The sequence below is a fragment of the Pelmatolapia mariae genome, linkage group LG7, assembly GCF_036321145.2.
Source record: "Pelmatolapia mariae isolate MD_Pm_ZW linkage group LG7, Pm_UMD_F_2, whole genome shotgun sequence".
Taxonomy (NCBI): Eukaryota; Metazoa; Chordata; class Actinopteri; order Cichliformes; family Cichlidae; genus Pelmatolapia; species Pelmatolapia mariae.
In genome coordinates, this window is record NC_086233.1 from 56,252,625 (window position 1) to 56,392,972 (window position 140,348).

At 41.3% G+C, this 140,348-nt stretch overlaps 11 protein-coding genes across 25 annotated transcripts; 7 read left to right on the top strand and 4 right to left on the bottom strand.

Annotated features, from left to right (window-relative positions):
- The first annotated feature begins 8,529 nt into the window (after positions 1-8,529).
- On the top strand, positions 8,530-11,509 carry LOC134632447 (F-box/LRR-repeat protein 14-like). Its single transcript, XM_063481173.1, has one exon. The coding sequence runs from the start codon at positions 9,052-9,054 to the stop codon at positions 10,261-10,263; it is 1,212 nt and encodes a 403-aa protein (XP_063337243.1). The 5' UTR covers positions 8,530-9,051; the 3' UTR covers positions 10,264-11,509.
- Positions 11,510-12,255: 746 nt separating this feature from the next.
- Positions 12,256-32,849, bottom strand: LOC134631479 (ELKS/Rab6-interacting/CAST family member 1-like). 10 transcript variants are annotated; one of them, XM_063479869.1, is made up of 22 exons: positions 32,679-32,849; positions 30,727-31,506; positions 30,414-30,602; positions 27,289-27,580; positions 25,035-25,162; positions 24,845-24,919; positions 24,598-24,753; positions 24,077-24,244; positions 22,173-22,340; positions 21,936-22,073; positions 21,686-21,826; positions 21,242-21,382; positions 20,962-21,155; positions 20,412-20,423; positions 19,678-19,813; positions 19,429-19,560; positions 19,150-19,206; positions 18,402-18,562; positions 18,055-18,202; positions 16,794-16,889; positions 15,257-15,442; positions 12,256-14,862 (listed from the first exon to the last, which is right to left on the bottom strand). In XM_063479869.1, exons 2-22 carry the CDS (start codon positions 31,270-31,272, stop codon positions 14,725-14,727), a joined length of 3,402 nt encoding a protein of 1,133 aa, XP_063335939.1. In that variant the 5' UTR covers positions 31,273-31,506; positions 32,679-32,849; the 3' UTR covers positions 12,256-14,724. The 10 variants fall into 10 exon arrangements, 7 of the variants coding, with proteins under 7 accessions (XP_063335939.1, XP_063335938.1, XP_063335942.1 ...); XM_063479868.1 differs by having other exon boundaries at positions 24,845-24,922; XR_010094400.1 differs by lacking the exon at positions 12,256-14,862 and adding an exon at positions 16,511-16,589 and having other exon boundaries at positions 15,335-15,442; positions 24,845-24,922.
- A 3,320-nt stretch (positions 32,850-36,169) lies between these two features.
- On the top strand, positions 36,170-68,086 carry LOC134631480 (serine/threonine-protein kinase WNK1-like). Of its 5 annotated transcripts, XM_063479878.1 has the most exons (30): positions 36,170-36,365; positions 38,020-38,255; positions 38,452-39,274; positions 51,413-51,585; positions 52,369-52,589; positions 54,250-54,407; positions 55,930-56,018; positions 56,099-56,318; positions 56,442-56,543; positions 56,710-57,055; positions 57,570-57,703; positions 58,032-58,097; positions 58,465-58,500; positions 58,946-59,065; positions 59,307-59,405; positions 60,539-60,618; positions 60,706-60,865; positions 60,954-61,070; positions 61,250-61,363; positions 61,446-61,494; positions 61,586-61,729; positions 61,844-62,796; positions 62,892-62,963; positions 63,102-63,194; positions 63,305-63,623; positions 63,787-63,964; positions 64,053-64,246; positions 64,366-64,506; positions 64,611-64,840; positions 64,977-68,086. In XM_063479878.1, the coding sequence occupies exons 3-30, from the start codon at positions 38,489-38,491 to the stop codon at positions 65,337-65,339; spliced, it is 5,757 nt and encodes a 1,918-aa protein (XP_063335948.1). In that variant the 5' UTR covers positions 36,170-36,365; positions 38,020-38,255; positions 38,452-38,488; the 3' UTR covers positions 65,340-68,086. The 5 variants fall into 5 exon arrangements, with proteins under 5 accessions (XP_063335948.1, XP_063335946.1, XP_063335949.1 ...); XM_063479876.1 differs by having other exon boundaries at positions 38,020-39,274; XM_063479877.1 differs by lacking the exon at positions 36,170-36,365 and adding an exon at positions 36,733-36,820 and having other exon boundaries at positions 38,020-39,274.
- Positions 68,087-68,284: 198 nt separating this feature from the next.
- On the bottom strand, positions 68,285-72,930 carry rad52 (RAD52 homolog, DNA repair protein). The gene is made up of 11 exons (XM_063479885.1): positions 72,655-72,930; positions 70,585-70,686; positions 70,368-70,461; positions 70,222-70,289; positions 70,026-70,144; positions 69,864-69,939; positions 69,545-69,777; positions 69,292-69,452; positions 68,809-68,862; positions 68,500-68,730; positions 68,285-68,423 (listed from the first exon to the last, which is right to left on the bottom strand). Exons 1-11 carry the CDS (start codon positions 72,700-72,702, stop codon positions 68,362-68,364), a joined length of 1,248 nt encoding a protein of 415 aa, XP_063335955.1. The 5' UTR covers positions 72,703-72,930; the 3' UTR covers positions 68,285-68,361.
- A 1,740-nt stretch (positions 72,931-74,670) lies between these two features.
- prr5a (proline rich 5a (renal)) lies at positions 74,671-82,792 on the top strand. Its single transcript, XM_063479884.1, has 11 exons — positions 74,671-74,896; positions 76,054-76,184; positions 78,440-78,565; positions 78,650-78,730; positions 79,195-79,243; positions 79,363-79,420; positions 79,520-79,611; positions 79,697-79,837; positions 80,287-80,422; positions 80,517-80,789; positions 80,876-82,792. The coding sequence occupies exons 2-11, from the start codon at positions 76,054-76,056 to the stop codon at positions 81,169-81,171; spliced, it is 1,383 nt and encodes a 460-aa protein (XP_063335954.1). The 5' UTR covers positions 74,671-74,896; the 3' UTR covers positions 81,172-82,792.
- Positions 82,793-83,190: 398 nt separating this feature from the next.
- On the top strand, positions 83,191-85,215 carry tmem60 (transmembrane protein 60). Its single transcript, XM_063479891.1, has 2 exons — positions 83,191-83,359; positions 83,579-85,215. Exon 2 carries the CDS (start codon positions 83,666-83,668, stop codon positions 84,068-84,070), a length of 405 nt encoding a protein of 134 aa, XP_063335961.1. The 5' UTR covers positions 83,191-83,359; positions 83,579-83,665; the 3' UTR covers positions 84,071-85,215.
- A 95-nt stretch (positions 85,216-85,310) lies between these two features.
- Positions 85,311-100,675, bottom strand: LOC134631482 (lysine-specific demethylase RSBN1L-like). Its single transcript, XM_063479882.1, has 8 exons — positions 100,169-100,675; positions 99,776-99,901; positions 98,706-99,379; positions 90,780-90,917; positions 90,506-90,648; positions 90,232-90,399; positions 89,822-89,933; positions 85,311-88,358 (listed from the first exon to the last, which is right to left on the bottom strand). Exons 1-8 carry the CDS (start codon positions 100,650-100,652, stop codon positions 86,673-86,675), a joined length of 3,531 nt encoding a protein of 1,176 aa, XP_063335952.1. The 5' UTR covers positions 100,653-100,675; the 3' UTR covers positions 85,311-86,672.
- A 15,292-nt stretch (positions 100,676-115,967) lies between these two features.
- Positions 115,968-117,551, top strand: LOC134631489 (fibroleukin-like). Its single transcript, XM_063479890.1, has one exon. The coding sequence runs from the start codon at positions 116,013-116,015 to the stop codon at positions 116,748-116,750; it is 738 nt and encodes a 245-aa protein (XP_063335960.1). The 5' UTR covers positions 115,968-116,012; the 3' UTR covers positions 116,751-117,551.
- A 1,272-nt stretch (positions 117,552-118,823) lies between these two features.
- On the top strand, positions 118,824-124,738 carry fam185a (family with sequence similarity 185 member A). 2 transcript variants are annotated; one of them, XM_063479887.1, is made up of 9 exons: positions 118,824-119,364; positions 119,452-119,561; positions 119,645-119,737; positions 120,605-120,697; positions 120,906-121,044; positions 121,840-121,881; positions 121,975-122,070; positions 122,176-122,310; positions 122,463-124,738. In XM_063479887.1, the coding sequence occupies exons 1-9, from the start codon at positions 118,929-118,931 to the stop codon at positions 122,573-122,575; spliced, it is 1,257 nt and encodes a 418-aa protein (XP_063335957.1). In that variant the 5' UTR covers positions 118,824-118,928; the 3' UTR covers positions 122,576-124,738. The 2 variants fall into 2 exon arrangements, with proteins under 2 accessions (XP_063335957.1, XP_063335958.1); XM_063479888.1 differs by lacking the exon at positions 119,645-119,737 and having other exon boundaries at positions 122,463-124,732.
- A 28-nt stretch (positions 124,739-124,766) lies between these two features.
- Positions 124,767-136,655, bottom strand: fbxl13 (F-box and leucine-rich repeat protein 13). The gene is made up of 16 exons (XM_063480404.1): positions 136,475-136,655; positions 135,941-136,029; positions 134,172-134,267; positions 133,928-134,063; positions 129,582-129,634; positions 129,236-129,336; positions 128,577-128,706; positions 128,041-128,139; positions 127,803-127,923; positions 126,305-126,467; positions 126,108-126,227; positions 125,868-125,991; positions 125,688-125,768; positions 125,246-125,380; positions 124,977-125,140; positions 124,767-124,893 (listed from the first exon to the last, which is right to left on the bottom strand). Exons 1-16 carry the CDS (start codon positions 136,653-136,655, stop codon positions 124,779-124,781), a joined length of 1,908 nt encoding a protein of 635 aa, XP_063336474.1. The 3' UTR covers positions 124,767-124,778.
- Positions 128,406-133,731, top strand: LOC134631484 (leucine-rich repeat-containing protein 17-like). The gene is made up of 7 exons (XM_063479883.1): positions 128,406-128,636; positions 130,812-131,013; positions 131,096-131,578; positions 131,659-131,873; positions 132,494-132,649; positions 133,107-133,248; positions 133,337-133,731. Exons 2-7 carry the CDS (start codon positions 130,889-130,891, stop codon positions 133,614-133,616), a joined length of 1,401 nt encoding a protein of 466 aa, XP_063335953.1. The 5' UTR covers positions 128,406-128,636; positions 130,812-130,888; the 3' UTR covers positions 133,617-133,731.
- Positions 136,656-140,348: the final 3,693 nt, after the last annotated feature.

The following is a 140,348-nucleotide window of genomic DNA, read 5'->3' on the forward strand; positions in this document are numbered from 1 at the left end:
TGAATTAATGATGGCTATTCAGACCGCACATACTCTATAGCAAGAATGCCTACTTTAAGGCCCATGTGGGCAGACTGTGGGTTGCCCACACTAAGCAGAACAGAGTCCACAGTGGGGGCTATTGTTTGGCTGCAGTGTACCCACAGTATGCTTGTCATCTAGGTGGGCTGTCCTACGAGGGCATTTGTTGGTTGAGCACCAGAGTTGAGTGTGTGCGTTGCAGCCTTGAGAAACTTGCCAAATCTTCTCGGCCAGGGCCTGACACTTTATTCTGCTACTGACTCTGTGTTATTGTTGTTGTTTATTGGATTGGGTGATTGAAGTCTGAAGAAACAAGACATATTGGCAATTTAACAATATGTTTGTTTAACAAACGTGGGTCTCAGAAGCATTTGGAAGAACTATGCACACCCACAACAGCCTGGTACCTCTTCCTTATGCTGCTCACCTGATTGGTCACACATTGTTGTGGGATGGCATCACATTCTCCAACCAGCATTTGTTGCAAGTCAGCCAGACTGGTTGTGTGGGTCACTCTGGCACGCCCAAGCTAATCCCGCAAGTGTTCAGAGGGGTTGAGGCCATTCCATCTTCTCCACTTCTAAATTCTGGAGGAAGTTTCTGATAAACCCCACCCTGTCCTAGACCAGGTTTGGCAAGTTTTTATTGGAATAACAATCTGCTGCTCAAGCCACAAATGCATTTTCCTTACAAACATGGGACCCCTTAAAGGGAAATAAAAAGGCTTTCCAGTGGTATAAGATTTGTTGCCAAGAAGCAATGCTACAGCAAAGCAATAATCAATAATCAATCAGCAAAGCAATCAAATGTAAATTTAGTTACTTTTTATGCTAAGTTTATTTGATTTGGCAGGTATTTATACAACATGTCCTTCCTGATACAACCTCCCAAAGGATTCTTCCTTCTCCTTCCTTATATGGGGTGATAAGAGCCACGTCTTCTATTGCAGTATATCAACAAGACCCAGTTTAACTTCCATTTTTCTGAGTTTTTGGATAAATCGCCTTCTCTCAGCTTCATACTTCAGACAGTGTAATAAAACGTGTTGTATGGTTTTGTCTTTTCTATAATAGTCACATTTCCCTGTATGATGTTTCCTTGTTATAAATAACGTGCCAGCAAACATGTCCAGGAAGGTCCACAGTGGGTATCCGTGGGTGAACTTTGGGGCTGCGTGGGCTGGACAAACCTATACTTGGGCCCCGAGTTGGTGTACCCACACAGGGTCAACAGCAGTTTCACGCTTTGGGGCTCCACGGACAAGCCCACTGTCTGTTGCCCACAGAAAACGCTCCCTGGGACCCAAAATGGCAAAACGGCAAACGGTCCCAGACGGGTTTTCATTGGTTTACCTACAAAAAAACTACGGATGCACCCAATTGAGGACCATGTGGGATCAGTGCACGTTTGCCCTGACCACGGAGCATTAAACTTCACCCACAGCTACCCACTGTGGGCCTGCATAGGCATGTTTGCTGGGTCTCAACACAATGACTGGCGGTCACACAGTTGATGAGTCTGCTTGGTTTTCTGTGTGTGGCTAAAAAAGTGTGAGAAACAGTGCATATGTTAACCACAGTGACAGTGTGTAACTCATCAGTTTCCATTGTTTGGTGAATTGTTTTATCTGCACCCAGTGATTTGGTTTATATTTCTGATTAATAATTATTGTCGATGCTTTCAACTGCTATAGAGTGAGTTTAGATGCAGAATTGCAAATATTATTTTGATAAATCAGATGTTGGCCTGTTTCTTTTAGACAAAATGTGACACAAATAAATGCAAAGAACTGTGCTGCATTGCTTATGCTGTGGTATCATAACGTTGTTCATGAGGACTTCTGAGCAAAAAGAAGAAGTCCACATAGTGTGTATCAGCCTTGGTTTTTGGTTATGGTGCACTAGACTTAGGTATCAGTTGTGGTTTGTGCTAGTGTTCCCATGAAATGACTATAATAGAAAAAAGACAAAGCGTGTGTATGAGTGGGTGCGTGGAGAGCTGTCAGAGAAGATCTGGTGAGAGTGGACTAATTGGAGTTAATTCACCATCTGTCTGTGTGAGCCAGCACACAGGGTCATTAGCAGAGACAAGTCCAGCCACAGGGGAGGCCGAGAGGGGAATCACCATCCCTCACTTGCTCTCCCGCTGCCTTTAGTGCTCCTTTCCTTCCTGTCTTGTCATGTCACTCTGCACTTATGACTGTTATGTTGTTATGTTACGACTGGACCGTCTGTACACTCCTGGTGAAAACATTCATCCCTCTGCAAAGCATAAGATGAAAAAAATCATCTGAATTGTTTGTTTGACTTACCGATTCTGTTTTGAAATGTTTATAATCTAATTTGGTGTACCGTGATGGTACAGTGCCACTTTTTTTTTTGTTTCCTCGGTCCAGCACTGCCCTCTGCTGGGCTGAGGTTGTCCCAGTTGAGCACAGAGACTTCAGACAGAAGAAATAAATACACAAATATCCTTCAGCTAAAGAAGATGCCACACAATGCACTTTAAATGTTGATGCTACAACTCTCATTATGCAGACAGCCTGTGCAACATTATATAGTAAGATAAAATCAAGTCACATTTTGGGTGATGTCTATTCATTTGTGTGGCTAAACAGTTCTCTGAAGTTCAGATTCGGTTGGTTGATTTTATGTGCCTTTATATACCCTGACCCCTCAAAGTACTTTACACTGCAACCCACAATAAGCTTTTCATACATGTATTCATAGAGTACTTAACTCTGTAAAGGCAAGTGTATCATATGTGATACATGAGTTTTTGAGACCGCTACATTATCAGTGTGATGTTTTTTTTACCAAGAAAACTCAAATAACTTGCACCAAAAATGCCAGCTGTAGCAAAAATTTTGCAAATTAAAACTCAAATAACACTCCAGTTTCAAAACATATTTAATTTTCTGGTTATTGTTTAGTGGTTCAGGCTTTACAGAGTTAATTCTATACACTTCAGAATGTTATCTGCTTTGTAGGAGGAAAGAAAAAAAAACCTCTGAGAACATGACTGGTGTGTTTTATAGAATTAAAAATAGAAACATACATGATCTTAAAAATGGTCTTGATTAATTAATGATGAGGAAGGAGAAGAAGATGAGTGTGAGTGTGGAGGTAAGAGGGATAGTTGCTGGCTTGACAGTGTAGAGGACTGTTGAGTATTCTTACTCAAAGGCAGTGTCAGCTTCTCTTCCTTTTCATATCATAATCTCCCAGAACAAAACAGGTCGGTGTACACATCTTTTTCATTTTAAACTTGTGATACATTCTTATGTAAATATATATATAATTTTAAATGTTCAAAGGGGTCTTTCATCTGTCCACTTGAAAACAGAAATGCAGTGTGGAGGTTTATGAATACAGTCATGACTCATGCTGACACTCCTCTTTGATTTACTGACTTTTCACCACAGGCTGCTGCTCTGTAGCCCACAACCTAAGGAATATACACATACATAAATCAGTCTAACAGTGCAGAGCACGCATGTATAGTTTGTACTGTGATTTTGGGGGTTTATAGCTTTGCTCTAAGGCAGGGGTGTCAAACATGAGGCCGGGTTGGGGGGGAAAAATCAACCCAGCAAAGACTCTAAACCGGCCCCAGTGGAAGACTTTGAGAAATGTGAAGAAGAGCATAAATTTTGGTCTTTTAACCAATTGTGTTTTCATATGTTTTACAGCTTTTCCTGCTGAAAAAGACGACCCCAATGGCCACTCATACAACACCGAAGTAACACATTTATGAGTCCGGCTGACAGAGCAACATTTCTTTATTGTATACAAATTGCACTTCTTTTTTCTTATATTAAAATATCTCAGGGATTAAATGTGCAGTTAAACTTCCCTAAACTGCAGAGGGGAGTTTCACTGATCTGGCCCACTTAAAATCAATCTGGGTTGTGTGTGGCCCACGATGTAAAATGAGTTTGACATCCCTGCTCTGAGGGCTCTTTGACTAAAAGTTAATCACTCAAATAAACAGTTCATTTTCTTCACCACCAGAAAGGAAGTAAACGATACTTGACATCATGACATAAACTATGTAAAGCAGTACCAAACCGTTTTGCACACATACAGGAGTAACCTTCTTATCTGTTCGACTACAGGAGAACATTTTGCATTTGTACCTGATTACCGGGCTTGCAACACTTTTCCTATTAAAACCTACTATAGCCTTCTTTGTATAAGAGCAATTTCTGTATTTCAGTCCCTTCAAATGCTCTGAAATGACCTGCAGGAGTCTATGTTGTGTGCATTGTGGAGGTTAAGCTGGGGAAGGGGTAGCATTGTGAGCGACTTAGAGGCCCAGAGACAGTCAGGAGCCCAGAAATATGCCAGGAATTACAGATATTTATTGTTTCAGGGTCTTGGGAGAGCTGCAGTCAGTGGACCCTGCATTTCTAGCAGTAAAGGTCAAAGGTGGGACGCTACATTCTCACTGCTGCACAAGCACATGACATGAGATCTTACACTTTGAGACTTTCGGTACAAACCTAATACTGAGATAGTTGGGAATCTTGTTGTCCACATTTGTTTAGATAAATAAATACAAAAAAGGATCTTCCATTTGTCTGACAAACCACAAAACCCAGTTCATTAGAAATACACAGAAGTTTGTGTGTGTTGGATTTCAATCGACCTTTTTCAGCTTTTTCAGCAGAAAGAAAAAAAGAGATATTGTCAGTTTAATTAATTATTAACAAGAAATATATTTCCATGGACAGCACATGCATGAACATCTAAGAATAATTAGAATAAGCTACATAACAGAAAAGTCATTCCAAAGCAGGAAAGCCTTTACAGTGACATGAGCCTCATCACAGCATCTGAAGAGAATATTATAAGCTTTGCTAGTTCTCACACAAAGCTGTAGACCTTTAGCACGGCAGCTGTTTTGTCATTGCTCCATAAGCCAAGTGGAAGTGAGCCAGCATGAAACTGACAGGAGGCTAAAACATTTTTTTAAATCCTGCTGTACTGGGTCACTGTCAGTGTGTAAATCAGTAAAATGATTTCCGTCTCTCGTCCTTTCCTCACTGAGCAATCAGTGTAATGCACCCGCTGTGTGTCCTCCAGGCAGCCAGAGGTGACCAGGTCAGTGAACGCCTCATTGCAGTAACTCTGGGCTTCCTGCCAGTTTGAGGGCATTAAGGCAAAGTAACAAGTCCACACAGGATGATGGACGTGTGACTATTTCAGGAAGATGGTCTATATAATACGCCAATGATTCATGGCAACTATTTTTACTTAACTATAAAATAATAATACTATAATTACTTGAGGTAAAACACAAAGCATTTGGATACACACACATTTAAACTGACTCGTTTCAGTCTAAGTTGTCATAAAATATACATATATATAAATATATATACTTTCACTGAGCAGCAGCTTGGAACATCCCTTGATGAGTCACAGATGGGAGCAGGTTACATCTTTCTGTTGTCTTTGTGTGATGGTGATAGGCTACCAGAACTTACAGCTTTCCATTTGTCTTCTACGTGGATGTAGAATGTGTCGATAATGTATTGCAGAAGAGCTTTTTTGTTTTCTAAACTGATTAAGGATGCTTAAATAATGAACTAAGATAATTAGGAATTCATATTGGCCACTGTGCTGAGGTTATTGCTGTTGCTCTTTAGTGCTTTGCTCCTGTGTGATGTTTAATGTCGCTGCCAAAGAACAAGAATGTTTGTGTATCTAGGTTAAATTTATATTTGTGCATCAACTTTCTCTGTACACGGAAGCCGTATAGATATGTTTATTCATGTTTGGCTTTGCCCTGCTATCTTTGTTTAGCTGTATGTTTATGCTTATTCTTCTGTGTATAAAAGTTATGAGTCAGCTTGTCTGGCCAGTAAACTTGCCATTCAAATATTGAGCCATCAGAGTCAGCATCATTAATTATACATGTAAAAAACCCCAACTACTTATTGCATTTGTAACTAACAGTCCTACACTGTTGTTTTGGTAGCGCTTCAAATACAACTCACAAAGCATACACATGTATACTTTGCACATGTCTGTGTGCATGTGTTCATTACATGCATGACAGAACTTCAGACACAAAGCCCTGTTTTGTCTAGATTTGTCTTTATTTATTTACACGTGTATGATAAACTCTGCAGAGGTGTATAAAGTCTTGTTTGTACATGTACAAAGGCTTGCTGTAAGATTAAGTGGTTAAATTATGATTAAGATGGAAGAGCGTTTTTATCCGTTGTCCTCTCCACCTCACGTATTGAGACCAGAAGATATCCGTCTTTAAAAGGCCTCACTTGGAAACCTTATAGGAAATGAGCCGATCTGTAGATGAATCACAAATACCAGTTTTAACAGTTATAACTGTAGAAAGGCAATTTAAGTGTGTTTTATTTAACAATAAGGTAATTTAACTTTACCTTATTGTACAACCCAAATTCCAAAAAAGTTTGCATTTTGTTCAAAATGTGAATAAAAACAGAATGCAGTGATCTGCAAATCTGAAAACTCAACATCCAGTGTTTAAACTGAGATATTTTAATTTATGAGGAAAAATATGATGACAGTAAATCCTTTCAAAAGAAAGTGGTACTAACAGAAAAACAAAAAACATTAAAAAAAAACCAAACAAACAACTGGAGTAACATGTTGTAGTTAATTAGGTTAATTGGCATGACTGGGTATAAAACGAGTATATTAGCCAGAGGTTCTCAGAAGTCAGGATGGGTAGAGGTTAAACAACCTGCAAAAAGGTAACTCAAATTCTGGAACAATTTCAGAATAAAAGATTCCCTCTAAGCTGCGCGCAATTGCGCACTGCTGGCACGGTCTCTGCGCACAGAAAATCTGCGTTGCTCACACCGCCCGTGTCGCCCGTATCAAAAACCGCTACTGCATCTCCTGTTGTCAGGCCTGCAGGTATCAGGCTGTTGTTCTCCTTTATCTCATAGTGGACAGAAATTATTTTTGGAGTGGCACAAATAATTTGTGTGGCATTAAATTTGATGCAGAACAGCTGATTGTTCTGTAAATAGTTTGAAATGTTTATTTAAAAAACACTTTGGCTGCATTTTTAGGTAAACAGCTGCAAAAAACTTTGTTGTTTGCATAACTCAGTTACTTTTTTGAAGAAGTAACTATATAATTAATTTCCCAACATTGGTCATTATATACTGTATTTTGCAGACAGAGAGTTACAGGACTCTCTCCAAGACCACAGACTCAGACTCATAATACAAGTCAGAGCTTTATTTAAAAAAAAAGAAAAAAAAGAAAAGAAAGTTGTGTTTTCAAAATTGGAGTTCAAGTTATTTTTACTTCCAATAGTGTTAACATACTACACAGGTCATGAACAAGATTTTTTTTTAATTTTCATTGTAAGTGGGCTGAAGCAGTTATTTAAAAGTAGTCTAACATAAATGTAAATGCTGTAATTTCATTATTTTAATAAACCATGTAACTTGGATGGATTTGATGCTGGCGTGACCACAGTGCATACGTCTGCTGTTGCTCACAGTGGTCCAAGGGACCGCTCATGGAGTTTGTGTGTTCGCTCAGACACATGAAAAATTAGAGGGAACATTGGTGCTGATCTGATCTGCCTGCAGCTCAAACCTTTCACCATTTGAAAATATTTCCTACATTATGAAACTAAAACTACAACAAATAAAGACCCGGAACTGTTGAGCAGCTAGAATCCAGTATCAGACAAAAACAGGACAACATTCCTTTCCCCAAAGCCCAGCAAATGGTCTTGTCAGTTTCCAGATGTTCATGGACTGTTGTTAAAAGAAGAGGGGGTGCTACACAGTAGTAAACATGGCCTTATCCCAACTGTTTTGAGACATGTTGCTGCCATCAATTTCAAAATAACCTTATTTTTTCTTTAAATGTTGCACTTTCTCAGTTTAAACATTTGATGTGTTTTCAGTGGTTTTTATCACTTCATTGTGATAAATTAATTACTGAATTGGAAATGGAAGAATTTACCTCAAACATAGTTTGTGAAAATTTCTGAACCCTTTTTTTGCTGACTGACTATCTATTTTATTTGTAGCCCATAGCACATTAAAACAACAGAAGGTGACCTGGTCCTTTTAGAGACAGGCACATTTACAGTCCATGTATTTCAAAATACATGAAAAACTGAAAGGAATGTTTTGTTGTGTTAACTTAGCATTTTTGGGAAGTAACAAATTCTTTAGTGGTGACCAGAACTTGCAAATCGATTATGATTAATCACGTAGATCATGACACACTGCTCTCCCCTACATAAGCTGCTTTTGTAAGTTAAAAGTATCGGTATTGGTATCGGCAATACTGGCCCTGTGGTTACTTGGTATCGGATCTACATAAATTTGTAGTATCGCAAAGCACTATTGAGTTTGTTGGGGTTTTTTGTTTGTTTGTTTTTTAAACCATACAATCTTATTTTAAAAAGAAAAAAAAAGTGTGTCATGGATCCAGTAGGAGTCGCTAGTCGCCGTGCGCTAACAGTTGGTTTATTCATGGGGGAGATCCGGGATGGAAATGCCAAAGAAGATAAAGGAGCCGGGCAGCTGTCGTTGTACGAGAAAACAGCGCGAGAGATAAAAGTTCCTACACAAGAGAGTTTAAGAAAAGCGTCGCCATGAGCTGGAGTAAAGAATAAGCTGTTCCGGGCGTCTTGGACGAGCGGGTTGTCCGACTTTGAAGCTCTCAAGTTTGGACAGCTAGCTGACGCTGCGCCTCTGCTGTTAGCCTAGCTTTGCTAGGTAACTACTACGTCTCCATCTCTGAGTCTCCTGCCTCTGCCTCCACCTTGTCAGCAGTACCGTGCAGCTAGTGGTCATTTTGCGTGCTCTTGTTTTTTATTGACTCTAATAGAGCATGTTTCTTTTTGTCATTTTACACTTGAAGCTGTCCGGTAGCTCGTCTGTATGCTAGCTGACGTTAGCTAACGTTTGCCGGGCCAGACAGCAACTTCGGCAGCAGAGTTTCGGGGGAGTATTGTCGCTCACAAGCAGCCTGTGCTGCCAAAAGGAGTCCGCCTGCAGACATGTTTGAAATGGAGACGCATATCTCGTGCCTTTTCCCGGAAATTTTGGCCATTATTTTCAGTTACCTGGACGTTAAGGACAAAGGGAGAGTAGCCCAAGTGTGCACGGCCTGGAGAGACGCGTCCTACCACAAGTCGGTGTGGAGGGGGGTGGAAGCCAAGCTCCATCTGCGGCGAGCCAACCCATCTCTGTTCCCCAGCCTGCAGACTCGGGGCATCAAGAAGGTTCAGATTCTCAGCCTGAGGCGAAGTCTGAGTTACGTGATTCAGGGGATGCCGCACATCGAAAGCCTTAACCTGTGTGGGTGTTTCAACCTCACAGACAACGGTCTCGGACATGCCTTTGTGCAGGACATCTCATCCCTGCGAGTGCTGAACCTCAGCCTTTGTAAACAGATCACTGACTCCAGCCTGGGAAGGATCGCTCAGTACCTCAAAAACCTGGAGGTGCTTGAACTCGGGGGATGCAGCAATATCACCAACACGGGCCTGCTGCTCATTGCCTGGGGCTTGCACAGACTCAAGAGCCTTAACCTGCGCAGCTGCAGGCATGTGTCTGACGTGGGCATCGGCCACCTGTCTGGTATGACCCGCAGTGCAGCGGAGGGTTGCCTGACCCTGGAGAAGTTAACTTTGCAGGACTGCCAGAAGCTCACCGACCTCTCCCTCAAACATATCTCAAAGGGCCTAAACAAGCTCAAAGTGCTCAACCTCAGCTTCTGTGGGGGGATATCTGATGCGGGGATGATCCACCTGTCACACATGACCCACCTGTGCAGCCTGAACCTGCGGTCGTGTGATAACATCAGTGACACCGGGATAATGCATCTGGCCATGGGCTCCCTCCGGCTCACCGGGCTTGACGTCTCTTTCTGTGATAAGATTGGTGACCAGAGCCTGGCTTACATTGCCCAGGGGCTATATCAACTGAAGTCTCTGTCTCTGTGCTCTTGTCACATCAGTGACGATGGCATTAACAGGATGGTACGCCAGATGCACGAACTCAAGACTCTAAACATTGGACAGTGTGTGCGAATCACAGACAAAGGCTTGGAGTTGATAGCTGACCACTTGACCCAGCTGACAGGGATCGATCTGTATGGTTGTACTAAGATCACCAAGAGGGGCTTGGAGAGGATAACACAGCTCCCGTGCCTTAAAGTGTTAAACCTGGGACTGTGGCAGATGACCGAGAGCGAGAGGGTGAGGTGAAAGCTCTCCTGTTCAGTCCACATTTCAGAGGAGACTCTGCTTCCATTCTTAAATTTACCTTCTATGCTGCGACTAAAAACGAGGAGCCTGACTCGGCATTCATCACTGGAATATTGTTCACCTCTGCTGCAATACTCTGACTTTATTTCAGTCTTGTCCTCTCCTTCCTTAAAGTGCCCCAATAATGCTCATTTAGAGGGTCTGAATTTTTTATTTTAGGGATCTACCAGAATTTATTTCATGCTGTCATTGCTGCTCAGGTTGCATTGACCTAGCCCTCCACAATCTGTTGCCTGATAACAAAAGGCTTTAGCCACAGTAGAAACACATGCTTTTCTACTTTCTAAGTGATTGTTTTGTTAGAGTGACAGCCGCTTTAGATTGGTCTAAATAGTCTCCACTATTTTATGCTCAGTCTGCTGGCTAACATCAAAACCAGAAAAATTTGGAAACAAAAGAAGCTTGGTTGTGAATTTGTATTAAAATATGGTGTATATGTGCACAGAGTAAGGATATGAGTATTTTTAAAATGTGATGTAAATTTCAGAGGCAACAAAATCCAGAATGAGGTATTTCGGTCCAGCAGCAATGTTTTCTGTGGGAAAAGAGAAACTGTATTTGGTATAGACGACACAAAAAAAGGATGAGGGAAACCACCCAAAGCATAATAGGGGCACTTTAAATCTCAGCCTGTGTACAGTTCCTACTGTCTAGCTACCTCATTCATTGAACACAGGAGTGCCTACTGTTGCTAAATACTAGATTAGAGTTTATATTTTTGTGACTCGCATACCAATGGAGATTTTGATTTCTCTTTTTCATCCTTTTTTTTTTTGGTTTTCTGAGTAACAGCTAGGCATTTAACTTTAAACAGAAGTGCTCGAGTGCTTGAAGTTTTTTAATAGATTTTGTTTGTTTTTTTTCCTTGTTTTTTTTTATTTACCTGTAACATTTTTTTTGTAATTGAATGACTAAAATTTGTACTTCAAATTGAAGTGGGTGAATCACTCCTGTCTTTGTTTACCTATGTTTAGTGGCCTCTCTTTCATATTACTGAGGAAGTAAGTTATGTATCACGTCTAAGGTTTGTCATCATATACAGTGAGGTGTAGTCATTAGCAGCTACCAAGACTATATGCAATACTTTCAACTGGCGCTTCCAATGATAACACCAGAGTATTTCTTTTAAAAAAGCCGTAATTTAAGATTGTTTTATATTCATACAGGAGTGATATTTATGAATAAAGAGGACAAATATGTTTGATTCTTGTCTCTTATTTGTTACAGCTGTACCAGCTTTGATTAGGTGTATGATTATAAGCTTTTATTTCTGTGGTTTGTACAGCATGTTTGATCAGTTTTTGGTATATTTCTATAGTATAATGCTGAGTTATATCTGGAGTAAGTTAACAAATTTGACTATGCAGCATTTGTATTATGCTAACTGCTATGGTCAAAATCTGAACCACAGAACATGCATTTGATGTACTTTCAACAAAATATATTTATTTTATTCCTTTTTGAAGCAACCTAACTTTATTGTGGACCAAAGCTGAAGTAAACCTACCATAGCCTTCAGACATGGTCAAGATGACCTGCTGAAGTTCAGCCTGAGTATCAGAAGAAGGGGGATTTAAGTGTCTTTGAATGGTTGTTAGTGCCAGACGGGTGGCTTTCAGGAACTGCTGATATACTGGTATTCTCCCCACAAAATCAGAAAGGTCCAAAAAACAAAATACCCTATGGGTGAAAATGCCTTGTTTATGTCAGAGGTCACAGATTACAGGATGGCAACAGGATAATACGCACTAGTTACAGCTAAGGTCAAACAAAGGACAGATGTGACAGCTACACTACATGTCCATTATAAGTCTATTTTCTTCTGTTAGTCAACTTCCCTCCTCTGTTTCAAAGGTAGGAAGCGATTGGAAAGGAATCAAAGTAGGAATTTAAAATTAAAGAAAAAAAAAAACCACCCTCATAACAAGAAAACAAGGCTTATAATTTATTTATTTACATACATACAAAATCCAAATAACTCACTAACATGTTGCTTTCTTTTTACACAGTTTGATTCTTGACATGAATAAACAGAAGGCAGTACATCTGTTATACAAATGCAAAATAAAAACAGACACCATGAACTTTGACAGAAGCCCCTTAAGCAGCTCTGTGTTCCACAAACAGGAGTTGAGAAAACGAAATCATTAAGGCAAGGGCAGGGACACACAGGCCAAAGCAAGGGGGGAATTCTGAAAAATGCTTTTTCTGTAGTGATGACAAGTTACAGATATTAAGGAGAATTTACTGAGCAAAAAAACAAGCATCCAACTAACATCCTCCAACAGGGGGTGTTTTTGTTTTGTTTTTTTAAGTACACCATCCCTCTCAAATATATCAGTAAATTTACAACATACATAGAAAGTTTAAAAAAAAAATCTCCACCCATTTTCAGATGTATACTGGCGCAGTTTCACACTGTTGTGTAACATTGTGTTTCTCTTATGACAGCAGAAGAGCCAGGCGTATTTTTATCCGTCAGGCTCGATCTGCCTTTGACATCAAACAGCCAAAACCATTGACATAAGAAAAGACAACACTGGAATCTCAGATAATACATTTACATCACCCTCTGGTGAACGATTAGAAATAAAAGTAAGAAAAGTACTCTCCCATCACACAGTCACGGTTTGAAACATTTGTAGTTCACACATTATTTTGACACAAGTTTTTTTTTTGACACTTCTTTCCTCCGTTTCTGCTGAGGACGTTAACTCGACAGTCATGTTGTTCAGAGCAGCTTGCCCTTCAAGATTCTGTGCAAACATTCAATGCATATCGATACAGTAAACATTTTATATATTTATATATGTGTTATATTTATATATCTCTATTGAACGCGACTTTCCGCAAATTGTGGCAGTACTGTCTCACGCGCACACACACACACACGCATACGCACGCACATTTTGTCCTGCAGACAAAATAAGACACAAAGACAACTGCACTGCTTTAACTTTTCCAATATATATATATATATATTTTTTTTTTTAAGAGAATGCACGACACCTTCCACCTAGTTACCTTTATTCAGTCACTGCACATGTTAAATATCACGTTATTTACAAACTTATCTAAAAAGTCAAAATCTGCTGAAAAGTGACCTTTCTGGAAATGTAGATGCACTTAGTAATTAAAAACCACAGCCCTGAAGAGTTCTAAAAACACAACAGCAGAGGCATCGCTCGTTTTTGTCAGCGATTCAGTCAACAAACTTAGGATCAGGTGGGCTTTGAGTACCATCTAAAGGAACTTTGGATGAAGACTGAATGTTCAGATCGTAATTTCTTACATCATGCCTTAGCACCAGTATTACAGAGGAATAAATATCCCTGCGTTAGGTCCAGTACTTATCTCTGTGCATGCTCCAAGGCCACTAAAACGTTCGCAAAACAAACATTGCATACCCCATAAACAAGTGGACAAGTGTGCAAAACCATCTAAAACTTAATAATTGTCACCAATAATAAAAAAAAGCTTTTTTTTCTTTTTAAATCCTCTCTCTCATCTGTTGAGAACATACTAACAAAAATCTGACCTTTGGTTTATGTCAAAGGTCAGGCCTTGACCCCCCCTCTAATGACCCAGCCACAGACGATGACAGTAACACACCTACATCCTAATCCAAGCTACATGGACAGACCCAAGGCTTTCGAGAATATTAATGTTGCATTCAGTGTTACTATTCAAGGACCAAACCATTAGACGGATCCATGGTTTACCCACTGGGCCCAGCTCCTCTCCGCTCCCTCGAGATGTAGCAGCTCCCCAGTTCTCCAAGACCAAAAAAGTGCTTTCCTGTCCAGAGCAACAAATAAACTTACTACTTCAACTTGAAAGCTCTGTGAGAGAAATCCAAGGGGTTAAAGACTGAGATCAAGGCGAGTGCTCCTGTTATCAATAAAGCTGTCTAAGGAGAAAAAGGTTGGCAGTATTCTCCGTTGTGCGTAACTATGTGCAAGTCTGCTTCTTTTTTCCCCTCCAAATTCACCCGTGTTCAGTTTTTAGTTTCCTTTAAAAAGCAAAAATCAAATTAGGGGTGTTTGCAAATGCTACTTATTTTGCAACAACCGATAGTGTGCTATTGTCTGCCTGACAATGATGAGGTGTGCACGTAAAATCTATCGGCGGCTGTCGTTACATGTGTCAAGTGCCATATTTAACAGCACGAACATCCCTAATTTAATTTTGCCAGCCTGACAGATTAACATGTGGGACAGGAAAGCACCCAGAGGTCCTGACAGTTTGTTGCAGGGTAGAATGAGGGACACGAAGAAGAGGAGTCCAGCAAGATGTGATAATGCCCCCTACTTTCTCTTCTCTCCAGGAACCTTTCACTTTTTTGGGGGGTGGAGGTAGGGAGACCTGGACTCGGCCGGGTTGTGTCTGAGGTCAGAGTTTTCAGCACGACTCTTCGAGGGCGTTGACGACCTGCTCCAGGATATCAGGGCAGTAGTCTGCAATCTGCTGGAGAACAGAGTTGGCATATTCCTGCAGCTCTCCGCTCTCCTTCTCACACACCTCCAGCTCCCGCTCCAACTGCAGGAGAAAGGGCAGGAATAGCTTTTTAATAGCATTTCTACACAGCCATCAGCACAATTCACAAAAAGGTGCATGTTTAGGTATATCTGAGGTTAAAAGAGGGTTCTTAAACAACACACAGCTGCATCTACTCCTACATTCCTCTTTTGTCTGTGATCAGTTTTCCCTGCTGCACTTTTTCCATTTCCTTCATGTTAAGTCATGTTACTGCACTGGAATTGTGTTTGTCTGTCTCTTGAACCGATTCCCTGATTTCCTGTTTGAATTGCCTCGCCACCAATAAAATCTCTCCAAAAGCATATTTTTAATGCCCCCCAAAAATAAAGCTTAATATGTATCAAAGAAGCTGCTCAGAGATGAATGTCACGATGACTTAGAGTTTCTTCATTACCTGTTCGGCGCTCATTTTCTGGAGGTCCTCCTCCCAGTCTTCAGGGTCGCTGTGGTGGTAGTGAGCGGGCGGCGTGAGCTGGCTGAGGATGCTGGGGTCTCGATCGTGGCAGAGGTCTGTCAGGTGGGCGATGTAAAGTTTGAGCTTACTGCGGTTCTGGGACAGGGCTAGAAGAGGGGGTATCATCTGCAAGATGCGAGGAAGAAGAAGTGAGAAAGGCGATTCGAAGGAAATGGCACGAAAAAAAAAATTAAACGATAAAATTGACCCCGGTTTAAACGGTTGAAGAGAATGAAAGGAACCAAGCACGAGACACCACTTGTGTTTAAAAACAAAGAAAGCATAAGCCTTGACATGCATGCCCATCACCAGCTCATATTACAGCCAAAATTCCTGCTAAACCCCTAAAGCTAGAAAAGTGGTTCCCAAATAGTGTTTCAAGCCATGCTGAGGTACAGCGAGCCGAGTCCTGATCTGCCCCGCGATTTTATGACGATTGGTTAGAGTAGCAGAGCACTGTACATAATATAAATAATAATGATAGCACATTATAGCAGAGCCCAGTACATCTGAGCAATTTCTACATGTTTGATTTATAACAGCTAGTCATGACAAGTAAGTAGAGCAAACTAATCTCTAACAAAGGAGAAAAACGGTCAGCAGACAGTATCATTAAAGCCTGAGTGAATGGTGCCCAGTGAGCCAAGAGAGGCACTTAGAAACAAAACATCCCTTCTGAGAGAAGCTTGGCTGTGCCATAAGAGTCTGGGCCTTTTTTTTTGGTGTGTCTTTGGCATTTAAAAAAAGAAAGAAAAAGAAAGCCACTCTAACAGAGTATAGATTTGTGCAGCTAAACAAAGTGTCCTACAAAGCAACTAACTAAACCACTGATTAGATCAAGTTTAAAGCCATTATCCAACACCTGTTTGTCTGAGCCAAACGTCAGAAGCCAATCATTAGCATCAGAGCAGTGACATGCAAAGCTAAGCTGCTTTGGTTTGAAGTGATGACACTCTGGGCTCACACACACACACACACACACACACACACACACACACACACACACACACACACACACACACACACACAGAGAATTCCCCACCCATAAAAAAAAAGAAAAGAAAAAAAAGCAGTACATGAATGCTGAAGCACAGGATGAGTTTGTGAGGAGAGATGTGCATCAAAAGCACCCCACAGAGAAATGGAAGACAAGCAAACATGCCAATGGAGCAACAGCTTTTCATACAAGCTCACCCTTCTGAACAAAATGGCTGAGAGAGAGGGGAGGGGGTGGGCAAAAGGTTGGCTATGCCCAGATACCCTCCTCGTCATCCTGTTAGCCACAAGGTAAGCCAATTGCAGCATTAGGAAGGAACATCTGGTTAGTGTGCAAAACAGACAAGAAAAGTAGCAGCAGAAAACTTCCATGTCCGAGTTTTAGAGAGCAAGCCGTGAGTTCAACCTTACTTACAGACGTGGCCACAAATCGACTGAAGAAAAATTTAGCAAAGCAGTTTATGGCGGTTAAGAAAACTACCTGATCTGGAGAGGGTTTGTGATTCGTTTGGTCAGGTGCAGTCTTCAGATGGTCATCCTCGTAGTTGTCGGCCATCAGCTTCATCCTGTTCTGGGTCTGCAAATTGTTAAAAACATCCAACTAAGATGAAGAGGAACTTGTAATTATGGCCAAGGTTTTATAGCTAACTGCTGAAAACTTGGGAGTACAGCCTGAAAACAAATTGTTAACAGGAGAAATCTAATCTTACTTCATCATTTAATGAACACTGCCTGGCTCAGTTTTCACCACTGTGCACAGACGTCATTTGCATGTTATTGTACACACGCACAGATGCGTGTGGAAACAGAAGGTGCAACAGGAAGTAAGAGCAAATGAGTCTGATTTACCATCTAAGACGACACAGTTTCTCTTGCTATTCACACTCATTGAATTCCTCTCCCTAGATCATCTCAGATTTGTCCCAAGAAATTCCAAAGATTCAGATGATGGAGATGCGACATCAACTCATGCTATGCGAGGTTTGATAAAACAGGCAAGTTCAACATGGACAGGCTCCAACAGGCATTTTCAGACTGGCATATAAAAAGAAACCAGTTTGGTTGACAGCGTGTGTTCAGTTTAACCTGTAGTTATTTCAGTTTTTGCCAAATTAAAAGTAAAATTTTTAAAGATATCTGCTCCTCACAAGTAGAAACACTACAAGCATATGCAAGCACAGTGAAGATTAGACAGGAATGTGGGGAGACAGAATTCTTTGCCACACGTCTTTCTCAACTCTAACCCGAGCTGCTGCATTACAGCCGTTTGGCATATGGTCATCTGGCACTGGCATCCCAAGCATGTGATTTTAAAGACTACTTAACAGATTGAACTAAGATGAGCTCTAACGTGCACATCTGTTCAGTAATTATTAATGCCACAGTGCTTTTAGTGTGAAAGTCAGAGCTAAGTATGAGTTGACCGTGTTCCAGTATTAGTAGTGAAAGAAAGGTAGAGCCATTCACTTTAACTAACAACACATGGTAACGCCTGTTTCTTTGTGCTTAAAAACACAGCTGCAGCACATTCTAGACATAGACAGTTTTACTTCTAATCCATCATTTTCATAGAGCTTTTACTTTTTATTTAAAGAAAGGATCAAAATTATTCGCCCATCAGTCCTGTGAGGATTTATTTTCCTGCATATAGCAGCTGTAAACCTGGAAAAACTCGTGGTACCAGCGTTGCATCTTTCACTCCATCACCCTCTCTCTGTGAACACCATCAGCCCCCTCCTCACCTGCTGCTTGAGCTGCTGCACCAGTCTGTCTTTCTCCCGCTTCAGCTGAGCCACTTCGTCCTGGGTCTTCTTCTTCTTAGAGGATGACAACTCCAGTAGTGCAATGTTAGCGTCTTTCTCGCTAATAGCCGCCAACAGCGCCTCCTGCCTGTTAGGTGGAGATGTAACAATGTGGCATTTACCCACAAAAGTAAATAGCTCGATTATCATTTATTATTCATTGCACAACATTAGCCTGCCATCTGGGAAAAGCCAGAATTGGATGACATTTTACAAGATTAAGGCGGTGATCAATAATCCAGAGTCTATGCAATCCCACTGTGTGTGTGTGTGTGTGTGTCTCTTACTTCATCTCCAGCACCTCCTCCAGGTGTTTCCTGCGCTCGGCTCTCAGGGTTGTGAGGTGAGCCTCTTTCTCACACAGAGACTGCTGAGTGGAGGCCAACTTAGCCCTCATGGACTCAAGCTCCTGCTTCACCTTCTCCATGGCCCCCAGCAGCTCCTCCATCTGGGAACACCGACACACACACACACAAACAGCTCAATGATGATTGGAGTGGATTACCTGAAATCCACCAGGGAAAAGGTTGGGGGTTTTTTTTCTTCCAGAAAAGACACTCTGGATGATTTGTCCGTCTCTTATAAGAGGGAGGGGCAGCAGAATTCACGTGGTCTGATGGGAAGGACTAGGGATCAAGACTGGATTTCATTTACCTGTTATTTAATTTAAACAGGCACTACAGTTATTCCTTATTAAACATTTACTTAATCACAACAGACTGAACAGGGGAATTAATGAATAATTCATGCTCGAAGTAAAAATGTACTTGGCTTTGGATTTCATTAAAGTGAAAACTTTAATGAGCATCGTTTTAAAAGCAAACAGCAGGTAAACAAAGGCGCATAAATTACATGGGCTGGAAACAACACCAACACGTTTCACACACATGCAGTCCCTCCAACAATTACTTAAACTTGACACATGTATCCTGTGCAGGGTTGTTGCATGAGACTGCATGAACTGTAGAGGTGTTGCTTTTATTGTGTCCACCCCCTGTAAGAGTCGCTGCTCACTGACACATACTGGGCTCATACCTTAGACCACTTAAAGTTGGCGAGGTTGGACTCATGCATTGCTTTGAGTGAGTGCTTCTGAGAGGCGGTGTGTAGCGGAGAAAAAAAAAAACAAGAGAAAACGACAAGCAGAGACGAAAGAAGAGGAAGCAAGAGGAGGGACAGGCAGAGAGGGAGAGAAAGGATGAGCGACAGCACAATGGCAGCAAAAAAAGGCGACAGAGGAAGAACTGCAGTTTCTTTTAACCGTGCGGTGCTGGCTCATAAATATTGCTTTGCTATATTTGTGTGTTTGTGTACCTGTTTCTCCTGAAGTGACCTGGCAGCCTCCTCTTGTGCGAGCACCATCTCTCGCTCAGCAGTGATTTGAACGCTCTCTCTCAAGGCCTCCTCCAGCTCCTCTATGCGCTCTGTCTTTTGGCGTAAAGTGTCCTTCACGGTAGGAGAAGGAAGGAGATGTCAGATTCGCCCAGTTCTACCCTGACTGAGAAAGGCAGTAGCATTCCCACAGAATTTGCACAGTGCAGATCATCCACAGGCAAGCCTCACCTTCACCTGCTGGGAGGTCTCAGACAGGTTGTCTTCCCTCTTCCTGGCTTCCTCCATAAGTCGAGCATTCCTGCTCTTCTCCACCTGCTCTTTGTGCTTCAGTGATGCCACCTTCTTCGACTGATCCTTCATTTGCCTACAGGAAGTCAGTTACATTAGATATTCTATTTGGAGCGAGAGGACAAATCAGACCTCATTTTGGGCTCCAGTTCCTCCAGAACAGTGAAAATGTGTCTTACACACAAGTGAAGAGCAAGCATTTTCAAGATATAGCGCTGTATTTTACCACACTGAGCTTACGGATGCATGACACAGATGGCTTATCCATAACTAAATAAAGGAACTCATGCAAATAAAGTCATGGGACCAAAAACAAATATTGTATATTAGGTATATGCTTGATGACTCAGACATTCCCACGTTACAATTTCTAGGTCATTAATTGTACACCAAGTAAATGTAGTTGATTCAAATATGGACATAAAGAGGTATAATTTGCCATTTTAAACAAACATTCACAATCTTACAGACTTGCTTCGGTGAGATTTCAGGCATCATTTTGAGTTTGAGTGAAAAAACAAACAAACAAACCCAAAAACAATAAAGCAAAAAAGGAAAAATGAGCCTGAGCAGAAGTAAGAAAAAGACAACTGCTTGCAGCTCCACAGGAAATTTAGGAAGAGAGAGAGAAAAATGTGTCAAGGTGAGGAGGAGAGAAAAGCATTGTCACTAACCTTGAGGCCAAACTGGCGGGGTGGGAAATTTCCAATGAAAAGACAAGAAAGCAGTAAAGAGAAAAGCAGACTCAGACTAAGAGAATAAGCAAACATGGAGAACAAGACAGAAGGGGTGGCACTCATAAAATATCAGCTCACGGATTTTGCAGCATCTTTTCTGGATCTAACAAGGTCATGTTCCACAAAATAATAATAAAACAATTGCAGGAACATGAAAAGAAGCTGCCTGTTGCTGAGCATGTCAACACTGAAACAAACCACCTCGCAAAACCTCAAACACCAGCTTTCAAAGCACTCCTGCCAGGATGTCAAATGGCAGAAAGCCAATTTAGACTGCTTTTAATGTGCCAACCACAACAGTCTCTACAGCGATACCACGTCAGATGTTTACATCGCATGTGACGAACAAAGGTCAGAAGTCCCGCAGACAAACTGTGGACCTACATTATACCTCATTAAATACTTGTTATACACATTTATATGGTGCATCCACCCTTGAATATCCACCACATGTACACATGCACACTGACAAGATCCACAAACCCACCTCTCCAGCTCACTGATCTTTTTGTCTTTGTCATTTTTCTCATTCTCCATTTCTCTAAGTATCTCCAGGAGGCGGTCCACTTCAGCTTGAGCTTTCCCAGAATCCTCTCTGTGGCGGGCCACTTCCTGTTCGAGGTTCCTAATGCGCTCAGCCAGCTCGGTGTTGGCTTGAGCTTCCAATGCTGCATTCTGAGCCTGATGGAGAACAAAGGCTGTAGTTTAGACATCTCAGGCCACGTGAGGTGCCTGAAGCATTATTTAATGTATTTGAGGCATCTCACTCTCTTGAGTTGATTCTCCAGTTTGAGGCACTCTTCCTTCTTCTGTTCCAAGGCAATCTCAAAACTCTTGAGTCTGGAGTCTTTCTTCAGCCCTGAGGAGGCCAGGGAGGATGCGTGCTCCTTTAGGTCCAACAGAGAGGTCTGTGTGCGCACACACACACACACACACACACACACACACGCACGCACGCACACGCACACGCACGCACACGCACGCACACACGTAAAGGTGAATCCATTCTAGCTTTAACTAACAGAGCATCAGACTGAGAATACATTAACACCAATGCAGGCATCCATGACTCAGTGTAAAGTTAGGACTAACATGGGGGAAAAAAACAACAAAAAACTGATGCCGGTGTCTGACAGCACTGTTTTACTATATTAATAGAATCACAGTAAACAAGAGTTTGCCTGTGTTTTTTTTTTGCATATGTTTCTCACCTCTCTGTCTGACAGGTCTCCCTGCAGTAAGCTCAGCCTTTCCTTTAACTCTTTCAGCTCCTTTTTGGTACATTCAAGCTCCTCCGTCTTCTCCCGGTCGTCTCTATCTCTCTGCTCTTTTAGACGCTCGATGATCCGCTCCTATAAAGAGGTGGAAGAAAGAATCAAGCAAGATTCTTATACAGATTATCAACCAACATTTGTTTATTAATACAGATGGACTAATACAAGTCTGCAGAAATTAATCCACCTTTTCTGCAAGAGACTCCTCCAGTGTTGTGAGAGCAGTGTCAGTATTGGAAGTGTCAGCCTGCAAAGACTTTACTCTCTCCTTCAGGCTGCTCATCTGCTTCTCCTTGTCCCTCAGCTGTTCCTGCAGGTTCTCGATCTGCAGTGAAAACACAAGTAACCATCAATAAAACTGATCTTGCGTTGGACACTATTGCCATTTCAAAAACAAGATTGCACTATTCTCTGTTAAAGTCACCTTCTTCTGAAGCACATTAATCTTGCGCTCCTTAACCTCCAGCATATCCTTAAGGTCGTGGATTTCCCCATTGAGGGTTCCCTTCTCCTCTGACATTTCTTGTATCTGCTTGCTCTTTTTATTCAAAGTTGCTTCCTTCTCTTCCAAACGCAGGCGCAAGGCATCCACCTAGATAGACAAGATGGGTTAGCAGTTTACGGACATGAACTACAGACGTGTCCTGCTACAAGTTAAAAATGAGTGTGGACAAAAGCAAAGATTTAAACTTCTGAGGAAGATTTCAGAGCGGTGTTGTGTTTCTGAGATAAAAATACTATTATTTTACTATTTCCATGTCATTGTTTATTCAGTACCTATGAATGTTTTGAGATACGAGGTGCGCCTGTTTATCCAGATTTAAACAAAAAAAAAATAAATAAAAAATCAAGCTTGGTTCAGGAAAGAAAAAAAAAAAGAAGCTGCACAGTCACCCAGTTAAATTATGCAAATGGTGTGAATGGTTGTGTGTCTGGTGTGTAAAGGCCTCTACAGTCTATACCAGGGGTCAGCAACCTTTAACACCCAAAGAGCCATTTGGACCTGGTTTCTACGGAAAAGAAAACACTGGGAGCCGCAAATACTTTTTGACATCTAAAATGAAGACAACACTGTGTATATTGGTTTTTTACCTTTATGCTTTGTATGAACAACTATAGTGTGTTGCTTATGAAATCCATGAAGTGCTATGGAGAAAATTACATTTTATTTATGTAATGAACACATTTTCAACCCTTAAAAAATAATAACAAAAAAGAAAGTCAACCAGTTGAAGGTCTCTTTTAAATGAATTAAAAAGCTGAACTTAAATTATCCATGTAGCAGACAAAAACAGTGAGCCGTCATCCTTATATCACCTTCTGGGCTATCGGAGTGTAGCGGAGCCTTGACCAGAATTTAAAAAAAATAATTGGAAAAAAGCACTATGCTCCTAAAAAATTAAAAATAAATATTTTCAAAGTATCTGCATAATATTTATTTTACCTGGTTAATGTGCTTTGCGGGGCGTGGCCCGCAGTGCTGCTGCGGGAGAGGCAGACGTACCTGAGTGGCATCCGCAATCACGCCTCACCGGCTTGTTCTCTCTGCTGTTGTTTGTATGTGTTGGGCTGTGAGCTGGAAAGCTACAGCCGGCTGTGTGTGTGAAAAGTGGTCAATAAAGAGATGCTGAAGAGCATGTTCATGTAAACATCGTCGGGTCTGCCATGATATGTTTACAATCGGACTTCTGCTCCTGAACCTCTGCGCACAGCGTCTGCTGTACGATCGGGGCTGTACAAAGTCACTTTCATCTTTACGCAGGACTGTAAGCTGTCATCTGTGAGGCGTGAGCGGTGTTTGTTTTTAACATAGTTCATGGTGGAGAATAGCTGCTCACATACGTATGTGGATCCGAAGATCGACACTCCACAAATTAGGCATACTGGTAGGCCACTCTCGTCAGAAGTAAATACAAATGAATCTGCCCAGGCATCATTAAATGTTGTATTTTCTTCAGATATTTTTCTTTTCTTACATTTCTCCATACTTGGCCTACCTGGGGCTGAAAGTCTTGGTAAATGCTCGTCGTTTCGGCGGGTATACCGGCTTCCACGAGTGTGACGCTTATTTTGAGCAACGAAAAATAATAAAATATAACTTTATTTTTATATTTCAAGATCAGAATAATCTTCCAATTTAGAACTACAAGTTTTAAAAAAGAACTAACACAAATAAAATACACTTCAGTTAAATACTTATAATTTATTTTTCCAAACCATGCAGAGCTGCAATATAAGGACTAAAGAGCCGCATACAGCTCCGGAGCCGCAGGTTGCCGACCTCTGGTCTATACCAATACAGTGGGTGAGAAAGTATGGATACTCTACCTCCGTCTGTAAGATGGCAGCCCGCTGCTCTTTGGCAGTGAGGGATTCCTTGAGGACTTCAATGTGTTGCTTGCTATCTGAGAACTGGTTGGTAAGCGTCTCCAGTTTTGTCTGCAAACCGAGCAGCTCGGTGTCCTTCCTGGAGAGGTCCTGCTTCACCTGCTCCATCTGAAAAAAGATTAGCCCGAGTGCAGAAAGAAAGAGGAAGGGTTGGACAAATTGTAAAATGGTAAATTGATTCTTATATAGCACCTTTCTACTGGCGGAGCACTCAAAGCACTGTATACAACGTGGCTCACTCACCCATTCACACAATGACTTTCTATCTACCAATCACACACATTCAAGTTGGGGTTAGTCTCTTGCCCAAGGATACTTGGCATGCAGATCAAACCACCAACCTTCTGATCAGTAGATGGCTAGCTCTACCTCCCGAGCTACAGCTACCATGAGAAAAAGGTGGTTTCTGGGGTTTTATGTGTGAACACAAAAAACATAAGAATTATCACACAGTCTCTGACCTTGTTCTTCATGAACTTGGTGTGACTGCGGTAAACCTCCATCTGCTTCATCTCTTCTTGACGCTCTTCACAGCTCAGAAGTCCATTCGATTTCAGCATTAGCAGCTCCTCCTCCATGTCCCTGAGGCTCCGCTCCATTGAGTTGATTTTTGCATCCTGGAGTTGATGGAAAAAGGTTATCACCGATAGCATGTTGTCACCAATACACTATAAACACACACACACATTTCTCTATCTAAATGTTCACCTTCATGTCAATGACAGTTTGTAGGGCCTTAGTTTTGGTGGACTCTGGAGTTCCTTCGTACCGACGGTGCAGCTCCTGCTGTGTCAGATGTAAAACATGGTTGATGAATATCGATATCTTACCAATCAAACCAAATATGATGGAAAGCCTTAAAAGTAATGCATGCCAAAATTAATAAACTGGAGATTACCTCTCTCAGAGCAGTGATCTCCCTGTCTCTCTGGTCCAGCAAACTCTCAAGGTGATGCCTGTGCATTTCTGCATCAGCCAGTCTCCTTGTCCTCTCCTGGTCCTCCTCTGATGCCTTGGCAGATGGTCCTAACACAGCAAAGATAACAACTTGTTACAATTCTGATGTATGTAAAAAGACTATTATGAAGTCTAGATGTTTACAACAGTCAACTGTGTGTTTAACTCTCAGAGACAAACAAAGAAACAAAAGCACACAATTGTTTAGCAGGTAAGGATATCTGAGGATAGACTCTGCACATCTACTATAAAAGAAAAACCAAACAAAGCACACAACATTGAACCTAATGGGCAGTGTAATTTAACTTACTGAACCCCTGAAGCCTTAAAAACCTGCCATCCTAAACAAAAAAACAAACAAAAAAGAAAAAAGAAAAAAGAAAAATTCATAGCGGGGTCTGTGAATGCTGAGGGAAGTAGTGTGCAGAGGTCACCAACTTTCTGCAGAGTCAGTCACTACAAACCTCCAAACTTCATGCGGTATTCAGATTAGCTCGAGCTTCATGGAATGGGTTTTCATGGCCAAGCAGCTGCATCTTAAGCCTTATATCACCAAATGCAGTGCTATAATGCACGCCGCCATTGGACTCTAGAGCAGTGGAGATGTGTTCTCTGAAGTGATGAATCACGCTTCTCCGTCTGGCGATCTGATGGTCTGGGTTTGTGGATGCCAGGGGAACAGTACTTGTCTGACTGCATTGTGCCAAGTGTAAAGTTTGGTGGAGGGGGTATTATGGCATGGGGTTATATTTTAGGAGATGGGCTCAGCACCTTAGTTCCAGTGAAAGGAACTCTTAATGCTTAGTACACCAACACATTTGGACAATTTCATGCACCCAACTTCGTGGGAAGAGTTTGGAATCATGGAATCATGTTCTGTTGCAACATGATTCCACAGCAGTACACAAACCAAGGTGCAAAAAGACACCGATGAGCGAGCTTGGTGTGGAAGAACTTGACTGGCCTTCAGAGTCCTGACCTAAACCCGAGAGAACACCTTTGGGATAAATCAGAGCGGAGACCTCAGTGTTTGACCTCACAAATGTGCTTCTGGAAGAACGGTCAAAAATTCCCATAAACACACTCCTAAACCTTCTGGAAAGTATTCCCAGAAGAGTTGAAGCTGTCATAGCTGCAAAGGGTGTGCTGACATCATATCGTATGAACAAGATTGTATGTGTTTGAAAGCAGACGAGTGAATGTTTTTGGCAATATAGTGTAGTTTCTGGCTCTAAAAACAAGCACCAAAGGTAGAAGTGCCTTAAACCTGCCTATCTATTCTATCCCTCCAAGCAAATTCCCCCTTATACATTTCCCTTGTAATTACTGTCATCTATTAGACTCAAAAGGGAGGATAAAGCAGGATATGATTTAGCCTTGAGACTGATAAGTTGCTAACCTGTGAACATACAGTCATCTTCAGATTCGCCGCCTCACTCATGTCCAGTTTAAAAACAAGATTACGCTCAGTTCGAAGACTTCCCAACAGAACTTTGTAACTTTGTTAAGCAACAGGTGACATTATGGAGGTGACATCCATCTTTTACATACAGTCTGAGTGTTTTACCGCACCTGTTATAGGACACCAACCGTTCTGGGGACTGGCCTGAGTGTTTATATTGTGCAAAAAAAATCTAGTTATGATTGCCCTGTTAAAATGAGCCCAGAGTGAGTACATATGTGACAGGAGTTTAAAAGAAAGCCCCAAAACTGCTGAGGGTTCAAAGGGTTTAAGCTTTTTTTGGAAGGAGTTTTAGGTTTCTTTTAATTTCATGTACCTTTGGGTTCTTCAGATTTCATATCCTTTGTATTTACACCCTAGGGAAGACGGCATGCAATTACTTTTTAAAAACACCTGTGCACAGGCTTGGAGTGTCTTTAAGCTCCTGCTTGAGTTTAAAGGAGAAATCATGTCTAGAAAATGGAGCAGTGAATGCCACAATTGACCTACAGCTGTGTGAGCATTAAAGGAGCTGAGGAAAATAGGCTGGGACACAGTGATAACCTGAGACCTACTGAGTAATAAAATGTTAATGGATGAATATGGTTGGCCTAGAGTTTCAAACAGTTTATTTGTTTCAAAGTGAACCCTATACATGAACCAGAAGACATGCAACAAACAGCTAAACAGTCATTAATATACAATCAACTGTAAACTTCATTAAACTATTTTGATTTTTCCTGCTTAAACCCACCTTTGCTCTGCAGCATTTCCAGTAGTTTCTTGATGGACTCATCTCTGGCTGCCAGGGTCTGCTTCTGTGTGTCAATCCTCAGCTCCATCTCCTCCAGGGTCTTCCGAAGAAGGAAGAGCTCCTTGGCCTGCCTCTCATGCTCACCCTGTAGCCGTCGGTAGTTCTCCTCTGTAGGTTCAGATGTCAGGGCCAGGTCCCTTCCTTGACTAGCAGGATCTTGCTGGAGCAGCTGGTTCAGGTCCCTCTGGATCCTTAGCTCATCTTGGAGAGCCTGAACAGTCATCTGGAGATGCTAGGGACAGAGGAGAGACGCACATATAACTGCTGACAATTACTGGTTCTACTCTTTGTTCTCTAGCCTTTATTGCAAGGCTATTTATATGACAAGGGAGACGAGGTGAAAATTTTATTGATTTTATGAATGATGCACGGGCTACTTTCTGGGAATGGCTCCTGGTAGAGTATTGCGTTGCATCCTGCCAAACAAAAACTAATCATAACTGAAAATTTAGCAGCGCCGCAACTTATAGATCCAAAACATGGAGGCTTTCAGAGCATTGTTGCAATTCATGGCCAGAGAGATGCAAGTGGTGAAACACAATAAGCCCCGTATAGTATTGCATTGTTTGTGGCATCTGACGCCACAGACTCTTGGCAGAGTTGCTGTGAGACAGTAACACAAGGCTGTGTTACACTCTGGTCTGAACCAGCTGCGAGCATTTTCAGATGACAGAACAAAGAGAGAAGTCAGTGTCTGCCTCCCTTCGTATCTCTCTATCCTCCACCTCCCGCGCCCCCTCCCTTTCCTTCCTTTGTTATTACCTCCTTCTCCTTCCACCAGCAGTCTACACTCCTTCTCTACCTCCCTCTGATACTCTCACCTCTCTTCTCACTAACCATCCCTTTCCATCACCCTCTCCACCCCGTGACTAAGGCTGACTCACTGCTGTGACTGCACCGATCCACCCCCCCGACACAACAGACGCACACACACGGGGAGATGCATGTACGGACAAGAACTGACACACACACACACACACACACACACACACACACACACCTCCCTTCCTCAGCCCCCATATTCTCACTCTCTTCTGAGAAAAGACAAGAGTTAGGAGTCTGAAAGAGCACAAAACATTGCAGTTATATGATGCACTTTCTAAATTGACAAGAAGTCAACACATCATCTACAGCTTATCTTCCACACTGGATATTGTGATACAAACATTTTTTGTAACTTAACTCTGTAGCATCACCACATCCAATAATTAAACATCTTTGGCAAATCTCACAAAAAAAGCAGCGTTTAATCAATGTGGCAAGGAATCATTAACAAGAAATAACTGGTGATTATTCTATTATTATCTGACTTAATGTAGGGGATGAAGATGGTCAATTCACACTACTACATCTGGCAGTATATAACATTAATATTACAACAGCAAACAAAACAGAGGAAGAACAAAGCAGAGGAAGACTGACCTGTGGTATGAAATGGGAAACACTGTGTTCAAATTCAAAGTAATCCATATAAATATATGCATAAAAATGTAGATATCTGCTTAAACAGCTTTACGTGAAACTTAAACAAATGCCCTCCAATGAGGACCTGAAGGGAGGCAGCTTACTCTTACAGACAAAAAGCAAGTAGCAATAATTTAAATCATATGCTTTTAAAAGCAAGACAGGTTTCAAGTTATAGTTAAGTAGCATTCCTCGCATTTTTCTGCAAGCTGAAAATCATTCACACCACCTACACCTCACAATTTTTAAAAGCGATAACTAATTAAAAAATATCCATGGTTAAATTTCTGGCAGTTTATTTTCTCGACAAAACTAAAATCATATTCAGTCAACCTTCTTTTTTAGTTACTCTCTGGTCACCTCCTTAAAATGGCTCCACCTGCCCACTTTAAGAACCACCAACGTAAAGTTATCTTTAGGCCTAAGACTAAGATCTAGGCAAGTAGTAGTTAGGGTTAAGGTTATAGTAAGTAAATGTAATAATAAGCGTAAGTTAATGCAAAGAGTCAGTACACTGCTGTGTGCATGTTTGCGTGTCCATGTTTTCCATTGCATGTGTGCCAGTGTGGGAGGCGGAGGCAGACATACAAAAGCAGACATCTTTAAATTAAAGCACTCGCTGATTACGCAGTGCTAGTCAGGCATTACTGGGAATTAGTCCAGAGTGTGATTCTGTGACTCAGCAGGAGTGAAAACAGCAAATTATACAGGTCTGCCCACCCATTAAGAACCACAGTGAAACAAAGACGATGCCTCTTCATTAACGAAGCCCAATTTGCACGAGCCCAACAACCTACCGTAGAGTATTTAAAAAGACCTTATCTGCACTTATCCAATTACACTTTTAGATTTTAAACAATAGAACCATCCTATGCAAAGTTTGTCGACACTACACTTATTTATTAAGAAAGAGGGAGTCGAGACAGAGCACAAAACAGAAATACCTGCTTGGATGAACTCCTATTTAACGGTGCCAAAATATGCCCGGTGTATTGCTATATACTCAGTTTTAACAGGTGTAGGTCACAAAGGTGTGATTGCTTCACTAAAATGTTGACAAAAAATTTAAAAAGAGAGATTTGATAAAATCTTCAAATTGCATCTATGCAGTATGTGATGATTAGTGCTTAGTTAAACATCTAAACACTAATCATTACATACTGCATAGACGCAGTATTAGTAAATTGTAAATTGCACTATTTGCAAAGCCCTCCTTTATTATTGCTACCTTTTGTAATGTTCTCATCTCTTTTTTTTTTTCTCGCATATTTTTCATCCTGTTCCTCAGATGAGACTTCCACCCTCTTTCATCTAAAATGCACAAGCATATAGCTGCATATAAGAGGATTAACTAGATGCTCAAAAACTGTCACTAACCTATGCAGAGAGAGAACAAAAAGAGAAAAACATTTGTACTAAAGCGGACACACTGCTTGAAATGCTTTTTTCCCCCCTCCTCAAACATGTTAAGCTCCGGAAGTTTGGCAAATCTATCCAGACTGAGAGACATCATATGATGAAATTAGAGGAAAAAACCCCCAAAACAAAACAAAAAACAAAACAGAGGCTAAAAGTCTATTTAAGCATTAAGCAACGCTCACCTGTGCTTCATCTTGAATAACACGATACTGTTCCTTCCAGACGGCGATCTTGGATGCCTCATCTTTCCTGAGAGCTCGCTCCTTTTTTAATTCTGGACTCCAGAAGGTCTTAATAGAGTTCATGGAGGAGCTGAGTTTGCTTTCCTTAACTTCCACTTCTCGCCGCAGCATCTCATTCTCCCGCAGAACCTGAGAACGCAGGATAAATGGTAGGTACATGACAACCCAACATATGACCGGTGAATGCTATAAATTAACCTCTTCATCAAAATTTCAGAATTGAGAAAATCGTGGGAAAAAACTGGCAAAGTACCTCTTTGAGTTGGGCCTGCAGGTCAAGTATGGTATTGTCCCTTGCCTGCCTTAGAGAATGGGGCACTGTGGAGGCCATGTGGTGATCTCCAAAAGCTAGGGCATCTCCAGCCATCATGCCTGCTGGTAGCACAGCATTGGCAGGCACTGTGGTGGAGATATTAGGAGTACTTGCTGCTACAACTCCACTGCTGCTACCTCTCGACCCATAAGTCACCCTCTGTCTCCCCATGGTGGTCACTGTGCCACCAGTTTTGGGAAGGTGGTCACCTCCCATGGCGACCTCATTGTCACTCAGGTACATTGGTCCTGAGGTGGCATACGCAGCATTGAGGGACTGGATGTTCTCCATTGAAAGGGTCTTGCCTCCTGCTCCTCCAGGACCTCCCCCACTGCCTCCAGTGCTGTTGGTACGCCGGTGCCCCATCCGAGGAGAACGGGGGAGCCGAGGGGAACGGCCAGATCCCTGATTACCAGTACCACTTCCATCTCTTCCTCCGCTATGGTTTGTATCCCCTCTGCCAACAGAGCGAGCACTACCATACATTTTTGACTAAATAGAAGGGAGGCACTACCAAATCTGAAGAACAACCCTTAGTATCTGGTTATATCGTCGCAGATTGTGAGGTTGTGAATTTCACTAGTGTTAGAGATCCAGCTTAAACTGGTGAGCACAATGTTCATGATACAACAGAGGTCTGAAACACTCCACTCTCAGGGGTTGCTGATGCTAACAGACCTCAAAGATAAGCTATCCACTGTTACAAATGAGGACATCAATCTGCAAAGAAAACACAATTGTTCCCAGTTAACTGCATAGCAACAGCACACAAAATAACACATGAATAAAACAACTGAATGCATGCAAAACTGAAAACAGAGTACCAGTACAGACTGAAGGTTTCACTGTCTTAACTGAATACCTTCCTGCAATACAGACAGTTACGCAACTGTACACAGTCATGTCTAAGAAGAAAATTCTTCTAGTGAAGGGTCCTTTGGAGCAAAATCTTTGCTCTAATCTACTTGAGGCCAAAGGTAGAAGTGATTTTAGGTTAGCTTTCAACAAAATGTTAATCTTGTAACAAGTACTTTCAGCTCACAACCATATAATTTGCACATATAGTCTAATGTTACAAGGCTTTGGTAGTAGTGTAATGTGTCTAAGTATTCTGACATGTATATATATATATATATATATATATAAATACATGTATATATGTCCACCACAGACATTTATCTTGAGTGTGTTTGGCCTTGCTAACTGCTAATGTCACGTTAACACGCCGGCTAACAGTAAAGCATGACACTTGTACCTTTAATGACGCTTTAACCCCGTTTGTTAGCTTCTGAGTTTTATATTCCATTGTGTATTTTGCCACCAAAATAAACGCTGGCTCTCCGATTCATTCTTCTAATTTGCTATCCCTATGGATTAAAACTAGCAAGGGAGGGAAGGAGGGGACTGTCCATGCTGGACATTGTGGGGGGAAAAAATGTCTGAGCGTGAAAATTTGTATACAAACGGAAATAACAGTTTGTCAGATAGCTGGGTAGATGTTTAATGTGACAAGTTAATCGTAAGTGTCGTCAAAATGTGACACGTTTAACAGGAATCAAAGCTTTTTTTCCTTTTTTTTTTGCACAATCCCATCGACTCCGTACGGTGTCTGCTTTGGAGACACCCATATCAAACCATATCCATTTTCCTTCTCCTCAGCTCAACGGTTTTTCATTTCAAGCTACGGTTATTCATTCACCGGTTTACATATATGTAGCTGTGATACTGCTAAATACAAAAGAAAGGGAAATACGTCAAATGCACAAACGCTTAACGTTAGCTCGCCGTTACATATGGAGGCTAGTATATCCAATTTATGTGGTCAAGAAGAACCTTTTTTTTTCTCGCTAACACAATAGCCACAGAGGAGAAAAACCCTCCGAACAAACTACCTTTGTCGTTGTCTGGTAGAAGCCAAATCCTTGCTAATAGTGGATCCTCTGTCAAAAATAAGTCAGCTGCAAAAATCGTTCATTTTACGTTAATTCCTCGATAAATGTCTATCAGATTTTCCCATCTTTTCACCAGCAGTACCAGCGGCTCAGGAGAGCCAGGGCGCCTCAGTGACGTCAAGACTCCTGCGCGCGTTCACGGCGGCCTTCCTCGCCACGCTTGGATTTTAAAAGCGCGGTCACGATTCTACGTTAGAAGGAGGGGTCAGCAAGAAATTTACCGACATCTCGAAAAATACAAAGCTTTAAATGAACATAAGGACAGAAGTCAGAGGTGAGGGGAGTATTTTGAACTTAAATGCAATGAACAATCACATAATAATAAGAAAAAGTAGTTTACCACCATTTGATAAAGAATCTGTCCTCCTGATATTAACAACAAGTATTATTCAGATATGAAGGTATGATGGGGTGATGATAAACAGAGCATTTTCATTTCGAGTGAAATTTATGAAAGCAAATACATGTGGTAGGTTTAGGCAGTAATCACCAGCAGAGGGCAGGGCATACCTGCAGGAAATGTTTTAATAAAGAAATGTTAATAAAAAAGAAAAATGCAACTCTTCAATTCATCTTACCCATTATGGTTAAAAAATTAAATATAGCACTTTATAGGCTGCTATTGCAACAAAAGACTAGTGATCAGACTGTTTCTTTCTTTATCAAAAGAGATGTTTAGGACAATGTAAATGGTAAATGTATAGATTGAATATTACAACTTCATTTACGTATAGAGCTTATACTGTTTATATATTATTTTGTTGCAAAATGTTTTGAAAAGTCTTGCAGGTCATAACCATTTTAGTGAGAATAAAATCCCTTAAAACAGAATACTTTGTGGGTTTATATTCCGCCCAAAATTACCTGGAATGTCCCCAGGAAATATCGTGTGATGTCTCTTTTAGCTCACGTACAAACGTGACCACAAAAGCTGAAACAAATCTCTATTATAACTATACTTATTACTACATATTTAGGAATATAGGCTAATTTATACAAGAACAATATAAAAGGAACTATTAAATATAGTAGCAACTAGAAGTATGAAAGTGTGTGGGATAAGTCATGTTTTTCTGTGTACTAAAACATATTTTGGTCCATTGTTCCTTTGTGAGCCTTTCTATGGAAATTTCCATTTTTCTGTCCCTAACATTTACAGAAATATTGCACTCCACGCATGCTTTGGGTGTTACAATTTATTTTTATGTTCAAATAAAATAATATGTTAATTGAACAATTACACCTTCTTGAGCCATCAATTTATAGAGATCCAAGCACTACAGGAGTTCTCATCCCCACGGTCAAGTACTGTCGATAAACACCGTGTTATTTTTACTAATTAATGAATTTTACAATTGTAAATGTGATAAACTACATTAGATTGTATGAAAAGGCTATTATTTTGAAAGAAAACACCACAGTGACTTCCTTTTACATATTTCCTGAAGCCTGATAAAGAATTAGTCATGATTGCTTAAGTTTGTAATAATTTTTCTATTTTATTTCACATATTTGACAAGGTAATAATTTTACATCCATTGAATTATGTTACACATCAGAGCTAAAATATAAAAGATTGCATCATACTTAATTACTCATTTCTAACTGTTTTTTTTTTTATTTTATTTTCATTGTTATAGCAAATAAATGGTTGCACAAATGGACAAAAACACAGTTTTAACAAAGGTGAGTGAAAATAATAAAGATAATCTCCTGAAGTGTTGCATCATCATTGTTATTATTAGTCTGTCATTCTGTCTACAAGGCTGAAAAATCTGAGGGAAAAAAATTCCTAAAAGGGTTTAAAACTGCCAAAAGATTAAGGTAACACATGTGACAAGAAGATAGTCTATATTTATCTCTAAAATACATTTATACAAAAGATATAACCAATCATTAATCTGTCATTTTTCTGGAGATCTAGGCCATCATCGATGACGTAACAAATAATGAAATACAGAAATTGATGTGAAAAAAAAATCTAATTACAGATCAAAGAGATCAGGAAATATGATAAATGTAATAACAATTCAATTACGATTTCAACAACATGCACAGTCATAAAAAATAAACTGTTTCCACAGACTTATTTGGACTAATTTCACTTTAGATCAATAGTATGCACCCTCACAGTGTAACTCTGTCAGTGTCAAGACTGTCTGATTTTGGATTTCAAAGTAAAGGTCTTCAGAGGTGTCATATATGAGCTATCTTTGTATGAATTTAAAATGCTATTATAAGGAAACTTGCTATTTCCACAGACCAGTTGAACGGGATACACCCTCACAGTGTTACTCAGGCAATATCACGTCAGTATAATTTTAGATGTCAAAATAATAGTCATTTGAAATAGTTCATGTATGCTTTTTTTTTTCATCTCACATCAGAATGCTGTTAAAAAGAAATTTCCTGTTTCCACAGACTGTTTCACTTCAGATCAACAGGATACACCCTGCAGTGTTACTCAGTCAATATCAACTCAGTCTGATTTTGTATTTTAAAATAATAGAAATTTGAAATCAGCAAGTCTCCCTTGATCAGCATTCTGAAATCATCATCATCAGGGTGATTATTTTGAAATCCAAAGTCAGATTGACCTGATATTAACTGTATAATAATGAGAGGATATGTACTGTGGCTCAAAATTGGAATTAAACATTGACAAGAGGATTTTTCTATATACTGGTGTTCTGAATGCAGGTAAAAAACAACAACAACAACAACAACAACAAAACAAAAAACAAAACTCTAGTCAAGAACCGTGGGTAATCAAATTTCAAAGGACGATACTTTTGTCATTCATTTCAGACTGACTTGACCCAGGTGGTAAACACTGTTAGGGTGTGCACTGTGGATCTAAAGTGAAATTATTATGTTAAAACAGCATATACTTTTCATATTTTATTATTTCTATTTAAATTTGGAATATATTTGTTTTAATAGTATTTTGTTTTTGTTTTTTAGATTTAATTTATGATTTACATATATCATTAATGACGGACTAAATGAGTAGATTGACTTGGAGATCCCTTTAATTTTGAAACCAGACCTTAGTTTCTCTTACCGTAATACCCATAACACAAAACAACGTGGGGGCTGGCTCAATCGTTTCAGTAAAATGATCCAGCTCATTAAATTCAAGGGTGCACATTAGTCCGCTTTATCTTCCCTCCATTTAACCTTTCAGAAATGGGCTCATTTATTGAGGGGCCCTCTGTGTAGTTGTCCATATTGTCCTAAGTCTTTTTATTAATTTAAAATCATTAATTAATTTTGAATATGCTTATTACGTATGATTTTAAGGCTTATATCGTTTAGTTTCATGGTAAAATCAAAAGCAAATGTGACAGCATCAAAGCCTATCAAAGCTATCGGTTTGTGAGTGTGTGTGTGTGTGTTATGGTTATGAGGTCATTCTCCGCCGGCGCAGGCGCTTTGTGCTGAAACCGTTTCTCTATCTAACTGCGCTGCTTATTTGAAAAGCGAGCCCCAATAATCGCAGCTTCGGTTTTCACACTGGGGAACGTATCTACCTGACATTTAGCTACACGTGTAATCTACCTGTGTTCTGTTTTTATCGCTGTGAGGACCGCTGAAACGCCACTGACCGTCACTTGTCTTATTGAGGTAGGTCGCTATCTGCCACCCGGCACAGCTCAACGTTAGCGCTTGGCGAGCTAACCTGCTAGCTACTAGCAATATTAAACTCACAAGCGCTAAGGAGTTAAACTCAGCTTATCATTATCAAACAAATAATTTTTAAATAACGTAAGATAGTCTACCACTCAGCTATGGATATTTGACTTGAGCCAACAAATTCAAACAAACAAACAAACAAAATAATATTGCGAACTGCGTAATAACAACAACAAACGAGCGCTAATGTTATCAGATGGCGTTAAATTGAATGGAGCAGCCAGGAGGCGGGTCTAAGCGCGTTAGGCCACAAGAAAGACCCGCCTAGCTAGCTTTGAGTGGATGGGTAACAGTCATTGCTTTGGTAGCTGTTCAACCGATTACACCGGTCTAGCGCATCCGGTGTGATGTTAACCACTCAGGGATGGAAACGGGACCCGAATATGGTAAAGTTGCGAATTATAGCTTATTTTTAACGCTTACAGCGGCGTTAAAACGACGAGAGTGGTGTCAGTAATGTGGAATTGTAAATTATTAAAAGGAAATATATTTAAAGACGTGACGCGGAAATTGGTCACCGTCGGTTATCGGTTCCCTGTTAAGGATTAGCCAGCGCCAGCTAACTAGCTGTTTGCTAGCCGTACTCGTTAGCTCGCTAACAAAGAGCCTCTCCTCCTCCTCGCTTTGAACGAGAAAGTCGGTGTAGCTATTTCAAATTGATGTGCTGTCGCACATACGCGATGAGGACAGATGTGTGTGCAAGAGAGGATTAAATTAACTCCAACTCATATTGTGTTAATTTGCGCAGCCGTTTGTTTTATTTTTCTGAATGTTATTACAGCCAACGTTATCCGGTTTAGTTCTGACATTATGGTTGCCTGGTCAGGTAATGGCTGCAGCCGTGGCAGGATAAAGATGAATAAGTAACAAAATTTTCCACGCAAGGTTGCATGATTAAAGCAGGAGAGGAATGCCAAGCTGCCACTGCTGTCATAAAATGCTAGATGGCCCCTGTCTTTTGCGGATACAGTAAAAATGTTTATGGCTTTATGCGGCTTTAAGAAATGTATTATAAACTGCGTTAGCCTTTCTGACAATATTAATTGACATTAAAAATGCTAATAATATTTTTCGCTTATATTGAAAACATTGCTTGCATTCTGTAACAAATCTCAGGTGCAGAATCAAATGTCGTGTCCCTTGTCATATAGTTAAAATGCTTAGTTTTGCTGTGCAGTAGTTATAGATAATAGCTTGTGTTTAGTTAACCTGTCAGTTGAATTGTATTTTAATGGAGCACAGCTGAACAATACCACTTTAAAGGGAAATTTGCCATGTGTCACATGTGCTAGGGTAAGACCGAAAATCTTTTTAGAGTGTAGATCTTATTTCTAAACCATAAATGATCTGGTGGTTAAGTGTATTACACTGTAAATGAAGTCATGTTTTAATTCTTAGATTCTGGTCTATAAGCTGTACTTAGCACTAAAACGGTGTTGTTAAACTTTTGTTAAACTGTATACACTGTAAATTCTGTCTGCAAAGACTTAGACTAGATTTTCACAAGTCTTGTTGACATTTGACATAATGTTGGCTACTTTTCAAAACATGTGAGGAAGCTTTTGTTTTGTATTTTCTCTTGCAGTAATACTGGACTGGAACAAATTGAGACTGTCAGCTCATCCCGCCTTTGCCTGGACTGGGGAGTTTAGTGCCTGTGCCTGTTGTAGGCTGTGTGTGTTTGTTCCTCACCAGTGATTCCTTATGCTTGATCGAAGCTGCACCCTGTGTCGTACAGGATGGATGGTGTGGACTTAAAGAGACCTGTATATCAACATCAGCACTTTGTGTTCTGCTGCAGTGTTCAGTCCCTCTCCATTTGTAAGAGAACACATCTCGTCTTACACCTTCAGTCCCCGAAATATATTTATAAAGATAGTCTTTGAGCAATAAAAAGGGAGAGCTGGAGATAGACATTGTAAATCTTTCTCTTTTTTTCCTTTTTGAAGCACAGCTAGATATTGCTTAGATAAGCCAAAATGGCAAGCATGAAAATATCCTTATTTTAATTTTTCAGTTATCGTACCTCCTTAACTCTTAGTGTGGGTGGTGGGATGTCGGAAAAGCCAGACGACAAAATGGTGAAGTTCCTGGCTCCCCCTCAGAAAAGTGGAAATGGCCCTAGTTCTGGTTCAGATTCGATGGTTGGTGAGGGTCGGCCAGTGGAAGTGAGACGCCGGCATCACACCATGGAACGCGATCGATGTAACCCTGAACACCGTTTTCTACGTCGCAGTGTCATCAGTGATTCTAATGCCACAGCTTTGGCCCTTCCTTTACCCAGCAAGATCCCCATCCCTACGCCTCAGCTGGTTCAGCCACAGGAAGCAGTCCTCCAGCAGCAAAAGACTGCTGGTACTTACTCACCCAAGGCTGAACCAAGTTTATCTCAAAATGAGAAGTCTGTGGATGGTGGAAAAGAGGGAGAAGGAAAAGATATAGAAATAGCCAGGGTGGCTGTAGTGCCTTCACAGCAAGAGCCTGCTAGAGTGCGTGACATCTGTGATGGAGAGGCAGTAGTAGCAGCTCACACGACACCCAGCCTGGAAACAGAATTGCCAAGTCAAGTTGAACCTGAAAGCAGCACTGAGGTGAAGGTACAACACGAGGAAGGAGAGGAGGCAGATAAGGACGCCAGAGCCCGAGCAGAGGCGGAGCAACGGGAAGCTGAGAAAAAAGTCCAAGAAGACATCGAGGAGGCTGAAACCAAAGCAGTGGGCACATCACCTGACGGACGGTTCCTGAAGTTTGACATAGAAATTGGACGTGGCTCTTTCAAGACAGTCTACAAGGGCTTGGACACCGAGACCACTGTGGAGGTGGCTTGGTGTGAATTGCAGGTATGAAAACGATTGTATACAACGATTGTACTTTGTAACACACACATATTGCCTCATTCCCCCCCCCCCCCCGCTTTTTTTTTTTGTATTATTTTTTGTATGAGTCAAAACAATTTCCGTTCACCCTGTTACCTGAGCTGCAGCCACTATCATTTCCTTTCAACCAAGCATAGCCAGCATTTCCTGATTGTTTCGCTCTACATTTTTCATCAAAACAGCCAAAGAAAACTTCCCATTTCCTGATTTGACTTCACTCTAAGAGACTGGGAAGTTATTGGGTGCTATCAGTGCTTCTTTGATAAATGATTATTCCTTTATGACAACCTCTTTGAACACAGGAAATTACCTTTTGACAAAATGTGTGCCAGTTGTTGTAGTCATGATAATGATTTTCCACACTTACTATTCACACTGTTAGAGGATACCGCTAGAAAATCTAAATCTAGTTTCTGGTATCTAGTGTAGAAATATAGAAAATGCAACTGAGCAGATTCTTGAAACATCACTCTACTCCCAGATAATGGGACCTTTTGAAGCTGTGTCTAAAATTACATAAAAGATTATAAATCTCAGAAATCCCATTACTAATACTACTACTCGGCTAATAATGGCAACAGCAGGAATATTTAAGTTGACTTTATTAACAAACATTCAGCGTTCTTAGTCACAGATCTGACCTTTGACCTACTTTTAAGTGGATTTGTTTTACTTTTTTTTTTTTTTTTTTTTGGCTCATAAAAATTCTGCTGTCTGTCCAGTTATAGCAGCTATATAGCCTAGAGCAAAGTTTAACCTCATTCACCACATGAATGTTTGCTCTCACTGTCATGCTTTACCCTGCCATGAGAGCAGTAGGACTCACACGGCTCCGGAGAGAACCACAGTAACACATGCTCACTGGTTTCAGAACAATGTGAAGATTACAGGCAAGTTCCCCTCCCCCTCTCACACAGTCTCACGCATGCTCAATGCATTCCTTTTTTGAATGCTTGCCTGAATGTAAAATGGGTCACATTCCTCACTGAGGAATCTCCTGCAGGCTGACCTGCCAAGGCCTGCTTGTGAACCATCAGTCCACCTCCCACTCTCTTTCAACTTGCTCACATTTTACTTTCCTAAAGCTCAAATATCTTATGTATAATACTTGGGTGTTAGTGCAGTATAAGATGGGATACCTTTTTAGTTGTGGTTTAAACTGCATTTAGTGGTGATTTTTTTTTTTATTTAATTTGACCTCAAGACAGACTTCTTGCAGCCCCTGAACTTTCCACTAAGGTTGTTCATAGTAACATTTTTATTTTCTTCTTGAGCTCTCAGTTAGTATCACATCTGCAATTTGAGTGAACATAAAATCTTACCCAGTAAATTTATGTTGAATTATTCAGAAGAGGGGGGGTTTCGGGGTCTGTCACTTCCCAAGCCAAATATGCAGATCCATCCGCTGTGGCGACCCTTTGGGAAATTAAGGAAGCAGCAAAAGCGTTTCCAAACAGCTGAGTTGTACTATTCTTGTTAAAGTCTCTTTCTGTCATTCTGCCTTTAGTTGAGCTAAATCTGCCACAGCCTACTAAGAGAGAAGTCAGTTTGGGGTTTTAGAAAAGAGTGAACGTGAACTGCTGAAGGACAGAAACAAAAAACAGAACGAAGATACAGCTTCTAAAACAGAAAAAAAAATCTTTTATCTCAATATGAGACTGAAGAAGTCACTTGGATGGGTGACAAAATATTTCTCCCACTGAAAATGCTATGTCCAGATGAACAGAATCAACCTTTTGGGTTTTATCCCAATATCTTGCTTTCATTAGTAGTGAAACCCATAAATGTAACTGAATTCTAGTTAGGTTTTTGTTCACTTGGCACTCTTTGCTTTTTCCTTCCACTGCCACCTCAGAAGTTTCAGAGCTAGAAACTTCAGCTGTACGTGAGAAGCTGAAATCCCCTTTACACGTCAGAGGTTTTTAATGTAGTCCCACGGTCATCCAGGTGTTAGCATGCCTTCAAGATGTACAGAGATGGTAACACTGGGTGGTATATGTTTACACACATTATTTTATTTAGATATGTTATCTTACCCTAGTTTCATTAGTCCAGTGTTAGGGGCATTTGATGATACTAGAAGTGCATATATTTAACATAACAATCACAATGAGATTTAAGATTGAGTTGTTTAAGAAAGGAGTAGAGACCCAAGAAGTTAATTTAATTGGCGTCCTGCTAATACTTGAGTCATTGATGCACAATAAAGCTTGCAACATATTTGTTAAGAATTTAGCGTGCCAGCTATGAGCAATAGCGTATCTTGTGGCTGCTTGCTGGTGAAACGAGCCAGGCAGGTTTCCCCTTGTAGGACCTTCAGTTTATCTCTAACATGATTAAAATGAAATAGTCACATTTGTAGTCCCATGCCTTAATGCTCTTTATATACACACACACAAATGAACATGTAAATCTTTTTTTTTAATGCATACATTTTTTTTAGAGATTATGTAGATGTAAATAAACCTTAAATTCTTCTGTAGTTTGATTTCACTCTGACCAAAGGCAGCAATTGCAGGTTATGCAGTGACTTTGCCTGAAAACTGTCTTTGAAATTTTAATGAAGTGGCCCTGGCTTATTCAACCTAATAGGCAATCTGTGCTATAATTGACTGAGAATTTTTTATTTGTTCACCTTTATTCACCCACTAATGAACCCCCACAGTTGTTTCACACTGCAGACATGTCTGAAGAATAAGTAGGTCACCCCAGAGAGGAAGTTGAGGAGGGACCAAAAAAAAAAGAAGAAGAAATTAAGGAACCTCCCCTTTTGGCTCACTGTTGCATTTTCAACTATTCAGTCTTCCAGTTGCTGCTTCCACGCCTCCTTCCTCTCAAATACAGATTGAAACATGAGTAAGAATACTCCAGGCATCCTGTATAAACTATGGCAGCCCTCTGTCCAGCTGGCCGATGGCATCCGCTGGAAGTGACACGCTACACCAAGTATTTTAACAGAGACCTCATCACATTTCATGAATCAAGGTTTTCAGGTTTACTGTAAGAGTTTAATTTTCTAATTGTGACAAATTTGGATAGAAATGTCACTGAGGAAAGCATTAATGGGATTGCTCACTAAAAGCACAAGGTAGGCGGTAAACCCTATCTCAGCCTGAGGTCAAAGACTGGTGACACGAGGAACAAATATGTTGTACCAGTTTTACAAACAACAGTAGAACAGAAATACTTGGTGTGATACTGGTTCCCTTCTCACTCTTACTGTATAAAGGTCATGTCCTTTTTAGCTTGAGTCACTGATTTAGATTTTGAGAACACTATGGTAATTTCTAACCTTTATTCAGTCAGGGTCATGCAGAATATTTCTTCACAGAAAGAACATTTTTGGGTGGCTTTTTATTAAAACTGTAGGGAGCTGGTGAGGAAATAACTAACTCTGCAGTTGTTTTTTTTTTTTAATTCTATGGTTGGACTTTCACTCTTTGAATGCCATTCTGAACAAAAACTTTATTCCATAGGTTTCAAAGTGATACTATCAAACATATCAAATTTAAAAATACCTTTAAAGCACTACATGCTTGAGTTTAGTTTGTAGAAAATAAAAACTGCCACTGTTTTAGTATTGATCGGAAACATTTTAACAACATTCCCTACATGTTAAGGTTGTTTATTAATGGATGAAGGTTTTAAATACAGTTGCAAACTTAATGTTAAACTCTGCTAAAGTTTCAGATTTTAACAAATAAGAATGAAGACAGATGACCTTTCAGTGGTTGTTTATCTATATAGTTTAAGAACTTTTTTTCTTTTTTGGGGTGGGGTGGGGTGAGGGGGTGATATACTCAGTAAGCACTGTATTGGTTTCTCTTCTAATTTGACTGGATATCTGTTTTTAATTGAAAGTCAATTAAAATGTGATAATAATACTATTAGATTGTGAAAGAGCCTGGATCTGGCAGCTTTGTTTTTTTTTTTCTTACTCCCTGATAATTTGCGTGGCAGTCACAGTGATCTTTGACCTCGATGTCATGTTATGTTGCCAAAAGAACACCAAATATTTCCACAGATACTGCATTTAATGCAACTAAATAGCTAACGGTGACACTTTTTAACATGGCTTTCAGCTGTTTGTCACATCTTAGCCAGAGGGCTCCATCTAGACCAGGGGTGCCCAATCCCAGTCGAGAGCTACTGTCCTGCAGCTTTTAGATGCATCCCTACTCCAACACAGCTGAATCAAATGGTTTGATTGCCTCTTCAGCATGCCATCAAGTTTGGCAAATGCCTGATAACAAGCCATTCATTTGATTCAGGTGTGTCGGAACAAGGATCCATCTAAAAGCTGCAGGACGGTAGCTCTCGAGGACTGGGATTGGGCACCCCTGATCTAGACCTTAGTGTCAGTGTCAGAGTAGGGACCCGATAGAGCCGATCCTCGGCATTATCGTTAGCATTTTTTCCTTTGTCTATTTTTAGGCCTGTTAGGATATTTATGCCGTCCTTTGCCTCGAAGCAGCATTTTCCACTCTGCTTTTGAGATACTGTAGTTAACTGTAGTTAACTGTCCTTCACATTGCTTCAAACACCTTTTTTTAACACTTTATTTTTATTGGTAGTTTTGTATATTTTTTTTACAAAACATTCAGACCTTTAACAAGTACAGAGCATCTAGGCTAGCAAAGACGCATTTAGAGGAAACAAAAAAAAAAAAAAAAAAAGACATCCATTTATGGTACAATCAAATCAAATAGGTGAATTACAGCAATGATACATGGTACCAGAATTTATAATATTTTTCCATTCAAGTAAAGGTCCCATTTTTTTTCCAGTGCCTCTCAAATTTATCAGCAGCAAGTCATAGTGAAAAAGTCAGTCTCTCCATTGTGTAAATTTCCTTGATAATGCCTATCCAGTCCAAAAATGACGGTGGATCCACGTTTAGCCATTTGCGAGTTATGGCTTTCTTTGCGCCAGCCAATAGTATTAATAAAAGATATTTGTCCAATTTCCTCAGTCCTTGGGGCAAATCACATAGATAAAACAGAGTGAAATCAGGGGCCAAGTTCAAGCCCATCATGGTATTGATTTCTGTAATCACTACTAGCCAGTAGGGGACAATCTTAACACATTCCCAAAAAATATGAAAATGTCCTGCAGATACACATCCACAGTTCCTCCAACACTGAGCCTTGTCGGGGTCTTTACTTTGTTTACTCTTAGCATTAGGCGTGACAAAAAAAACGCACTGTGTTTTTCCATGCAAATTCCCTCCATAGACCTGAGCTCGAGGTCATTACCACAGCCTTATATATATTGAACCAGTTGTCGTCATGTATTATTATTTCGGCCTCTTTTTCCTATCTAGCTTTGATGTACGTTGTGTCATTATTCCTACATGGCCGAATCGTAAGCAGGCCATCGTAAAGTCCGGGCACTTTTTTCAGTTTTCTCATATTTGGGTATCCTGTGCCATATCTCTATGGGCACTTTCATTAGTACCGGGAACAGGTCTGCATCTATATGTCTTTTAATAAGTGGTTGATCTCCAAGCAGTGATTGAAGCGGTGTCTCACAGTAGGATTGATCTGTCTCCTTCCATTTAGCCTCACACATTGGATCACACCACCCAATCATCACTCGTAACTGTGCAGCCCTATAATAGTCCTCAAGACATGGCAGAGTGAATCCACCCTTGTCCTTTTGCAGTTGTAATGTCTGAAATTTTATTCTTGGTTTTTGTTTGGCCCAAATAAAATTAGAGATCATCCTATTCCAATTGTTAAATTGCTTCGAGGGTACGTGTATAGGCAGCGCCTGGAACAAATAGAGAAGCTTTGGCAAAAGATTCATTTTTATTATATCTATCCGATTGTGCATATGCATTGGCAATAATGACCAGCGCTGTAGTTCTGCCTTAATTTCTGATGTCAGTGGGACATAATTGCATTATAGAGGTCAGGTAGATCCATGGTATAGGGATTCCTGGATTATAGAGGTGTTACTCCAGTTAAACTTGGCTATCTTTTGAATGTCTTGTGATGGTCGGTAATTATATAAGAGAATCTGAGTTTTCTGTAAATTTAATTTATATCCGGAATATATGCCAAACGTTTTCAATAATGAAAAAAGAATAGGCAGACTGATTTCAGGGTTGGTTAGCGTTATGAGAACATCGTCAGCATACAGACCAACTTTATACATTATATCATTAATTAGTACACCTCTAATGTCTTTAGATTCCCTGATAGCTTGCGCCAGAGGCTCAATGAATAGCGCAAAGAGAGTGGGACTGAGAGGGCATCCCTGGCGGCAGCCTCTCTCTAGTCATAGTGTATCTGTTAAATCACCATTAATTTTAATCCTGGCATTGGGCGAGTTGTATAGAGACTGTAAGCGCCTGATGATTTGGCTGTTAAAACCAAATAAAGATAATTCCAGCAGACAGAGTCAAACGCCTTTGCAGCATCAAGACTGACATCTACTGATTCGATATTTTTCATTTTGTTTAATAGATGGAGAGCCCGCCTCAGATTATCGTGAGTTTGCCTGTTTCGAACAAAACCTGTTTGATCTGTATCCGTTAGTTCCAAAGTTATACATTCCAACCGTTTAGCTAATATTGTTGCAAATATCCTGTAGTCGACATTCAAGACTGATATGGGTCTGTAGGAACCATGTTCTGTTTTATTTTATGGTTTATGGTTGGTTCTGCGTCACAAAAGATTCTTTTATGCTTTTCATGTCATTTTCTTGCCAGAAAATTATATCTTGTTTTTCTCGTTTCATTTTAGCATGAGCTTTGTTTCTTTTGATGGGGTTATGTAAACCATTAACGTTAAGTGGAATTAACTTATATTGTTGTCTTCTCTCCATCAGCCAAAGGAAAATACACAATACCTGTAAACCTCTAGGTGCTCTGAAAAGAAAACGTGGGTCTGCAGAACAAAGGAACAACATACCTGAACAAATAACATATATGACTTCCAATTATGAAGTCTACGTCCAACTTCAAAACAAAGAGGAGAGTCCCAGAGAGCCCCTCGTAGTGCTGCTTGGTAATCTCTGCTCATCATAGCAGCGCTCTTGGAGAAAGCCAGTAACATCCCATAACTGCGGTCAAACCTATTACTCTTATTTTACAGAGGAAAACTGCAGTCTTAGGTGCGGAAAAAAATTAGGTGTTACTATCCATACCCTTGAATCCCTGGAGCTTTTCCTGGATGTATTTCATCCGTTCCTCCCGGGTCCGCCGCGGCGCCCTGCTCGCTCTTTCTCAGAAGGGCGTCCTCGGCTTGGGTACGGGGATGCGTGGTATTGGGTCGTCCGCTCCCTTTTCCATCAACTTCCTCTTCTCCAGGTTGTCGGATGCGTCTTGCGCGTTGTTGTAAATCACAGGCCCGTTTTCATAAAACACATGCAGTCTCGATGGATACAGTGTTTGGAAGCGGAGCCCCATCTCTTTTAAAATCCTCCTGATTGTGTTGTATGCTTTGCGTTTAGCTAAAATGTCACTGGGGTAGTCTTGGTCAAAATACACACGTCTCCCATTCAGCAGTATTTCTTCTTTGGTCCACGCAGAACGGAGCACCAAGTCCTTGGTCTTGTATTCCAAAAAATGAATCACTATAGACCTGGGTTTGGAGCCCGGTGGTGGCTTGGGGCCAAGTGAGGGGTGGCACCGCTGTATGCCCAGATTGGTGTCAGAGAGAGAAAGTTCCTTCTTTATAAAATTCTCCATGAATTCGAGCATGTTGTCCCCTTCTTCACCCTCTGGTATCCCGTGAACACGTATGTTATTCCTGCGAGAACAGGCTTCCAGGTCGGACAGACGTGTCTGGAGGTCCCCTTGTAACTGGAGAGTATGGCCGAGCAGGTCTTTAAGATCGACTGTGACCTCCTCCACCTCGGTTACTCTCTGTTCGACCTCCTCGATCCTGCTTGTTACCTCTTTCATGTCCGTGACAATTTCGTCGAGCCATTGCCCCACTTCTTTCCTAAACTCCAACATTTCTGTTTTCACAAGTCCAGTCTTTTCTGCTATTTCTCTTTTCAAATTATCCTGGACTTCTTTCAGCTCAGCGACAATGTTAGCTTCAATTGCCTCCATAGCTCCGTGTAGCTTTAGCTTGCTAGCACCGTCAACTTCTTTCGGTGAAAAACTCCTTCCTCCGCACTTTCTTGCCGAATTCCTCTTGTCTTTCTCTTGTTACCCTCTGGCATACAACTATGAATATTCTTAGTTGTGTTATAACATGTCAATTTTCAAGGGGTAACCAGACCGCCCGGGAGCTGAAAGATTATGCTGCAACCAGTTTCCTCACCATCCGGAAGTCCGCTTCAAACACCTTTAAACTAAAATCATCACTCAACATAGTGTTATTCTTCCATAAGTCTCAGAAGATACATTTATGTATATTCAGTAATCAGTTGAAAGAGCTATGTTGTGCTATTACTGTGATAAAACTGATTAGGTACAAGTAGAAAAAAAGGGTCAGTAACTACATCCAGAATAATTAAACGTACTAGGAATGGTTATTCTGGAAGACATTGATATTTTAGTATAGTTTATGTTGGTCTTTTTTTTTTTTCATTGTTTTCAGTTTTTCTTGATGGGTTATTACTGTTTGGAAAATCCCTGTCTGATATCGCTGCTATTTTCTTTATCTCGTCAGTCACTAATTTTGACCCAAGAATATTTATTTAATTGCCTGTTCAAAGAATTCTAATTAATTTGTAAATATCCTAAAGGCAACTAAATATAAGGGGAGAAATACGTTGTTTAAAGTTCCTATTGACACAAAGTCACTCAAAAATGAAAGAGTTATTTTGACACCATTTCAGTTGACCTCACTGCACGGGATTTCTGGAGACAGTTGGGTACTTTCCCAGTGACAGTATGAGCAAGACATGACACAGACCAGAGAGTTCTTTGAAGTAACAGTCAAAAGAGGGTGTGATGTGTGATGTGTTGTCGTCCCTTTTTCATTTAGCTTTCATTGACAAAGCAAGGGAAAGGCGTGCCTGGAGTATGTGGAAGATCTTCATGTCCCTGACCATGTTGCACAGCCCCACTGCTGAGGGTCTTGTACCACCAAATTCTCTGGTGGGAACCTGTGATAAATAATTCTCAAGCTGAAGGAACATGTCAGCTTGGTTACCTTGTACCTCTCTGAAATCAGCTCATGGATAATAGCGGACCAAACGGAATGTAGCTTTGGCAGCTGTAGAATCAAAAATGGGAATTCAAAAATTGAATTCAGCAAGGACATAAAGGATGGCTTTTACTCAGTGTTGGCAGAAATTCTGGCCAAACCCAAACACTTCAGAAAGGGGAAGCAGTGCTTTGTACACAGTGCATGCAGTGGAGATGGAGTGCTTCACACTTCACCTGGACACAATTTGGGGTGTAGGAGGACATGCTAGAGTGGGGATTTCTATAGACCGATCAATTTTGTGCGTCTATAAAGTGAGCTAGGGGGATTTCAAGCAAGTTAAATTTGATCTTAACTGCAAACTATTCTGTTCTTAAAAGATTGCACCCCACCCAAACTGCTCTCAAATTACTGTGCACAGTTGTGGCAGGCTTGTAGCATGCTGGCTCCAGACTGGACCTTGTTTTTGCCTATTTGTTTTAAGGAGTTTCATGTGGCCCTTTTGAAGGCAATATTAGACTTTGGCTTTGTCTTTTTATTCAATTTGTACATCAGCATGTCATGGCCTTTACCTGTCCACCACCTACTGATGCCAACCTTTTTTTCATTCTTTTTTTTTTTTTTAAATTAAAAAAAAAGTTAAATGATAAATGATGGCCTTCAGTAAAATCAAAGTAAGTTAAATATAAATATAATGTACATAGAGAGAGTGCTGCATAAACAAAACAAAACGTACCTCAGTAAAGTCCGGACGTTTTAGGGCTAGATCAGATGACCCTGAACTCCTCCCCCCTCCTAGTGATGTTCCTATAGGCATAGGCTGCTGATGATCTCATACTGTGTTTTTAGTCTGGTCTCTCTATGCTCTATTCTTTCCTCTCACCCCCAACTGGTCGTAGTAGATGGCTGCCCCCTCCCTGAGTCTGGTTCTGCTAAAGGGTTCTTCCTGTTAAAAAGGAGTTTTCCCTCCACACTGTCACCAAGTGCTTGGTCATAAGGGGTTGCCTAGGGGTTTTCTTTTTATTATTGTAGGGTCTTTACCCTACAATATAGGATGTTTTGAGACAACTTGTTGTCTCAAAACAATTGGCACTTAGTATTTTCTCTGGACTGGAATGGTGATCACTCCTTCAGAGGCATGGGCTACTAAGCCTGTACCAGAGGGGTGGTTTTGTACCTACAATGCAAATGCTTGTATTCATACGAAAGTTTCATATTTGGGCGGGTGGAGGTTTGGGTGTTGCTCTGAGGCTGTGAATACTGCTATTGATATTTTGCATGACTGTTTTGACAGAGGGAAAATTACTGTCCAGCTAGATAAATGGATAAATCCTCTGGAAAGTAGGTCATTAGGTCCAGTTGCAGTTTCAGTTGGTGGAACCTTAATTCTTCCATCCTCTGTCACTGCTGTTTCCTTTCAGTGATTCCAGATTTATTGTCCTTCCTTACTCCTTATTGTTGCTCCTCACATTTTTTTCCCTCAGTTTATCAATTTGTTTCCCTCAGACATTACGCAAACCTCAAACATCCAAGATATCTCCCGTTAAGGCTTTTTGGTCAGTTATGTTTTTGTTCAAGTGATGTCAGTTACTGGAACATTTTTGCTATCACATACTTGCAGTCAAGAGCTCACACTGCACTAAAACAATGGGCTGAATTTCCTGGACAGCCTGGCCTATGGCCAGTCCCTGTAGATTTCAAGGGAGGTCTTTGGCTTAAGGATTTTACCGGGCTTGTTTAACTTCTATGGCTTTACTGCTCTGTAGTCATACAGCCTATAAATGTAGGTCATGCTAGCAATTGACAGGAAACTTGAGTTTTTTACCCTGCAACATTTTTTGTTAATACCCAGAAACTACAGGAGGATTTAATGTCATTCCTTCTGCATGCATCAGTCAGTTGATGGAATTTTAAGTCACACTTGACAGACAGTGCTATCAGGTGTACATACATACTGCTATGATTCATTGACAGTTCATCAGCTGCCAGACACTTGACTCTTTGCTGAGAACACAGCGTCAGCCTCAGTTGTGCAATTGGCTCTATATATTCGTTGTTATCTGTGATTGTTCACGTTTTAAATTGTCTTACTGACTAAATTACCATAGTTACTCTCATCTTTGGATGTGTGGCAGTGAAAATCTGAAACCATAACATGGAATCATGTATATTGATCGTGTTAACACGATTTGACAGTGGTGGAATAGGGGTTTTCTTGCTCAAAAAAGATGACTCTGCACATGAGTACAGATCGTTTTCTTATACTTGATGTAATGTTTTGGGTTTGTTTGTTTGTTTGTTTTTTAAATTTCCCTGTTATTTTGGGCCCTTCAATTAATGTAACAGGAGCCCTGGGCTAAAGTAAATTAAATACCACTATCTGTCTTAAATCTTTAGTTACAAGGTTTTTACTTTAACTGTGTATTTTTAAAGTGTATGTTAAGTGTTTTTAAATTTATTTTTTGCCAAGCTTGATGCATTATTTCTTTGACATGATTGTCTTCAATGTACCGATATCCCATATTTCTTACTGAGCACTGGCTCTTCTAGCATTTTGTTTTTCTTTACCCAAGGGCAAAGAGAGTTGGGTGCGTTTTTTAGTATGCAGTCATCTTCAATAGAAAACAGGCAGCCACATTCCTATATCCTACTGTATCTTTCCTTTTATCAAAGCATATGTGAAATTTTTGAAAAACTAAAAGCATCTTGAAAACCTTTTCTTAGTTAAACTACTAGTGGATTAAGAAATACTTTGTATGAATGTGTCTTTTTTTTTTCATTCATCCAGCTTAGAAGCTCCAAGCTCCTTAGACTTTGTAGGAATGGGTGAATTCAGATACTAAAGAACAGATGTAGAGTTCAGGTGTTCCTAATGATAATTTTTTATTACCACACCGTACATTGTACCTTTTTATTATTCCGAATGACATGTGCATCTATATAAATGGTGCTGCACTCACTGAGTGAAATCTTCCTTTTTCATCCCTTGTAGGATCGTAAGCTTTCAAAGTCGGAACGGCAGCGTTTTAAGGAGGAGGCTGGCATGTTAAAGGGACTACAACATCCCAACATTGTTCGCTTTTACGACTCCTGGGAAGGACCCTCCAAAGGCAGGAAGTGCATTGTGTTGGTCACGGAGCTCATGACTTCTGGCACACTCAAAACGTGAGTTACAGTGGCAGGGAATTTGTAGATGCAGGGCATATTCAGTATACACACTGTGATAGGATGGGTTCATCTTGTTTTGACTAACTGTTGATGTACAGATGTAAAGGTTGAGATGAAAAAAGCAAAACAAAAAACCTCAAAACCATAATCTTAAAGTGGACTCTGAAGTTGATGTGGAGCCAGTGCAAGTGACATAGAACTTAGAAGACTTAGTTAGAAGCCTTGCAGTTGCATTCTGAACAACTTGCAGCTGAACACACATGATTGGTAGTTGACACTGAAGTATTAAATCGTTATATATTCATAAATTTTAACTTGGCTGGTCCACATGTCAGTGTTAGCTTTTTAACTACTAGAAATTAGCCGATAACCACAGAAGCAATGTAGTTAGCAGCTGATACATTAATGTGAAAGCTCGGTAGAAAACATTATCAGTCCAGCATGTGTGCAACATTAACAGACTGTTAATTTCACAGGATAACCAATTCTTTTTTTATTAAAGTGTTTTTTCTCTCAAGAAAAAGCCCAATTTTTAAGCTGAAAGTATGCTATCAGCAAGTAGAAAGAAACTGTGTCAGCCTACCTTACCAACATTATATGATTAGCAATTGAAATGTGTACATGTCACCAGAAACAAACCAGTATGTGGTTTTCTAATCTTATTTTAAAAATACTTCTTAATTTTTTGTCATCTTTTTCTCCTGTAGTATTGTAAATGGTTGTAATCGTATAGAGTTTGAAATTCTACCCTAGTGAATAATATGATCTGCTTTCCTGTAGATATCTGAAGCGGTTCAAGGTGATGAAAATTAAAGTGCTGCGGAGCTGGTGTAGACAAATCCTGAAGGGCCTCCACTTTCTTCACACTCGGGCTCCTCCAATCATCCACAGAGACCTTAAATGTGACAACATTTTCATCACAGGCCCCACAGGGTCTGTCAAGATTGGAGACCTGGGACTGGCCACTCTCAAACGCGCATCCTTTGCCAAAAGTGTTATAGGTACGAATCCAGTGGGTTTTCTGTTTTCTGTCCTGCAATGGGACAGTACCTTTTCTGGGGCATGATAACATGTTTTATGGAAAATTATGGTGTGTAGATAAGAGATTTTTCTTTGACTTGTTTTTCTGACGATGTGGTTCAAAAACAGACCACAGCGTTTCAGCTGTCTCTCAAACCACAGCTCAAAAGGAGGCCAAATACTGTGGTAATCTTAGGAAGATAACCACAAGGTTTTCTCTCTCTGCACTCATACAGTAACTTATCAAGTTTGGTCTTTGTACAGAGTATTTCTGTTCTATGTTTCTCCACAAAGAGAGAGGTTTTTTTTTTTTTTCCAGGCATCTACTGAATGTAAGTAGCGCCTAACATTTCTACTACTGTTAAATATTAATATTATGGTAGTTGTCGTGCCTTCTTGCAGGCTAACCTGGCCATGGCAAAAGGTATGGCCTTTGCTTCTGTCTTAGACTGGTCTTTGTTCTGTGGTTTGGAAATATGTGGTCTGTTTGCCAGTTTTACCAATGATGTTTAACATCTCTTTCTATGGGTTTGCCTCAACAGGTTTTTTATTTTTATTTTTTTTTTAGTGTTTGTCTCTTGATGTTTTTGAAAATATTTGCAGGACTGCAGAATCTTTTTGCTCCATCTTTGTGTCCAGGGAGCTCTCCCCACTTTCTCTCTGTCAGCATTTTGCAGTTTTTTTTCTTTTTGTTTTGTTTTGTTTTCTTTTTCTTTTCCCTTTCACAGTCTTGGGTATGCTTTTAAAATGTAGGCTCTAGCCTCAGCTGTGCCCCATTCTGCTGTTTGGAATGAATAGGGTACTGCTGTTCATTGAGTAAGTATGATCTTTTATGGGCCTGGTAAGTCTGACAGTGTGCTGTCATACGCATCAATATCAGAAAAATACATTCAAATAACCAAATGAGTTTTTCTGTGTAAGACCTGAGATTGAATATAAAATAATCTACTAATATAAAAAGGCTTATGTGCACGGACACACTGTTGAGCACTGTTACTAGCTATGGGATCTGCTTCTCTCAGCCTTGACCATAACACTTTCTTCCTGCAGGGGAGGATGAAATGGTAAGTCAGACATCGAAAGGTGGGTGTACTATAAAAGGGAATGTTATTGTGGCTGTAAGGTAAGGTCTTGACAAAAGTTATTTCCATAGCTAGTCCTGTTTACATTACAGGGTCAATTGGCATTACTGTGAACAAATTCCACTTTATTTCGGCATGGGTATTATTCCTGAGTGGTTCATTTTAGAGGTAATATTTGAATGGTGCAATGTTATTTATTCAGGCTAACCAGTGTGTCCTGCACATTGGTTATCTCAGCTACACGTGTATATCCCAACATGTTAAGGTCTTACACAGACAAACACGTGCCTTCTTCTCAACAGTCTAACTGAGCCCAGCTTCTCCCTCCTTTTTTGTTTTCTCTCTTTTTTGCTTTCCTCCCCCTTTTTTCTTTTTTCTTTTTCCTCTTTCTTCCAACTTTCATCTCACAGGTTCTACTCCAGGGGATTTCAACAGGCTGGTCAATCTTCTCATCCTCCTCTTCCTCAACCCCTCATGGGTTAGAGGAGCAGAGGAGCAATGGGTTGTGAGAAGCCCACTCAATCAGTAAGGGAGTTCTGAATAGTTGTTTTGATTTAAGGTACCCCTGAGTTCATGGCGCCTGAGATGTATGAGGAGAAGTACGACGAGTCAGTGGATGTGTATGCCTTTGGAATGTGCATGCTGGAGATGGCCACCTCAGAGTACCCTTACTCAGAGTGCCAGAATGCTGCACAGATCTACCGCAGAGTTACCAGCGTAAGTCGTCTTTTCAACCCTCCAGTCACCCCTCTGCCCTGCCTTCACCTCTTCCTGTGTGCCAAGAAGGCTAATGTCCACTTCTGGAATCATTTCATGTTCCTGCTGACATGTCTTTAGCTTGCATTACTTTTATTTCTTCTGCTCTGATAATACTATTTATCTTCTTATTCTGTTTGAAGAACCTACAAATTTAAAAAGAACAAAAGCTATTAATCCTAATAATCCTCCCTTGTCTTCCTTCTTTCCTGTATGTTAATTGAGCCATTAGAGTTGACTAATATAACACTAAACAAGTTCAGACCTGCTGTTTTCTGAATAACCAGCATGAGTCTTGTATGATCCCCGAGGGGCAGGGACTGTAAAAGGAAAAACACATTTTGTTTATTCATACGGATCATACTAATAGATGGCAATCCGCAGTCACCTATGGTTCATTTTCATGCAATCACTGGACACTTGGAGATAAAGCAGTTGAACTCACTCTGAGAGTGCTAGCTATAAAATTTCTTTTGAAGTCTATAGCAATACCTTCAGTTTATCATTAACCACAAAATAAAAATAGTCTTTCCACACCATTGAACAGAGCATGTTCTTTGACATTTACCCCTGTGCTACGCTGAGTCATTGGAGTTATAAAAGCTTTTAAGGATGTAGTGTCACATGCTCTGGCTGTATTGTTAACTGCAGGAAAAATTGACTTTTTTGGGGGGGTTTTCTGGCTTTTAACTCAACTGCTCAGTTCAGTCTTAAATTTTCTGGCACTTTCATTTGTCATGGCTTCAATTCATCGCCTCTCATCAGCCGTCCATTACTTTCTTACGCACTGTTTCTTCCAACCACTTATATTTCCCCTTCCACTCAAAAGTGCATCTTGGTCAGTACCCCCTATTTTTGATGTTTGACCTGCTCTGAACATAGTAAAGTATCTGCATGTTCATGCTCTTCTTTAAAAAGGGAAAGGTTTCTCTGAGCTCAGCTAAATTCAGAGCTTAAAGGCAAGTGAGTCTGCAGGCTAGCAGTGTGACATTAGAAATATTTTAAAAGCTATTGCTTGCCCAGCAGGCATCTCGCACCAGTGTTGAGATTGTACACCTACGTTGCATATAATACTAAGTTTATTGTTTTTAAGACACAAATGGAATGTGGGAAGTATAACTTGTAAAACTTAAATTTATCAATGAGGAAGGATTGGATGACGTTTCAAGAATTTTTTTTAAAAATAAATTTTGAAATGGAAAAAAGAAAACAAAAGACGCATTATTAAAAGCTGTTGTTGAAAATTCCAAACAGGGTTCTTTTAACTTTCCAGGCAGAAAGAATTTCTCCCTCTTCACATTCTTTGTCAAAAGTGAAAGGGGAAGTTGGGTTAAGATGTTTGTCACTTCAAATGCCAACTGTTTTTGGTAGTAATATCAGGTCTCTGAGCTGAAAAACACAACAAGGTATGGGGCATTATCCAGTATAAGAAAAGATGAAGTGAAGACAATCATTCTCATTCAGAGTTCTGTGTTTCCTTTAGGGGGTGAAGCCAGGCAGCTTTGACAAGGTGGCCATTCCTGAAGTGAAGGAGATCATCGAGGGATGTATTCGTCAGAACAAGGATGAGAGGTCTCTTACTGAGCAAGTTCAGGGTGGTCTGCCTCACTACAAAAATGTCTTTTTGCTCACTGCTTGTTTCATTTGTCTAGGTACTCGATCAAGGACTTGCTGAACCATGCCTTCTTCCAGGAGGATACAGGCGTGCGTGTGGAGCTGGCAGAAGAGGAGGATGGAGAGATGCAAGCTATTAAGCTGTGGTTGAGAATTGAGGATGTAAAAAAACTCAAGGGGAAGTACAAAGACAACGAAGCCATTGAGTTTTCTTTTGACCTCATCAAAGATGTTCCAGAGGATGTGGCTCAGGAAATGGTGAATTGAGCTTTAATGTTCTAGGCAGATTAATTGTGTTGGTGCATGACAAACAATATGTTTGTTTGCAGTTTTTAAACGTTTACTGATGAACCTTTTGTTGCATTTTTGTTATACCGGTAGGTTGACTCTGGTTATGTGTGTGAAGGTGACCACAAGACCATTGCGAAAGCCATAAAAGACAGAGTTTCTCTAATCAATCTTAAGAGGGCTCAGCGGAAGCAGGTATGATCGTAGCCCATCTACTGTTATGGTCACTGTTTACGTGCATGATTTTGTTAGATTTTTTTTTTTTTTTAAATCTCAGTCACATGATCTATGTAATATGCTTTAGTGTTTTCAAGGTGGGGTTCTTCTGGGTGATTTTATGTGTTCTCTCCTGTCTTTAAAGGTCAGAGAAGATCAGGAGAAGAGAAGGCTTGAAGAAGAACAGCAATCACAGCCCCCACAGCAAACAGGCCAACAGTCTGGCATGGAGGCGACTCAGTCACAGCCCGTTTCACAGCATGCATCTTACATGCCTCCACAGCCTAACCAACACAGCTCACAGATGTCTGTCCAACCGGCAGCTCAACAGAGCCTTCAGACGTCTAACTACAACACTCCTCAATCGCAGGGCGTTTCTTATATTCCCCAGTCAACTGGGCAAATCCCGGTACAGAATCAGAGCTTAGCTGCTGTTCAGCCAGAGTCCGAAGAGCCCGAGAGTGACCAGCAGCTGCAGCACACTGGAGGTGGTATGTATCAAAGTAACAACACTCAACACTTCAGTCTATTGAAAAGAAATATTGAGTATAAAAACTGAGTCAAGCAACCCCCCCCCCCCCCCCCCCCCCCCCCCCCCCAAAAAAAAAAAACCCCAAAACAAAACATGGAAGTTGCTGGTGTGTGTGTTTGTTTTTTGTTTAGCTAAAAATAAAAGGGGAATAATAACCAGTTTGGTTTTAGTTAGTACCCCACTTGCGCTCCTGCGCCCTCACGACTCCATGCAGTCACACCTTGTTGCACCAGTCCCCTGCTACATAACCATAATTTCACAGCATACCTAGCAATGATTTTTTTCAGGAGCTCAGAATAGTATTGTATTTCCCCTGTGCATGCACTACATATACTAGTTGTTGTACTTAAGTTAATTTACTAAAACATATTCTGAAGCTGTTGTTTAAGGGAAAATGGCTAAAACATTGTTACTTTAAATAATTCTACAATCTTGAGTCTTCATAAATTAACCTTTTTGTCCCTTTTTCACAGCTTGGGACATGGGAGATAGACTAGCAGGTTCCTCTGTTGTTACTGAGGCTCAGCCCTCTCAGTCTGGAGTATCCTACAGCTCTTCCACCAGTCAGACACAGAGTGATCAAACGCAGCAACAGCAGCTGGCAGTGGTGAGACATTAGTGCATAATAATGTGTGTTGTGGGTGATTTTGTTTTGGAATATTGTCTGTATTTTAAACCAAATGTTTAAGTTGCAGATTGGGGTTCTATTTATTCATTATCTATTTTTCCCATATCCCAAATGGCCCTTTTTTTTTGTTGTTGTTGTTGTTATTGTGGCCCTCACCACTGCTGAATGTACTTTTCCCCGTTACATGTAGACAGCCGTCACATGGCCTACCTGCAGTGTGTCTAGAATTCACATGCATGTGTTCATGATTCAGTTTAGGGTCCTAGGCTTTTCTAATTTTTAGAACATGTGCTTTTATCTGTTCCAGGGTGGTCAGTCTGAAGTTGTTCCTGTTCCAAATACCAACCAGTCCGTCCCAGTGACACCTGCACAGGTATATATCTATTAGTGCATGTCTAAATGTCTTTGAAGAGTAACTTCACACTACATGAAAACTTTTGCTTCACTGACATCCTCCATAAAAGCAAAGCTTGTGTTAATATCAGGTTCTACATAACACCCTGGATACACTTCTGTATCACACCTGCAAATCTGAACTTCAACCTGTCAGAGTCAGCAAAAACAAGATACTGACTCACATTGTGTGAAGTTAAACTTTAAAGCCTATATTCTTCGGTTGGGTGGCTGCGAAAGCAGAGCTGAGAGTTTCCTGGCCTGATCTTTTTCTTTTTTTTCTTTGGGTCTCTTTTCTTTTCTCGGGTTTTCTACTCTTACACTTTGCTGTGTTTTGTTTCTTATAGTATGGAGTTTACTACCAATCATCGCTTCCCCCTCAGGTAGATGAATACAATACACCCACAGTATTTCAGACAACTTGTTGTGGAAAACAAAATGCACTTATTATCAGTACTGGTCTGTACGCCAGGCTCTGTTAGGGTTAATGTAGCGGGTTTTTAGAGAAAAAATAATGTGAAATAATAGACCTTTAACATGTCTGCAAAACTCACTTTAGAGTTGAATTTGATTAATCCACACCTCAGTGGTGGTAAATAGTACACCTGATTCAACTAACCTGATTCATACAGCTATGTTACTTAGCAGGTAAGTACAAGTCACTCAGCAAAAGAGCCCAAAGGAAATCTCTGAAAGGTTTAGATTGTAGAGAAACCAGACTTTCAGGAAGTTGCCTTAATGCCAGTCTGATGGTATCAGCTTTTATCTCAACCTACCTTTTTAAATCCTGTTTCTTCCTCTGTATCATTATGTGATCTGTTCATTTAGATTCCCTCCCAACAATCGACAATGGCCCCATCTTCTCACCCACAGCAGCAGTCAGAGAGCACCAGTGCTCCACAGAGCTCTCTACAATCACAGGCACAGACAGGAGCTCAGCATTTACAGGTGATTTTTCCCTCCCTTGCTGCTATTTAACATGCAGCAGCTCACTTATGTTAAGGCGCATTCTAACGTGTCCTGTTTTGCTTCACCAAACTATAGTATAAATGTGATTCTGTCCATTTTTTTATGTCTTTTTCTTTTTTTTTCTTGTGCCTTTTCTTTCTTCTCTCTGAATGCTCTAATTACCACAACTGCCCCCCCATTTCTTCTCCTTTGCATGTTTCTTATTTTGCATGACTCTTAGTCTTGGGCCAGTGATCCAAGTACTCCTATCCTGTCTCCACCACTCAACGCAGAGCACCTATACTTCCTCTATCAGGCCTCATGCCTTTCTGTTGTGCAGGTACTCTGACTTGTGTATGCTGATGTTTCTTGGTCAGGCGTGAACCATTTGGTTCAGACCTGGTTCCTGTTCCTTTAAATGTTCTGTGTCCATTTTCTTTTTTTAAAAGTATTTATTTATTTTTGTTGTTGTTGTAAATTCATGTAGTTTCTGCCATAGTATCAGTTAACATTATCTTAAGTAGGGTGTTGCTTAATGAAGCACCACAATTTTTGTCTCCATCACCAAATCAAGAACAAATGTAAATAATACAATACAACTTAAGATTAAGGTTCTGAAAGCTAAAATGCTTTTATGAATCTCTAAATCTTCCGTGAAAGCAGTACAGGGGTATACAGTAATCAATGAAAAACTTCTATTGGTCTAAAATGGTATTGTGACTATTTCCAGGGCTGGGAGTAAGGCTGTGTGATATGACCAAAATCTCATATCCCAATATAAGACATTTCTCAACCCAGTAACGATATATAACACAAAATAGTGCATTTTCTGTAAATTGTGTGAATCTCGGGGAACTCGACTTGTATGAAGTGTTTTCAGCTGGGCGTCGTGTACCTGGAGTTAAGTGTTTTGACCGATGCATGAAACTATATAGTCTAAGGTTTATTTTGAGCACCGGATGGCTCTTTTTTGCTTCTCATCTGTAAACTCTCTCCATACTCTTTCACGTGATTCTTGAATAAGTGGTAGAAGAGAGAGAAAAAAAATGGCCGTAAACAGTGTATTTTGCGACACCATGAAACAAACAATGGAGTGTAATATGAAATGATAGATGTTTTCATATCGTCATCCGATATATTTCTTCATATCGCACAGCCCTAGCTGTAAGTGGGATTAAACATAATTAATATCCATATAAACACAGCAGTGACAGAGGGCTACATTCAGATAGGAGCTGAAATAAAAGCTCCATATCACAGCAGTATTTACACTGAAAGCTAAAAAATGGAGTCTCTTGCAACTGCCAGTTGCATGTTTCACCAGATTAAAGGGCTCCATCTAGTGGATGATATGATTTAAATTGGTGTACAGTTGATGCTGTGTAACCCCTTCAAAATTGTATTGTGCCAAACAGCACTAGAACCTGCTTTTGAGGTGAAGTGTTTGATTTCTTAATGTTTCCTGTGTGTCAGGCTCCTGTGAGTGTTCCTCAGTCCACACCAGTGGAGCAGCCAGTGGGATCTTCTTCCCTAGCACCACCGTCTGTAGATAGGTAAGATGCAAGTTATTTTTAAAAGTCTGGTTTTCTCTGCACTGCGCAGCTTGTAAAACCTTCCTTTTGTGGATTTATGCGTTTTAGCTGTCCGTCAGATGCAGCTTCGGGTCTTAGTGATGGCAATGATGGTTCTACATCAGGAGGCCGCCATGAGGGCCGCTCGCTGAAGCGGCAACAGCGGCGATCTGTACGCAGTCGCTCTCGCCATGAGAAGACGGCAAAGGCCAAGCTAAATGTTCTTAGTGTAAGAATTTTAACTAATGAGAATGTTTATATTCTTTTTTTAAGCGCTTAGTCACTGAACAGTTTTAATATAAGTAAATGTTTCGCAGATCTCTAATATGGGAGACAGAGTAGCAGAGTGCCAGCTGGAAACACACAACAGGAAGATGGTGACCTTCAGATTTGATCTTGATGGAGATAATCCAGAAGAAATTGCCCAGATTATGGTAGTAGTGCTTCTTTAGTTGTCACTCAAAAGATTGGGGGAATATATATATATATATATATATATATATATATATATATATATATATATATATATATATATATATATAAAATGAAGCATAAAGCTGGATAATCACATAGTTTATTCAGAGCTATTGATCTTTTCCGTTTTCTCTTCCAGGTTGAAAGTGAGTTCATCTTGGAGTCTGAGCGAGAATCATTCATTGAGCATATCCGTGAGGTCATAGAAATGGCTGATGAGAAAGGAGAGCGCATGAAGGAAAGCTTTCCTCAGGTATTTATTCACTACACGTCTCCTGTTAGGTGAATATCTATGACTGCCTGCGAACCCTCACTATGATTCTTTCTCTTTGCAGATGAGCGACCTTCAACAACAACCTGAGTTGTCTGTTCCCATGCTAGCAGGTAAGCAAACGTGTCAGAAATATAGCTTTGTTCAATTCTTTTTTTCGTTTTTGACTTTACACTCATATTTGGACACCCCCCCCCCCCAAAGGTATTTCCCCCAGCACTACAGCCCAGGTGGTGCATTCAGCAGGACGTAGGTTCATCGTCAGCCCAGTGCCAGAGTCTCGACTCAGAGAGCAGTTCTTTGGAGGCGCTTCAACCAATACCTCAGTTGGAGAAGAGCCTGCTACAGGTGAAAGGAGTTTATTTATCTATTTGTAGCTTTTGATTTAAATGTCTTTTTTGTTTACAATTCATCCTCTTTTTTTTCTTCTTCTTCTTTTTTTTCTTTTTTCTTTTTTTATAGCTCCTTTGGTGTCATTGGGCCTGTCTCTCTCTGCTCCATCAGCAACTCTCCAGCAGGCCTTTAATGAAGTAAAGCAGACTCGTATTCAGAAAGGCAAAACATTTGATGCCTCTGCTGCTGAGCAAGAATCAGTCACTCCCCACTCCGAGGCTGTCCCAAGCTCTAACAATATCACGACTTCTCTCGAGTCTGTAGCTTCCACCACAACTCCCACATTTCCTTCTCTGAAGTCTGGTGCAGCATCCTCGCCACCTTCGTCAGCTTCACCTGGGAGGGTTTCCCCTACACCAGTGTCTGTGCCACCCCAAACTGCTGGGAGTGACTGCAGTCCACCACCTCAGTCCTCCCATGAAACGACCCCTTCACAGTATCCAATAGCTGTTAACGTCCCTCCTTCCTCTGTTTCTCCTCCATCTACACAGCCCTCTGTCCCTGCAGTAATTGGATCTCAGCTGGGCAATAGTTCTATCTCCTCTGGCTCATCCAGTACTACTGGAAGTGTTCCTGCACCAGAGCAGCAGCCATTTAATAGTGCTGTTGCATGTTCTCAGCCAGTGAATTCATCCAACCATGCACCACAGAATACAGCCACCCAGCCCCCACTCCCCACCAACCAAAGCCAAGCCCAGCAGCAGCCAGTGGAGTCAGAAGGGGCTGAGATTCAGACAAAGACCGCTGGCAGAGATGACATCCATGCCCTTGAGCAGAAGCTGCGGTCTCTTTTTAAAGACCAGAGCTCTGCCTCCCCAGCACTGGATTCCAGTCAGAATGCAGGGACCTCCTCTCCTCCCACTGGGACTTCTTCCCCTCCACCCGGACCTGCCCCTGTGCCCCCTTCTAATCTTCCCCTCACCTCTGGGGCACAAAGTGTTCTGGGCCCGACAACCACTCCAGGGCAGATTGTAACTGTGGCAGGACATGCCCAGACTCCTCCAACGAAGCCCAGAGCACAGGTTAATGAATAATGCATCATCCTAAAATAAATCACTCACTGTTTTATTCTGATGATGTGTCATAACAACTGTTTTAATTTTCCATGCTGACTCAGACTTTACCTGGGGGTTTTGACCAAATTTCTACAGCTTCGTCTGATGTGCCCCCATTTCCTGGACCAAATCAGGTTAGGGCTACATTGTCTCTGCAATGATTCCTGTGCCATTAGCTCTGTTGATTTCTTTTTTTTTTGTTTTTTTTTAAACTAGCATAGGGTACTGATGTACTACTTAACGTGTTCCTTATATCTTGTATGCAACCACAGCAACCCCTGGATAATTTGGATGCCCAGCTGAGAAGAGCTTTAAGTCCAGAGACGGTTCAGGGAGGCAATGGTGTCATTGTAGGACGTTTCCAAGTAAGTTTTAGTTCCAGCTTAAATTAATGTGCCTAATTCATTCTTAGAAGCTTAAATCCCATAAAACATCAAGCTCAGTTTATTAAAATGATCTCTTCCTTCATACTCAGGTCTCTATTGCTGCTGATGGTGCAACCAGCAGTGCTCAAGATCCATCCAGTGTCGTTTCATCCTCTTCCCAGACGCCGTCCTCAACATCCTCTTCTTCTTCTTCCACCTCTTCCTCTCCCTCCAGTCCAGAAAATACCTTTCACCGATCATCTCCTCTGCCTAAAGGACTCACTGAAGTTAATGCTATCGATGGGGGCTCTTCTGTTTCTGAGGGTCAGCCCACCACTATTGGGCGCTTCATAGTGTCCACGAGCACCAGTGCGACATCTGAGCCAACCGCTGCCACTGGCTCTAAAGTGGGACGATTTTCAGTCACAGGTGTGCAGCAGGTTCACAAAAAGTGTTAAATTAAGTAATAAATTATTTAACTACTGATGTTAATAATCCGTTATTTTAATCACACCAATTGATAATGAGATTAACCTATTATAACACAGTAATGACCTTTTATTTTTCATGTATTTATTTATTTTTAACCCAGTGACCCCTGGTCCAGCAGCTAGCTCCAGTCCAACACATGACTGCAGCGTGCAGAATGGACCATCATCCTCAACTTCTGATTCTCATGTCACACATCCACATTATAGTAGTGGGAATGATGATGACTCGGAGACTGATGATGAAGCCTTGCAAAAAGAAATCAGTCGTCTGAGGGAGAAGTATGTTACATATTTGTTGTCCTGTCTTATGTAAACTTTGCTTCACAGCTCAGGGGAAATTTGGCTTTAATTTTCTGTCTCTCCTCAGACACATGATGGAAATTCAGGCCTTGCAGGCTCGTCAGAAAGAGGAGATAGAGGGCCTGTTCACTCGCATGGGAAAAACTCCTCCTCCTTCTGTGCTCTCCCCTGCTGTGGCCATGCCTGGAGGACGACGAAGGCTAAAAAGCAAAAGTCACAAATCTGCTCGCAGTAGTGGACAGCCCAGCCCTGTACACTCAGGTAATATGATACACAATCTGTTTCTTATTATTCGTTCTTTGTTTTTTCTTTTTCTTTTTTTGAGTATTTCAGTGTTCTCTTGTTTAAATATTGATTTTAATCTGTATTGTGATCTTCAGCTCAGAGCCAAGGTTCAGAGTCCCCTCCAAAGCAAAGTTCAGCCTCAGTAACAGAGACGTCAGAAATTGCAGCAGAGTCTGTAACACGGTCACAGCTCACATCCTCTCCATCCATGCCAAGCCTCAGCAATTGCTCCACAGGTATGTGCAACTCCAGCTTTTAACAGTCAGCTGCTTCATTTTAATTTTATGATGTAAACTGAATTTTCTAGTGCACATCTGATGCATCTTGTCTATATATTTAGGATCAAGTGGGATCAGCTCCACAAATGGTTCAGGCCACTTGCAGGCTGAGTGTTCTACCCTGTCCCAGGCCACTGGAGCCCCTCCTGCTGGCTCTAACACCCAGAAGGGTAAGGGGACCTTCACTGACGACCTGCACCAACTGGTGGATAACTGGGCCAGGGATGCCATCAGCCAATCCCAGGGGAAGAGAGGCCCTAAAACTGGAGCACAGGGAGGGTTGGGACTTGATGTAAGCATTTGGTATTCTTTGAATATTTAAAATTAAAAAAAAAAAGTCAAAGTATTTCATGACTGTGTTTTAATGTTTACTTTTTTAGTACTAATCGTGCATATTGAACAATAACAATTTTTCTTTAATAATGCAGATCATCCCTCCAGCCAACATTGGCCGTAAATTCTCAGCTCCAGGCTATCTTGGCCCACCACATTCCAACACCACGTCCACTCACCTCCCCAACCCAACCAATCCCTCTGCTTCTTTGGGGCCTCGCAAAGGCTCCCTGGGTCCAGTTCCCCAGGGGTACGGATATACTTCAGTCTCGTACAGTGCTCCTCAGTGGGCAGGACCCACACCAACATGCCAGATGGTTAACCCGGGACAGCCACTAACACAGTACCAGCCATCTACAGCAACTCCAGTGTCTCTGCACCAAGGTTACCAAGTGGGAACTACATCAGCCCCCCAGAAATCAGTCAACCCTGGAGGGTCCAACCTGAGGCCTACGTAACCCAGTCTGAGCCCTGATTGAGGCTGAGATGAAGGGCCACACAGGGCAGAGGGGACCAGACAGTCGTAGACTGAGATCACAGCCTCTCTTTGTGGCTTACTGGCTAACTGGCTTGGTATTGTGCATTTTATTTTTAACTTTTATCATTGTGTATTTTTTTTTTCTTTAATAGCTGACCTGTGTGGTTCAAGTCCTCTCAGGCAGAACAAAGTCTGTCTGGCAATTGGAGGGAAAGTGCAATACACACCCACAGCACAAAAAGTCTCACACTTATCCTGCCATTAGCTGTGGAAACGAGCTGTGACGTATTGGCCCAAAGGCACAACGAACAGCAGCCAAAGATGTTGCTGGAGAGCCGATCTTTGAAGGGGAGAAGTTGGTGAGGGATTGTGGTTCATATCCTTATTTGTATGGACTTTAAGCTGAGCTGGGACTCAAGATTGTTCCAGTAGTCCAACACAGAAATCTGTGTGCACACAGATACATCGAACTGGTTGGGATTGGTTTGGAGGGTAGGTTAAGTTGTCTGTTAAGGAGGAGGAGAGAATGTGAGTGTACAGAGAGTGGGATAGTTGGTTTGTCCCTGATGGATAAGTACTGTGAATGATGCTTAGGAGAAGAAAGACTTGGAAAGTTAGGAGTGTGATGGAGATTAGCAGTATGAATACATCCCAATAAAAATGCAATAATAGCAAAATCGACAAACTGCCCCTTGTAACTGTGGCCTTAATCTAAAAGAAATACATTGAAACACATTGGCTTTGTACATAGACATTTCTTCACTGGGTTATGATTCCATGTTAAACATATTTATGTCTCTGTGAAAGTCTGGTGTCGTGTGACTCGAGTTGTCTATCATACAGATTTCTTATACTGATTTATTCATGCGAGTGGATCTGCGAGATAATAACACGTGGTCCTGATGTTTACCACCGTTCAGAGAATTGAAGAGGTGATGCTGCTGTAGATCACAATCTGAGTATTAGGTGTTAGCAGGGTGACCCCCCCCCCTTTTTTTTTTTTTTGGTAAGGGACACATTAAACCACTTCACTTAGTGCTTAGCTGTGAGATGTGCAGTTCAGAATCTGCTTATCCTATCATACACAGTAAGAGTTTTGTCAGGATAGTATTTGAGGAGGGTTTCATACTCTTGAGGGGAGCGAGACCACTTCTTGATCCATTTTTCTTTTCTTAGATGGTGCACAGTACATGTATAAACAGCTTGTTACTGAACTCATACGTCCCAAAATATTTTTACCCATAACATCTAGCTGTGGCCTCTGAAATCACAAGTGTCTGGGGTTCTCTCTTTCTGTGGTCTGTTTTTTGTATGCGTATATTTAATAAACAACAACGTTCTTTATGGACTTGTATTCAGCCATCAGATTTTGATGTTGTTTCACTGTAATTATTATTAAAGGTTGTTAAACAACATGTAAAGGAATATTAAAAAAAAGTGCAATTGCAGGGTTGTTATTGGTATCATACTCACCATGCAGGAATAATCCTGCAGTTTATTAAGCTTGTCTCTTTATGACTGCCCTGCCCCCTCCTTTTTTTTTTTTTTTTGGCTTTTTTTTTTCTTATTGTAAATATAATTGTGAGGTAAATGCTTTGTTTGCTCTCACTAGAGTATGTTCGTTGTGACCCATTCTAAATGCACATGCACTCTAACCTGTAAACATGAGGAACACTTTAGTGCCTTGCATCCTCACTAATGAGAAGTTCCAGATCCATCCAGTCCTGTAGCTGTGACTGTATTACAGAAAACCAGTTTACTAAACCAGTATACAGTTTAAACACCACCAGATGCAGCCAGCTCAGAGCATGCAAAACTGAGGTAGGTGCCGCACGCAGGACAAAGAGCACACTGAGTAAAGTGGACAGTTTCTTTCCTCTCTACAGTTACCTTTGTGTTGGTTGTTCGATCAGCTGTGTATTTGTATTTGGCACACGTGTACGTGGGTTTGGCCGGTATTTGTTTTTCCAGATTTATCATTAAACCTTTTCATAGAAGAACTTGTTTGGGCAGCGAGCGGGCTGCGCAAAGGTTTAAAATGCTGTTGCGCTAACCCAACTTCTATCTCACCACCTCACGAGTGCCATGCTGTCATCGTGATTTTTGGTTTTTTTGCCTGCTTGTAGATTGAATGAATAGTTGAACTTCTCTAGAGAAAAAAATAAGTTACTGCAATGCAGAATATGCAATGTTCAAAGTTTTGTAGGGACTGAGGGGTATTGGACATATTTGCATGCTGATGAGGGTTGTTACGGATTTCAATGTTTTTGATATTGGATTATTTGTTTTGTTTTTTTATTATTTGCCTTTTTATGAGTGTTGATCTGCTCAATTGCTATTCATTAATATCACAGGCACAACTTCAGTATGAGACTATCAGCGTATGAGTTCTGCATGCCGGCTTTACTGGTGTTTAATCTTACAAATGGCAGCCAGTGCACCACTGTACAGCACAAGCTCCCCACAAGAAGTTAACATCCATATGCTACTCTGCTATATCAGTAATTATCACAGATCTCTACAGTACCGTTTGAGCCTACTGACACGCAGTTATACTCTTATTTCTGATCCCTCCTTACTGACTTCCTGTGATCCAGTGTCTGTTTTGTGTATGTTTTTCACATTGTACAAAACTTAAAAAAAAATAAAAGATAAATCAGGTAAAAGGCACGTTTGTGTGTTTGTCAAAAATTAGATCATGGTTATTTTTTGTTATGTAGAGGTTTGATGATTTTGTTTTGTTTTTAAACAAAGTCATAATTTTTCAATATGAACAAAAGGCTACATTCTAAAGATAATTAAGTTATGTATCAAAAGTCATTTATTTGTTTCATCTGAAATTAAATTTCACTTTTTCAAAAAAATCTGGCAGGATTCCCAGTTTGGTTATGTTTTTATTTTTTAACAAAATCAGAAAACATGTATCCAGATGTATATAAAGCACCAATTCTTTACAATTTCAAATGTACAAAGTGAAGTAAAAGCAAAATAGTGGCTGGATGTCAGGTGTCCAGCCTGCGTTTTTTCATGAACTGTCCTTGTCTGTACGGACTCGAGGCTTCACCTGAAAATTGGAGAAGTATCGTGAGTTTCAGACAGAATTCAGCACTGAAGCTCATTCACTGACTGATCTGACTCACCTGGTCTGCCCTGATACTGGTTCTGCTGCTGAGGTCTGTACTGAGCCTGCTCCTGTTCTCTGCTGTTTGGCGGTGGTGGCCTGTCCGTGGTCCTCTGAGGGGTTTTACTGCGCGTCTGCATCTGATGATTCCCAGGCGTACTGGGCCGGGTTCCTCTGGGTGAAGGGGCAGCCGCAGGGACATCCAGATCCTCAGTCCCATAAAGAGTGAAATCCCAGAGCTCAGGGTCATCTGCACAGCAAGACCAACTGGAAATGAGATGCAGGCCTCTTCATCACACAGTCCAAGTATGTGGAGCCTTTACAGCACCTGCTAAATACACGTCTCTGCTGCTGGTGGACTTCCTGAGTTCAGCTTCAGCACCTGTGAAGATAGGAACCCCTTTATGACAGAAAGAGGAAAACCAAAGAGGATGTTTCAAACTGTAAGAGCCAAACCAGCCTGCAAGACATGCTAAACTATTTTTGTGAGATTATTCTGACAACTTTTTCTTCCATCTCAGAGTAGAAATCTACCCCAAACCTCAGTGATGCTGTATTACTTTTACTCTCTCCCCTGTAATAAAGTGTAAAATCTGATTAGCGCATTTTAACAGTTTGTAATCACTCTATACCAAGGTTATTAGAGTTAAATAACTACAACTAAAAACTGAAACTAACTAAAACTACAAACTAGATTTAAAAAGGAAATTAAAATCGTAAATAGTGCCTCTGACATATGCCCTCCATACAATAATCACAACATAACAATAAAAACTAAACCGATAAAAGAAAATCAAAATCTTCTCTCTACCTTCACTGGATCCTTGTCCTATAGTGACCTCTGCCTCCTCAGATTTGGCTCGGTCTTGCTTCTGCTGCAGCTTCTTGGCCTCCATCTCTCTCCTGAACTTCTGCTGAAGCTGCTGCTGTCGGAGTTTTCTCAGCTGTTTGGGGTCTGTGTGTGTTTCTGACCTGACAACATCCACAGAGTCGACACCAGAGCTTAGAAGAGGACAGCAATTAGGAGATGTCGAGAAGATGAGGAAAACCAGAGCTTTTCCTACCTGGAGCTGATGTCCTCACTCTTCGTGCCAGGTGCAGCGTCGGCAGCATTGGGAGTGTGAACTTCTGAATGACTCTGGTTCTGGTTGATGACTCTGGGCTCCAGCGGCATCCTGACAGGAACCGGTGCTGATATAAGACTCTCCTCTCGGAGCAGACTGCCAAACCGGGCCTTCTCTACCGACGGCTCACCTTCAGTACGCTTAGTCCGGGCTGGATCTAGAGGAGGTGGCGGCTTTGTGTAGAGAAGTGACAAGAATCAGCTTCCAAAAACCGACTAGACTGAAAACTAAAAATTATACTTTAAATGTTGATCCTGACCTGCTTGGGGATCTTGTTAATGGCTAGGAGGTATTCTTTATCCAGGATGCAGTTACCAAGAGCATTACCAAAACATCTAAATGTAGGAAAAAGAAAAACAAACTTTTTAATGATTAAAATAAAATTTCCAGCATGTTTTTAAATATAAGTAAATTCCCATACTTCAGAGCTCTCTTCATGCCATCAGTGACCGCTTCCTTCCTCGCCTTTTCCAGTGACAGAGCTTTCGACTTTAGTCCTTCGCTGACTCCGTAGCCAACATCCTCATGAAACGATCCATCCTGGAGGAAAAGCAACATGAACTCATATGGATGGAAGAGAGGGAGGCAGAAAAATAAAAGAGGCTCATTTACCCAACCTTGAGCTGCACTTTAACAAATGCGCTGACGCCGACGTAAAACTTCCCGTTGATGAGGTCTACGAAATCTGCCAACAAAATTATCAGACTGTTAGTCTGAGTGCGAGAAGGTAAACCTGGATCCTAAGCTGTGAAACGAGTCATACCAACGTTCTGCTGGGAAATGGAGTGAGACCATCCGTTGTATCCAAACATCTCATTGGCCAAACTGATGACACGATGGCCTTCAATGTAGCATACCTGTTGAAATCAGAGTAGCTATTTGAAGTTGAAAAATGAAATTATGACATGTTATAGTGAAGAAACATCCACAGTCTGAGGTGCAGGCAGCTTTTCTAGCTGCAGAGGAAAACAAAGACCTGCCTTCTGTCCTCCTCCGGCCATTCTGGTGCTGATGTACTCTGGTCCCAGCTTCTGTCGCAAAGCATCTTGCACCGCCTGGTACTCCTCAGCTGTGTAGGTAAACTGTCAACACACCCCAGTGTCAGCAAGGCACACAGCGGAAATACCATTAATAATGAAAACAAGCTTACATTGTTGTCACATTTGTATGATCTGAGTGAAACTGGCTGGCAGTTATTATCCTCTGGAGGTGCAGGAAGCTAGGTTTACACTAATAACATAAAGAGTGATTCATCACTGATGCTTTGTGTACTTCTACTTCATTTCAGACATTAAAAAGCCACCCAGAGTACAAGCTGTTCTCGGCAGCCTTTGGGCTTCCAGGAAGGTCAGCAAATCCTTTCAACTTAATATGGAAGTGCAGGTTACAAGCCAAATCCAAGGTTATTAATATTAAAATAAAACTGAACTAAAGGTGGAAGTTAAAAAATTATTTTAGTTACATTAAAGAAAATGTAATAAAATAGAAAGACTTCTGCAAAAACAGACATCCCAGCAAGATCAACAAACTAATCCATAAGACTGGATCAATTATTGCCCAAAATCTGGAGGCATGTGAGTCAGTGAGAGACCGGAGGTCTCTGAACAAACCTCTCCATCATCGGCAACCCATCGAACACGCTCCACTCCACTGAACAGACACAGGAGAGCTTCTCCTCCCTCAGACTTATTAAGATTCCTCACACACTTCTGTATTATAGCTTCCTGCTCCTCTTTCCTTTGTTTTCCTCTTTAAATGTATTATTTAATTTCAATCACTGTTGTAAATATTTTTAAAATTGCACTTCCTCAATTTATAAGGCAGGGGAGTCAAAAATATATCACATCAGAGTAACTAAGCAATAGAAAAGCATTTAAATGACAGAAAACTATTTTTTCACCATCTACTAAAGAAACCAGGCATTTTCTGTGAATTAAAAAAAACTTTGTTTTATCATCTTGATGCATGCTCAATCATCCAGGTAAGTAAATCCCCAAAAGTCGATTCTGTATGGGCTATTCTGTTCATCTGGACATAGACTGAAGAAGTCACTTGGATGAGTGACGAAACGTTTCTCCCACTGAAAACGCTACGTCCAGATGAACTGAATCAACTTTTGGGGGTTTCTGTTTTATCACTACAGGAGAGTCTAGGCAGTGAGCTACTGGACCATTTTATCTAATTTTGCACATTTATTTCTTACAATTTGAGAGTCGGGCTGACAGCATCTTCTTTATGATGTAGAAAAACTGAGACACACTGTTGAAATTGCATTTCTTCTTCCTATATTAAGATCGCCCAGTGATTAAATGTGTAGTTGAAGTCCTTTACAATAATAGAGAGGAGTGTTTCACTGCTCCAGACCTCTTTATATCAAAGTGCGCCCATGGAGAGGAGTGGCAGTGATTTTTAACAGAAGAATAGCAGCAAGAATGAAAGGTAAGGTTTAGAAGATGGTCGTGAGAACTGCTACGATGTTTAATTTGGAGAAGGTGAACTGACAAAAAAAAGACAGGAGGTGTGACTGAAGCTGACAGAGGTGAAGGTGCTCAGATTTTCATTGGGGTTGACCAAGAATAGACAGGATTAGAAATGAGTACATCAGAGCGACATCTCAGGTTAGAAACGGTTTGACGTGTACAGAGGACGGACGGTGGATATATTGGACCAAGGATGCTGAAGATGGAGTTTCCAGACAAAAGAGGAAAGACCATAGCGTGGTGGGTGGGTGGGTGGGGGGGGGGGGGGTGTATAGGACCGGAAGAACAATAAAAACTAAACTTTCAAAAGAAATTACAAACTTTGTAGAGAATACAAAACTATGATACTCTACTACATAAATAAACTCGGTCCCCTCTAGTGTCCAGTCACAGACTGACACACATTGTGCTTCAATCCGTTTCAATCAAAACTTTATCAGCAGTGGGACTGGAAACAAAAACAGATGTGCTTTATCATTCCAACTTAACTCAACACACCTGTGTCCAATTTAGAATAATTAGCTTTTTCCCTCAGTAAACCGTTAAAGAAGTCTCATGTAGCCCACATACCTGTCCGAAGCACCTGGACGCAGAGCTGCTCGTCTCCTCACTGGACATGACTGCCGAGATGTTTCTCAGTCCCTGAAAAACAGGCTAAGCTGGCTTCACTTATCGATAAAACTACACGAGACGAGCCTGACACCCGATAGAAGTTAGTGCATACAAACTAGCCGGTTACAGTCCCTCTAAACTGCCTTCTGTGTTGAATGAGCAGCAGAAAACACGAATATTATTTCAAAGAGGCAGCCATCTTTCTGAACTTCCCGCTCTGACTACTGGAGGAGGAGCTTATGGTGCCTTCACGCCTATTGGAAAATAAACTAGAAACTGAAATCTAGGGGTTACTGGGTTTACACGCAAAATTTAATTATTAACTTATATATTTTAAAGGCAGAATCAACTATTTAATTTTTATTTTATTTATGATAGTTTAAAAATATACATCCACTTGAAACATAAACGATGCGCCATGAAAGTTATATTTCCTCTCAGAGGGCTAGATATAGAAAATGACGAGGTGCGCTTAAATGCATATTTCATTGTAAGGCGTCTATAAGTATCTAATAATATTTTTGTTTGAGTATGCCCCATCTAATGACTGGAACTGGTGTGCAGAGGAGGCAAAGGCGGGTGATGCTACCCGTAGGATGTGGCTAGAGGCACATTCTTTGACCTCAGGTCGAGGTCTCTACAGACACTGCTTTTGAGTTCCTTAATTAATCTTTGCAGTCATTATATTCCTTGTTCCATAATAAAACAGTGTTTAATTTTGAATAATAAAAGATTACCCAGCCACAACACGTGGTTATTAGAGGGGAGACTTTTCACTGCTTTTGGTATTATCTTTTACGCTGGCCCTTGTCTGGTTTGTGTGCCTTGTGGACTGTTTATCTATAATGATTCCAAGCTTTAAAATAAATAATCAAATGACTACAATAGCACTGTAGGCAAAACAGCTTTATAACAAAATAAAAAACACAATGCAAGCCTCAGAACTCAATCGGCTATCATGGACACACAAAACCTGCATATAACAGCATGCAAACCGCATGCAAGCGGTTAAACAGGTTTGGATTCTGCACAGGGAACATTTTCCGTTCGCCAAACTTCTATTTCAACAAACTCTGATCCACAGACACTAAAGTGACCTCAGAGGAGATTTGCAAAAGAATGTAAGTAGCTATGAGAGATTTGATTAATGCAATTAAAATTTTAACAGAAGCTAAAGTTTTTGCATTTGCTGTTTAGTCTTCCTTGTGCAGTTAATTAAATATCTGCAAGATAAATATTTGCATACAAGAAGGATCTCTACCTGTTTTCCCTGTTTTAGCTGGAATAGCAGGCTGATCAGGCTGGTCTGTTTGCACTAAATCTCGTGGGATTGTATGGGAGAATACAATCTTCCTTTTATTAACAATCTGAGCTAAACGCACCGTGTTATAACGCACCTCTTTGATCCAACAAGAGCCATTTTTCTGTCACATGAGTATGCCCCATCTAATGTGCCAGGATTTTTGCACTGCAGACAGAAAACAAAATTTACTCCTTACAGTTTCTCACAAGACTGCCCCCACACCCCCACCCTTATTTTTTTAACATCTCATCCACGGAAAAAGGGGATTATCCGGAGAACACACGCATCTGCACTCACAGATGGTAAGGCTCCCCCCGTGTGAAACTGCGTGGATTTGGGTCAGAGCTGGAAACTGTGTGTTTACTATCTTCTGTTTATGGCCATATTGCAAAGCAAGGCCTTTCTCACCACTGACTGCACACCTGTGCACTGCAGTGTTAGCACACTGTTTGCGTATTAGTGTCTCCCACGGTTTGTGTGTTAATCCTTACAGTCTATGTCTTAATAATAATAAAATCATCCCTCTGCCGTTATTCTTGTTTTCCATTGGAGTTATCCCCTCTCGCTTACATACAGCTATAACCACGGACGCACGTGCACGTGCTGCTCGTGGCCGCGTCCACGCGTCCAGGTTTCGCGTTTGCATCTCGTCAAAACAAAGCGGGGGCGAGCCGGAGCGAGCAAGCGGCGGTTCTTGCTTCTGGCTTCTTACTGAATGAGTCCCCGCAGGTCGGACCTTTCCACCACCCGCCCGCACCCCGATGCCCGTGAGGGTGCGCAGACCGGCGGGTAACAGAACAGGAGGCAGTCGCTGATGAACCCGGACAGTAAACACTTCCCCTCAGCACTACATGACCGTTTCATCCCAGCAGGAGCTACACGACAGGATCAGGAACGGTGAGTGCGGGCTACAGTGGGCGGGCAGAGGCGCATGACATACGGCAACTTTGTGGCCATTATGATACAGTTTTTATCCAAAGGTGGATCAAACGCAGCATTTGCGTGTGCTCGTTACACGGGGGCTTTGTTTACCGGGGCACTTTGCTTCATTGTGTTCTGCGCACAGGTTTTTAAAAACATAAAACATCCACGTACGCACGACTGGCGGTGCATTCCTCCCAGTAGGATAAACGTGGACTGTTGATTGCGTGTCTGGCCGATTGAATGGCCGTATGTTGTCGAATGGCTCAGCTCGGAAGCACGGGGAGAGATCCATAGAGCAGAAAAGAAATTTATGTTCATACGGATAATTTTTATTTATTTTTTAAGAGGCATCGATCTGATTGTAATCGCCCCTAAAAGACAAGCCAAGGAGGAGGAGGGGTGAACAAAAGCAGAAATGCCCAGACTGGCGTGGCATGGCATTCCGGGTAGACAGTGAGCAGCCAGCGCTGCTGACTCAGATGTGATCTTACTCTAATTAAACTGCAGGGCCGGTTCTTCTGAAAACACACGAGGCACCCCCCTCTCTTTGTGCTTTACATGTTGAGGCTAGTGTTGGCTCTTTTGTCTGTAGAGTGACAACCCAGACTGCTGTTCTCCCCTCTGACCAGGGGATGGTGCTTTACTTTGTACAGTACGTTTCTATGGGGAGACACCCAAACTGAGAGCAACTGTAACGCTTTTACAGGAATAACTGGCGCAGACTGATGCATGTACACACATGCACTTCTCTTTTCTCTTTCCTCTGATGTAATGCGTGTGCAAACCCTGGAGGTCAGCCCAGCTTTGATTGCAAAACACTCCTCTGTGGTTTTGAACTGACAGTCAGGTAGAGAATAAACAAAGAGAAAGCGCTCATTGTGAGGAAGTCTCAGATGTGGGGTTTGATTTTTATCCTGTGCCCCTTTGACCGTGAATTTCGCTTTACTGTGTAGTGTCTCTTGTACCGCTTTAATGTTCCCTGCTTGACTCGCTCTCTTAAAGTAAAGGGCGGAGGAGGCTCATGACTGCACTTGAGACATTTTTCATCGATGCCTCACACAGCTCCTTGATCCAATTTTAATCCCTCCTGCTAGCCTTTGTTGACATTTCCACTTTTACGCAAATTTCAGATGCTTGATGGACTGCGGCGGAGGCACGCCTCCCGGCCCTCCCCTCGACCCCTGTCGCTCAACTTCAGCACCTTCTCGCCCCCTCCTCCGAGCCCGGATTTGGACAGCAGCAATGAGCATCCAATCAGGAGGTGAGTCTCAGTTCCTGGGCTTAGCATTTCACAGCGTACAGCCTCCTGGAAAATGCATGAAATATTTATAAGCATTTACAAAAAGAAAAAAGAAATCACACCATGTCTGTCCCAGAAGATTTCATTAACCAGCTGAAACACATGCTGGTCTAATGGTAATGATGTCCTGGTGGGATGTTTGATTGACTCATTTCCTCATGTATGGACACCTCATTCGTTTGTGCACTCTGCTTTCCATGTTTTCTGTCTTCATGTGTGTGGGTGTGAAAGGGGGGGCTCTGTTGTTTACTGCTGTGTTGTCAGCAGAGAGTTTCAGGACTGCGTGGGTTTGAACTCATCATTTCTTCTTTTTCACCAGGTCCTCCTAAAAATATGCAAACAGTGTTTTCTGTCTCTCTCTCTTAAAAAAACAAAACAAACTTTTAGTATATTTTAGATTGATGAATGTGTTAAAGCATGCACTTAAATTTTAGGTATACTTGAATTACATTAGGATTTGGGGGAATTGTGCCTCTTAAAGGGGCAGTTCACCCAGAGCTGGTACTTCTGACAGCATTACAAGATGGAAACATCAGTGTTTCCCTTCACTGAGCTGTAATCTTAATGTGCAGCACACGTGCTTCCTTTGCTGGCAGGTGTAGTTCCTACATGAAACTGCTCATACTGAGGTTTGTGGATTTTTTTGGAGGGTGGTAAGATTTAGATGATTTCTAAATTAGAGACGCCAAAACCTTCAGTTGTGCTGAGAAGTTTACAAACACTCATCATGGACACGAATGTCACAGTAATTTTAGAATTTTAATTTCTTTGAACTTTGACTAGGTTGGAATGATTGTACACCATACATCTTTAAGGACTTTTGGATTTTCTCTAAGGCAAAAAGTATACATACACACTCAAATACATGTATACTCCCCCACTAATATTTGATTAAATGTCTCTTAACAAGTTGCACCTTGACCGGATGCTTTTGGTAGCTGTCAACAAGCTTCTGGCATAATAATGGCTGGATGTTAGATCACTCTTCTTAGCAGAATTAGTATAGTTCATTTAAACTGGTTGATTACCACTACCACTGCCAGTACCACTGGCAGCAAACCAACCCCGGAGCATGATGCTATCACCACCATGCTTGACAGCTATTTCTGTGTTCTTAGGTTTGAAAACTTAAGCTTTACTCCTCGAAATACGTAATCATAACAGCTAACAGGAAGTTAACAGGCCTTGGCTTTTTTTAAAGTTAAAAAACACTTTAGAACCTTTAGCACCACTTATTAAAAATTTAAGGGAATATATGTAGATTTCTGACCCTGATTAGAAAAAAATCAAAAATAAGTTCAAACTTGTGAATGCATTCCTTGTTTTTTGATAAGATGCAATCACCCCCCCCTCCCCTTCATATCTTTATATGTTCATATCTCTGCAGTAAGCTAAGCAACTCCTGGCTGTAGCTGCATATTTAGCTTCAGTGGTTAAAAATATGATATCAATCTTCTCATCTGACCCCACCGCAAAAAAAAAGAAAAAAAGAAGAAGATAAGAAATCTAATATTGGTCAAGTTCCTGTCTCACATATTGTGCTACTTTTTACTTTTATCCTGCTGCACTCGCCACCAGCTGTGGGAGAGCAGGAAAAGCCTCTTTTATTGTTCTGTATTGTGTCCGTGCTTCCTTTCGCTGTTTCTGCTGTTGTTTGAAAGCCGGACGACTTCCTCCTCCACCTCATCTGCGTACAATAAAATTCACAAAGCCCCGGCTGCTTACCATGCAGTTCCTTCTGGTATCTGTGCTCTGCATAAATATTTGTTTGCATCAATAGCTGTATTGTACCGACAGAGAGCCAGGGAGGGAGGAAGAGTTTGCACGCCCCCCCCCTTCCATCCGAGCGTGTGTGTGCTATTGTTTTTTGCTGTTCTGAGACGGAGATGCAGCGACACTGTGGCCCACCTCTCGGCTGGGCTCCACCCATCCTGCTCTTAATGTGCCGCTTCCATCTCACCATGCATCATTCTGTCCTTTATCTCTCCTCCTCTATCACTGGTTGCTCTTTGTATTGTCATTGTGCTTGTTATGTTTTGGTTTTTATCCTGTGCATACTCTCTCCTTTTATGTTCTCCTCCCTTCCTCCTACAGCTGCGTCCTCGTGTTTCCTCTCTGTGTGTCTCTGTATGTGTCGGCTCATCGGCTGACCTTCTTTCTCTCCCGTCCTGTACTTAGAATACTCTGTCTCTCTCCCTTTACATTTGCCTCATGAGGACTCTGCACCGGCTGAAGTTGATGAGCTCTCCCAGCCTCAGCGAGCTGGGGAAGAGTGAGAAAAGTTCGCCGGAGGACCGAGGGGAGAAGCAGAAGAGGGCAGGAGCCAACGCCACCTGGAACAGGTACACAAGATATGACAAAGGTAGTGTTTTAATGTGTGTGGAGATTCTTAATTTACACCAGCTCATGTGTGTGTTATGTTGCAGCATCCATAATGCTGTGATAGCAGTCTTCCAAAAGAAGGGCTTGGCGGATAATGAACTTTACGTCCTTAATGAGGGTGTCCGGTGAGTGTAAACAGCCACACTCACCCACTCACTGACTCACTCACTCGCACACAAACACTGCTCTCAGAAAACTTCCTTATTTTAGACCGTTGATGTCATTTTGTGCTATAATCGTTGTAATTACCGTGTGTGCTGTATGTGTTGACTGAATGTTTTCTCGTGAACGGGTTTGTTTGTGTGTGTAGTGTACAGCATGTAGGCTTGGGGAGTCATGTGGTCACGTCAGATATCTCATTATCTTTCTGAACCAGACCCATCACTTGTATCCGCTTCCATTATAGCTGGGTAAACATATTTCTAGAAAAGTCACGAGGAGGTTGACACATTTTTCTATAACTACACAGACGGATCTGAACATAACATGGCTGCCAAGCACTGTTTTTACAAAGTTATAAACACATAATTAGCCCAACACTACTTATTATCTTTCTAACTGTATTTATTCATTTGTCCCTTTTCCTCAGACATCTTTTAAAGACTGAGCTGGGGTCCTTCTTCACAGAATACCTTCAGGTAATGCACCTTAAATAAAACAAGACGTTTATTTCAGACGTATTAAATTCAGAGCTCTTTGAGATGGGAATTGGAGAACAGTTCTACAGTGATTCATAATTACTGGCTTCTTTTCACAGAATCAGCTGCTAACAAAAGGCATGGTCATCCTGCGGGACAAAATAAGATTCTATGAAGGTATGCAATCTTGAAATTAATAGATAAATAGAAACTAGGGTATCTCACTGGAAATCAGCTTAATTCAGCTTTGAGCATGTTCCTTTGGGATCCATGCAGGCCAGAAGTTACTTGACTCTCTGGCAGAGACCTGGGACTTCTTCTTCTGTGATGTTCTCTCAATGCTGCAGGCCATCTTCCACCCGGTTCAGGTAGGCGAGCATCTCAAGAGTCTGATCTCCGTCCTAGCCCTTTATTGAATCGTTGCTCAGTCTGTCTGCTGTTTTCTGCGTGCAGGGTAAGGAGCCTTCTGTCCGACAGCTCGCCCTGCTGCACTTCAGGAACACCATAGTGCTCAGCGTAAAGCTAGAGGACGCCCTGTCTCGCCCGCGGGCCCGTGTGCCTCCCTCTGTTACACAAATGCTGCTCATCCTACAGGTAGGCCTGCAGGCATCAAGCCAAGCTCATGGCTTCCTTATGTGCTGCTCAGCACCGAGTCTGAGTTTGTTTCCAAACACCTGCTGTTGTGCATTTTTGGCCCAGCTTGTTTCTAACATTAATGATAAGGTTTAATTGTATTGCATTATTCTGAAGGTGTTCATGAAGATAAAGAAGTACTACACTGCTGTTGTTTCTGAGTAAATTACTTTTAGTTTGGCGTATCTTCATAAAATTTACTGATTATTAGTTGATCTGCTGGTTTATTGTTGTGACATACTGTGTTAATGCATTAGTTTTTAGTCATGCAACCCAAACATTATTCAAACAAATATATATTTTTATTGTCACACAGTTTTTTTCATCTTCTAAACTTAAGCACCAACAGCCCACAGGGGTGATCTGTGAGTATGATGGTGCTAAATATAAAATCTAATGCCTGTGTTTAGGGGGTCCATGAGCCGCGTGGTGTGACTGAGGAATACCTGAGGTTGGAGTCACTGATTCAGAAGGTGGTCTCGCCCTATTTGGGCACCCATGGGCTTTACTCTGGAGATGATGCTGAAGCTCACTGCAATGTTCTGGGTGAGGCAGAAGCGGGATAAAAATAACAGTTTTCAGGGTTGAAGGGTTGGTGAAGCTTAATAACGTCTTCCCATCTTTCCCTCTTGTGTTTCAGAGAAGCCTTGGGGCTGGTCCAAGTCAGCGGATCAACCGTCTAAAAACCCCGTGGTACGATCAAAGAGCTACAATGTTCCTTTGCTGCTGACCCCAGTGGCTGAGTATGACCCAGATGCCAACTCGGTTGGCAGTGGAGGAATTCGGCGTCACTCGGCCTGTGAGATTATATCGTGCCTGGAGGAGCAAGGACTGGCCTATGCTGACCTGGCCCCAGGATCAGAACTGTCTGGCTCCTCCTCCAACAGACTGTGTGTGGGCTCTCAGTTCAACGGTACGACTCTAGTCCTCACTGTGTTGATTATTATGAAGCATCATTATATGCTAAACCTTAATAATACAGTATTATCTCCTTCATAGGTATAGTACAAGCTGGAGCCAGTGCCATGGACTTGCCTCTGCTGTCTCCCTCCATCCTCCCGCTTCATTCCTCAGGAGCTCTCCATGGCACCGAGGCCACAACAACAATGACTGATCTCAGTAAGGGAGCATCCTCTACGCCGCCCAGTGAATCATCCAGCCCTGAAACCATAATTGGACAAGTGCTAGAGTCTGCAGACTCAGGCCCAGACGGGATATTTATTGATTTCCCATCTCACTCCTCAGAGGCGATGGGGCTCAGCCTCAGCCACGAGAGCAGGCAGAGCACTGTGTAACTGTGGTTGCCTTTAGGGATGCACCCCCCCTATTCTGGAGGCAAGAAATCGTACATTTCGAATGGGTACCATCTTACTGTTTAGCTTTGGGTTTTTTGCTGAAGTATGATAAGTTTCCCTGACTAATTCCTTCCAAGTGCTTTCACTGATGAATGAAATTTTCATTCTTAAAAACAAGAAAAACACGATTGTTAGATAAATGGTACTGTTATTAAAGGACTCGAGGATGCATCTGATGGTACTTCACATTTTCACTGTTATCAACAAAAATTCTCTTAAAAAGACTACAATGAGCAATGAATTGATGATTATGAACAAGTGCTCCATTGTTTTTTGAACATATCAGTAAGCCACACACTTGGACTGTAACATTCCTTATTTCTTTTGTTTGCATTTCTACTATTATGCACTACAGAAGTGTTGGCTTATATTATATGTAAAGTGAAACCACAGAGCAGTCTCACCATTTCATAGCCACCATTGACTCACATCTTTTAGACTGTTATTTTGAAATATTACCTTAAAAAACTGCATAAAAAGTTTAGTTAAATAATAAATTAATGTTTTAAAAAGTTTTTTCCCTTCCGACGTTATACATTTACCACCATGTTTGCCGTTGCAGAAAAGTGTCGCTCCTATAATGTCTCTGCTGTAACTTGGTTCTAAAGACTTGAGTCTAGGAATAAATGAGCTTAGGTGAGAGTCACACCCAGACTGATACACTGTTTATTTTCTTGATGGGTTTTTTCAACAATATAAAAACTAATAAAACTACGGAGTGTTATCAGACTTATCCGTTGCCCCGCAGAGATGCTCTTAAGTAAGAGTAAAATTTGAAATGATAAGGATTTTCTTATCTCTGCAGAGGAGAAAGCTGCCACTGTTACGTCGAGAAACCTTTCACACACAATCCATTTCGTGGATTTGCTTTGTAAATGTGTAATGTCGAACAGTTTTATATTTTCTGCCGGGTAGTAATGAGCTCCTCTGCTCTCATGCATCAGCGGCGCTCGTAGAGTCTTTTCAGAGCAAACATCAGTGTGACGGCATTTTGGCGAACAGGACAATGTTTATTGTTTACATTTGACAAAGATATGAAGATTTTGACTGAATGTTGTCTCACACACTGTATTTTGCACCACCACTACCTTGTAAATAAAACTGCATTGTTTTTATTTTTATTTTTTTTCAGAAGCTGTAAAGTGAGCATTTACCTTGAAAAGAACTTAAATTTTAATAAGGGCTTTTTAACTGAATCTTTTTCAATGATGTTTTACCTCAAGCGTTTTGTACTTTACTTTTTTGACAATCTATGATGTCTCTGGAGTTGTACTTTGTATTAATTTGTAATACTAGCCCAGTAAAAGAGAAATAAATGCATTTGAGGAATATAAAAAGAAAACATGGTGCATCTTCTTCTGTTTTAAAAAAGCATTTTATTAGAAATAAATGTCTGCCCTGCCTTTGTACAACACATATGTTGGTTTTTATGAAGGGGGGGCTCTGCAGCTGAAGCTGGATTATTATTTATTTATTTATTTTTGTTTAGCCAAGTTCCACTTGCAATCTAGGTTGTAACCAAGATTGTAGAAATCCCCCTCCCTAGTTTAAACCTGTACCACTTCAATAAAACAAAAAAACAAACAAACAAAAAGACCAGGAAGAACACATTATTTACGTTTTATATTTATAAGTGTGAAATGCTGAAGTCAGTCAGCTTTCGTTTTATTGTTAACTCCCCTCGGGTTAATCTTGGAACTATTAAATCCTTTCAGCTACATCATGTAATCTTTATCAGCACAGCAGATGGTGTTTGCTGAGTTGCTGGAGGGAAGAAATCAAGTAAGTGGACCTTTAAAAAAAAAAAAAATCAAGCATTTGTTTGGTTAGATCCCCACTAGGTTGCTATGAGTGGGTGAAGCCCCAATCCCAAAACAGATTGACAAAATCACGGTTTTGTTTTGAAAAGGATAAACGTAATTTTATTGAGGACGTGCACTTGTTTTGAAAGGACTAACCGGAAATGCAGGGTAACTGTCGGCTGTATGTAGCTGAAAGCTAACGTTTTGTCGCATTTCTTCGCCGCTGTTTTCAGTCTGTCTGCTATTTTGGTATTTGTCTTCGTTTGAAGAGTTTGTCGTGGAAACCCCGGGTTAAAGACATCGAACTGACTCTGCTGCTGAACTCGGTAAGACTGCGAACAGTGGGGTCAGTTTTACAAGTTAGCTACAGCTTGCTAACATATATTAGCTTTATGTTTGCTTTAATACTGAGTGGAAGTATCTGGAAATGGATTTCTCTACAAGACCCGTGAGGGTCTGCTTCCTAGTGGGGGAGGTCTAGTTTTCAGTCATGTGTTTATAATTAAGGAGTGACGGGCCTGTGCTGTCTTCTGCTGTGTTTTCAGATCACCTTGACTGTGCTTCTCCTCCTCCTCACCTTCTTCAGTCTCTCTGGGTGTGGGTGACACTGGCTCTGTGCCAGTCCTCCACAGATGAAGATGTCCCTGGCCCAGCGAGTGCTCCTCTCATGGATATTTGCCCTGATCTTCTTGATCCTGCTGGTCCTCAAGCTGGACTCCAGAATCCACTGGAATTGGTTCCTAATCTTCCTCCCTGTTTGGACCTTTGACAGCATCCTCATCCTCATGCTGATAGTGAAGATGGCAGGCCGCTGCAAGCCGGACTTTGACCCCAGGGAGGGTGAGCAGAGCTTGAAGAGGAGGCTGTGGTACCTAACAGCCCTGCTGCTAAAGCTGGCCTTCTGCCTGACTCTGTGCTCCCGCTTGGAGGGGCACACAAAAGTGTGGATCAGTGTGGTCTGCATCCCTCTGTGGGTGCTGCTGGGTGGAGCACTGATAGAGCTGGGCTACAGCGTCTTCCACTATAGGAGGGACTGAAATTGCCAGAATGTGAACTTTTTTTTTTTAAATACTCAGGCATCTGTGACGAAGGATACATCACTGAAGGAAGATGCTGACCTTTATTTAAAACACTGTTCCTTTGCTGTAAGTGCAGACTCACTGGGTTAGTGACATCTACACACTGGGGCATGCAGGCTCTGCTTCACCTGCTTCAGGCGGCATCAGAGTGTTGTTTTTGGACATGTGTTGCTGCCTTTTAGCTCATTTTTAGTCATTAGTAAGGAATGGATTAAACTTAAGAGCCAGGTAAAAAGTCTGGCTGATCAAACATGTGCTACACAAAACATTGATCTTAATTTTTCTACATTAGCTGCACTCTGTCAGCAACAGTTTGAATGTAGATGAGAACTTCCCCCATCTGCTAATATTAAATGTCATTTGCACTGTACAAACTGCTGTAGACATCTTTTTGAAAGCCAGGAAAAAAATGTCACTGTTCATCCTTTTGTCGGCTGTTTTACGTCATGTTTGCAAACAAAATTTCCCAGGGAGATTTAAGAGTAAGTGCAACCTTTGCTGCAGGTCAGTATTTAAGTCTTTTGAGCCTTCATAGCAGGAAAAGGCTGAATTCCAGGATGCAGTGTGTTTGTGGTGTCTCTGGATGAAGAGACATGAAATGAAATTCTATCATAAAATTCATGATAGAATTTAATAATTTTTTAAAAATCCAGTCATCTCAGAGTGACTGAGATACCTACAGCTGATAAGTGAAGCCGATGTCGAAGTACGTTTAACCTGCATTCTTTTTAATGGCCACCAGGGGGTGATATCTGTGGTTGCAAGAGCACTTCCAGTGCTACAAAGACTGTGTGAAAATGATTCTTAGACATAACCTCTGTTTCAGGTTATATTGAATAAAATTGTAAATTTTGGGCTGTCTATGTGACAGAGATGTGGATTTTCTGGACACGCTCATTGGCTAACAACTTGTGATTGTGTGCGAGTCCTCCTCCTACTACACTAGCTGTGTGTCACACTCCTCTTATACACCTTTGTATCATTTATTGTAACTTGTCCAGCAAACCTATGCTCCAGATGCATTTTTAGGAACCTAGAGATCCTGCAGCACGGCATACTGATTTCCAGGTCAGGATGGTGTATTAGATGAGAAAATAAAAATTAAAGTTAAGAAGGTACTGCTTCCTTATGCTCCAAGAAGTTGGGATCCTCATGTTTGATTTGGCATAGATTTTTCCTGATGTAACCCTTCAATTTATCCGCATTTGGGATTCCTCCTGGACTACAACACCATAGTGCCACCTCTTCTAGGATCCAGTCAAGTTTTGCTCAACATGGAGCCAAAAGTAAGCAGTGACTTATTTTTACTGTTTTTCTCTGATGGGAGGGGCTTAGAGTTCACACTCACAGCATATTTAGAATACATCCTGCCATAATCTGAGGTTTCTTTTTGCCCCTTCCTTTAGGGGTCCCTACAGTGGATCATCTGCCTCCATCTCACCCTATACCTATCATCCTGCCCTCTCACACAAACTACTCATTTGTAATCCTGTCCTGGTCACTCCCAGTGAAAACACAAGCATCTTCACCTCTTCTCTTGACTTTATGTAGCAAAACCATATCCAAACCATTATAACAGGTCTAACTACTATCTTAATATCCTTCTGCTCCACCCCTGCCTCCACGCTCTTCTTTACCTGCCTTGTGCCCTGACTGTTGCTTTGCATGCTTGACCCAGCAGCCAGAAAGGCAAATGACTGACCTCATTGATACAAAACACAGGCGAGACTTTTAACGTTGACCAAGTCAACATTTTGAACCATTTATTGAGAGGTTCTGATCAGAGTATAAATCACACTACCAATTCTTAGGAAATAAAATGTATTTACAACAGAATTTTCACATACATCGGTTTCAAATAAAAACAGACAGTAAATGATATAAATAAGTTCTATGGAAAATAAAACCTGTCTTACAAAAAATATATGCAATTTCTGTATACATTTTCTCACATTGGTGCTAATAACATCTATACTGTACAGTTTTGGTACATACAGTATCATTTACAGCCCTGTGTGAGTCCAACAGTCCAGTCTGAAAACAACTACTTGCTCTGATATGAAGGTTTAAAAATAACAAACCTCCAAATCGGCATGGGCAACGATAAACAGATGATTTGAGAGAGATCACAGGGATCTCCTTGATGTCTCAAACACTGAACAAAGGTCGTTCTTACAGCAGGGGAGTACGGATGGTTGTTTTCAGACTGGCTAGACCAGTACCTAAAATAGGTGCTTTAAGAGCGAAGCTAAGTAGTGCACAGGCACTGACACACGGGGTCACATAACATTTCATATAAAGCCTACGTACATCTGCTAACAAACGTGAAGTGAGCTACTTAGCTTACATTCTTAGACCTTGTTAAAATACCTGCAGAGCGCACCCTCGTTTCACTGCGTCACAGGAGGTCTGGCAGTGTCAAAGCAGCTTTCGCTCACTTTTGTGGTATCTGAAGTAAGGATGCACTTTGAAATATTTTACCAAAGTCTTGGCGCAAATTGTACAGTAAAAAAAAAAAAAAGAAAAAAGGAAAAGAAAAGCAGACTAGACATCTAGACATTCATATTAAGAAGTCTTTCTGTGTTTGGGGGGTGTGTGTTTTCAGGGGCTGTTTTAATAAGTGCTGCTGTGGCGCTGTATCCTGTAGCGCTGACCCGGGCTTGCCCGGCACCGAGTCCTTTACTTTTGGTCCTTTACAGGGCGCAACTGTCCGACTGTCAGATGCAGGCTTAGACGAGGAGCCTCGAGAGTCACTGTGATGGTGGCTCTTGGGTCTACTTTCCGTGAAGGAAAGAGCCAAAGTTTGATGGGCCTCCATGGGTTTAAAAAGGTCAAAGGTGACGAGTGTCCGTGGTTGTTTGTGTTCTAGTTGGGCAGGACCAGAAGCAGGTTTCTTCTTCTCTTCTTTGCTACTGACATCTCTGTCCTTCTTTACTTCTTTCTTAACCTGAACGTTCGCAGGTTTGTGAGTTTTTCCGTCTTCTCTCCCCGATTTTCCCAGCGCAATGCTGTCTTTGCCCTCCCTGTGGCCACTCTTCTCCTTCTTCCCATGGGAAGACTTGTGTTTATGCGTGCAGGAGTCTCGAGCCTCCTCTCTGTCTGGCCGTGGGTGAGCCGCAGCGGGCGTGCTTCCCCGGTCCTTGTCATGCTCCTTCTCTCTCTTGACATGGGGTTGCGTTTTTGAGTCCCACTCCTTGGCCCACTTCTCGTCTCTCTGAGCTGACGGGTTGGTTGGGGCGGTTTTACCGCCCTCTCTCGTCCGTTCCTCTTCCTCTTTTTTCTTCATCTGCGGCAGTATCTGCGTCGTTGTGCAACCCTCTCGTCCTCCCTCAGTCTTAACTTTCTCTTGCTCTCTCACCCGGTCCTTCTCTCGCTCTCTGTCTTTCCCCCTGTCTTTTTTATCCTTTTCCTTCTCTTTACTCCTGTCCTTTTCCTTCCTCTCCTTCTCTTTCACCCTCTCCTTTTCATCCTTCTCTCTTCTGCCTTTATCTTTGTCCTTTCTGATTTGGGGTGCGTTATAAGTGCTCAGTATACTCTCTTTACTTTTCTCTTTCAGGCCCTGTCCTAATGTTTTGTGCTGCCTCTCTTCTTCCACATCACTTTCCTTCCTAATCTGCTGTGATGGCTTTGAAGGGGCACTATCTGCTCTGTTGCCCTCCTCGTGGTCCATCTGCAGTGTCTGACAGGTGTCTGCAGCTCCTTTGCCTTCCTCTTTTACATCTTCCTCAGCTTGAGGTTCCATTAGTGTGGGACTGAGTGCAGATTCATCTCTTTCTTTCTTGACTAAAGGTAGTGACAGTGCCGCTGACAACTCCTTCACGTCAGCTCTGTTCTCTCGCTCTTCCTCGTTGAAAATCTGTGTTGGAGTGTCTGGGGGTGGCCCCTCCCATTTCCCCGTGTCCTCCTCATCCTCCAGCTTCGTCACTGCCTTTACAGCAAGGTCACACTCAGTCGCTTCTACCTCCTCCTCTTCCTCCTCTTCTTTAATATAACATGTTACTTCTCTTGGTGAACATGTCTCCTCTTCCTTAACCTCCTCCTCGTCCTCCTCCTTCTCTTCATGTTGGTGATACTGTTTAAGTCGGATATGCCAGGCCAGACTACAGACAGCAGACACCGTCTTGAATTGGTGGACAACTCCTCTGGGGATGAAGTAGATGTCATTGTGGTAGAGTTGGATACGGGCGTATCGGATCCCCTCCCTCCTGAGCTGGTTCAGCTTGGCGTCATCGATCCACTGCACACACTGTAGAGGGCAAGGACAGGAGCACACGACATTCAACAACCCCTCAGAGAGAGTGAAAACATGCCTGCGGTGATAGCAGATCTGTGTTTTCTTACACTTAAAGCAGCATTAGACACTCTTTTTGAAAGTTTTTTAAGAAAACCCCCAACAGTTTTTAATGCTGTCATAACAAATATATTAGAATACGTTTGCTTTTAACACAACCAGGAAACACACTCTTCAATTTTCACTTACAAATGAAGTGTTAGGGTTTTAAATATGGTCTCAACAACCAGAGTGCGCAAATATATTCACGAACAGTTCTGCCGGTATGCACAGGGGTGAGGTGAGTTAGTCCCACCTCACATATCCCATTTTCAGGAACCGGAATTTTGGAAGAGCTTGTTATCTAAAAATGAAGCAAAATCATTGATTTGTTTTGCTGTTAATTTGGTCAACTGAAGCAAATCATGAGAGCTTCTCAATGAACAAACAACTTGCTATGAACTTATTTGGGTGAACGATCACTGATATAATTTTTGGTCTAGTTGCCAAACAGTTAAAGGTGGAGAGAAGAGCAACACCCTGCCTTTCATCTGCCAATTGCCAGAGGCGACACGTCATATGCAGAAGAGGAAAACATTAGACTCCACAATGTGCAACTGAAGGCTGTAACGCCAACAAAATACCTGCCAGTAGCTCAATATTTAAGATTCACAATGCCAGAGCTAAGTTCAGCACCCTGTGAGTGTTAGTTTTCTGTTAATTTAAGTTAATTTTTAGCTTTAGAATGACACTCATGGGCATAGTGAGTGTCTTATCAGCAGTATCCACTTTAGTCGCCTGCACACTTTTGTTTTTTAAGTTTGGCAGCTTATAAAAGCCTAGTTTTAGGTTCTATAATTTTGAGTAATGCATCCCATCTGATAGAAAGCTTTTTGTCATTTTCAGTGGGTTTTTTTTAGCAGACAGCTGACAAAGAGGCACCGTCACACAATAAAAAGCCAACAGAGAGCTATGAACTGTTTCCCCTCCGCTGTGGGTGAGACTTATTGATGCTCAGTGTCCATTAGTGCAAGATCTGAATTGTGTTTTACAGGTTAATCATTTATGGAGTTAAATTCTCCCAGAGGAAGACCACTGAAATAGCAAATTAAAACATCTACATTTGCCCCGGGGAGGGAAAAATTGGTGATATTCCAAAAAGCCAGCATATGTGTTTTATAGCCCAACAACCAAGTCTGACTGCTGTTCAGTGCAGAACAGGTGGTGCACTCTGTATTTATCAGACCTTTTAAATTACTGCTGCTGATTTTATGAGCTATACAGTGTGTTGAAAGATATGGGCAATCTATTAATTATTATTTTTTATCATTTTAAAATTTATATTTGCACACTTTTTAAAGAAGGCGTGACCTGAGAGACAAATTTTTTTTTTTATATCTGGCATGTACCCCTAGACACTGTTAAAAATGCCGGCCCACCTGAGAGAGCGGGGGTTCGTGGAGATCCAGCTGCAGCCTCATAACCACATCTGGAAAATCTCCTGCGTGGAAACACACAACGTCTTTGGTGATCCGCGCAGGAGTGTCGCTGCTGTAAAGAATACACACAACGTTTGTGATCAATCTCTAATCAGCAAAGAAAAAGACGCAAAAGCTACTGTAGACATATTATTATATAATATCATATTTGGAATTAACAGCACATCAATAATAAGCTGACCTTGACTGTAAATGTCAGTATTTTACATTGCCTGTCTTGACTGCTGCCGTTTTACCTTCATAAAATTTGTAACCATCTCTGTTAGTCTAATATATAATACACAGCTGTTCTTATACAGATGTTTAAGTGATAAGCTTAAAAACATAAGAAGATGTCACTTTGAACTCACTCCTCTCCACAGCGCACAGCCTTCAGCACACCGACAGCTGCAGTAGTTTGCCTCTCAAAGCCCTGACCGATGTGGTCAGCGTGAGCTCTCGTCCGGTCCTCAAACAGCATCTCTCTGGGCTCACTGGTTCTAGGAAGGTACTGCAGGTTCTTTATCTCATTGGTGGACCTGAAATACATTTACTATTATTATTTACAAGAGTCACAACAAATTTGAGATGTGCAGGTACCCCTAAAAGATAAATGCAGCTGCTTTAAAGACAGGGCGAACACACCTTTTCCTTTTGAAAGGTGATTTTGGCATGTCTGCCATAGGTATCATCTGTTCTCCAGGTCTGACCCACATGATGGGGCCGTCGTCACTCTCTGTGGGGCTTTGCAGTCGCAGACTGGAGAAAGTTCCCCAGGGCAGGGTCCGCTGCACAAACACAGGACGAGAAACGTCGGGTTACATAACGCCTCGCAGCACTTCACAGGCAGAAGTTAAACAGATGTCGACACGCCACTGACTCCAGTGGTGTGCACAAATAAAGACGCAAGCACACAAACCTCCAGGAAAGGAGACTTCTCTAACATGGTGATGAACTCGGGAAAGTAGTCTCCGACCTCTTCATCCACAGCTCCGACCAGACTGACCTGCCGCATGGCCCCAGCTCGGTACGTTCCCTGGGAATATGTCCGCTTCACCTGCAGGAGGCGCCGCAGAGGACACAGATTAGACCCAGCAGGTAATAATAAATCTAAATGTTAACCTGACATGCTGTTTTACTGCTGCACAAGATGCTTTTAAATAGGGCTGCCACAAACGATTATTTTGATAGTCGACTAGTCACCGATTATTTTTGCGATTAGTCGACTAATCAGATCATGCATCTATTGGACGTAAAACGTACAGTTTATTGCACCAGCAGCATCTGCTCTTATATAACTATCATTAGCTTACAGCTTTAAGTGTTTAAAGTATGTGCTAACTAAAAATAAAGACAAGATGATAGTTTATTACATTTTAATGAAATTTGCAGATTGTTTCTGTGAAGTTTAATAAACTCAGCCGTCTGCTCCTTGCTATCTAAAATATAACGGGACACCGGAGTATATTCTCGAGCATCTCACACTTCTGATAATCAGTTGTCTGCTTGACGTTTATTCAGCTGTGTAAAAACTATGAATTTAATCTCAGCCAAACCGATTTACTCAGGAACAAATAAAATACTAAAAAAGCCAAACAATAAGATTTTTAACTTATCTAAGTGACTTATATATCATGTTTAACCTGAGTAGCGAAAGACGGCGGTCGGTTTGAAAACGATTTGCCCACCGGCTCTAGTGAGCCTTGAACCCCGGCTCGCTATCGAGCTGGTGGGTAAGAGACGTCTCCGAAAACGTCGGAGCGCTTTTGAAAATATGTGGTGTCTTGGTAAACTGAGCAGATATTTGAGGTTTACACAGCTACATTCTCGTCTGAAAATATGTTAAACGTTTATTTTGTGACCCAGAAAGAATAATAAGAGTAATATTAAAACTAACTAGCTGCCGCCATTGTTGGAAACTGAGCAGGGCCGCGCTATGAATTCTGGGATAGGTTGGGCCACGAAGTATACACCCGACACATCCTTCAAATCTGGGGAAATGAAGGGCGCATTTGTCTGCTGCACTTGTCGGAGTCTTCGAATTTGGACAGTCTTCGTCGTGTCGCTGTAACGTAATTGGCCTACTAATGCGGGCACAGGAGGATGCGGTTCCTGAATTTGGACACAGCTACGATAGTGGACGCCGCTTCTTCTTCTTCGGGGTTTAACGGCAGCTGGGATCCTTGTACATGCAGTGCTGCCATCTTCTGTTTCAGTCCGTTATTACACTCTTAAAACCTACTACTTATTCCTGCGTCTTTTGGGATCTTACAAAGCTTCAAACGACGCGGCGACTATTAAATTAGTCGTCGACGATTTTGATAGTCGACGTAATCGTGACTAGTCGACTAATCGTGGCAGCCCTACTTTTAAAACATTATATACACCTTTTATAGGCATGTTCATCTAGCAGCTGAGGCTAACACAGTCTATGCATTCGTAACATAAATGGAGGAACCCTTCCACTTCACCTGCCCTTAATAAAGCCCTCATTAAGAGGACAAACAGTATTAAGAGGACAAACACTCTGACAGACTGAAGAATTAAAAATCTGTAACACAAAGAAAAATGCATGGAGTAGACATGATAACGTACAGCACTTCATAAAGCTTTATCATTTGTCACAATCTGCCACAAGGCTGTTTGTTTCCTTCCTGCATTGTAATGTACCGCAAGTACTTCTAATTTTAACCCCTAACTAATCATTAAGGGTTTGTAGTGATAAGGTTTTAATGATAACACTTTGCATTAACAAAAGATCCAACTGGATTCATCTTGGTGGAAATTAGAGCAGAAGATTTGTTTATTTAGTAAACATATGTCAGAATATGTCAACAGACCATAAACAGATGATGTTTATATGATAAATACATTACACAGAGATAGTACAGGTAATCTCCCAACACACTTTTCACACAAAGAGTTTAAGTTCTGTTCTTTGAGACAGCCAAACAGCGATAGCACTAATTTTCTATTGTAGGGGGGCTTTTTTTTTTTTTTTCTTTACCAAAACGTAATTTGTTCTGTCACAACAAAGTCGGCGCTTTCTGGGTTTTTCTCTACATGATTTTTGGAACAAACAATCTTTTTTTCTGCATTTGATGCTGCTCTTTGTTAGTGGATTTATTTTCCTGCTGTATTTCATTATTATTGATAACTCCTGTAATACTTAAGGACACTAAAAATGCACTCATTGGCCACTTTAATGGGTACACCTCACTAGCACCAGATTGGACCTCCTTTTGGCTTCAGAACTGCTTTAGGTTTTGGAACAAGGGGCTGGAAACATTCATCAGATTTTGGTCCATATTGATAAGATAGCATCACACAGCTGCTGCAGGTTTATTGGCTGCATTTCCCAAAGGTGTTCTGCTGGATTAAGATCCATGGAGGCTATTTGAGTACAGTGGTCATAAAGGCATGGACATTGTCAGTAACAATACTCAGGTAAGCTGTGGAATTTAAAAAATGCTTAGTTACTACTAAGGAGACCAAAATGTGCCAAGAACCTTCTAAACCCTAAAGACGGTTTTGTGGGAAAATCCCAGAAGATCAGCAATTTCCAGTGAGGACATCTGGCACCAAGAACCACGCCACATTCAAAGTCACAGAAATCACCTTTGTCTGTGTAGGTTCTCAGTCATCCAGGTCATGGTAATCTAAAGAGCTTGGAAAGAAAAGCAACTGGACTTCTTTAAGTTTCTTGAAGACATTTAACCTCTCATCTGAGAAGCTTATTCAGTAAATCATCTCTCTTCTCCATTTTGATGCCCACTTTGAACTTCAGCAGGTTGTCCCGACCATGTCAACGAGCTTAAATGGATTGAGTCGGTGCCATGAGGTTAGATATTTACAATACTTGATAGCTGAACGCTTACCTAAAACAGCAGCCAGTAAGTGTGTATACACGGGGGCTGAAGGAAAATCCGCTGCATGGTGATAAATTAATTATTTAAAGTTATTTTGTTAATTGGAACATTATTCACTGAACCATAAAAGTCATTCTGCTTATCAGACAGTTAAAAATGGCAGGACACTGCATAGATTTCTGTCAAATAATGAAACAGATTCAACGTCTTTAACTCCACAGGAGCTAATCTTGCATACAGGTGTAGTTAACCACCAAATGGCCATTAACCAGGAAAAACGGTGTTTACACAAAGGGGAAGACAGTTAAACATCCTGCAAGGGCTGAATAACAGCGTTAGAAATTACAATCAATTAACGCAGCCCTGCGGTTTCAATGTCGAGGCGCAAACCATTAACTAAATGACCCTAGCTTGTAACCAGCAAAGGACTTTTCACCCATTTCCTGTCATCTCTCCTCTGCTGTTGTCTTACTAACCACAGAAAATAAATGGAAATGCATAAAACAGCATATTATAGAACTACATCTCCATGCATCACACCACAAAGTGGAGATGTGATAACAGAGGGAACAGGAGTTAGACGATTTGAGTTTTTATTCGTTTACAGGTAAATGTGTTAAATGTTTAAAAAAATGTTCAGCATAATGTGCAAAGATTTGCAATGAGGGAACGTGTAATAGCTAAACAGAACAAATGTTCCCCTAAAACATGTCCTCACCAGCCAAAACCATGTCCACTAAAACCTTCAAGAATCTGTATCCCATTTTTCTTTTATTAAAAGATTTTTTTATGCATTTTTCACTTTGTTAACTATGTAAAATGATTTGAACCCAGAATAAGTCACATCATAAACAGTGATCTAAAACAGTGTTAACTGTAGACCCATGTCTACTCGGTCTGTGACACAAAGCACTCTCAAGTCAAGCCGTGCAATAAAACACGTGCAATACTACCATCCATTACTCCCACATGTGAGCTTAGTGTCTGGAGAAACTCCGACATGTCTGACAGCGACACGGCCGCGAGTACATCGCTCACTTTACTCAGGGGGGCTTCACCATCTCACTGTGCCATGAACACAACGACAATAAAGGCTTCCTATTCTATTATAGTCAGCTGAAAGCATTTTTTAATAGTATGTAAGAAAAAAAGTCGCACAGTTCACTAGAAAAGAGCTCTCATTATTCCTATTTTCAAATCAGGGGGAGAAAACAGCTTCTCATTTCCAATTTTCATTTCTAATTTCCACAGAGGTAGCAGCTCAACAATTACTGACACATTCAGAGGATAATAATCTAATTAAATAAATGTTATGGCTAAAAGGGAGAGTAGTAAAATAGTAAGAAACAGTATCATTCAAGATCTTAAAGCATTTGAAGGCGATCTGTGTGTGACGTGGTTTATTTATTACTGCTCAAAGCGGGGCTTAAACCTACATCTTGAGACACTAAAGCAGGTATTGCACAAGGATAAATTCTTAGACTTTTTAGCTTCTATATTAATGACATTAATGTGTGTAACACAGGTAATGGATTACAAACACATGCTGACACTTCAGTTTTATTTGCATGGCTGCAGCCAAACTAACAAATTGCTTGGACCAGGAGGTACACTGCTTACAAACACTGTTTCTTTGTGTTTCCAGTAACAAACACAATGGAATCATTTTGGTTTAACAACGATGGACAAATGCATAAAAAAAAAATTAATTAAATCTGAGCAGCACTGTTAAGAGCTGGTAAGCAGGTTTAGAGATTGGCTTCACCATATTGTATAACCTCCCGGCCTCGGGCATCTGCCTCTTATCAAACCACTTACATCTTTCTCTAATCACGCTATCAAAGTTCTGAAACCAGAGGCATTTCATTACTGTAATATTTCTTAAGCTATAATTTTCTCTGTTTTATTAATTTCACAAATTACTCCAATACCAAAATAAAGGCTGGAGGACAAAAGTGCCCACAATACATTGTTGCACAGTTTTAACACAGTTTTACAACTGACACCACTGAGGTAATATAACATGTATCAATTTACTGTCAGTAATATGTATCCTTTAGAGATTTAAGACATTCAGAAAGTCTCAACTCAACTTAAATGATGGCTAAAGAGGAACCAGATCTGTGACCATTAACATTACGCTGATGTGTGTTATATTTAATGCTGCATGCTTGCATTTTTACTAGTTGCTCATGTTTCATGTTGTAATTTGTTGTGTGGGCTACATTGTTGCACATGTCACTTACAGAGACATATATATCTTAGACAAAATCTTTCTTTTTTTGCCATAATATTATAAACAATGTATTCTCTCCTCTTTTACTCAGTTTCTCTGTTTGAGGATTTTTTTTTGACTGATTTCTGATGAATAAAACCCATGTTAGAGTGAAAAAGGTTTTTTTCTGCATACAATTTTCACGTAACTGTCAACTTAAATACATGATTTAGCTTTCTTCAGTCACTAGATTGGTTCTTTGGGTCTGAAAACTAGTTTTTAGCTTAGGTAGCTACCATTTTGGTGCTTCAGATAACATTATTTGCATACAAATTTAAAATAAAAACATACCAAAGGTGTTTTTATTTCTATTCTTTGTTAATTTGGTCAAATTTGTCAAAGCGATTAGCATCAGGAGATGTCTGTGCATATATTTAGCTGGTGGTGTGTTTGTGTTGTGCACCCTTCTGAACTTTTTACATCATGCCTAAACTAGCGCTGAACTAATAAAAGCTCAGCAGAGATGAGAGAACCCACAGTGGAAACAAACTTGAAATAAACTGAATTGAAAACATGAATGGATGAATGAATAATTATATAAATAAATCCAAAATATAAAGCTACATCGCAGGTGCAGCGATTTGTTAAAAACATCTACAAGCATGGAAATACAGTATATCTGGCAAAAACAGAGTTTGCTGATAATCCCAAACTGCTCCAATTGAGGTCTGGACTCTGGGGAGGCCAATCCATGACTCATTGTGTGTGTTTTGCTATCCCATGTATGCTTTTTCTGCACTGGCAGTGAGTTTTGGATCACTGTCATGCTGAAAAATGAAGCCTTGGCAATCAGAGGCTTTCCAGATGGTATTGCAGAGTGGATCAAAATCTCAAGGTACTTTTCTGCATTCATAGGTCTATGTTTACAAGACCCCCAACACCATGACAAAGCCTCCACCATGTATTATAGATGGCTGTAGATACTCGTTTTGTACATCTCGCCTCCTTGATACATATGAGCCAAAAGTCTAGCATACCTCAGAGGCTTTTCTCCAAAGTTTTCAGCTTTGGGAATCACATTGTTCCAAAAATACAATTTTACACCTGTCAAACTGTGTTATCTTTGACATTTCAAAATTTGAGAAAATTTCTCATTTGATTCAACTAAAAAGACCTTCAGAAACCATGGAGAACTATTGCTCAAGACCGCTTTAAAGATTACAAGAAAATCTGGCTCCTTTAAAGCAAAATACAAAGAAGTGGGGGCTGGCTCAATATTTTTGCACAATACTGTGTGATAACTCTGTTCCAGGATCCATATCATAAAGCAACATTAATCCCAAAGGAGATAAATCGGGAAAATCTGCTGACAGTTGCACAAAGTTTGGGTTTAGTGAGTCTAGCAACAGGATGAAATGCACCATCTGCCTTATGTTAAAGTCATGATGCCAGACAAGCAGAAGCAATATCTGATTACAAAGCACTTGGAATATCAGTCCAATCGAGAATGAGAGAGCGAAGGAGAGAGAGCCCTTGGAATAATTTTCTTCCCAGCGAGGGGTCTCTGGCATGAATAATTTTTATTTTTCTTGACCTAAATTGATTCCCCAAAATTCTGCGAGCATGTTAAACTGATGGCTGAATATGAGCTGGATGTCCTTTATCTCATGATTTCTTCACTAAGACACTGTCAGTAAAAACAGATGCAGACCGATTACTGATAAAATAAAAAGTTAGGTCCTGGCACTTCTTCAGACACCTGAAACTCAAATTAAGAGTTAATTTATTCTAATGCATGGACCATGTGTTAAAGGAGCAATTCATGCCAAAAATCACACATACACATTTTTTTGTGGTCTGTAGTGCTTGGAGATATATTTGGAGATATCTGCCTTGAATATAAAGAAATGGAAATCGCCTACCTGAGCAAACACTGTTCTGAGCTATTTCTTATAGGAAGTATTTTCTTTCTATTGACTACATCCACCAGGCAAAAGCTCAGCTGACCTCATTTATGTTTCCATCCAATCTTGTTGTTGCTACCATGAAATTCTGGCCATGGGTAGGTGGACACTTCTTGTGCAAAGTGATGCAGCTTACAAGTTTAACACTTTAAAAAGAAAACACTTCCTGTAAGAAACTTTTTTTTTTTTGACTGACTGTAGAAAATGCTTAAGTGTAGCTCCGATTCACAACAAATGCTGTGCAAAAAATGTCACATCTGTTTACATCTTGTCAATTTTGAATCATCTGAATAAAAAGGAATCTAGAACAAAAACAAAAGCAAACCTGCTAAGTAAACTGATAACAACATGACCTATGATCTGCTGAAATTCGGCCAGAAGAAAGCGAAAGCTAAGAGTTGTGTTTACCTGACACCTCAGGAAAATATAAGTATCTGAAACACTGCTATAACCTTTTTTTCCTGTTCTCTTCAAGCACCTGAACTAAAGGTGTGAGTCCACCTGAAGGTGCCCTTGAAGAGGTTTTGAAGACACACCATTCGCGCTCACAGCTCAATGAGACCACTTGAAGACAGAAACACTCTGACAGCACGAGTCCCGAAAAGCTCTACCCGGTAACTGTGCGGACAAAGACTGTTGAAGTGGTGTTTCAGCCTGTCACTGTTTGAGTCTGAGCTGCTCACGCCTCCAGACTACAAAGTGACACTTTACAGTATCAAAGCAGACACTTGAGCATCCTCTCCTTTTCATGCTTTCCAGCACAGAAACTAAAATTAAAAACCAAAACTCATTCTCACCTGAGAATGGAAGTTGACCATGGTGGTCGTCTCTATGTCCTTCTTCCCAAGCACCTCCATTTTCACTGGTGCGTTGGGGAACTTGTAGGAGAAGTAGTCCAGGAAGTCTGGGAGGTAGGACGCCGCTCCGTGGATGATTCCCATCACGAAACACGCTGCCTGGGCCTTGTCCTCGCTGAACGACAGGGTCACAAATTCATCGGCGAAGCGCTGCATCTCTGCCGGAGAAAGGCAGGCCAGCTCCTCGTTGTAGGCGTGCACCACAGACGCACCTCCGTTGGCTTGCTGCTCGATGTGAATCAGACGTCTGAACTCCAGGCCAGCCGTGCCCGGGGCCGGGCTGCAGTGCAGCGGGGAGCTGTAGCTGAGCCTCTCTCTGACCATGGAGGAGATGGAGGTGGAGGTAGCCGCAGAAACAGCAGCATCCTGGTGGTGTTGTGCGGCACTGTGGTTGAGACTGCTGCTGTCACTGTTCACGTTAATCCGATTGAGCAACTCTGGCAGACCCAGGGACACCCCTGAACACACAGTCTGGCACGAGCGGTGGTACATTTTGGGTCTGCCTTGCCTCTCCTTCGTCCGCTCGCCATCTTTGTGCTTCTTTTTCTTCTTCTTCTTGAGCTTCTTCAGAAGGAGGTCTTCCTCCGAACCAGCCTTGGGCTTCTCCTTAGACTCTGTCATACAGACAAGATCGTGTTTAAAATGACAAGCAGCTTTTGCAGCCTGTAATCTCTAGCTAAACTGATATTACCAGTAAAGTTTACTTTGAAACAGCTGATCTTTTGGCAACTCTTCAAAGGTGAGTTCATTTGCTCTGCCGTGTTATATTTCCATGTTTCTACATTGAATTTATGGCATTTACTTCCTTTTAAAACTGAAAACACTTCCAAAATTCTGGCATAATATCTAAAATAATGCATTTAGTCACACGGAAGCCACCTGCTTTTACATTTGAAATACAAAACACGTTTAAGGGCTTGAAATAACTTGAAATTATCCCCCCAAAGAACAATCAGTGCTGTAGTTTCTCACTTTCAGCTCCACTGCCCAATGCTGGATTTTATTCCTACCTTTCTGCGGAGAAACCACTTCTCCGTTTTCTCTGGCAATCTCGTGGACAGGTGGCAGTTTGTGATTTTTCCACTCTTTATTCTTTTCCTTCTTCTTCTCCCTGTCTTTCTCCTTCACCTGGTGATCTGAGGAGAGGAAACGAGAGAGGACAGCGAGGTGAAATGCTGCTGCATCCATGCTGGGAGACATAAGTGACGGACAAACAGCTCCACGTGTGTGTTTATATATCACCATCTGGGCCCAATAAACACTGGGCCCGAGTTACAGTAAATTATGTAATAATGTCTAAAATGTGTTTTTAGGACCAGTACTGCTTCGCGGGTGGGTTTTTAATTTGCCCATAAAGTGTGTGAGCGCGGTTCAAACAGGGCAGCCCGGCTGGGCTCTCCTACCTCTCTGTAGCATTTTCACGTCGCCGTTCTCGGGCTTTGTATGGCAGCTAGCTGGGCTCACTCTCTCCACAGCAGCGCCCGGGCTCTGCTGCGCTTCGCTGCTCTTCTCCTTGTGTCGCTTCTCTTTCGCCTTTTTTACTTTGTGGGGCGACGCGAGGAAGTTGCTGATTTTGAATATTTTCCGGACAGGGGTGGCGGGCACTGCGGCGGCGGTGGAGTGGCTCGCCTTGGCCGGGCCGAAACTCCATTTCGCTGGGCTCCCACAACTCTGCTTCCCGTTGTGTTTTTCCCCTGCGCACACCTCTCCGTTCAGTTTCCTGTGCTTCAGGCCCTTCTCCTCCACCCGGACCTTCTTTGGGGGCGGTGGGAAAATGTCGCTGGAAGACTGCGGACGACTCTCCGGCGGTCGCTTAGCTATCAGGGGTTTAGGGGAATTTGTTTTGCTGTTTGCTGCGAAATGCATGGAGTCCCCGGACTCGGCCATCTTGGAAGTTTCTATTTTTTACGGTCAGACGTAACTGGTGCGTGAGAGACAGGCCGGGGGCGGGGCTTAGCGGGTTACGTAGGACGGAAGGAGATGAGAGCGCAGCAGACGGTAGTGTGTTTACGGGCTGCGGGACAACACTGCAGTGAGTGGAGGAGGGCCGCTGACAGAGGCGGCTTTATGAGCTTAATAATGTCACAGTGTTCTGCTTTGCTGGGCTGGACTATCAGCTTTACTCCTCCAACACGGGTGGAAAGGGTCGCAACTACCTTCATCCCACCGAAGAAAGAATTCAGTCATTTTTCAATTACCTATTATCAGAGGACATTGCAGCAGCCCCCAGTCTATCCGAGGAGCCAAGATAAAATAAATATAAATACTAGCCCTTTGAGAACAAAATAAATAAAACATATTTAAAATTATTTAAAATTAAAACTAACTGAAACAATTTTGCAAACTTAAAAAAAAATTAAAAATAATATCAAAAAATCCTTAGCCTAAGTGTTTGTTACTTTGTTGTTATCTGTGCTCAGTATACAATAATAATTAATGGAGACTTGAGAAACTAATAGAAACTAAAATAAACATTTTCAAAACATAAAAACTGAACTGAAACAAGGAAACCCAATATGAAAACTAACTGACCTCAATTAAAAGCAAAAAGTCCAAATGAAATAAAAATAAAGACTAATTAGAAATTACAAAACTATAATGACCCTGACTACTACTACTACCACTACTATTACCATTAATAAACACTTTAGTGTCAGTGCACGCAAAATAAAATGGACACAATGAAATTTACTCAGCTGTCATCTCAGTGTAAAACCCATAAAATAACCATTATGAAAAAAAGAGCCTTTCAAAGTTTTTCTGTGGACATTGGCTGCTTTTTTATTTTTTTCTGATTTCCAGTCCAGTCCTTATACCATACAAAGATGAATGTTTTTGTTGTTGTTTCTTAAGCCACGTAATACTGACCTATGAATCATTCAAGGATAAAAGGCACCATCACTGGGTCTCCATTTTAGCCACACAATATGAACTTTTATTGTGTATACACATAACAGAAGCTATTTTTAAATTGTATGTTTAGGCAATTTTTTACTAGCAGTTTGCTGCAATAAAAGGGAATTTGTTCACTTTTCTTTAGTTGAATCTACAAAAAAAATGTCAAAGATAACAAAGCTTAACAGGCATAAAATAGTTTTTGCACCAACGAGATTAAACTTAGCATCTTTTGCAGTGTGTCCTTGAAAAATCTGAGGAAACTGGACAAGTGGAGGACCAAAGAAGAAGCGGCAGGGCTAAAAGAAATTATCGATAGTAGATGGACAAGTTGCTATACTGTATTTCCATTTTTATTCACGTTTCAGTAAATTACTGCAACTATGTCACCATAAATTACTAGTTTAAATTAGTTTTTTTCATTAATTATGGGTCATGTCAGATTAGTTTTAACATGAATTTGCACACACTGTCATAGTTAGACTTTCCTGTCCAGACAGATATACAGAAATAAGTATGAATTTTATAGTTTCGTGAGTCCATTTTGTTCATTCAACAACAAAAATGGTTTTAATCAGAATCATAATTTTGCATTTTTTATCTCTACAAAAAAAATCTGGTATGTTCTTGTGGTTTTAAAATGTTTTTTGTAATGATAGAAAATTCATAATCCCCATAAATGCATTTATCTATGGGGTTGTAATAAAAAAAATCTGTGAAGGATTCACGTATGTTCTGTCTTTTTTTTAACACCTTTTTTAAGAGTTTTATTATCATTCTTCAATGCAGCGTTTCTTAAATTAAGCTATTAGCACCCCCTAGTGGTACACTTGATTACTACAGTCATCCATCCATTCGCTTCCGCTTATCCTAATCAGGGTCGCGAGGGCCGCAGGATTTTTTTTTCCTTTTACTGTTAATTTAAAATATGAGTCATACATAATTCCTAAACCGATAAAAACAAAACAAAACAAAACGAAAATGTTCTTGATTAACCACAGTCTATTAACACTCTATATTTAAAATTCTCATTCGGGTCAAATGGTAATAAAGGACAAAAAACAAGTAAATGGATTAATGGTTGAAACGTAGCAGCAACGTGTGAAGGTAGAGATAAAAAAAAAGAAAAGAAAGAAAGAAGAGAGCTACATGTCTGCGTGAGACAAAAAAAAAACAAAGCAGTGAAATTGATTTTTAAAAATCCAGCTTCTGAGAAAAAACGTATTTCAGGACATGGTGAAAAAAATTGTTTGCCATTATTTTAACGATGTAGCATTAAAGGTGTTTGTTGTGCTCCTTTAAAAGGGCGTGTGTTTTTTCTCCCACAAGATTTCGCCCTTGCTGGGGGCCATTATAAAGGTTTTAGAGCAATTATTGAACTGGGTTGTATGTAAACTTGTTTTCACTACTGAAAAAAAACTCACAAACTAGCCATAAGTCAAAATTTAATTATCTCAAAATCTTAAGGTACTGAGAAAATAACTTGAAACTCAAGGCTTTTATGTCGACATTTGGAGACGATAATGTGAAATTTTGAGTATGATGAAAATGTTGTTTTTTTATTTATGAGACACTTCTAGCTTGTGCCAGCAGGTGGCAGTGAAGTAGTGGGAATGCATTGAAGGGCTTTTTATGAGTGTTTGTTTTCCTGTGGAAACCACCCTGCTCACTGACCCTCACCACTGTGCCATCAAACCTTACTCATGTTGGGAGTGGTCAGCTGCACATGTTTTCATCACTATTGCACAACAACAAGTTAGTCACTAGTTTAATTAAATGCAATATCTAAAAACTATTATTCATTTAATGTCAATGTTGGGCAATTAAAATTAAAACGCTGTCTTTCGTCACATACTAATATTAGATGAAAGATATCTCTCTGTTATGGCACTGAAACATTTCATTCCCATAGCTATCTCACTCGTCCACATCTCTTTCTGAGCTCCTCTGGTTCCCATCTACTGCCTTGAAAGAAGAAGTCTTAATCTGTGCAGAGAGATCGGAAAGGTAGTGTACACAGTGTTCACGAGCGCTTACTCAAAAATGAGATTTGTTTATTTCTTTTGGCCGAAATAGCTCATTAGATTGCACACTGACTCTTTAAACAGTTTTCACAGAGAAGAGAAGACAGTTTGCAGTACATACAGCTTATTTCTGGTTCCTATCACACAAGGCAGTGGAAAGACGATAACTCTTTGCAGCATCTTCAGCAGAGGCAGAAAGTCCAGCTACCTGACTGCTATGCTCGAGGACAGATTTGAGGTATCATTTTGTAGTATTCTACTCCAACTGGGAGGGAAATGGTTCAACTTTTTATTTCCCCACATTTGGCATCTTCAGTGACTTTATTATCGCTTTAAACATTAAACTTGGAGTAGATAAAATTCTGAAAATAAAGACCAGCTCTCACAGTTTGTTTTTCTGCACTCTTATTCGTGGCACGCTGGAATAATAAACAGTTTTATTGTTTTAACATTGTCAGGCAGCCATACTTTGCCTTTTACGTGCAGTGAAGTATTATATGGCAACACCTGACTAATGTCATAATGTTTAGCAGTCTCTAAAAATATGACTGTGGAAGTGGTGCTGAGAAGAAGAAGGTTTAGTAAATAAGGGGTTTCTGCGGTGCGTTCAGGCACACCTTTATGTGAGTTTATCTCTAGGCTATTGTCTGTGTATGATGCATGGTTTCTATTAAGCGCAGCTGGGACGTTTACAGTATGCAGCACAAATCCATTCAGTATGAACATCAGGTTATGATGGAAAACCGAACGGCTACGTCTCTGTAGAACCTTTACTACAAAACACGCTTCACACGTTTTTAAAAGAAAAAGCACCTCTCCTGCAATGGAAAAATACCTCTTTATTCGATGTGCATGCCAGGGTCTCAGAAATGTCCGCTCCTGGTGGGCAGGCAGTGACAACAGCAGATAAGCTGTTCCCATGTTAAGCCCGTTTTCCATATCCTTTATCAGGACGAGGATTATTAAATATAAGTTTTAAACAATTTCTTAATGAATTCCAGGATTTTGGATTAGAAACTAATTGACCTGACGTTATCTGGTGTTGGCTAGCTGCAGGAAATTCAGCCCAGATGTGAGGGACATTTGATTGTTTCACTTTTAAGAGTCACTATCAGTGTTCGATGAAAAACATTCTCACACATGGCAAAGGAATGCATCAGTTACTGCAGAATTAAAGATCCGGGCAAATCATGTGAATATGACTGTAGGCGCATTTTTATAACAGAGAGGGATGAAGGAGACTTTACATTTGGGCCCATTCACATGATTAGGCCAGGTATTGCATCACAGAGCTGAATATTTATTTATTCTTGGCATGCGAGCCGAGAGACGGTGGAATAACGCAGGTAGGGTTATACCTTCAGGCAGGCAGACTGAGTGTGGTGTTACAGGAGGCTGGCGCTGCACTACGACAGTTGTTGGGTTCACTCCAGTGCAGCTGGAAATGGGACACTTATGCACATAACAGACACAAACGACGGCACTGGCTCCTCTGCCCGAAGTGGATGGAGATGAAGTGGTCTGCCAGGACGCCCAGGCAGCAGAGCCCGGATTGATGGTCAGATGTTTGTTCTAGTCCCTATGGAAAAAAAAAAAAAAGCACAGTGTTTACATGATCAGGGACAGAGAGTGGGCCGAGCCAACTCACCGAGGGAATTCAAAACACTGTATCCCAAAAGGGCACCATGAAGAGAAAAAAGCTGCAGTCCATAAATGGATAAAGCAGGAGTGAGGTTATTATCGGGAACAATGGAGCTGCTGACTGGGATCTGGAGCTGTCAAAGAAACAAAACGAATTCATTCAAATGAATCTAGCCTTTACATGTCGATCGACTGCTCTAAAAACTCCAATCGTTCTCATTTCATCATGCGGCCCGTGCGTCAGGCTAGTTTGTTGTGGTTAAGCAGTAAATGTCTGAGATTTAGGGTTGGCCGCTCTGTAAAAGATGCAGCCCTGTGATAATAAATCAATACAACCTAATGCTAAGAGAGCGTAAACATTTATCTCACACCATTTCCCAGTGTAAGTGTTGAAGTACTGAAGTGCCTGTGAAAGGTGAAAGGACACTTATTCCTGGCTTTTATCCTGCCAACAGTTGTCAAACGTCAAATGAGCTCATAGCTGCATTAGCACAGCAGGAGAAGGAGGAGGAGGAGGAGAACCATCCAACTTGAAATTTAAAGTTAGACAGAGAAGGGTTACACAGATTACAATAGCCAAAACATTTTAAAATACTCCTCTCTGAGACCAACCGCAGGATTTAAAGCCGTTACGCTCTTAGACAATGCAGTTTCTCCAGATGCGTTCGTGACCTCGCAGACCGGCGATGTGCCGCATCCAGCCTTCTACTTCAATCGTTTTTCATTTCTAACCTGAGGCTTCCCACGGTGCTCTCACTAAACAAATGGTTTCCTTTGTCATTATTAAAGGACAGCTGAGAAATCTCTCAGCTGGTCAAATAGACACAGACAAAAAAGTGCGCAGAGATCGTGTCTCGGTCGATAAGTAAGATAATTTTAGTGGTCTAACAAGCATTAAAAACAGACACATTTCTGAAACATCAAACACTGGCATTGCATGCTATCACTCATATCTCATATCCTGTTGTGGGACTGACATTTACACCCGGGGTCCGAGAAAGTAAAGCCTCATTATCCAAACTCCCTGTGAAGCAGATGCCTCATTTAGCTCATGTGACTCGGTTTTCTCTCTTTCCTGTTTTCTGACTATATGTAGACAAAACGAATTACCCAAGACCCCAAATCACAGATGAACAGTCTGTACACAGTCAGATTAACCTCTCCACCCACAGATTGCCTCACCGATCCCTGACACTTGTTGGGGATTAGAAGTGTCCGAATAAAGTCAATAGTACACGAGATATTTATCTCTTCTGGAACTGTGTTTTAATCAAATGGTCTTCTTAGATAAATCAGACATTCCTGCCCGCCATTAATCATGAGCTGAACTAAGCCTCACAGTTTACAGTAAAATGAAGCATGCCCATTCAAATCTGAATAACAGCCTCTTGGCTTCAGTCCAGCAGCAGCTTTTTTGCTTCAAATGCATATTTTAACCTGTCACATGTGCCATTCACATGTTTGTGGACGCATTGTCAGGAAGCTCGGGATGCTCTTGCCAAAGCAACTGTGACACACATGCATATTCAAGTCCGTGATACATTTATCATTACAGCATAGAGGGAGAATGTGTTGCAAATGTTCTTCATTAACTGATGTGAGTGGAATTAGAATCAATTGTAATCCAATAAATGGTTAAGACATGTGCTTTCTAAAGTTTTCATGTTTTATAATGTTTCCCAAGTGATTACTAACTGCTGCAGTTAATTCTGCTTATATTACGAAGCAGAAATATCTTCGGATTTCCTCACGCTTCATGCATATCATCCACTATCTTAAAAACGTACCTCCTCTCACTTTTCTGTTTTATTTTCCCCTCTTTCTTTCTTTCTTTCTTCCTTCCTTCATTTTTCTCAGATATCTCACAGATTCACTTTTCACTGCACAGCTCCATCATTTCCCACTCCCTCCTCTTCTCCCTCCCACCTTTCCTCCTTCTCTTGCTCTCGCTGCGCTTCTCACAAACTGAGGTGGGTGTTTTTACACTCTCTCCCTCCTCTCCCTTCACTCTTTGCTCTCAGGCTGCAATGAGGTTAACAGCCCTGTGCGTATGTGGGACCCTGCTGGCCTTCTCAAGTCTCTCTTGGATCACAGCAGACTCTGATGAAGGAATACTCCTTGTGGATAAAGGATTTGGCCCCTGCACTGTAACACTGACGCCTGGGGGGCCGTGCAGACAGGTGCAGCATGAGAGCATGTGTCCTTACTTACTCACTTTGCCACCGCTGAGGATTCACCTGCCACAGCAGCTCAAAGAGCTGGAGAAGATCGTGGAGGACCTGCAGAAGCTGAAGGACAGTGTGGATGAACTGCGGGAGATCTGCGCAGACTGTACAGTAAGCCAAACTGAGAGAGAGTGTGGAAGGCAAAGAGAGAATGAGCGTGAGACGCTGAGTGAGGAGACGGATAGACGTGAGGATGAGAGAAACTGGGTGAATGAGAGACTTCAAGAGACTGGTTTTAAACAAGAGTGCAGCACAGTCAGTGTTATGGAAGGAGATGGAGACCTGGAAAAAACAGGCACTCTGGAAGAGAAAGAAAGAAAGAAATGGGAGACAGAAAGAGAGAGCAATGGAGGACTCATAAAAGAAAATGAGGAAGGAGAAACTCTGACAGAAGTGCTGGAAACTGACGGAACAACTCAATCAGACAGAGGAAAAGGAAAGGACAAAGTGGTTCCAACAAAGGTAACAACTGGTGGTGTAAATGAGGGAACAGTAGGAGAAAAGGTTGCTGACAAAAGCAATAGGCAGGGGGAGAGAGACAGAAATAAAGACACCGCCGGAGAAGAGAATTCAAAGGGATATCAAGAGAATAATCTGGAGCATGGAAAAGAAAGAAAGACTTTCACTAATGTAAATAAAACTGAAGAAAGTGGTCATCACGTGTGGCAAGATAAAACAGAGGAAACAGAGACCCAAACTGAAGCCAGTGATAGGATAAAGATGTCAGAGAACCATGATGAGAATACAAATCAGGAGCAAGAGCAGAGCAGGGAGGAGAAGAAAAAGGAAATGGAAAAGAGAGTAAAAGTAGAGAAAAATAATGAGGAACGAAAACAGACCGAAAGCATCAGGCGCACTGAAAAAGAAAAGACTATAAAAGAGGGGGGCGAGGGCAGAGAGACGGGAAAGGAGATCAAAACAGAAGACGAAGAGACAGAGAGCGGAGAGGGAGACGTTGATAGAGAATTACCATCCAGCAAAGCAACTAAAAGGACAGACTTTGTTTCAATCAGCCCAACTCCTCACTCTACAATTAACATAGCTCTAGGGCTAGACTCTGTGGACTCGAATGAAGCTACGTCATCTATTCCATCTCCCCCAATGCCCAGCTCCACCTTGCATTATATCACAGATGTCAGTCACGAGATAACAACCCAAAACACAAGCCTTGTAGCAGCTGGGATTTCTAAGCCTCCAAAACCTGATGCAAAGACTCACACAGAAACTACAATGAGCACAGTGAGTGGACAACACATAACCAATCAAACTACTACATCCAGGCCAGGCCTCCAGAGTCACATTAGTTCAACTACGACAACAACAGTCACCACAGCTCATCATCGGGATTCAACTGTAGGAGCTATAGATGACAGCCGCTGGACAGCTAAAAAGAACATCAGCTCAAATACTAAGATTGGAGCAAAACCTCTGCCAGGCCAAGGACCAAAGCCTGGCAAAAGACCAAAATACAACCAAAAGAAGCATCCTTTTCATCACAAACCCAGAATCGACCAAAGACCTAAACCTCAACCTGGCAAAGACCCAAAAGGAGTCGAAACTTCAAAACATAAGCAAAGAATTACCCCTCATATTTTACCCACTGATCAAAATTTGAATAACAATTCTATACCTAAATATGGCCAAAATTATACATCTGATCAAAACAAGTTACCTACTCAAAAGTCAAAACCTAATGAAAAGACTGTGACTCCTATTTGGACACCTCCACCACATCACAGACCTCAGAATGCAAACACGGCCAGATCTGATGAATATCCTGATCAAGTTACTGCTACTAATCAAACCGAGATTGAACCAAAATCCGAGAAGGAAATAGTCCAAAATCCAAAAACTGAGAAGCCAGACCAAAATCAAAAAGTAGAAAAATGGTCAAAAGGTGGAGAAAAAACAAAAACTGACCAAAAACCTGGCTACAGAGGGACATCTGATGAAAATCCATCGCAAGTGTCTTATTTTAATCAAGATTCAACACCGCGAAAGAAGACCAGACCTGATCTAACGAAAACAGCCCCCAACCAAAAGCCTAAAATCACCCAGGTCATCCCTACAAAACCAAAACCTGTCCAAGAGCCTGAATCAAAAGAAAGTCCAACAGCTAGCTATGCAGAAAAAGCTAAACAAAATGAGACATCTGATGAAAATCCCTCGCATGTGTCTAATTCTAATCAGGATTCAACACCGCGAAGGAAGACCACACCTGATCTACTGAAAACACCCCGCAACCAAAAGCCTAAAACTAGACAGAACATCCCTACAAAACCCAAACCTGTCCAAGAGCCTGAATCAAAAGTAAGTCCAACAGCTAGCTATGCAGAAAAAGCTAAACAAAATGAGACATCTGATGAAAATCCATCGCAAGTGCCTAATTCTAATCAAGATCCCATATCTGGAAAGAAGACTATACCAGATCTACCAAAAACACCCCCCAACCAAAAGCCTAAAATCACCCAGATCATCCCTACAAAACCGAAACCTGTCCAAGAGTCTGAATCAAAAGAAAGTCCAACAGCTAGCTATGCAGAAAAACCTAAACAAAAGGAAACATCTGATGAAAATCCCTCACAAGTGTCTAATTCTAATCAAGACTCAACACCGCGAAGGAAGACCATACCTGATCTAACGAAAACACTCCCTAAGGAAAAGCCTAAAATCAGACAGAACATCCCTACAAAACCCAAACCTGTCCAAGAGTCTGAATCAAAAGAAAGTCCAACAGCTAGCTATGCAGAAAAAGCTAAACAAAATGAGACATCTGATGAAAATCCAGCACAAGTGCCTTATTCTAATCAAGATCCCATATCTGGAAAGAAGACTATACCAGATCTACCAAAAACACCCCCCAACCAAAAGCCTAAAATCACCCAGATCATCCCTACAAAACCCAAACCTGTCCAAGAGCCTGAATCAAAAGAAAGTCCAACAGCTAGCTATGCAGAAAAAGCTAAACAAAATGAGACATCTGATGAAAATCCCTCGCATGTGTCTAATTCTAATCAGGATTCAACACCGCGAAGGAAGACCACACCTGATCTACTGAAAACACCCCCCAACCAAAAGCCTAAAACTAGACAGAACATCCCTACAAAACCCAAACCTGTCCAAGAGCCTGAATCAAAAGTAAGTCCAACAGCTAGCTATGCAGAAAAAGCTAAACAAAATGAGACATCTGATGAAAATCCATCGCAAGTGCCTTATTCTAATCAAGATCCCATATCTGGAAAGAAGACTATACCTGATCTACCAAAAACACCACCCAACCAAAAGCCTAAAATCACCCAGATCATCCCTACAAAACCCAAACCTGTCCAAGAGTCTGAATCAAAAGAAAGTCCAACAGCTAGCTATGCAGAAAAACCTAAACAAAATGAGACATCTGATGAAAATCCAGCACAAGTGCCTTATTCTAATCAAGATCCCATATCTGGAAAGAAGACTATACCAGATCTACCAAAAACACCCCCCAACCAAAAGCCTAAAATCACCCAGATCATCCCTACAAAACCCAAACCTGTCCAAGAGCCTGAATCAAAAGAAAGTCCAACAGCTAGCTATGCAGAAAAAGCTAAACAAAATGAGACATCTGATGAAAATCCCTCGCATGTGTCTAATTCTAATCAGGATTCAACACCGCGAAGGAAGACCACACCTGATCTACTGAAAACACCCCCCAACCAAAAGCCTAAAACTAGACAGAACATCCCTACAAAACCCAAACCTGTCCAAGAGCCTGAATCAAAAGTAAGTCCAACAGCTAGCTATGCAGAAAAAGCTAAACAAAATGAGACATCTGATGAAAATCCATCGCAAGTGCCTTATTCTAATCAAGATCCCATATCTGGAAAGAAGACTATACCTGATCTACCAAAAACACCACCCAACCAAAAGCCTAAAATCACCCAGATCATCCCTACAAAACCCAAACCTGTCCAAGAGTCTGAATCAAAAGAAAGTCCAACAGCTAGCTACACAGAAAAAGCTAAACAAAATGAGACATCTGATGAAAATCCAGCACAAGTGCCTTATTCTAATCAAGATCCCATATCTGGAAAGAAGACTATACCAGATCTACCAAAAACACCCCCCAACCAAAAGCCTAAAATCACCCAGATCATCCCTACAAAACCCAAACCTGTCCAAGAGCCTGAATCAAAAGAAAGTCCAACAGCTAGCTATGCAGAAAAAGCTAAACAAAATGAGACATCTGATGAAAATCCCTCGCATGTGTCTAATTCTAATCAAGATTCAACACCGCGAAGGAAGACCACACCTGATCTACTGAAAACACCCCCCAACCAAAAGCCTAAAACTAGACAGAACATCCCTACAAAACCCAAACCTGTCCAAGAGCCTGAATCAAAAGTAAGTCCAACAGCTAGCTATGCAGAAAAAGCTAAACAAAATGAGACATCTGATGAAAATCCATCGCAAGTGCCTTATTCTAATCAAGATCCCATATCTGGAAAGAAGACTATACCTGATCTACCAAAAACACCCCCCAACCAAAAGCCTAAAATCACCCAGATCATCCCTACAAAACCCAAACCTGTCCAAGAGTCTGAATCAAAAGAAAGTCCAACAGCTAGCTACACAGAAAAAGCTAAACAAAATGAGACATCTGATGAAAATCCCTCGCATGTGTCTAATTCTAATCAGGATTCAACACCGCGAAAGAAGACTACACCTGATCTACTGAAAACACCCCCCAACCAAAAGCCTAAAACCAGACACAACATTCCTACAAAACCAAAACCTGTCCAAGAGCCTGAATCAAAAGAAAGTCCAACAGCTAGCTATGCAGAAAAACCTAAACAAAAGGAGACATCTGATGAAAATCCATCGCAAGTGTCTAATTCTAATCAAGATTCAACACCGCGAAAGAAGACCATACCTGATCTAACGAAAACACTCCCTAAGGAAAAGCCTAAAATCACCCAGATCATCCCTACAAAACCCAAACCTGTCCAAGAGCCTGAATCAAAAGAAAGTCCAACAGCTAGCTACACAGACAAAGCTAAACAAAATAAGACATCTGATGAAAATCCAACGCAAGTGCCTTATTCTAATCAAGATCCCATATCTGGAAAGAAGACTATACCAGATCTACCAAAAACACCCCCCAACCAAAAGCCTAAAACCAGACAGAACAGCCCTACAAAACCCAAACCTGTCCAAGAGCCTGAATCAAAAGAAAGTCCAACAACTAGCTACACAGAAAAACCTAAACAAAAGGAAACATCTGATGAAAATCCCTCACAAGTGTCTAATTCTAATCAAGATTCAACACCGCGAAAGAAGACCATGCCTGATCTAATGAAAACACTCCCTAACGAAAAGCCTAAAATCAGACAGAACATCCCTACAAAACCCAAACCTTTCCAAGAGCCTGAATCAAAAGAAAGTTCAACAGCTAGTTATGCAGAAAAAGCTAAACAAAATGAGACATCTGATGAAAATCCATCGCAAGTGCCTTATTCTAATCAAGATCCAACATCTGGAAAGAAGACCATACCGGTTCTAACGAAAACACCCCCCAACCAAAAGCCTAAAACCAGACAGAACATCCCTACAAAACCAAAACCTGTCCAAGAGCCTGAATCAAAAGAAAGTCCAACAACTAGCTACACAGAAAAAGCTAAACAAAAGGAAACATCTGATGAAAATCCCTCACAAGTGTCTAATTCTAATCAAGATTCAACACCGCGAAAGAAGACCATACTGGATCTAATGAAAACAGCCCCCAACCAAAAGCCTAAAATCACCCAGATCATCCCTACAAAACCCAAACCTGTCCAAGAACCTGAATCAAAAGAAAGTCCAACAGCTAGCTACACAGAAAAACCTAAACAAAAGCAGACGTCTGATGAAAATCCCTCACTCATCTCCAATTCTAATCAAGATTTAATACCTGGAAAGAAGACCACACCTGATCTACTGAAAACACCCCCTAACCAAAAACCTAAAACCAGACAGATCATCCCTACAAAACCCAAACCTGTCCAAGAGCCTGAATCAAAAGTAAGTCCAACAGCTAGCTACACAGAAAAACCTAAACAAAATGAGACATTTGATGAAAATCCATCGCAAGTGTCTAATTCTAATCAAGATCCATCATCTGGAAAGAAGACTATACTGGATCTAATGAAAACAGCCCCCAACCAAAAGCCTAAAACTAGCCAGAACATTGCTGTGAAACCTAAACCCACCCAAACGTCTGAATCAAAACACAGTCCAACAGCTAGCTACACAGAAATACCTAAACAAAAGGAGACATCTGATGAAAATCCATCACACGTGTCTAATTCTAATCAAGATCCAACACCAGGAAAGAAAACCATGCCTGAGACCATGAAAACACCCCCCAACCAAAAGCCTAAAACCAGACAGAAAATACCTACAAAACCCAAACCTGATCAAGTGCCCAACCAACCAAAACATACAAAACCTGGGACAAGCTTCAAGCCAAAACCGAATGTAAGGCCCAAAACTGGCCCCAAACCACCAGAAACCAGTCACAACTTTAAAATACCTAAGATTGGAGAAACGCCTAATCTGAATGCCAAGCCTGCACCTCGGGCAGAGTCCAATAGAACGTCAAAACCAAGGCTTCCCTTCATTTACCGACCACGAAGCATGCCTACAGTTAGGCCAGGAGCACCACCAGTTCAAAGGCCAAAACCAGCAGTGCAACCAAAGCTAAGTCCAAAGACCAAAACAGATCCACCTAACATCAGCTGGACTACTTCAGATCACACCCAAACCTCTCAAATCAACACGCCTTCTACATCTGGCCCCATAAAGCATGCTGCTGAAGTGACTCATTCCCCAGGGGACAGAGAGTTCAATCCCAGTCTAAGGAAAACTGTCACTCCAGGTCCAAAGACCTCCAACAGTCTGGAAAATGGAGCCTTCCCTCACCTTCAAAGTCTGCCTGAAGATTCCACTATGAGCCCAAACAACAGGATTGTGTCTGATCTGAGGCCACAAACAGCCAGTCAACCAGCATCAATCCCAATGACAACAAAACCAAACAAAATCATCAGTGGGATCCTCACAAGTGTTATCCCTAGCACCACTCCAGGATCCTCAAAGTCAAAGACAAATTCTGGCTCAGACACACAAACTGAGAAACATCACAAGATGGAAGAAATAGCTCCTGCATTCTCTACATCTCCTTCTCCCATATCTCACACTATCTCTCCACCCAGCCCTGACTTCAGGTCAACAACTGCGACCACCGCTGGCCCCAAGCACCCCGAGCTCCCCGAGCTCGCTGCCGAGGCTTCCACTCCCAGTGCACGTGAGTTACGAGTGAAAATCAACCAGGTGGCCGCTTTCTTCAATAACAGCCTGAGTCCTAATGGCAGACCACCAAACATGCACCACAAAGACCACTCAGAAGAGAACCAGGGAGGCATCAGGCCTGACAGCACGGACGGCAAACTGCCAACAGACAAACCACCTAAAGGCAAGAGATTCTGTTTTATTCTATCACACTGATCCTGTTTTGTCTCTGTGTGCTTGTGAAATGTAAACTGTTTCTGCCAGTCAGCTGCAAGACATGTTAGTGATCAATGCAGATTATACAGGGCTTGAAATGCGAAGCACGCATACATTCAAGGCCTCAAGGCCGAGAAACGTGCAATGAATTGTACCACATTAGTATCTGAATGCTTATTGCTTTATTACTACTCAAAAAGACATAAATAAGACCACTAATAATGACCTAAGCTGAAAGGAATTAAGCAATACAATCTCATAGTAAACTCTAATGATCCTCATAATATAATTATGTGGGCAGATTTGTATCATACATCACTGGCTATTATTTGTCAAAGGAGGAATCTGCATGTGTGCAAAATGTGTCGCTCCTAATGAATGTCATGACTAAAGATAAAACCACAACTATGCAAAGACCAACAGCTTTAAACCATCCTTTTGTGGAGAGCTGTTTACAGAGAGTGAACTCAACAAGTGGCTATTTTTTCCCCCAGCAATTAATTAAAATAACATTTACCAGCATCCATGACATCATAGAGTAAAAACTGAAGGTTAATAGGATTTTAAATGCACGCTTTTCTTTCTCTAACTGCCTGTTATTGCCTCATTTCACCTTTTTTATAAGTCAGGAGGAAAATATAGGAAAGTTGGACTAGACAATCAATTATTTTAAAGGTGAAATTATTCAACTTCCTTCACGTGTATGCCTCCAACACCATTTCTGTTTTAAACGATATCTTTTCATCTACCGTGGAGGTCCACTTTGAAGGCCCTCACACACAGTAACTCTTTTTTATGGTGGAAAAGCGCACTGACCTGATGCACTCGTGACCTCAGCCAGCTCATTTCACGAATAAATCCCAGCTGCGAGATGATAATATCACCTGGAATATGAGAGCAAAAACAGGGCTTAAATAAAGCAGGGCTTACTGGCTTTTTAAGAAATGTGTCACTTCTTCCATTGTGTTACAGTTACCATGCTACCGAGAGACTGCTCGGACCACCTGCTCAGGGGAAAAACGAAAAGCGGGCTTTACCTGGTGACCCCTGACCTCCGCACTAGTAGCTTCTCGGTGTACTGCGAGATGGAGCAGGAGGGTGGAGGGTGGACCGTCCTGCAGCGCCGCCAGGACGGCAGCGTGAACTTCAACCGCACCTGGGCAGAATACCAATCCGGCTTCGGGGAGCTTGACAGAGGGGAGTTTTGGCTGGGCAACAACATCATCCACTTGCTGACCCGCGACAGGGAGATGGTGCTGCGGGTGGAGCTGGAGGATTTTGACGGGTTGACGGGGTATGCGCAGTACGAGCAGTTCAAAGTGGCCAGCGAACGCCTGCGCTATAGACTGACAGTAGGCAGTTACTCGGGCACCGCAGGTAATGCTCTCCGCTTCAGCAAAAAGTACGATCACAGCAACAGGGCGTTCACCACGCCGGACAGGGACCACGACCGCTACCCCTCCGGGAACTGCGGGGCCTACTACAGCTCCGGCTGGTGGTTTGACGCCTGCATGAGCGCAAACCTCAACGGGAGATATTACGACGGGAGGTACAAAGGTGTGCGGAATGGGATTTTCTGGGGGACATGGCACAACATATTATCAGAGTACTACCCCACCAATGAGAGACAGTCTTTTAAGAGAGTGAGGATGATGATCAGACCTAAGGACTTTGTGCCATAAGATGTGCTGGGGAAAGAAAACAAGGGTTTAAATACCATCGTCAACAATAAGCCCGCAGGATACTCCATAAAAGTTTAATGAAATCTAGTGTACGCTCCACACTATTTAACCAGTAAGACAATACTGCCGCCCTGTGGTGTTTTCTATAATGTGTTGTTTACAATAACAGGATGTATATACTAGTGACAAAAGCAGGGTTGCCTAGTTTCTTTTATAACCTTTCCATAATAAAGTGATAACATTGCTTTTGTCGAGAGGGGGATTTGAAAATGAAGGAAATCTTCATGTGAAGAGTTATTTTTCTACCAGTGATATGAATCCAAGGTGACCAGGTGCCCCACTTCACGTGGGAATGCATGGCATGTTTATCCTTTTGCCCCCCTCCACTCCAACCAAGGCCCCGCATTTTAAGAAACATGTGGCTCAGACAGAGATGTGGCGATCCGTGGATCGCAAGTGTCAAACAGAAATGACAAGTAGGAGTATTAGGACTGTAGAATAAGGAAATATAGGAGTGCACAAAGACTAGAAAGCTCGTTACATACGCATCGGTTTCAAATAAACTGTCATTCCTATCACACCGATGCCAACCCTGACACCAGCATAGTTTTTGTGTAATTATTTCTATTTATTTCTTCATTAACAAAACAAACGGTTTGCCCCACATGTAGTATGTTGGGATCTGGTCACCGTGACGGGTATGTAGCATAAGAGACTTTTATTACATGTACTGGAAGGGCAGTTCATAGATTGAAGCTGTCCGTGGTGTGTTGAATGCTTTTGTTTTGTTAAAATGAATAAAATGAGTTTACAGAAGCATTTGCATTCAGTTCGTTTTCCTCTCTAATAATCAGCAGCACAGATTAGCCAAAATCCAATAACAAATATAGCTAAATTAAAAATAACTAGAAGTGCAACACCAGGGTCTTCCGACTCATGACGGGCTGCTCCACCTCCACCATATTAAGCTTCGGTAACAGGGGATCCAAACTACACCCTTTGCGACGAACCTAACGTCACTTCCGACCTGATAGCGTAATCCTACTGATTGGACAGGACCGGTAGAGGGGAGGTTCTAAGTTTCCGCCGTTTACGCAAGACTCTACATCCGGTTTGTTAAGCGTACGAGAGTGACACGGAGCAACACCAGAAGTCAATTACTTTCCCTTCAACCCAAAATCATAAACTTAAAAAAAAAGTAAGGTGATGTGGAAAAGTATGATTTTTGATATTGGACAGTCCACAGAGCATAGAGAGTAGCAGAGGTTTTGGAAAGCTTGAGCTTAGTGCAAAGCAAATATGATGTTTTGTTTGAAAGATTGTTTAAAAATATTCAATAAAGTTTGTCAGCCGATGCCTAGCAATAGGTCCTGTTACGCTGAATTGTGTCAGCACCTGAGAAATTACTAGTAGATTTTGTTATGATCCAAAATTTTAATGACCACCAAATCACTGTGATTAATAATTAGTTAACAAAACGTGCTAATTATGTGAATTAGCACGTTTTGTTAACAAAGAAGGTTCAGATGCTTTTCATAGTGGATGTTTGAGGTATATTTTTCATTAAAAAATAAATCATTAATTGCACACTGTTCAGTGGACGGTACACTGAACTTAGATGATAGAAACAATGTATGGATCCTACAGTGCTACAATCGATATGATACCAACATTGGTATCGATAATACTGCTATTTAGATCGATCCGCCCACCTCGAGAAAATTAGTTCAATCCTGTGATGAAATCTTTGTGATTAATTAATGCATACAATAAATGACTGGCAGCAGCCAGAGTCAGGATTTAATGCAGACCGGTGTTATTTGCGAATGTGCCCAGAAAACTGTCTTCCTGAAATAAAATATTTTTTTCTGAACCCATAACGAAACTTTCTTACTGCAAACCTCAGGACAGGTTTTTCTGCTTAAAACATAAACATATTGCACAGAAAGGTAAATGAATAAGAGTTTAGTGTTGAAACGGGTGTTACTGAAGTGCTGTAAACACATACAGTTTTTAGGCTCTCTTGCGCACATATTTTTCATGAAGCTTTTAATCTGAAATGTCATACCGGAAACGTTTTGTCTTGAAACCGTGCTTGCGCGGATCTTGAGTGAATGGCGGCGTGTTTATAGTGGGTCTTGTGGCTGCAGTCAGGCGTGGATTAGTTGATTTACCGAGATGTTTTGGGGATCAGCAGGTCAGCGGGGGTCTGTCGGGCTTCTCCGCTGCTGGTCCCTGACGGTCAGCCCCAAGACTCTCACACCCACCCGGTGTCCTCTGCACACTCCACGCTCTCTCTCGTTCTCTGCCCCCCTAAAGTCTCCTGCTCATGAAGAGGTGAAGCAGCCTCTGAGGCGGTGGGATCTGGCAGTGAGCCCCTTCACCACGGTGCGCGCACAGATAGGCTGCAACATATCCATCCACCCGCTGGACCCGCACACCTACCCCGAGGCTGATCGAGCCTTCATAACAGTCCACGGGCTAGACAAGGAGCAGGAAGTCAGTCTGGACCGGTTAAAGGTCCACTATGATGATCGGAGCAAAGAGCTCCTAATATCCGCTGAGACGGTGGATAGCGACGTGTCCATCGAAATGTCTGCACCCATCAAAAGCAGTGAGTGTGTCTATGACAGGGGATCCACACGAAAGTGATTCTGCGCTCTGCGTCTTTGAATAATTTCTGTATGTGAACTTTTGTCAGATCTCTTCATTACTACTCAAGGAAAGGGAAGCGTGCAAGTTAAGAATATGGAGTGTGATATCTGCAAGGTGCGAACAGAAAAGGGGAACTGCCTGCTGCACTCTGTCAAGGTGGGTATTGGCAACACATGTCAGGCCTGCAATTAGTCGGTCCGACTTGTTGGAGCAATTTACCCACACTATGTCTTTCTTAGGCCTGCTTATCTTACAAAGACAAAGCCAAACCACACACTCCTCTGCTAAAACAGCTCAGCCCTGACCTTCATCTATCAAAACATTTACTGACGGTGACTGTTGATCCTTAAACACTTGAGCTGAAGGCAAGTGGACTTCTTCACTGGCCTGTGAATCAGGTTGTAATTCCCCTGCAATTAAACTGAATTTCCATGTATTTTACCTGAATTTACGATGCAGTTATATTTACCTACCAAGACTTGGCTCAAAATTCAAGTTTTTACAGGAACGAAGAAATAATTATACTCCAAGCAATTTTAAGTAATGTGTAGTTTCTGGGTATTTTAGTGAAAAGACAAACAAAATTTCCCCATCTTACACTGTAAATGCACTGCACCTTTATATTGTAGTGACTTCACCTTGCCTTTTTACATTTTGCATGATCCATTATATTGATGTGCATCATGCATGCTCCACTATTCAGCTGTCCTCTTATATTACGTGCTTTTTATTTGTTTTTGTTTTTTAATGTCTCTGTAAAGCACTTTGAATCACCTTGCTGTTGAATTGTGCTATATAAATAAACTTGCCTTGCCTTACATATAAAATATGTGATGAGGACTGTTGTTTTTTCAACAATCCTGGAAATTATGCACTACTTAAATTACTAATGTACTACTTGAAATGGCTCACAGTATAATTTGTCTCTTTTACTTTAAAATACCTGAAGTTACACCCTTTGGAGGTAGTCCTCAAAATTGTCGTGTGAGTCATTAAGGTCACACCGGTCAAGGTACAAGTTGTTGGAAAGACATCTCAAGACTGGATCACAGGTGGCTGGCAGTTTGTGTTGTAGGCCACCACCTTTGTTCAGTGTCAGTTGTCCCTTTTCTGTTATTTCAAATCATCTGTCTTCTCTATGCAAACTGTGAGCATCCTGAAAAGAGCGCCCTTTCTCATCTTTTCCTGTCTTATTTCAGGCTCATCAGGTTGAGGTGCAATCCCACGAAGGGCATGTTACAGGTGTGGGCACAATCAATGGCAACGTGGTCATCAGCACTGGCGGAGACAGTGTAAGGATGACTGTTATTTCTACGTGTTAGTCCTTATACTCAGCAGTCATTAGGGGGCAGCAGTACCCTGAAATATGCGTTAGCAGTGTTGAGTTTCATGTTTTCCTTTTTTTTGATTTGAGGCTATTACTTAAAACAAACAACATCAAAAAAGCTGCGATTATACATTGTGTACATCCCTGTGTAGTGATCAGTTGTACGTTTACAGGCAGTGGATGTCAAGAAGCTCCAAGGCACCAAGATGAATGTGTCAACAGAGCACGGCCCTCTGAAGGTCAAAGCCATCTACGCGGAGTCCACCTGCATCTCATCCCGTTCGGGGAGAGTGAACCTAGGGCACGTACACGGTGAGCAAAAGCGAGCGTCCATCATTCATTTTTAATAAAAACTTGTATCTTAATGAAATTACATGTGTGGTTATTACGACAGCCAGAGTCCAATGCAAAGTGAGCCAATAAGCAATTAAATATTTTTGACTCTACTACACATTAGATTGTTTAGATTATGATAGTTTAGTTTTTAAGTAAAAATATATATTTTTTTGCCAGTGGATAAAAATATCAAATCAAGATCTCACTGCCAGCTATTGATCCCAACAGTGTGTGAAATTGGAACAAATACAACCGACTTCAGTATTAAAATACTGTTGGCAGGTTAACACACAGGCAATAATAATCTAATGTAACACAAAATGGGCAAATCTGCACAAAGAGGTTTCTATTTTTTGTACACTATATTACATTACAGTGCATTTTGTACACAGCTGCTTTATGTTACTTGCTTGGTAAAGCAGGACTTTGGTATGTCTGGAATCCCGGGCTCGGATCAGAGGTGATTTAACTGCAATGTGGTTGTAATTTATCCGAACTTTCTCAGCTTGTTACTCGTTTCTGAAAAGCTATGAAACAATGTAGTTTTAAGAAGACTAATTCTTCAAAGTCAAGATGAGATCAGAGCTTTATGATGTGTAGTAAGAAAAATGCACCATTGATGCAGACTATTCCTTTTCTTCCTGATAATGATGAGCCTCTGATTCCAACACATGCATGGAAACAATTATCTTGTTGACTTAGAGCTGCAGGCTTGTGATATCTACAGTCTTATAAGTGTTATCATTAATTATGTGCTTTCATTAATTAAAGGTGAGACTACTGTGAAGAACGTGTGTGGAGATACAGTTATAGGTGAGCAGGTCGACTGACTGCACATTGCCCTTTATATGGTCCCCGTCAGTGGAAGCAAAACAAAACACCCGAGGCTTTGCTTTGCTTTTTCAGATGGTTCAAATAGCTTCCTGAAGGTTTCCTCTGACAGCGGAGGCATCGATGTCTACGTGGGAGACGGTGGCAGTGCTGAGCTTCACAGTCAGCAAGGTAAACACACATTACAAGAACAACTTTGTCTTTATTTGACACAACTTTCTTTGTTACAACTTTTGAATCATATTGTTTTTCTCCTTTGTTCTGTGTCTTACGTAGGAGCGGTGAGCGTGCGTGTGCCATCCTCATTAAGAGCTGGGGTGAGGCTTTGTGGGACGTCGGTGGATATCAGCCCAGAGGTTGTTCTGCATGGAGTAGAAAACAACACGTCTGAAGGCCACACCACAGTTACTGGTAGGCTCTTAACCTTCTTTATAACGCTTCCCTGTGGCACAGTTAATATGCCATATCCTAAAATAAGTAATCACATACACAATGTTCTGTCCATAATCCGCCTCTGCTTTGTTTTCCTCCTACTTTTATGCCCTGTTCTGTGTTTCTTACAGGCTACATGAATGTAGAGTCTCCGGCTAATCAGTGGGTTAAAGCTCAAGCAGACAGAGGCTCCATCAGACTGACTGTACAAAGCTGGTTTGAGTCCCGGAGGCTAGGCAGCTGAATGTCCCGTTTTTTTCCTAGAATCATAATGATGCATCGCTGAACTGGGACTTAAAAAATGTACAAGAAAGAGCCAAACATTACTGCAGCTGTAAGAGACTGAATGCTAATTTAACTCAGGATATACTGCATTATAATCTGAAGTATATTACAAATGTTCTATGTGTGTAAGAAGCCACTGTACATACAGACTGCAGTGAGATTATGTGTGCACCAAACTGTTGGAGTGTTTTGGGTGTTTTAAAAAAAAAAAGTTTTGCTCATATTTTTTTTTTTTTTTTGTCCAAGTTTACCGAATGTTTCTGGATGCTACCTCAAACTATGAAAGCACCGTTGAATACCTTGCACCTCTCCACTGTTACCCTTGTGTTCAGCTCTAATTAATTATAGAGTCACATATTTGGAAATATTACTTTAAAACTGAATTTTGCAGCTAGCAGCATGTCAGTAGCATGATTGGGTTCAAGTACAACATTTTACGCAGTTTCCCAGAAGTAAACATGTGCAGAGGTTTACCAATCTGCAAATTGTGGAATGATTTTAGAATAATGTCCCTGAACATAAAATTGTAAATATCTTGAATATTATAAAGAGGATCTGGAGAAATCTCTGTTGCGCAAAGGACAAGGCCAAAAATTGATACTGGCTGCGGTCTTTGGGCTCTTGGATAGCACCGCATTAAAAACAGACACGATTCTGTCATGAAAATCAGTACATGGGCTCAGGAGCCCTTCCAGAAACAGGTCATAGTTTGCAGTGCCATCCAAAACTGCAGGTTAAAGCTCTGTCGTGAACATAATACAGAAATCCCACTGTCTTCTTTGGGCTAAAGCCCATCAAACATGGATTGAGGCAAAGTGAAATACTGTTTTGTGGTCAGACAAATTTAAATTTGTAATTGTTTTTAAAAACTTTTGGATGCTGTATCCTCTGAACTAAAGAGAGGATCAACCACCTGGCTTGTTGTCAGTGCTCAGTTCAAAATCCTGCATCTTTAACAGTATAAGGGTTTATTAGTGACTGATGGCAGCTCGCACACGGAAAAGTACCGTCAATGCTGAAAGATACATATAGGTTTGCGAACAACATGCACCGCCATTCATTTTCAGGAAGAACTACAAATTTCAGTAAGGCAAGTTCAGCATCTATTAGAACAGCATGATTTCATAGTAGAAAAGTGCTGAACTGACCCAAAGTCCAGACTTCACTTATTAAAAACATTTGGTGCATCATCATCGTCAGACCCAGCAGTGCCGAGCAGCCAGAATCCTATATCAGTCAAGAATGAGACAACATTCCTCTCCCAGACGTCCAGCAGCTGGTCTCCTCAGTTCTGAGACATTAACAGACTGTTGTTAAAAGAGGAGATGCTACACAGTGGTAAAAATGGCACTCTGTCAAATATGAGATGCTTTTCTGCCATTAAATTCAAATTGAGTAGTGACTCTATAGTGTGGTCCACGCCAAATCCCTTTGGAGTTGTGTCAGGAAGGGCATCTGGTATTTAAAATAAATCAGATGGGAATAAGGGAGCAGTAGAAAAAAGCTTCACCAGCTATGGGGTATAATGTACATCACCCAAAACTGGAACAGTAAATTTCTAAAGCAGGGGTCTCAAACTTGCGGCCCGGAGCCCACTTGCAGCCCACCTCACCCCTACTTCACGTTTGCAGTTTTGTTATACAATATTTGAAATTTAAAAAAAAACCAAAACCCGAAACACTACATTTTTGGAAATATTTGTGGGTGTTTTCTTGTTTGTTTTTGTTCTACTTGAAGACTAAAGTCGTCCTCCAATGAGATGACAGTGCCAGCAGTGGCCCACGGCTCATTTAAGTTTCTATTCTAAAGATTATGTTGAGACATTTCTGAATTTGAAGCAAACTTTGAATTCAGTCATTGCAGACCAATGATGGCCGGCTACATTAAGTCCATGAGAAACTGTGCATATAAATATGATTTCCAGTGAGAAAAGGTTGCTATATTATTAATAGATAGGACTGCAAACTGGCTCCTGAAGTAAACTAGTACACCACTTCAACTGTGCTGTTGGAAACTGATGAAATGTGTCAGCAAAGCAGGTAAAACTTTGTGTTGTAGGCTTCTGTCCAGAAAGCCCACACAGGTAAAATTCTGTTTATTTCCTGCATGGACTTATTGCAGTTGTCATTACTGATTACTGCTTTGCTACTTCTGATGGATCATCACTTGGTGGGTTTTGTGACCGGATGCCCCATGTTGTATCCAAACCAGTATGGAGGGGTGTCGCTGCTGTGCTCCCAGTATGTCACACGTGGCTGAAGTTTTGAGGCAGCTGCCCTGAGGAAACACACCTTCATCGATCAGTTAAAGTTTTAGGCAGGAGTTTAGCTTTGCTGTGAACTTTTAAGAGCATGCCGTACCTCGAGATGCCGCTGCAGCAGGCCATCGTGATGGAACTGAGTGGAGGACAAATTCTTTCCAAGTACCAAAGTGTGAGATCTGTGAGAAGAACACAGCCACTCACATCAAGCTCTCGCAAGTACTGAGATCCACTTGTCAGATACTGCACGGCCATATCAGTCATCTGAGGCAGGGGGAGAAAATGAAAAAATGGCATGAAATGACAAGAAAAAAGGCAGTTCCTTCAACTGGATAACATTAAATGCCTTAGTAATGTGCATGTTTATACCTTAAAACAACCGACCATCCGCAGTGCGACTAGGCCTCTGCAGTAAAACGAAAAGGCTCTGACGGCTGCATCAGACAGAGCCACACAATGAGAGATATCAACATGTTCCAGGTCTGTCACATTCTTGCACAGCTTCTGCTCATTGTGAGAAACAAAGAAAATGAGAGATGTGTGATGAAGTGTTACTGATTAGAAAATAAATGAGGACTAAACATGGAGGAAATTGGAAATCATTTCTTCAATGGTGTTAGCTTGTTGAAAGCAAAAGATTCATTGAAACAGCTGTGAAAAAAGAGAAGGGTTTCATTTTGTAAAACCATTAGTCCAGGAAAAGGTTTGGATACAAATGTAATTCCCATCAGTTGTCAATGTTACAAAACAATGTGAGGGGAAGAAAACTTGGACGCTGAACAGTTGGCTGAAATTCCAGATAAATATGCACCTTAATTCCAGCGTCTGTGACAGAGAAGCACTTGGCAATAACCAATTTCCTCAAGGGAATTCCCTCAAGAGTGGCCAGTCCCTAAAAATGCAAATATCCAAGTTACAGGCTGTTCTTCAAATTCCTGAAATTCAAATCTTCAGGAATGCGTGAAAACAAGAGCAAACATGGTAACAGTACTTGATCCTGGATGTTGCAGCCGCTGAGGTCAAGTGAGCAGAGAGAGCTCCCACCCAGCCACTCCACAGCCGAGTCCGTCAGCCTCTCGCAGTAACTCAGATTGAGATGGAGAAGTTTACACAACCTAACAAGTTGGAAAAACAGCAAACAAAAGCTGCTTTATGATAGTATTTAGGCTCGGTTCTGGGTAAATACTCATGAAAAAAACTGTTATATAATCAGAGATGTAACTGTGTGTACCTTTGTGCAATCCTCATGACAGAGATGTCGGTGATGTGACTGCAGTGACTGACATTCAGTTCTTGCAGTTCATTCGCTGAGCAGCCTTTAGTCAAATACTGCACCCCAACATCAGTCACCCTGAAACACATTATTTAAAGAAATGTAAAGAAAAGGTATGAAAAGTGAGACTTCGGTCATCACAAACAAGCACACACCTGTTGCAATACGAGATGTTAAGATATCGCAGATGTTGGAGGGAGGCTACAGATTTGAGGCTTGCGTCAGTCATCCTGGGGCATTCTGCAGCGTGGAGCCTGCAGAGACCTTGTGAGCTTCTGCACAGGGCGTTCCAGCTCAAGTCTGTGAGCTGGTAGTTGCCTAACGCACAAGCATTGTGTACAACATAGTGGAGAATAACTGGAGCAGTATTAAAACTCTTCACACAATGGGGAAATAATAATTGGATCCCCTGCTGAAATTTTAAGTTTGCTCGCTTGAAAAAAATGAACAGCCTCTAATTTTTATTGTAGTTCCATTTTAACGGAAAAAGACAGAAATCAATCAAAACACATTACATACAAGTTGTAAATTGATTTGAATGTCATTGAGTGAAATGAGTATTTCCACCCCAAGCAAAACATGACTTAGTACTTGGTGGAGAAACCTGTGTTGGCAGGCACAGGTAGGTCACCAGGACACATCTCAGGAGAGATTTTGGCCAACTCCTCCTCAGTTTGTTGGCCCCTGCTTGGGCACTCAAAGCTTCAAGTCCTGTAGAATTGTCCTGTACCAGTATCAGGAAAAAACAGTCCCAATGGATAATGTTTCCAAGTCCATGCTTCACTATCAGGATGGTATTTTTTGAGTCATACTCAGTATTTTTCTTCGTTCAAACATAACGGGTTGAGTTAATACCGTAAAGCTTGATTATAGTTTCATCTGACCACAGCACTTTCTCCCAAGCCTTCTCTGAATCATTTAGATGTTCACTGGCAAACTTACATGTGGCTTCTTGAGTAGGGGGACCATGTGGGTTCAATCCATTATGGCATAGTCTATTGCCAAGCTGATTAACAAGGTCCTCCTGTGTAGTTTTGTGCTGATCCACCACCTTTCTCATGATCATTCTCACCCCATGAGGCATCATCTTGTATGGAGCTCCAGAATGAAGGACGAGTGATGATCATTTTATAGTTCTTCTATTTCTGAATAATTGCGCTAATAGTTCTCACCAAGCTTCTTGCTGATGTTGTTGTACCTCATTTCAACCTTTCCCAGGTCTACCATCTTGCCCCTGATGTCCTGTGGCAGCTCTTTGGTCATGTCTATGATGGTGGAGAGGTTGGAATGGACAAAACTGATTATGTGGACAGGTGTGCTTTGTACATATAATGAGTTGAGATCAGGAGTATCTTTGTTTGACTGACTGAAATCTGTGTGCAACTTGGGCACACAACCAATCTGTGGAATCACGAATTCTTCAAATACTTGTTTCACTCAATGGCACTTAAATCAATTTGTAACTTTGATGTAATGTGTTTTTTCTGGATTTTTCCTTGATATTCTGACTCTCCTTTTAAATGAAACTACCATAAAATTTAGAGACTGATCATTTCTTTATAAGCCACAAACTTACAAATACAGCAGGGGATCAAATAATTATTTCCCCCACTGTGCGTGTATTGAAATGAAGACTGTGGGATGTGATCGCACCCTCTATGCTGAAAGACTTCAGTTTGGCTGCTTCAGCAACAGCTTTGAAAGTGATATCGGAAAGATGCGGTGCATCCAGCAGAGAAATAGCAGACAAGCAGTGACATCTGGTAAGGAGGGCCTGTTAGAGAAGAGTAACTTGGGGTTAAGGGTGTGGGTACAAAGAATTATGCACTACGTGACAAGACACATTCATGTGCCATGATTTAATAGCAAAATGTGTAATTTGTACACTCACCAGGACACAGCTATCTGAGAGCGTGAGCATGTCGTTGATCACAATCTCTTCAAGTGCAGGACATCCAGCAGAAATATATCTGAACCCAGCCACGGTCAACTAGGAGGAGAGGGGAAAATCTGTATTTATTTCATCATCTTAATCAGTCTCCTGGATGCACTTTTCCTCATTCACAGAATTTTCAGGGCCCCATAAAACTATACATCTGGAAGCAAACTAATACGCATTCCCAGAAGAGTGTCTTTCATGTTGCAGTACGTGGGTTACGTTACAGAGTGTACACATGCTGAGTGGGTGGGCCAACCCAAACCTCTGCTTGGCCACAGCTGCCTTTTCCTCTCCCCGAACTTCATATATCTGCTCATTCGCTCGGAGCTCTCACCGAGTGCAAACCCCAGCAACGCCAGGAACAAGAGAGAACACGTGCAAACAGACGAGTGACTGGATTTGTTCAAGACGGACTGAGGAGGTCAAAAGCCATTTGCTGTTTTCAGCTGAATTTGAGTGGAGCAGCTGAGAGAAACACATCAACTGACCTGGGTGCAGCCGGACAAGTTGAGGTGGATGAGATTGTGGCAGCCCTTCCCTGTGGTCAGGTACAGAAAACCTTCGTCTGTGAATCTATCGCAGTAGGCCAGACTCAGATACTGAAGGCTCAGGCAGTTTCTGTTAGATGTAAGAAATGATGAAGGCAAGTTATTTGTGTTAATGAGCCTTGTACAGATCATAGCTGGTTTTTTGGTTGTTTGTTTTTAGCACAAAAAAGTTACATTTTAAAAGAAAGCCTTGGCATAAAAAAGGAACATGTCATTGTCAATTAAAGGTGAGCATCCTCACATTATTCTGTGGGAAAATGTGAATCAGATAGCATTGCATAATACTACAAGCTGTGAGAGAGCAACACCATCATGGAAATGTGGAAATCGATCAACCTGTCATACAATTATACAGTGTAGCATCTGTTTCTCTAAATCATTTTGCTGGCACAGACCGCATTCATTTCTGACATGAAATACAAGCCAGCTGTGGGCTTCAACTGGACAAACAGACAAGTAGATAATTCTGGAACCTGAGGGGCGGGATGCCATCAGAAAGAAACATTATGCACGCTGATACACCGTTTGTAGCATCTATTAAATCTATTCTGGTGACAAAGTCTAAATCACTGATAGTTTTACCACAAATGGAGACCTACCTGGACAACTTTTGTAGAGTTTTGTTTGTTAAGAGGGTGCAAGAAAGGTTCAAGTAGAGCAGGCAGGGACAGCCCTCCAAAATTCTCTGGACCATCATATCCTACAAAAGGAGAGATTGAAATGTTACTTCCCATCCAACCAGGAAGGAACCTGTTACTAGAATCTATTTTGGAAAACTGATCATCGCCTGTTTATTTATCGGTGGATGAAACCAATTGGAATCAGGGTTTTGTCAAGGTTTAGAAAGTCAAAGACAAACTTTAGAAAACTGTAAATATGCACATACAAAAGCAAGATGCATTTTTCTGTAGCTTTAAGATGTTCATTGTTAACATGTTCACTTACTGTAACATTAAAGCACTCAGACACATTGAGCTCCTGCAGGTTTCTGCATTCACCTGCAATAAAACAGTAAGCAGTATAGAACAGATACATGTTTACTTGTACTATGCTGAATATTTTTTTGAAATACTTTATGTCTGTATCTTAATGAATGAACAAGTATTGTCATAGTAATCCACTGTATTTTAAAGCTGTACATACACCAGTCAGGAATAACATTTTGACCACCTGCCTAATATTGTGTTGGTTGCTGTCAAAACAGCCCTGACCATCGAGGCACGGACTCTACCCTGAAGGTGTTTCTGTGGTATCAGACACCAAGATGTTAGCAACAAATCCTTCAAGTCCTCTAAGTTGTGAGCTGGGGGATCCGTGGATTTGACTTGTTTGTTCAGCACATCCCACAGATGTTCAATTAGATTGAGATTTGGGGAATTTGGAGACCAAGTCAACAACTTAAACTCATCGTTGTGCTCTTCAAAAAGTTCCTGAACCATTTTTGCTTTGAGACAGGGTGCATTATCCTGCTGAAAGAACACAGCAGAACATTGCCCAAAACATCACACTGCCTCCACCAGCTTACCTTCTTCCTACAGTGCGTCCTGGTGCCAGGTGTTCTCCAAGTAAGCGACACACCTGCACCCAGCCAACCATGTGATTTATAAGAAAACATGATTCACCAGACGAGAACACCTTCTTCCATTGCTCCATGGTCCAGTTCTGATACTCATGTACCCCTTGTTAGTTTATTTTTGAGCAAACTGCGATGGACTGTGTATTCTAACACCTTTCTATCAGGACCAACGCTAACTTTTACGGCAGTTTAAGCTGAAGTAGCTCGTCTGCTGGATCGGACCACACAGGCCACCCTTCGCTCCCCACAAGGATCAGTGAGCCTCGGCCTCCCATGTTCGTTCCTTGAACCACTTTTGATAGGTACTGACCACTGAAGACCAGGAACACCCCACAAGCTGCAGTTCTGGCCATCATAATTTGGCCCTTGTCAACCTCGTTCAGATACTCACGCTTGCTTGTTTTTCCTGCTTCTAACACCAACTTTGAGGACAAAATGTTCACTCACTCGATAACATAGAGATAAGTGTTATTCACTTCACCTGTGATTGGTCATAATGTTATAACAGATTGGTGTGTTACCTCTCACTTCTGCAGGGATGACAGCTCCTGTGTACAATCAACAATAACAAATTTGCACTTTGACCTGTTGTTTCCCAGTTTGAAAACTTTCATCAGAAACTGATTTGACTCCAGTTCATCTTGCTGAAGAGACAATCCCCCCTGCAGGGTTCAGGATGCGTGCAATCCCCCCTCTCCTCTTATTGTGCCTTTTCCTCCTGCTGCTCCCATCCATCGAGATGAAAAAACCAGGAAAGGGCAGAGGCCTCAAAGGAGCAAGGCACAAACTCACACGGGACAGGTATGGATTACTCCCACATTTAATTTAATTTCTGCAGCCCATTTTTCACAGATTAATCAGCTGTTTGTGTTTGAATCGTCAGGGCCAGGGCAAGAGGTCCTCGCCGTCACAGCAGGTCAGGCCCATCTGGTCTTGTGTCACCCAACTGTTTAGAGTCAACAGAATCTGGGCATGTCTTTGTAGACTGCCAAGAACGGCGTCTCTCTTCTATTCCCACCGCAAACACATGGTCCAACAAACCCAAGCACCTCCTTCTAGCCCGCAACCGAATTAAAGTCCTTCATGATGGAGCCTTCCTCGGATACGAGAATTTAGATAGTCTGGACCTGCAGCAGAACCAGATCTCTCTAGTGGAGGATGGGGCCTTCCAGGGTCTGACAAAGCTTACCACCCTGCTGCTTCAGCACAACCGCCTCCAAACACTTAGTGAGGAGGCTCTCATCCCCATGCCAAACCTTGGCTACTTGCGTTTATATGATAACCCCTGGAACTGTCTCTGCCCAATGGATAGTCTTGTACGCACTCTTCAGGTGCCAAGCAACCGTAATCTAGGAAACCATGCCAGGTAAGTGATTCCAACAAAACTCAATATGTAGTGTGCACTTTTTAAGTCATTACTCAGTGTCCGAATGTCCCCTCTGCTAGGTGTGCCGAGCCCATCTGGTTAAAAAACATGAAGTTGAAGCACGTTGATCCTGAGTTACTCTGTAAAGAACCAGACCCAGCCAACAACCAACAGAGTGATGAAACGGGTTACACGGGCGTTTTAGAGCCTAGTTCAATTCGAAGCAAACCAGATGCTACTACAGTCTGCTTCACCTACCATTACCCCCAAATACGGATGGACTGCAGTAACCGAGGCAAGCTCTCTGCACTCTACCCTCCTCTCCTCTGAGCCATTTTCTGAGAGGTTTATCACATGTGTTTTTGTTATGTAAGAGAGGGGTTAGGAAAAATACCTGCGACTGTCAGAGAGCGCGTATGCTCATGATTAAATATTGCTGTTGCTTGGCTGGGATGACTAAACAACTCACTCAAAGAATTTTTACAGCCTGACCTAAAACAAGCAAACATGCACGTGTGGGTTTGCAAATGTGTGCTTACTTAACCTCCTATATTATCACTTTATAGGAGTTTGTCACCTTATAAATTTGAAAAGAAAGCCAACATCTGGCTTTTTTATGAGAACAGTCCTATTAAAAATAGAAAACCATTTGTAGTGCGTCCAAAAAAGGACTAAATCAGATGTACTACTATCATTCTGCTGGCCCGAAGCCTGGATTTTAGTGTTTAACTCATTTTCTGGATAGAAACAGAACTCCAATTTGTCTCTGCGCTACATTTTAGTTACTAATCATCCAGTAGTGGAACTTGTGCTGATTTCTTGGAGCACTCTTGGGTTTGACCAATTTGAATTGAATGCATGAAAAATTGAGCTGAACATATAGATAAATCTTTTTCTGCATTTATTTATGCTCAGGTTTAACTGAGGTGCCCTCAGGCATCCCCGACAACGTTGTCCACATCGACCTGTCGCATAATTTGATCAGTCACCTCAAAGCTAGAGACTTTCATGCCGCGAAGAGTCTCCGAACCCTTAATCTCAGCAATAACAACATGGAGCACCTGGACAAAGGTAAGCATGCTATTATTACCTATTTTATAATAATCAGGGAATACAACAGCATGTACGGCGCTCAGTAGGTTTGTATCCACATGCACAACTGCAAATTTGTATACGCCACTTTCTTTATGTGATGGATACCATATGGATATGCAAAGTCAAAAGGTTAAGAACAGTTATACAACTCCTGCCGCCTTCTGTTTCCCATTTTGTGTTTTCAGAGACAGCGGGCGTTCTGCCATCGTTCTGTATACTGTAATAATTTAATTTATGGTGGGGAAAGCTTAGAGGGTTGAAGACAAAGTGATCAGTGTGGTGAAGTTATTCAGACACACACTGAAGACAGGCTGAGCATTTATATTAAAGTCTGACTGCACTGCTTTTGCTCTTCATATATTTATACTGAGAGAGTCAAGAAGCTAACGGAGGCTGTGCCCATAAACCTCTGCTTTCTCTCTCTCACTCTCAGGTTCCCTGACTGGGCTCTTGCATCTCCAGGAGCTGGACTTGTCAAACAACAACCTGACGTTTGTCCAGTACGGGGTTCTTGAAGACCTCTACTTCCTGTTACATTTAAAACTGGAAGGAAACCTCTGGGCGTGTGACTACAGGTGGGTTCCTCTGCTCAAATTTTCATAAGCATCTTTTTTCAAAGTTAAATGCTGGCGAGTTAACTAAAAACTCCCTGCATTTTTTCAGCATTCAATACATGGTTTACTGGCTAAGTCTCCATCCAGGAGTAAGTCCTTCAGGCCTGGTGTGCCACTCTCCTCTGGAATACGCTGGGGAGAGCGTGGAGGAGTATGTGAAAGCTTACAACAGAGAGTGTCCAAAGCAGCAAAGCAGGCCAGATCAAGACCAGACAGACCCCGAGCTCTGGAACACACTGATGGAAGCACAGGGAGAGCTGGAGGAGGAGGAGCTGGAGCCGAGCGCCTTGAGGGTGCCGCAGAAATACCAGATCATCAGATTGTCCTGACTCAAGTTAAAATATGAACCTTAAAGGCTGTTTGTTTTGCCTTCATTAACCTGTTCTGTAATTTGTAAAGCAAAAAGTCTGCATCAGATGAAAAAACTATTTTTTTGTTGCTTTTATGTGTTATCGGTGTTGTGTTTTTAATTCAAATATATAAAGATCGACATTTTGATTAGTTTGACTCATTATTGTGGTTATAATAATAATAATAATAATAATAATAATAATAATAATCATAATAATCATAATGCAAATTGCATTGATCATTGCACACCTGCATATAAACCACCTTAAATCCAGCATTGAACACTTACTGACAAATCTCAGGCTGGGCCACTGCAGGGACGTGCAGCCACGCAGGTTAAGATGGGTCACAAATAAACGGTAACTCTGCAGAATGTTCTTCACTGTGCTGTCTGTTATCCAGTCTTTGGCCACAGATAGGTTGATCTAGTAAGAGCAACAATTAGGGGACATTCAGACTCTTGCTATTTAAACTAAAAAAATTTTTTAACAGCATCATAAATTAAACACAAGAAGTAATCTCTGAGTGCAGACCTGACTCCACAACACGCCCGACTGGATGATAGATTTCCATGTGCAGCATACTTCAGCACAGTTTAGCAGGTCTTGTAATTCTAAGTACTGAAAGATCTGAGGATTAAAATAACAAATCATCTTTTTTTTTAATCACATGGAAAAACAGCAGACAAATGACACTTGACCTTTCTCTGAATACTTAAAGGCAGTTACAGTAAAACTCTGGTTTATAATGTTGTTGCCATGAGGTGATGAAATATTATAGTTAGGTTTGTAAACTATTAACCAAACATTGAAGCATACTTAAAATAAAAACAATATTTTTTATAAAACACAAATGTGGACATAGGATGTAGACACCATTTTTTGTATAAATACAACTTCCTCGCTTTCTGTTTGATGTTATTGGCCCTCTGACAGGGTCTGCTGGCACTTCTGCCCGTTTTTGTGGCTGCAGATGTGAACAAGCACCCAACGCCAAACATAGTCATGCTGAAACACTGTTCATCGACCGAGGACAGAAACAAATTCCACACAAACAGATGCTTCAACTGGTGAGTCTAGTCAGTGAGTCAGTGCTGGCGAGTGGCTATATATATATATATATATATATATATATATGCATACATGGACTCACGGGTCAGTTTATTAGGTACACCTTGCTTATACCCCTTTTTGCCTTCAAGATGTTCTTAATATTGGAAATGACTCATTCCGTTACATCCCAAAAGACCCTGCATAGTAGACTCATCTCACACTGGTTTCATGTACATGATAATGTGAACTTTGTGTGTTGTCCTATTGGAGGCAGCCATCAGAAGATAGGTACACTGTGGTCATAAAGGGACAGTGAGCAACAATACCCAGGTAGGCTGTGGTGTTTAAACTGTGCTGTGTTAATGTAGGGAGTGTACCAAGCAGCAGCAGCAGCCCGAGCAGTCAGTGTTGCAGACGAAATTGAGACTCAGAGCAGCCAATGGCTGTGCAAATTGCAGCCTCGGGTCCCTGTTGCCAACTTACAGGAGTGGCACCTGATCGTCTGCTGTAAGGATCCATGTGTTGTGCATTCAGAGATGCTTTTCTGCTTAACTTGGTTGTAATGAGTGGTTGTTTGAGATACTCCTGCCTTCCTATCAGCTCAAAACAGTCTGGCCAGTCTCCTCTGACCTCTGGCATTAACAAAACATTTTCTTTTCCCCCACAGAGAACTGCCGCATGCTGGATATTTTCTCTTTTTTGGACCTTTCGCTGTAAACCTTAGAGATTATTGTGTGGGAAAATTGGAGTGCATGAGCAGTTCCTGAAATGCTCAGAACTATCCTGTGTGGCACCATAAACACACCACAGTCAAAGTCATTTAAATCACTTTTCTTCCCCATTCTGACGCTCGGTTTGAATTTCAGCCCTGACCACGTCTACATGTATAAATGCACTGAGTTGCTGCCATGTGCATTAAAAGATAGTTGAACAGGTGTACCTAATGAAGTGGCCTGTAAGTGTATATACACACGCACACTCTGGTATGTATTTAGATTAAAGGAAAATGATCTGCAAGTGACTTTAATCAAATACCCTCAAAGAGAGTGGACTGTATGTTTACAGTGGAGTCTATTTAAAGAGTTATGTAACTGAAATCTGAGCTCATCGCTGACTGCTCAGAGAACAAGGGGCTGTTGCAGCCTGGAAAAAAAAAAAAACAGACTTGCCATCATCTTTCTGTGTACAAACTCCAGGCTAAATACAAAGAAAACTGAGACAAGAATGCTGCTCGCTGTAAGAGAATCTACCTTCAGTAAGAGGCTGCTTGGGAGCACAGAGAGTGCATCACATCCTTTTTCACTCTGCTGATGCTTGTTGTCCATTTCAGTAAATCCCACTTGTAACATCAGAGGAAAATTCATACACACACAAAAGATAAAAAATGTTAATTCAGTTTTGAAGTAGTCTTCTGTCCCTTTCAAGTCCTATCATTACACCATGGAGCAGTGATACACTTTAGGCTGAGGCATCTAGCCTTTACAGGGGTCTCAAGTTTCTCAGTGAGAGCTGGAGTGTTCATTCATTTTTAACTTAGGAAAATATACATTTCTGCACAAAAGTATGACAACTGAGTTAAGAATATAAGTAAAAAGGTGCACAGGGACAAAATGAGTCACGGCAGTGGGAGGATACAGCATGGGAGCATGACTTTTAGTCTGGCAAATTTCTTAACCTCAGTGAGTGTTTTCTCTGGCTTTTTACATGAGGGAGCGAGAAAAAAAAACAGCCAGCAGACCTCAGTATAATTTCTTCAGAAAAAAAACCCTAAAATGTTGACCTACCAGCTTTCATCCTCTTGTGTAATTTGACCCAGCTCAACAGTTTGGTAAGTGCAACCTGACGGCATTTCCTCTCAAAAGGCTTTTTTGTCAAGTCCATCTGCAGAGTCAGCTCCAGGGTATCTCTCTTGCTCTGTGCAATGAACCTTTTCCACTTCCTGTCACCCAACAAGAAACAGCTCATCATTAATTCAGCAAACAGGGAGGCAGGCTGTCAGGAGCCAGGCTTAACTAACAAAGGAGGGGAATCAAGTAACAAAAAAATAATAATTTATATAATTCACAATTTATAAAACAGTTTATTATGATTATAATTTCAGCTAAAGCTGGACTGACAAAGACTGGCCGAGTGAAACAGAACACCCTGATGACTTTACCTACTTATTACTTATTAACAGTGAGAGAAAGTCTTTAGGTTCTCTGAGGTTGAGTTACTGTTTCACAGTAAAAATGCAACCAGAACAAATTCACTGTGCACCACCAGTCTGAGGACCTGCAAGAACTAACTCAGCAGCAGCTGCTTTCAATAACTTCGATTGCAATCAGTGGAAGCAGAATGTGAGAAGGTTTTGTGTCCCCTCTGGCACCTTTCCTGCCACTGTGGCTTCACTCAGAGCATGAGTGATTAATTTGCTGGTTAGAAGCTTTAATCATTATTCTGCTGCAGGTAGAGTCTGTGGTTGAACTCACCCTCATGGCTCTTTCATTCAGGTAAATAAAAATGTCATTTTATTCTCGGTTCTTTTATATTTTTAGTATTTCTATTTTTATTTTTATTTCCAGGCTCTCCTGGCTTTGCACTCTGTTGTGGAGCTGCTTGTGCTTTCCTCCTCAAGAAGGTATGAATTCCAGTACTTTTATTTGCATAACTGACCACGAGTTTAATGCGATGTTTATTTCCTGATAGGTTACAGTACTGCACATGGCTACTATCTCTATGAGAGCCCCCAAACCTCTAGCACATTTCATTCTGGACAATCTTTGAATACAAACAATGAGAATGTTGGACGGCAAAGCTTTGTTTCCCGTCAGCCAGAAGCATTTATTTATGATAAAGGACAGGATGCTAACGCTGAGATGAAGCAAAGCCAGCCTGATAAATTTCACGGGGCCTCTTCTGCTCCTCTTATAGGGCAAAATGAGCAGTCTGGTTATCACCATCCCTTTGACCTGTTAGTGAGGGGACACACGCAGGAGCCTGTGAAGGGTGTTGCTTTCCCCACAATGAGTCATTTAAAGGAGTTTATAGAAAACATGAAGCGTTCCTTCTTAGTACCAGGAAGTGACTTGAGTAGACATTTTGAAACTGCACGGGAAAAAATGAAAACTCTCGGAACATCCATGGACTATAGACCAACTCCTGACAAAGAAGGTGCTGCCTCTGGTGACAGCAGGAAAAATAACGATCGGATTGAAGAAGGTGCCAACTACCAAACGCCAAATAAACGCCTCTCTTTCCCTGATCCTTTCGACTCCTCTGCAAGTCTCATTTCTTCCAGTGTTTATGACAACCAAAAATTTAGGCCGGGCACCACTTTCTACCCACACGATCATTTAGCAGCCACAGGTCTTGCTTCAAGAAATTTGGCGTACAGTTCTCCCTGGGGAAACAATGACTTATCTGTGAGTGTGGAGTCAGAACAATACAAACCACCAGAAAAAACACAATTTCCCTCCAGCTCCTTTCACAGGCAGGGTTCTTCCTATAGTGAACATGTGACTGCACCCCCTGTGAACCCTGCAAACAGCCCATCTCAAGATTTCAGCCAGTATTCAAGTGAGACCTCAAATTTAACACCTTATTGGAAGGATATGCTAAAACCAGTGCATGCCTCTTACAGTAGAGATCCTTTAATGGGGTACTGGAGACCACCCAGTGGCTTTGAACTCACTAAAGACTTCCACAGAGCAAGCCAAACTGATGTCCCACCTGCAAAAAACCTACCATCTGCATATTCCTATGGCAAAAAGCATCACCCCTCCATGCAGCATTATTGGCCCAAATACAAGACAAGAATAAGTGCTTCAGTCCAGGCGGGTCAACCCACTGACAGCGAAGAGTTAAGGACTGTAAAATATGCTTCCAACGTCCACTGGCCTCCATCAAGTGGTTCTGTCTCTTTAAGCTTTAATGACCCCTTACCCCAGTGGAGAAGAGGTCACATGGGTTATCAAAGCAGCCCACAATACCCGCAAATTCCTCATTATAAGCAAAAACAGATGGACAGAGCTCACTGGATGTTTACCGCCAAACCCTTGAGTTTTGTTCCAGGATACCAGAAAGTCAGTGCTGTTCCCTTCGTCCTAAATGCCCATGCAAAACATGAGAATTCAAACCTCTACAATCAAAAACTCCTTTCTGCCTTTCAGAAACCACATTATAATAGATTGAGAAATTCACCCCAGAGTGGGCTCGCATCTTATGGAGTAAGAAACACACTGGGCTCATTTTCTAAACCACAAAGGCAAACTGTGAGGTCTGAACGTTTACAGCCTTTCATGCAATCAAACAGGCACATGCCTCGAATCAGTGTGAGTCGACGCCCCAGACACTTGGCTAACTGGCCTTCTGAACAGCGGCCTAAACCTACAGGTTTGATGCCTAAGTGTGTCATTAAGAGGAACACAAAAAGCCTTCCTCCTCAAGAGTCCCGTAATACATCTCCATACGTTAAATCCAAAAACCGCTTCACACGGGCCGTAGCATATCTGTCAAAGGTCTGTATCACACCCCGTACGGTGCAAGGGAAAAGTAATAACAATCAGTGGAGACTGGTCAGAAGATGGCATGAATGAAAGGACACGACAACTCAATGTGCAGGACCGGGAAGAATGATGAACACATTTTTGAAGGTATGAAAACCAAAATGTTGTAGTATTTTTGTCTGTGAACACATCTGCTGTCCTGGAAATCTGTCCTTTAAATAGAAAACAGAGCATCGCATTACTAAGTAAATGCTAAAACTGAGCACTGAAACTGGACTGACCTTATTCAACTTTAAAACATCTGTATCAGTCTTGTATGGAAGTGTAATGCATTCAGTAGGCAGTTTCCCCCTGTGTTTCTGAATTAATTTTATTTATATAGCACCACAACAACAGTTGCCTTGAGGTGATTTACACTGTAACATTAAGACCCTGCAATAATACAGAGAAAACCCAAACAATCAGACAACCACATTTTGAGCGAGTGTTTGGAGACAGTGGGAAGGAAAAACTCCCTTTTAAATAGGAAGAAACCTCCAGCAGAACCGGTTTCAGGGAGGGGTGGCCATCTGCTCCAACTGGGGGTGAGAGAGGGAAGACGGGACAAAAGACACGCTGTGGGAGACAGTCAGATAGATAAATAATAATTAAATGCAAAATGGTCTATAAACACAGCGAGTGAAGAAGTGCATCATGGGAAGCCCCCAGCAGCCTAGGCCTGTTGCAGTGCAACTAAGGGAGGATTCAGAGTCACCTGATCAGGCCCTATATGCTTTATGAAAAAGGAAAGTCTTAATCCGAATCTTAACAGTAGACGGCGTGTCTGTCTCTTGAATACAAACTGAGAGCTGGCTCCACAGATGAGGGAGCTTTTTTATTTACCTGAAGGCTTGATTTCATAAGCATATTGACCTATAATACTAAAACTACTGTTGCAGACTTTCTCCTGGATATTGCAAAGTTTCTCCAGGATCATGTGAGCTGGTACAGCTTCAGAAAATAAGACGTTGCATGTAAAATGCATTAAAGTAGTGCAGGTGACTCTGATAATGAAATCAAGCTTTTAGGCCCACAGAAGCTCTTTTAAGATTTTTTTTTTTTTTTTTTTTTTTTTTTTTCCCCATGTCTGGATTTTATTTGCAGGTAACATTACTGACAAGTGGTCTATGTA

Coding starts and splice junctions, on each gene's coding strand:
- LOC134632447 (XM_063481173.1), top strand. CDS start 9,052: ATGTTTGAAATGGAGACGCATATCTCGTGCCTTTTCCCGGAAATTTTG.
- LOC134631479 (XM_063479868.1), bottom strand. CDS start 31,272: ATGTATGGTAGTGCTCGCTCTGTTGGCAGAGGGGATACAAACCATAGC. Junction 30,603..30,726: donor TGCAGGCCCAACTCAAAGAG/GTACTTTGCCAG, acceptor CTGCGTTCTCAG/GTTCTGCGGGAGAATGAGAT. Junction 16,890..18,054: donor TGCAGCAGCTCAAGCAGCAG/GTGAGGAGGGGG, acceptor AACAATTTGCAG/ACCCAGAACAGGATGAAGCT.
- LOC134631480 (XM_063479876.1), top strand. CDS start 38,489: ATGTCGGAAAAGCCAGACGACAAAATGGTGAAGTTCCTGGCTCCCCCT. Junction 54,408..55,929: donor TCTACCGCAGAGTTACCAGC/GTAAGTCGTCTT, acceptor TGTTTCCTTTAG/GGGGTGAAGCCAGGCAGCTT. Junction 61,364..61,445: donor TGAAGGAAAGCTTTCCTCAG/GTATTTATTCAC, acceptor TTCTCTTTGCAG/ATGAGCGACCTTCAACAACA.
- rad52 (XM_063479885.1), bottom strand. CDS start 72,702: ATGTCCAGTGAGGAGACGAGCAGCTCTGCGTCCAGGTGCTTCGGACAG. Junction 70,687..72,654: donor CGTCCAGGTGCTTCGGACAG/GTATGTGGGCTA, acceptor GTGTGTTGACAG/TTTACCTACACAGCTGAGGA. Junction 69,778..69,863: donor TTAACAAGATCCCCAAGCAG/GTCAGGATCAAC, acceptor CTCTACACAAAG/CCGCCACCTCCTCTAGATCC.
- prr5a (XM_063479884.1), top strand. CDS start 76,054: ATGCTTGATGGACTGCGGCGGAGGCACGCCTCCCGGCCCTCCCCTCGA. Junction 79,421..79,519: donor CAAAATAAGATTCTATGAAG/GTATGCAATCTT, acceptor GGATCCATGCAG/GCCAGAAGTTACTTGACTCT. Junction 79,838..80,286: donor AAATGCTGCTCATCCTACAG/GTAGGCCTGCAG, acceptor GCCTGTGTTTAG/GGGGTCCATGAGCCGCGTGG.
- tmem60 (XM_063479891.1), top strand. CDS start 83,666: ATGAAGATGTCCCTGGCCCAGCGAGTGCTCCTCTCATGGATATTTGCC.
- LOC134631482 (XM_063479882.1), bottom strand. CDS start 100,652: ATGGCCGAGTCCGGGGACTCCATGCATTTCGCAGCAAACAGCAAAACA. Junction 90,918..98,705: donor TGGTCAACTTCCATTCTCAG/GTGAGAATGAGT, acceptor CGCCTCCTGCAG/GTGAAGCGGACATATTCCCA. Junction 90,649..90,779: donor AGAAGTCTCCTTTCCTGGAG/GTTTGTGTGCTT, acceptor GTGTTTGTGCAG/CGGACCCTGCCCTGGGGAAC.
- LOC134631489 (XM_063479890.1), top strand. CDS start 116,013: ATGTGTCACTTCTTCCATTGTGTTACAGTTACCATGCTACCGAGAGAC.
- fam185a (XM_063479887.1), top strand. CDS start 118,929: ATGTTTTGGGGATCAGCAGGTCAGCGGGGGTCTGTCGGGCTTCTCCGC. Junction 119,365..119,451: donor GTCTGCACCCATCAAAAGCA/GTGAGTGTGTCT, acceptor AACTTTTGTCAG/ATCTCTTCATTACTACTCAA. Junction 122,311..122,462: donor AGGCCACACCACAGTTACTG/GTAGGCTCTTAA, acceptor TGTTTCTTACAG/GCTACATGAATGTAGAGTCT.
- LOC134631484 (XM_063479883.1), top strand. CDS start 130,889: ATGCGTGCAATCCCCCCTCTCCTCTTATTGTGCCTTTTCCTCCTGCTG. Junction 131,014..131,095: donor CACAAACTCACACGGGACAG/GTATGGATTACT, acceptor TTGAATCGTCAG/GGCCAGGGCAAGAGGTCCTC. Junction 132,650..133,106: donor CATGGAGCACCTGGACAAAG/GTAAGCATGCTA, acceptor TCTCACTCTCAG/GTTCCCTGACTGGGCTCTTG.
- fbxl13 (XM_063480404.1), bottom strand. CDS start 136,655: ATGAGCTGTTTCTTGTTGGGTGACAGGAAGTGGAAAAGGTTCATTGCA. Junction 129,337..129,581: donor CTGAGTGCTTTAATGTTACA/GTAAGTGAACAT, acceptor CTCCTTTTGTAG/GATATGATGGTCCAGAGAAT. Junction 125,769..125,867: donor GCTGCAACATCCAGGATCAA/GTACTGTTACCA, acceptor TTGCATTTTTAG/GGACTGGCCACTCTTGAGGG.